Source organism: Amborella trichopoda, chromosome 13 (genome assembly GCF_054954075.1).
Source record: "Amborella trichopoda isolate Santa Cruz 75 chromosome 13, AtrichopodaSantaCruz75HAP2 v2.0, whole genome shotgun sequence".
NCBI lineage: Eukaryota > Viridiplantae > Streptophyta > Magnoliopsida > Amborellales > Amborellaceae > Amborella > Amborella trichopoda.
In genome coordinates this window covers 21,323,760-21,467,938 of record NC_142348.1, presented here as the reverse complement: position 1 = coordinate 21,467,938, position 144,179 = coordinate 21,323,760, and the positions used below count along the sequence as shown (strand labels likewise).

The 144,179-nt window shown below is 39.5% G+C and overlaps 2 protein-coding genes and 1 long non-coding RNA gene across 39 annotated transcripts; all 3 read left to right on the top strand.

Moving 5' to 3' along the window:
• The first annotated feature begins 49,025 nt into the window (after positions 1 to 49,025).
• On the top strand, positions 49,026 to 54,742 carry LOC110007251 (uncharacterized). The gene is made up of 2 exons (XR_002280929.2): positions 49,026 to 49,373; positions 54,375 to 54,742. It is a non-coding gene; the product is annotated as an uncharacterized LOC110007251 (long non-coding RNA).
• A 3,587-nt stretch (positions 54,743 to 58,329) lies between these two features.
• Positions 58,330 to 105,072, top strand: LIG6 (DNA LIGASE 6). 35 transcript variants are annotated; one of them, XR_016047421.1, is made up of 21 exons: positions 58,330 to 61,282; positions 61,517 to 61,634; positions 61,757 to 61,838; positions 68,528 to 68,630; positions 68,722 to 68,818; positions 73,514 to 73,616; positions 80,786 to 80,902; positions 85,006 to 85,142; positions 86,295 to 86,342; positions 88,058 to 88,155; positions 88,272 to 88,337; positions 88,897 to 89,056; positions 89,175 to 89,282; positions 90,941 to 90,990; positions 97,077 to 97,111; positions 97,231 to 97,292; positions 97,370 to 97,531; positions 97,693 to 97,781; positions 97,875 to 97,974; positions 103,928 to 104,045; positions 104,220 to 105,072. XR_016047421.1 is itself a non-coding variant. In XM_088855629.1 (20 exons), the coding sequence occupies exons 1-20, from the start codon at positions 58,879 to 58,881 to the stop codon at positions 104,408 to 104,410; spliced, it is 4,305 nt and encodes a 1,434-aa protein (XP_088711755.1). In that variant the 5' UTR covers positions 58,330 to 58,878; the 3' UTR covers positions 104,411 to 105,072. The 35 variants fall into 35 exon arrangements, 16 of the variants coding, with proteins under 16 accessions (XP_088711755.1, XP_088711753.1, XP_088711751.1 ...); XR_016047420.1 differs by having other exon boundaries at positions 61,730 to 61,838; XR_016047413.1 differs by lacking the exon at positions 85,006 to 85,142 and having other exon boundaries at positions 97,359 to 97,531.
• A 10,635-nt stretch (positions 105,073 to 115,707) lies between these two features.
• On the top strand, positions 115,708 to 133,658 carry SGA2 (ASF1 like histone chaperone). Of its 3 annotated transcripts, none has more exons than XM_088855622.1 (4): positions 115,708 to 116,076; positions 116,367 to 116,533; positions 130,524 to 130,639; positions 132,706 to 133,658. In XM_088855622.1, the coding sequence occupies exons 2-4, from the start codon at positions 116,425 to 116,427 to the stop codon at positions 133,048 to 133,050; spliced, it is 570 nt and encodes a 189-aa protein (XP_088711748.1). In that variant the 5' UTR covers positions 115,708 to 116,076; positions 116,367 to 116,424; the 3' UTR covers positions 133,051 to 133,658. The 3 variants fall into 3 exon arrangements, 2 of the variants coding, with proteins under 2 accessions (XP_088711748.1, XP_006843956.1); XR_016047409.1 differs by lacking the exon at positions 115,708 to 116,076 and adding an exon at positions 130,764 to 130,880 and having other exon boundaries at positions 116,365 to 116,533; XM_006843893.4 differs by lacking the exon at positions 115,708 to 116,076 and having other exon boundaries at positions 116,365 to 116,533.
• The last annotated feature ends 10,521 nt before the right edge of the window (positions 133,659 to 144,179 follow it).

Below are 144,179 nucleotides of genomic sequence, written 5' to 3'. Positions count from 1 at the left end.
AATTCATTCATCTAATGCTATTTTACTTTATCTCCTCTACTTCATCTCCACCTTGTCCATTTTATTTATTTTACTTTATTTTATTCCATATCATCTTCTTTTATTCCATTTTTTTTATGTTCCCTCACCATATCTTATTTACTTTATTCATTTTATCTTAAGTAGTATTTATTTCATCCACCCCATTTATTTTATTTTATTTTATTGTTACCTCTTTCACTTTATTTCCATTCACCTCATCTTATTTTATCTTATTTTCCTTTATTTCGTTTTACTTCAATTCATTCTATTTCAATTTATTTAATTCTAATTCCATTTTTCTAATTCTATTAGTTTTCATTCACCTCCCTTATTTTTTTTTCCTCACCTCATTCATTTATTTCATTTTCCTTTATTTCATTTCATTTTATTTATTTTATCCCACTTATTTTATCCTACTATCCCTTACTCTATTTTTATTCATTTATTTTATTTTAATTATCTCATCTTATTTTATTTTCTTCCATCCCTTTTATTTTATTTTACTTCATTTCATTTTATTTATTTCACTTCACTTCATTTCATTTTAATCTTAATTCCATTTTTTAATTTTTTTTAATTCTTATTTTTATTTTAATTCATCTCTCTCATTTTTATTTCATCTTGTAACAAGGTGGAGACCTTGCCCCACTTGTCAGTACTTCTAATGTGTGTGTGTGTTTGCAGGAAAGGAGAAACATGTCAAGGGAGGCGATTCCAAATTGGCCATAGGCCAAGGGCTTTCCAACGTGATCAAAGAGGGTGCCCACGCGAGCCAGCCCGAGCATTTCACGGACCCAAGTGATGTAAGTCCCACCTCACGATCCTAATTCCTCTCTCATCGGTTGGTACACCTGCCCACGTCTTCTTTACGTAGATCCCGAGAGAGCGATCTCAGGTCCCAAGTACATCTCGAACCTAGAACCATGCCACCAGGTCGACCTGACTCGGAGGGCAAGATCGAGGCACCTAACCACCAGCCACTTTGGGTATTTGACCTCATGAATGAAGCCTCCTTGCCTGAGTTTGTCACCTCAGCATCTATCTGCATTTCAAGATCAGGCCTGAACTTTCTTGATTTCGGCTTGACAGATGGATCAATGCCAAGTCAGTGGACTGCAACTTGAGGATCTAGACCTGGCATGTCATGGTAGTGCCAGATGTTGGAAGATATTTTTCATCAGCATGGAGCCCCTGCTCAATAAAGGCCTAGCAAACAGTGGAAGTTCCAACAGTCTCATAATAGCCCTAGAATTGGCCAAGATCTTCATAAGGTCTCTCAAAAGTCTCTTGCCAAGTTTTGTTGCATTCTAACATGTCTGAGGCAGTGCAAACAAAGAAACAGTTCCAGCAAAATCGGCCTCTAGCACCCTGAAACGGACCCTATAACTAGAGCTATATTGTCGGTGCCTTAAATTGTTGTGAGACCACCACCATTAGATTCAGCATGGTTGAAAACCCCCATGGGTCAAATTTTAGCTTGAACGAACACTCCAAGAAGAACTTATAGGTGAAAGAGTGAAATAAGAGGAGTCACACGCTATTCCCGTGTGGCCACCCTGCAACTCCATGCCATTGAAGGGACATTCACGAACAGTAACTTTCAATACTCATATCTCACCCGTCTCAAGTTGGATCGTGCTCAAATTTGGTGAGCATATTCGTCGCATCAAGATGAGCGATTCGATATGTGGCACGCCTCGTGACGATACCCGAGAGCAAAGAAAAGCCAGAGAGAAGTTGCTGACCTGTGAAGAAAATGCAAGAAATTCAGCAGCATTGTGCCTCCCTCGAGCGGTCGAATCACGCCACTTGCGAGCCCGATGGACACAAGACCAATTCAATTGCGTGTGTAAGGTCTCTGGCCATCTCTGACCCGAACCTTGTACATGATGAACGGTCGGATTCTGCCGACGAAGCGATTGTAAATTCAGTCGTCGGAATTCCAGATTCTGGTTAAAACTCCAAAGTTGCAAAACCTTCGTTCGGGTATGGAATTGAGCTGTGTTTGTTGCTCCACGGTCGCAACAACATGCTCAGTAGGATCTAGCGAAGAAATCATCGAAAAACATCAAGGAACGAGCACATTATCGATCCGAAGTTTCAAGATCTATTCAAAATTCAAGTCACATGATCGTGCACTAAAAACATGATCCATGGCTCGAAGTTGGTATCAAATCGATTGTCATGCCGAGCCCTACAAGGAAACAATTATCTTTCGATCAACCGGGTATCCGAACGACCCCGAATCATCCATGCAAGATCACGCAAGTTCTAGGGCAACACATGGACTGCTCTAGAATTCCACAATTTGTTAAGAAGAGGCAAATCTATCATTTTGCACCATTATTTCTAATTTCTTTTAGTTCATTTAATCTTAATTTCTAGCAATTAGGGTTACTTTTGATCATCCACCCATGTTTGGGACACACTTCTACATATACGTACCAGCATTGTATGCACTAGAGGACTCAACCTTTCACAAAAGAGAGAGTTTTTACTTAATACTATTTCTATTTCTTCTCATTGTTGGGTCACGTTTGAGAGAGAGAGTAAGGTGAGAGAAACTTTTGGACTGGTACCTCTAGGCTCAAGGGAGATCTTCTCTCTCTTCTTTTTCTCTTTCTTTTCTTCTCTCTCTCTCTCGTCTTTCCTCTCTTCTTCCTCTTCTCCATCTGAGTTCCTCATAGAGGTCATGCATGGCAGTGGCAGTGTCGTGCATGGCTCTCCCGTAGTCTCACAGGTCGCGCTTGGCGAAGGCAGCGCCTTGCTCGAGTCACTTTCTTCTTTTGTTCGTCTATATCTCTCTCTCAGCAAGGCTTGTAGATGACGCTGCTCATTGTCGTCCGCAGACGTAGCTTCGATGTCTCAATGAAGAACCTAGACGGTGAAACTCGTTGCTGCCTGCAGGGGTTTGCCCCTATTGCGCGCCTATCGCAGACGACGATACCTATCGCTGCCCGCTAGAGGCCCCAACAACGCCCATTGCTGTCCGCAAGCTTCCTCCCTGCGTCCGGTGCTCATCGCTATTCTTCCTACGTCCCACGTCTATTGTCGTGTGACCTACGAAAAGTTATCTCCATGCGAATCATCAGGAGTTGGTGCTGTCTGCAAGGGATGTGTTTCCTTCTCGAGGTGCCAATGGCTATGCCTATTGACGTATGAATTCCTCTTCCCTCTGCAGTCTCACTCTCTTCTCTTCATCCTTTTCTCTCCTCACGTGATTGAGGATAGACTCAGCCTAGCACCACCGTATTGACCCCAGTTTCGAGTAGTATTGTCGTCGTACTGGTCCTGAGAACCATGCCCATCTTGCTACCACTCAGGGTCGATAACTTTCTGTTCTCATGCTAGTCTCGCCCCTCCGTCAAGTTCTTTTCTCTTTTCTATATCTAATTGAACCTTGCATTTCATTACCTTCTCATATAAACGTGCATTACCCTAAGACAAGGGTAGGTCCCTTTGACTCACTTGGCTACCAAATTAACCATAGAAGTATTGTGCAGAAAACAAGAGGATTACAGGTCAAGGGAGGCGATTTCAAACCAGCTAAAATAGCTGGGGGGCTTTCTTCATGATCTAAGAGGGCGCTCACGCGAGCCAGCCCGAGTAATTCCTTAACCCACCTAAAATTCCTCTCCCATCGGTTGGTATACTTTCCCTTGCTCTTGAACAAGGTTTTGAGAGAGCGATCTCAAATCCCAGGTTCATTAGACCTGAGATAGGTGCCGTTAGGTCATCCAAATCCAGAAGGCGAGATCGAGGCACCTAACCAGCTTGGCTACTCCACTGGGGACTTACTACCCCTTAGTCGGTCCACTCTTGTTTGATCAGTATCCTCTTTTACTTTCTGCATTAATTCCTCGCACTCGTGATTGTCCTAGGGAAGCAAACTGCTCAAGCTTCCTCCCTACTCTTCTTTTGAGTCAAGACTCACGGCCCGGCTCTCAGGTTCTCACTTGGATCGATGCGAGAGGGCACTTAAAGGTCCCTACATGCGTCATGCATTTGCTTTCCACAGCTCGGGGCAGCACTAGCTCTATGCCACCTCGAGCACATGAGGGTCAATCACTTCATCCTCCCTCCCAACACACACAGTTCCACTCTGTGAAAGCTGAGTTTCCGCCTCGTCCTTCACAGACACGAGCTGGTGGTTCTCGATCTCCTCAGGTCGAACCCATTGATTAAGCCCGGGCTGACCCCCAAGTCACCCGGACGACTAACCCTAAAGGTGCACAGGCACCACTCTTGCAGGTTTCTCCCCTATCCTAACTCAGTCGAAGTCATGGACCAGCTCCTTGCCCTGTCGCTCTTTCGATGTCAGGCAAGCACCTCGAGCCTTGGTACTCAAAGGTCTTCCCTAAGAGTACCATCTTGAGTCAGCCTCAGGTCAGCCATACACCAGAGCCCCACAAATGAATTTGGGGCAACGACCTGATGTCAAACCGAGGCCTCCAGCCTCCAAGGCAGAAACCCAGGTTGCTTGTTGTCCTTGAACTCCATTCTCTACTCTAAATGATCGACATGGCCCTCGCCTGCTCAAAGAAAGAAGGGCAGTCTAGGTCTCAGGCTCGGTTCTAGAATGAATTCCACAGCCGCCTCAAGATTAAGGAGAAAAGAGGCTTACAAGTCCTGACCAGGGAAGCCTCCAAAGCAGTTGAGGTCACCACTCTTGGCAATCTCTTGTCTTGTAATCCCTTTTTCTCTCTCCAAACTCCAGAACCAAAGCAGGTCTAAGAGTATTGTTCGGTCATCACTACCCAGAAGTCACGGACCTAAGACCGTCGAGAACCAGTCCTCACAAGATCGGCATACAAAGCTCGAGCCCAGTCGGGGCAAGTTGAGCTTCTCCAAACTGACTTGCCACGCGTGACTCGCCAACCTCAGCAGTCCACTGTGCTACCTGCCTCTGACCTCTCAGAAGAAACAGTCAGTGTCATGGTGATCAACGATTTGAATGACTCTCAGGAGGAATGGATGAACAAGTTCAAGGAAATGATGTAAGCCATCTTTGAAAAGATGGAACTCCTGAAGGCCTCCAGGTCCCCTTCTTCGACCGATTCCCCGACTGGTGAGGACACAGTTCCCGCGGGGTCTCCCAAACCGACATAGATCCTATGGTAGCCCATAACCTCAAGAACAAGGTCCTAGGCATGCAAGAGATGCTGATCTATCAAAAGCTGTACCCCTCGTACATTGACCAGGTGTCATTTTCCCAAAACTACCAAAAAGGGAAACTTCTCCTGTTCAATGATACTACGTCTCCTCACCAGCATTGCCCACTTCCAAGCAGCCTGTTGGGAGATGGCGACTGACGGATGACTCCTCCTTCGCCAATTCGTCAAGACTCTTGAGAGGCCGGCCTTCCAGTGGTATGCTCGGTTGCCTCCAAACTCGGTGCACACGTGGCAAGAAATGGAGCAGTTGTTTTACCAATGCTTCTACGAAGTCCAAAGGAACGTGGAAACCATCGACCTCCTCACTTTGATGCAGGACCCTAGTGAGCCGATTGACAAGTTCATCACCCGATGGAGAGAGTTGGAAACCTTTCATGCCACTCCCTTAACTGAGAAGGAAGCGGTCCACACCTACATACGGAACATGCTTCCCGAGATTGCTTTTCATGTCCAGGCATCCAATCCACCCTCCATGTCAGAGCTCATCTCTAAGGTAGTTCATATCGAGGGATTGTTCAAGCACCATGGAAGCCCTTGTCAGGAACCTGTCGGCTCAAACTCTCGCTCCAATAGTCAAGGCAACCAAAGTCAGTAATCAGAGTGACCGTCATCGTGGCTGATACTAAGAGCGTAGGTCCTCAAACTCTAGACCTCTCTAAGGCACAGACACCTCAGGCCGGGGGCAAGCAGCAGTCCTACAATCAGGTCCCACCTCTTAAAATAGTAGGTAAAATGACTTCTAGGTTCAAGACCATAATAAAGTTTACCCCTTTGATAAGGAGTGGACTCCTGTACTACTCCGACTACTGCTAGAATAGAACATGATCCAATTGCTGGAGGCCAATACCGCAGAGTCGGCTGGGTAGGAGACAAATGAGAGGTACTGTGCATATCATAGGAGAGTAGGCCACCCACACTTATGACTGCTATAAGCTCAACGACACTATTGAAGCCCTTATCAACAAGGGTCAAATATTGCTCGAAGATTTGAAGAAAGCATTCGGAGCAACAGAGGCTTCTCACATAAAAACAATCCAGGGTGATGATGGGGCACCCGCTATCCTTCGTGCATTTTTCTCCATAATGCTAAAAAAAGGTCTCATCACTCCCAAGCTGACAAGGCAGCCTAAGTTCCTGCCACCAGGGACTGAGAAGCTCTGGTGCACATATCACCAGATATGAGGCCATGACATCAGCGAATGCATCGGCTTCCATGAACTCTTAACAAAGAAGATACAACAATGTCAGAAAGTTCAAGGCACCCAGGACGACACCCTCAAGTCTTTCTTCCGCCTATGCAAGAAGGCCTCCCGACTCAAGCCCAACAAATTACTGAGCAATACCCTCTGAAAGCCCTCTTCGAAGTAATGCTCCAGCAGGGTCTTGTCACTCCCAAGCCCGTCAGGCAGCCTAAGCATCTTGCCCAGGGCACGGAAAAGCTCTGGTGTCCATATCACCAAGTATGGGGCCACAAACTCAAAGGGCGCTCTGGGTTCGAAGCTATTGTCACGGAGAAAATCCAGCAAGGCCACATATTTTGTGCGATTCTCCAAGAACACGTCTAAGCCCTCGCACTAGTTCAAGAGGAAGCCACATTACAAGCCCCTCATGAGCATGCACAGGACGCTTCAGAGCCCTCGACTTTTCAGCCCTGGAAAGTCTACCATGGGTGAAGTAGGCTCAAATCCCTGAAACGTGAGGTAGTCCACCAAGCTAGGACTACTTACCAGTTAGACAAGGTGGTCCAAACACCCCCCCAAGGATCCCAAAGGAGACGGCGAGCACACAGGTCAGCTCGCCGAAGGAATCGCCCTCTTCAGCCATCAGCCGAGGAAGAATTTCTCAGGCCTCTCCCCCCACTGACGACCTTACAGGACTTCATCCCAGGCACAGCTCGCCTTGTCCTTTCGTCCAATCAGGCAAATGTCCTTGAGTCACCAACAGCTCGGGATTCCTCCAATATGGGTGACGACATTAAAAGAACCCCTCAACGGTCAAACCTGGGGCAAGACCTTAAATACCCCCGACAAACGTCCAATTCCGGCAATGACGTAAAAAGCTGCCCGGAACGTTCTAACCCTCCTTCTCCTCCCTCCTCCTCTATTTTCTCCACAGGTGCAGCTCAACAGCACCCAAACTTCGACAATTTAAACAAAGAGTTCGGACACACCAGGTCTCAACAGAACGCAAAAAGAGTGCCTCAGAGAGATGTTAGCCCAGACAGTCGTCGATGCCTTGTCAACCCAAGCCAAACCTGAGCCATCGTCGAGCTCCTCCTCCAAAGAAGCCTCCCACATGGTGCAGATCTTGGAAGTACCAGTCGACGCGGGGCAAATGGGTCTAAGATCGAGAAAGAAGCTACAACCCATACCTCAAAAGCTCAAGGTCCTCAAATTTCCTGATCCTTCATTTTTCCCTAAACCTCAAACCTCTACATCCTTAGTACAAGTCCCAATTACTTCTCCACAAACCCAGACCACACTGGCTGAGCAACAAAGTCAGCCAATGCCACAAACTAAACCAAACCAAAGCATGATCCTAAGCCTACCCTACTACATACACCGGTGACTGGATCAGGAAACAGAAAACTAATGAGGATAAAGTGAAATATGATGTAATTGGGCATTTTAGAAAGCTTCCATCCCTTCTAAGTATATATGATGCCCTCCTGCTGTCTAGGGACTATCGTATGGCTTTGGTCCAAGCACTTTCTAACCCAGAGGTGTACTGAAGTGAAACCTATCGAGGTTGACCCGGCCATCCTAAATGGATGCCTGACAATCTCCTTTTTCGAAGATGACCTTCAGTTGGGAGTCAAATTCCACAATCGCCCCCTCTTTGTGGATGGTGAACTTCGCGTCTGCCCTATCAATTGGATCATGCTGGATTCATCAGTTAACCTGATCCCAAGAAGGATCCTCACCCGATTGGGATTAGGGTCTGACAACTTCACTTCTACCCACATCACTGTGCAAGGATTCAACCAATCAGGAGAAAAGCCGGCTGACACAGTGCGCCTTCGACTCAAGATCGGTGATCTCAACGATTACACTCAGTTCCATATAATCGACACCAACATATCTTACAATGTCCTTCTCGGCCATCCCTGGCTTCATGATCAGGGAGTGGTTCCCTCCACACTCCACCAATGCTTCAAGTACAGCCGGGATGGAAGACAGCACACGGTCTATGCTGACAAGAGACCCTTCCCTATAGCCGAGACTCATTATGCTGATGTCAAGTACTACAGACCTACTAGCACTAGAAAATTCAAAAGGTGATGATTGGAAGCTTGTGAGAGAGACGGGACCCCCGTCTCACGACGACATTGAAGATCTGGGGCGAATGATCACAGATATATTCAAAGAATAGGAAAAACAGGGCAAGAACCGCCCTTTGACACCTATCCACCCAAGTATACCTTGCCACCTCTCCGAGGTCATGGTGTTCTCTCCCGAAGACGAGGCTTCCCGAGGGTGCATTTTACCAGGAAAAGGTCCTACATGTCCCCATTGCTCTTTTAGAAGCTGAACCACAACCACCAAGGAAGGTACTCTAGGTTCCATCCTCTTTGAACAAAGGGATCATCAACGGCCAAAAGAAGGTCCTACACTTCTCAGGGGTTATCGAAGAAGTACAGGCAGACAAGAGTCACCCCTCTAGCTCTCAGGAACAAGACCCCATGGCAGAGCTGAGAAGCGAGGTGCGTTGCCTCCAGAATCAGTTGAAGGTTTTGCGTATCGCTTCAAAGCACTTAAAGGAGTTTGTTCCTGAGACTAAGACTTATGACGAGCTCAAATCCAATGAACCTCGAATTGAAGCCAAAGCTCCCCCATACTAGAGCATTTATAGTGAACAGGCTCATCAAATCATGAGAATCATGAATTATGAGCCCCTGTCCATTCAAACACTAAGGGGTGAGGAAGCAACTGCTCCCCCATTCGAGGTCATTGAAGCCACAACAGGCTACCACAAGACGAAGCAAGGAGTGGGCTATTCCATGAGAGGGAGAAAACAATGAAATAGAAAGAAAAGATAAAAGAATTGTTTCATTTACAAATCAAGTCGGCATTACAAGCTTCTTTATTTTACAATGAGAAGAACTAAAAAAGAAGGCATCATCAAAATCGATCAATTACTTCATCGATCTTTCCCTTGTACATTGCAGCCGATGTCTTCACCCGCTCAATCTCGCTCTTCAACTTTGCCACCAGCTCTGGCTCATGCTTCATCAAGGGGGTCTCTCTCAAGGAATACTGGAGGGCCAAAGCATTATCAACAAGCACCTTGTCCTTCGCTTCCCAATCCGCAGTCTCCTTCTTTAGCTTGTCAATCTTCGACGTCAGCTTTAATATCTTCGCCCTAAGAGCCATCACCTTGTGGTGGTCGGCGATGGCCTCCACAACAAGGTCTGACCTACTGGAGTCTACAACATCTAGTTGCTATGATTGAGTGTTTACCAATTCACGGTAGCGCGAAAGAGAAGACTCCAAAGGGGGCAACTGCGAGCTTTCTAGTTGTTGCACAGTTCTTCTTCTCGCAGGGCCTTCACCCTCCACCCTTCCAGCTCGTTGGCAATGCTCTCAAAGTAAGGAAGGACTTCGGGCACATTCCCTAGGGCGATCCCCCCGTCAATTGTGGGATTGTTGTTCCAAGTTCTTCAAGGGACAACTCCTTTAGTTTCTGAAGGCCCTTCCGAAGCATCTCAAAGATAACTCCAGACACCCCATTAAAAGAAGGCCTGAGCAATACAACAGGAACAATCATAGTAGGAGGATCCCCTACCGCAGCCAAAGCCTCAGGCTCCCCAGATTCAAGACCAAACTCAGGATGCTCCGGTATCTCAGCAATGGCTTTCTCACTCTGACCCCCTATCATAATCACGTCAGGCCCTGGTACCATAGGCTCGCCATCCGCAAGCAATGCAACTGCAGCCGGGGCAAAGCTGGCCTCCTTGCTTGGAGGCCCTGCCTCAGTCTCACGTTGCACAACGATAGCCTCCTCCCCCGGGGTAGCGACCTCTCCCTCTGTTCCCTCTTCTCGAACCATCTCCACCTCAGGAGTTTCGACACCCCCTCGCTCTCCTTCTTTTCCCTTCTCCTCCACTGCGATCTCTTCAGCAACAGGCCCTCCCACGACACCTTCCTTCTCTATAGTCACAGATGCCGCCTTTGGGCCCTCCAATCCTGATCCCTAATGGCGTCCTGCTTGTACGCCCCTCACAAGTACATCGCCCGAGGAAGCCGTCTCTTGCTGCTCGGATGGCCCCCCTTCAGTTCTTGGGGCCCCAACCTCTTCTACTACCACAAGCTCTATCGGGGTCTCCCTTTCCTCGGTAGGCATGAAAACTGTCAAAGCTTCGGAGGCCATCTTTTTCTCCACCGCCCCATCAAGGCCAGCCTCATTAGCCCCATTCACTTCCATCGGGACTGAGCCCTCCCCTTTAGCCGTGGATGTCTCTTCTTGATCCGAAGCAATTTAGATCGGGACAGTAGGCTTTGAGGCACTGGCTCAAGCCTCTAAAGGGCCAGGAGAACGTTCAGGCGAAGCCTCAAGAGTAGAGGGGGACGCAGAATTAGCAGAAGATGCGCAACCCTCTGAAGAAGCTGAGGAAGAGGAGCATTCTTCAGACTCACAAACCACTAGGACCTTGCGCCCTTTGCGTCCCAAAGCCTAGGTCGCCTTCTTGGTTGGGGCACGAGGAGTCATTGGCGCAACCCACTTTCTCTTCTTTCCACTCGCCTGATCGGGTGCAACAAACCCCTTCTTCTTCTTACCTTTTGCCTGCTTGGGCATGATAGACTTCGAGTTTCTAGATTTGGACAAGCTGGCGTCCAGCCTTCTATGAGAATCGCTCCATATCAGCTCATTCAAGTCCTGGACTGGATGCCCTTCATGCCCCCGGACTTTGCGGCCTTCCTTCCATTTGAAGATGTCAGAGAGGTTGTCAAAAACGCTCTCTGTCCCCGTCTCCATATTGAGAAACCTCGGCAAAGATTCGTCCACGGCAGTCTAGCGAGGTTGCTCGATCGTGCGCCAGTCAGGAGGGAAGCCCAGGGTAAAGATTTTGCCTAGGGGAGGGTCTTAGCCATTTTTTGATGTCTAGTATCTTAGCTCCAGCAGTTACCCTCCCCTTTTCAAGGGTGTTCCATGTCCCAATACCCCTTGTTTGTGATTCTCCACCAACAATCATGGGCCTCGGTTGTCCGTACCTTCCTGCCAAAGTGGGGTAGCACATACTTATTGGCCTTGGTGGCCTCCAAGCATGTGGCCCAGGCGGTGCGAATGTGCCGCGGGAGCCAAATCTCCCTGAGGGTTCCCAACTCATCCGTCTTCTAACGGGCTACCTTGCTGTGTCACTTCTCAAAGAATATGGAGAACGGGCAGCTCTAATCCAGCCCATGCTGCCGAGCAAACCGATGAGGAAAGTAGCCCTCAAGCTGTGTGCTATGGATAGTGCGATAAGCGAGAACACCACCTCTCACACTCAACATAAACATCAATTATTTTGGGCTAGTGAAGTCACCATCTAGGTGGTAGCCGAGCTCATCAACATATGCGCGATCTGTGACGCTTCCAACTGAGAATGCCATTTGGGTCATGTGGAGGTGGTTGTTGTATAATAAGCTCCGCATGTGGCCTGGGGGATAGAAAAGTGCCTTCTGCACGACAATTTTCAGCAAAAATGGGCACTCTATGTCCTCCAACTCTTTGGTTATGAGAGATGTGTCCGAGAAATAAGCTTCAAGTCAGCCGTACACGTAATGGACTGGGAAAGGTGTCTCGAAATCTTCTGGGAAGGCCTCACCCTCTACTATGCCATTCTCTCCTTCAACCCCTTGATATTGTCTTCCCCTGGAAATGGGCCACATGCCATGATAAATACTACATAGAATGGGCTGTGCGAGTGCATATGCCTTCCCTAGCGCCATGTCATAGGCTGCGTAGAAAGTGCCGGGACGAATAACGTTTGCTTCCTCCTGTAGGGTGAATTTGCATAAAAAAAAGTATCAAATAAGCCGCCAAGAAGATATGCTCGTTCTCTTTCTGTAGCTTGAAGATTGGTGGGGTTTCTTTCTCTATTTTTCTCGACGACACATCAGCTTCATCCATATATTTGCCGTAGAAGAACGTGACCCATTTGGTGAACGTGACTCACCCTCTTTTAGGCTCATCATAGAGTCACTGGTAGATCACGAACAATTCTCGAAGACCAGCTGACGGGGCTTCTTTACCTATCTTCTCTCCTCCAAAAATGGCTGAGTTTGGGGGAAAAACTCGTCATACATAATACTGAGGAGCGGCAGCCCACCGACAAAGTGCAAATCAATCAGAGATATGCCTTCCTCCCCATGACCAAGTTGTCATGTGTTGCTAACATGGATCCAAGTTTCCAACAAAACTTTGGTCGTGTTTGAGCAACGGTCGTAATAGCCCGCCAAGCACTGAAGGGCAGCCGACAGGGAAGCCTGCCTCAAAGTATTCCTAAAACTCCTCAGCACCTTCATGGTCCATGAGAAGTACCCCTTCAGTGGTGTTCTCCTTGTACCCGCAGGCCAGAAGAAGACCATTTCATGCCCCGGGTTTCTACCATCCTGCTCACTGGAAAGCCTTTCCCCGCCTTCTACTTATTACTGAAGTTAGCGAAAACCACCAGAAGTCCCCAGAAGACTTCTTTGCAACCTTGCGGGTCTTCCCTTCTCCCCCATCTTCCCACTGTAGCAGTTTGCCACAAAACTCACTGGAATTCCACTGGGTTTCCGGTGAGCTCAATGCAGCTCCTCCTTATTCTCCTCAATAACCAGAGGACTGACAAGAGCCCTCTGAACGCTCTGCAACCTCCTCTCCAACAGTAGAACGACTAGAGGAGCACTCAAACTTCAGCAGGGCACCTCTGCAAATTTGGCTAAGACCTCGAGGAACCCTGGTCCTTGCTCAGAAAGCCTCGGCACTTTTTGAAAATGTTTGCAAGCATCTCGCTAAGCTCCACGACCTCCTGAAGCTCACCAAAAAAGCTTTTAATCACCTATCGCTGCAAATTGTGGCTGGAAAGTTCTTGTCGAAAATCCCTTGCTAGAGGTTCTGATTCACTCTCTCTCGGAAACTCTTCAACTGTTTTACCCTTCGGTAAAATAGTGAATAGGGTTTTCCCCCTTTTATTTCCAGCAGTGCTGCAAACTGCCCTCGACAGACATGAAAGGACTCTTCAGTCCCCAATTCTTGACAACAATTAAACCAGGCCAGGGTGGGTCAAGCCCAAGACCCGAAAGGGTCATCATCGTGAGCTTCTTTCAAAGGCTAGCACCGCGTGCTTCGTCAAGGGACCATCGCCGCACACCTCGTTAAGGGGTTATCGCCACTCACCTCATCAAGGGGTTATCATCGTGCACCTCATCAATGGGTCATCACTGCGCATCTCGTCAAGGGGTCATCGTCACGGGTTTCGTCAGGGGCTATTGCCGCGCGCTTCAACAATAGACTGAACGCCATGTGCTCATCATCTAGGCCTAATGCCGCATGCGCCATCCAACACTTAGTGCCACGTGCATGCCATGGTACTCCCATCTGGACCATCATCCTGCATCCTCGGTAAGTTCATTTCCTGCACCACAGTCTCACTCCTTAGGGAGTCCAGTCTCTGGCAACGGCTCTGTTCCTCCTGAAGTCGCATCCCCTCACCACGACAAACGGACTAGATGCACAACCCTAAACTGCATGGTCCAAACTATATGACTTTAAACTATAGCGATGGTCCAGATGCATGACCCTAAACTGCATGGTCCAAACTATATGACCTTAAATTGTAGCGACGGTCCGTGTTGCATGACCTTAAACTGCACAGCCATGGTCCAAACTAGATGACCTTAAACTGTAGTGACGGTCCGTGCTGCATGACCTTAAACTGTAGCGATTGTCCGTGCTACATGACCTTAAACTGCACGGCTATGGTCCAAACTATATGACCTTAAATTGTAACCATGGTTCGTGCTGCATTACCTTAAACTGCACAACCATGGTCCAAACTATATAGCCTTAAACTATAGAGATGGTCCAGATGCACAACCATAAACTGCATGGTCCAAACTACATGACCGTAAACTGTAGCGGAGGTTTAGTTGCACGACCTTAAACTGCACAGTCCTCATTGCATGACTATAAATTGCACAACCATGGTCCAGTTGTATGACCTTAAACCATAGTGCACGTCCTAACCGTATGACGTTAAAAGGCTTAGCGCCACGGTCAAAACTATATGACCTTAAACTGTAGCTGTGATCTAGTTGCACGACCTTAAACTGCATAGTCCTTTCCCATGACTCAAAATTGTAAGACCATGATCCAGCTGTGTAACCTTAAACCATAGTGCACGTCCTGACCGCATGACGTTAAAAGGCTTAGCACTATGGTCCAAACTACATGACCTTAAATTGTAACGAAGGTCTAGTTGCATGACCTCAAACTGCATGGTCTTAGCCACGTGACTTTAAACTGCATAGCCATGTTCCGAGCTACAAGACCCTAAAACTGTAACGCACCATGTGACAAGCGGTCCATACACACGACTCCAATCGAGAGATGGATCACCTCTTCGCTAAGAGGATATTTCATCAGCATCCTCAGTGGAGTAAGATGTATACAAGAGTCGTACCTACCCCATTAACCCTCAATGGGTTTGTTTCACACCAACACCCTAGTGAGAGTCACATCCTACTGCGACCCACTATCCCCAGGGAGTTAGGGCTATTCTTAGCCCTTCAACCCTCATGAGGTTCATCTGTGCTCTGGCCTGTCATTCTCAACAGAGTTACATACCGCCATTACTTATTATCCCCGTGGAGTCACACTGACCCTCCTAATCTCAGTGAAGTCTCTTTCATCTGCCACTCCTCGAGTGTCTCCATCTCTATATAAACCTCTATGTTCGTGTATAGCCTTAACTATCTTTATCCTCAGGGAGTAAAATGGCTATCCACAGACCTATCTCCCATGGAGTTTCATCTACAAGGTGATGGTTAAGTGCATCGATCTCGCCCTCCGGATCCCTGGGGGATCAAGCTACTCGTGTCTCGGGTTTCGGGGAAGACTCGGTACATTCGTGAGATCGCACTCTCAGGAACCTTGTTCAAAAACAGGGGTAGGTGTTACCAACCAGTGAGAGAGGAATTTAAAAGGTAGGTTTGAGACTTACTCGAGCTGACTCGCGTGGGCGCCCTCTTAGATCACTAAGAAAGCCCCCCAGTAATGAAACTCGTTCGGAATCACCTCCCTTGGCTCGTATTCTTCTTATTTTCTACTTTTTGCAATAACACACATATATGGCAAAGGTTATGGGACAGGTGGGTTAGGCCTCACCCTTTTCCTCTTTTATGAACGTATGCAAGCATGCGGATTCGAAAACAAGAAAGAAAAACAGGGGGAGAAAAGGATTCGATCAAGCGAGAAGATTAGGGCAGCGACTAGGCCAGTGGATAATTGACATAACGTGGTGGCAAAATGGGCTCAGTAACTGAGACTGGCTCACATGATCATTACTAGAAGTTATTACCGATATTGACTAGCTAAGCACGATGGTCAGTCTGTCATGGTAGTAAAGTGAGCCAAGCAAACCTAGCGCAACAACATTACGGCTATACGACATGACTGCCATGAGGTGCTAACCTCAATCCCTCTTAGTCGAACGAGAAAGCAACAAAGGAATGATTAAAGAGAAGGGGATAGATGGAAGGAAAGAGAAGAAGGAAGAGGAGCTGCAGTCGACGTTAGACATCGCCGACTGTTTCAGGAGATGGGAGAGAGAGGAAACAATCAACGTCAGGCTTCGCCAACTGTGTCAGATGAGCAGAGAGGAAGGGAACCAACTGGCGCTTAGTCTCGCCATTTGACAGAAAAAGAGAGGGAAAACCAGTTCGCTCTAGGTCTTGCCGACTAATGGAAGAAGAGGGAGAAGACCAACTGGTGCTAAGCTTCGCCGACTAGTAAAGAGAGAAAATACAATCGATGTCAGGCCTTGCCGATTGGTAGAAGAAGAGAGAGAAGACCAACCAACTTTAACCATGTTGACTGGTAGAAAAAGAGAGAGAAAACCAATCAGTGCTAGGTCTCATGGACTGATAGACGAAGAGAGAGGAGACCAACCAGCGATATGTCTCGCCGACTGATTGAGGAAGAGAGAGAGACCAATCGACGTTAAGTCTTGTCGACTGATAGACGAAGAGAGAGAAGACCAATAGATGCTAGGTCTCATCGACTTACAGAGGAAGAGAGAGAAAACCAACTGGTGCTAGGTCTCGCTGACTGATCGACGAAGGGACAAGACCAACCGACGCTAGATCTCACCAACTGACAGAGAAAGACAGAGAAAACCAATCGGTGCTAGGTCTCACCGACTGATAGATGAAGGGAGAAGACCAACCGCTGCTAGGTCTCGCCAACTGATAGAGGAATAGAGAGAAAACAACTGACGTTAGGTCTCTCAGACTTATTAACAAAGAAAAAGAAGAAGAGAGAGAAAGATATAAGAGAGATAATGAAGAGAGAGAAAGAGAAAGAAGAGAGAGAAAGAGAGGGGAGGAGACAAAAAGTTGCCTGCTTGAAGGGTACCGACCCTTTTCTTCTCTCTCCTCTCTCTCTCTTCAAGACGTACTCACATGCTCAAGCAAGGAATCGAAATTTCTATTCAATCTTCTCAAGAATCAACTGAAGGTCGAGGTTCTTTGTGGGGGTGGGTATGTGTGTTTTTACAATGAGGCAGTGCCTATTTATATAGAGTTGTGCCAAAAAAAAGGTGGATTGATCAAAATTAGACCTAATTGATGAAATTTAATATTTAATTGAATTAAAAAAAATTTCTAAAAATAGGTGTAAAAGTACTGTTTTGCCCTTGCCTAACAATATGTGGAATTCCAGAACGGACCCTGTGACTGCCCGAGAACTTGCGTGATCTTCTGTGGCTGACCTGGGGTTGTTCTAATACCCATTTAATCGAAAGATTATTGTTTTCTTGTAGGGCTCGACATGACGATTGTTTTGATACCAACTTCGAGCCATGAATCATGTTTTTGAGTCATGATCACGAGACTTGAAATTTGTTTGAATCTTGAAAACTTTGGATCGATAGTGTGGTCTTTCGTTAATGTTTTTCTGTTATTTCTACATCGTAGCACACTAAGCATGTCATCACGATTGCATGACAACAATCAGAACACGATTTCGAGCCCGAACGAAGATTTCACAAATTTTGAGTTTTTGTTGGAATCTGGAATCCGTCGACCAAAATTTCAGTAACATCATTGGCTTCGTGCATGAAATCTGACAGTCCATCATGTACGTAGTTCGGTCCAATGATAGCCATGAACCTTACGTACACAATGGAATTGATTTTGGTTCATCGAACGAGGTGTGTCGCTGCTAAATTTTCTGCAACTTCTTCACCGATTGACAATTTCTCTCTGGCTTTTCTCCTTGCTCAGATATCGTCACGGGGCATGCCATATATCGAATTGTTTGTCTTGATGAGACGAATACGCTCACCAAATTTGGAAGCGATCCGACTTGGAACGAGAGAGTTACAGGGCCCAAAAGTGACTGCTCGTGACTATAAAAACAGTCACCTTTAATGGTATTTTAGTGCAGTGAAGCCAAACGGGAATAGTGTGCGACCTCTCTTGTTTCAATATTTTGCTCATATCTTTGTTCATGAGTGTCTGATCAATGCGAAACTTGACCCATGGGGGTTTTCGACCGTGCCAGATCCAATGGCGGTGGTCCTACAGTGATTTGAGATACGAAAAATGTAGCTCCAGTTGGAAGGTCCGTGTCAGGGTACTAGAGGCCAATTTTTGAAAAACTGTTTCTTTGTGTTCACTGCCTTAGACGTGTTTGATCATGATGAAACTTGGCAGGTGGTCTTTTGAAGTGCTGATGACGATCTTGAGCAATTCTGGGGCCATTCTGAGACTATCGAGAATTTCCACTGTTTTGCAGGCTTTATTGACCTGCTTCCTACCAAGGATCAAGATGATAAAAAATATGTTCAAACAGCTTGCCCCGCCGAGTGTTGTGCTTCAAGATAAGTGAGAAGGACAATCATTTGAAAAGTTTCCTTCGGCTTTTACTTTTTTCCTTCCTAGCCGCAGGACCACGTAAACGCTGAGGAGATTCACGTAATGGTGTAACTAGGCTGCTCAGACGTAGGGATGCATTGTTCGCTGGTCCGTCCATGGAGACTTTAGGGGGAGAAGGGACTTTTTTGATGGCATTTGTTTTCTGCTACACCAGGTTTGCTTTTGACGATCAAAATACCACTATTGGTCTTGTTACCAAGTCCAGTTGGGGGCAGGTTCTATTAGCTGATCCTAGAGGTCTGGTCGTGTCGGCTAGGCAAGCTGAAGTCTCTGACAAGTTCCGCCCTAGCTTTGTCAGTGTTTGCCTTGGAAGGATGATGACTGAGCTACTTTGTCACCTAGCTTCATGGAGAGAGGGGTCTATAATAGAAGAAGGAGAGGGCATGCACATTTCATGCATGGGGAGAAGGTCCATAAGAGAAGAAGAAAGCATGCATACTCCATGCATGGGGAGAAGGTCTATAAGAGAAGAAGAAGGCATGCATACTCTGGGGAGAAGGTCAATAAGAGAAGAAGAAGGCAGGCATACTCCATGCATATGGAGAAGGTCCATAAGAGAAGACGAAGGCACGCATACTCCATGCATGGGGAGAAGGTCCTTGAAGAAGGGTAATGATTGGGCTATGTTGTCACCCAGACTTGAAGAAGGATGCCGACTGGCCTACCTGTTCACCAAAGACTGAAGAAGGATAATGATTGGGCTATGTTGTCACTCAGCCTTGAAGAAGGATGTCGACTGGCCTACTAGTTCACCCAGGTTTGAAGAAGGATGTCGACGGGGTTACCTGTCCACCCAGGACTGGAGAAGGATGTTGATTGGGCTACCTGTTCACCTAGGACTGGAGAAGGATGTTGACTGGGCTACTTGCTCGCCCAAGACTAAAGAATGGATGTCTACGGATGATTTTAACATCTACACCCTGTTGGACGGCTTGACGATGAAGGGAGTGATGGCTGAAGTCACCTGTGGAAGCGAATGTTACATCAACTTGTTTATTGGTCCAAGTGTCCTTTGCGGATTTTTCCTTGAACTTGGGAAGCAACGCCGTAGAGACGGTTTTCACCAACTTCTTTTTTCTTTTTTGTTGTTTTAAGGCTCTTTTACCTATGACCTTTCGGGCGTGTCCACCCTCTTGTCCATTTTTACTCACGATGCCCTTTTGGGTCTTCACCATGCTCGATTTTTTTATTTACAGAACTCTTATACTCATGGTTTCATGATAATGCCCGTTTGTTATTTTTACTCATAGCGTTCCCTTGTTCAGGTATACACCATGCTTGTTATTTCATTCACTTTTTATTTTTTTGGTGAGGGTGTGTTTAAGGTCATAGGTCATACAGCTGGACTGTAATGGTGATGGATGGCCATATATGAAGACCATGAAGTGAGTATGGTAGTGGTTTGGCTCACTTGGGGAGATGACTCGAGGCTGCCCATGAGAGATAGGTGATGTATGAAAGGTGAGTGGATGATGGTGACCCACTAACTTACAACGAGTATGGATGACGAGATGGTTCGCCGTTTTGTGAGTATGGGTGAGACTCACTAGGGGATGATGTAAGGTGATGAACGCATGGGGAGGTAATGAAGGTGATGCACGAACACTAACAGGTAGGTTAGGAAAGGTGTGCATGAAAGTACACGTAAAGGCGTATGCGCGTATGTGGGAGCGAGTTTATGGTCATGCCTCTTGGACCTGGGCAAAGCAGTTAATCGTCATGCGGAAAGGACGTGCACTATGGTTTTAAGGTTACATAGTTGGATTGTGGTTATGAAGTTTTAAAGTCATGCAACTATGACCATGCAGTGTAAGGCCGTGCAACTTGACCTCCGCTATAGTTTAAAGTCATATAGTTCGAACCATGGTATTTTACAGTTTAATGTCATGCGACCGAGATGTAGACTATGGTTTACGGTCATATAGTTTGGACCATGCAGTTTAAGGTCGTGCAACTAGACCTCCGCTGTGATTTTAAGGTCATATGGTTCGGACCGTTGTTATGCAGTTTAAGGTTGCACAACTAGAACCATAGTTATGCAGTTTAAAGTCATACAATTAGGGTACAACTAGGACCATGCAGTTTAAGGTCATGCAACTAGACCTCCGCTACAGTTTAAGGTCGTATAGTTTGGACTGCGAAGTTTAGGGTCATGCGTCTAGACCAGGGCTATGTAGTTTAGGGTCATGTAGCAGGGACCCTTGTGTGGATCGCCATGTAGGTGGAGCTCCATGGGGAATATGCATGTGCATGGTAATCTGACACCATTTGGATAACATGGCTAAGACCATTCATAAACTGAGAGCTCAGGTGGAAATGGTGACTTGATGAAAGATGACCAGCAGAAGTGGACCTTGCTGTGGTTTTTAAGGGGGTATGACACTCTGGGGGAAGGATGAGACTTTATGACCAGTAACCCGACTCCCTGGGGATAAGGTAGCTTAGTGTGAATCTGATCCATTAGGTAAAGGGGAGGTGAGAATGACTCTAACTTCATTTGAGGAGGATGGGTCGCAGCATGGGTGTGACTCCTAGTGGGGGATGAGGGACAACTCTTGACTCCATTGTGGAGGTCACAGTCTAGGTGCAACGACCCAGATGCAAGTCCACTAGGGATAGTGGTAGGGCATACACTGCTTGAAATACGGCCGGCACCATGTGTAGCACTAATGGTCTGTTGCGAATTTTCAATCAGCGTGGAGCTCCCACAACACAACCGACATTGAGTTCTAACACGACTAGCGCTGTTCAGCTGGCATTGTGAATGACATGTGATATTATCTGAAGTCAACTAGAGCTGAGTTAACCGACGCTAGGGTTGTTTTGAAGACACACCCGACACTAACTCAATCGACGCTAAGGTTGTATTTGTAAACACACCCAGCGCTGCGTCAATCGGCGCTAGGGATGGATTTGGAAACACACCCGACCCAACACTAAGTCAACTGGCGCTAGGATTGTGTGGGAAATTCACCTGGCGCTGCGTCAACCGGCGATCCGGATGGATTGATGAGAGTTACCTTGGGCCTCGTGTGAAGCTCGACCCCGCTTGTTGTCACTTGGCTTCCCTTGGACGCAATTGGACATCCAAATTTGTGAGGGGCATTCGAGGGTAGCGTAGTCTATATAAGGGGGTAAAATCTCATTTTCCCTTATTTTCACTAAAGGTAAAAAACTTAAGACAAGTTTTCTTTTAACCGTGAGGAGAGAGCACTTGTTTGAAGTTTTCGATGAGCAGTGGGACTTCAGCAATGATCTCTTTGGGGAAGGTTCTTAGGTAAGCAGCAGGCAGCAGACTTCCGGTCAAGGGTCTTGCAAAGAAGACCTTCGTTGAACAAACTTCACCAAGAATTTGGTGAGTTTTCGGAGAAAGTAGTAAGGAAAAGAGAGCTTTTCAAGAATATTTTCGGGAAGCAGATGAGGCTCCGGCTATCGTTTTCTTTCAAGAAGAGGCGGTAAACACATCAGTGAGTATTTTCACACATCTTCAGGGATTTTCGGGGATCTTTAAGGGGTTTCTGGTGGTTGTGGAAGTTTTTCGGCACCGCTCGTGGTGTTGCAGAAGTTTCCGGGCACTTTTAAGGGAAGCCGGCAGAAACCTTCTGGTGTGATTCTGGTGAAGTCCAGGCTAAAAAGATAGGCGGGAAGGTTATTTCAGTGAGTTTCCGATCGTGTAGGAGAAATTCTAGTGGACAACCACGGGAGGTGGGCCGTACGGCTGCAGGAGGTGAACCGTCGTGGGGAAGGCGTACGGTTGTTGGAGTGAACCGTCATTCTTAGAAAGTGTGCGACCATTAAAGAGGTGCAAAAACTTAACTTTAGAGAAACAAAGAGTCTTGGGAGGCGAACAGTCACGACAGGGCTAGCGTTAATCAGAAGTGTAATCGGTGCTGATGACTTGGAGTGCTAACACAACCGGTGCTGACCCTTAAGCAAGGCAACCGGTGCTAATCGGAAGTAGAGCTGACGTTGAGGCAACTGGTGCTGATAACTTGGAGTGCTGATGTTGAGGCAACCAGCGCTGATAACTTGGAGTGTTGACACCACCGGTGCTGACCCCCAAGCAAAGTAACCGGCACTAGGGGTGATGCATGTAACCGGCACTGACCTCTGGTGGACCCAGCTGGCCCTGGCTTCAATCAGCGCTGATTAGCATGTGTGGCTTATCATGGTGCAGAGAATGATGCTCGCATGTGTCGATAAGTCACGCACGGGGTTTGCAATGTTCGGCGATGAGCTTCACGCGACGATGTTCATGGGCCGTGAAAGAGTGATGATGTGGCGTGGGTTGTGGTACCTGCTGGAAACCATATCCAGCAGTACAACAGTGGGGTCCATGTTGTTATGTGGAAGGGCCTCCACTGTGAATAAGGTATGCTTCTCGTCATAAGGCAGTTCCTCGCTAGGGCAGCCCACCTTGTATGTTTGATATACATCGAATGAATCCTACGTCGTATGTTTGATTTATAGGTCAGATGAGGTATCTGGCTTGTACGTCTGACATACACGTCGGATGGGCCGAGGCTAAATTCTTAGAGTGGCTTTGCTTTGTCTTCTGGCCTGTAACCATCCTCTTACTCGTCAGATGAATTAAAGTTATCACTCCAAGTGGTTTCGCTTCTTCTTCATGAGGAGATCCTTCCTTTCATGGGTTTGCTTCTTCCTCATGGGACGGGCATTTGTTTTGGCCTGTAACCATCCTCTTACTCTTAGATGCAAGAGAAAAAGCACAAGTTTTGGTTTGTAACTGTCCTCTTATCCTCAGATGCAAGAGACTTGTAACCTCCCTGGTAATGGGTTCTTGTAACTTGTAACTCATTTTTACTGCAATACAAAAGAAAAAAGTTATCATTTTGTTTGGACTATCTTGCTTGTTTTCACGTTGAGTATTTTCTTTTGAATACACATCATGGATAGTACTTCTTTAAGTATCGCTCGTTGATAGGGGGCATTACCTCTTCTCCACCAGGATGTGTTAGTATGTAGGCTCCGTTGGGCGAGACCTTTTTTACTATAAAGGGACCTTCCCACTTAGGCTCAAACTTCCCTTTACACCGACCATGCATAACAATAGGACTCTTGACGGCTAAGACTAAATCACCAGGGGTGAATGAGCAGATCTTGGCAGACTTGTCAAAAGCCCTCTTCATTCTTCCTTGGTTGAGTTCAAGGTTCTGCTGAGCCTCTGGCCTCTTTCCATCGAGTGCATCCAATTCTTGATACCAGAGCTTAATTCTCTCATCTTCGGCTATTCCCTGGTGAATAGCTACTCGCAATGAAGGGATTTGTATTTCAAGAGGTAAAACTACTTCACCCTCATAAACCAGATAATAAGGAGTGGAATCAGTAGCATTTCATATAGTAGTGCGATAAGCCCATAGTGCTTCGGGAAGCTTCTCATGTCAGTTCTTCCTTGTTTTTGATACTGACTTTCTTATAGCATTGCATAGAGTCTTATTGAAAGCCTCAGCTAATCCATTCGCCCGAGGGTGGTATATAGTCTAGTACCTCTATTCGAAACCGAACTGGTTAACTAGCCAATCAAGGTGATGACTCCTAAATTGAGGGCCAATGTCATATATGATCCGATCGGACACTCTGAAGCGGTATATGATATGATGTCGAACAAAGTAGGCCACTATTGTCTCAGGAACTTGCTTAAGGGGGACCGCTTCAGCCCACTTAGAGAAATAATATGTTGCAGCTAAGATGAAAACATGGCCCATTGTGAAAGGGGGGTCAATTGGCCCTACGATATCCATACCCCATTGTGAGAAGGGCCATGATGCAACCGTAAGGTGTAAGGGCTCTGGATGCTGGTGAATCAGGATAGACTGTATTTGGTATACTTGGAATGTTTTAGCGTAGCTTAAGGAATCAGCGATCACAGAAGGCCAATAGTATCCCAACCTACATATTCGTTCATAGAGCTTAGGACGGGACTAGTGCAACTCACAAATGCCTGAGTGGACTTCTTCTAACACCTTATTTGCCTCTTGGACGTCAACACATCTGAGAAGATCACCTTCGAGGAGGGTATACTTAGTAGAAATTTGACGTATACTGTTACGTTCAGCACAATCTTCTAGGAGCCTGCCATGTTTTAGGAAACTAGTAATGTCTCTCCAATCTTTGACCTACTCAATTTCTACGCATATTGGGTCAAGAAATTGTGGTTCTTGATTTTGACCCTTAGCTCCTCGACTCTGTGCTATTTCTTGTTCGGTCTTGATTACTTCTTTGGCTTTGACTTCTTGCGCTTCTTTGATGAAGGTGGCTCTGCCTTGGCTTTAGTTGCCAGGGCATCAGCAACTGTTAAGAATCTTGTTACCTGTGCCAGGGTCTTTCTCAACCTCTTCTGCGGCATCCTGCTTATATTGATTCCTTCGAATTCCCAATCGAGAGCCTTGAAGTCTAGGCACATCAAGGTCGTATCTGCAGAAGAAGATGAAGAAGGGTTGGAAAGTGGGGGACTTTTAAAGTCGTTCCCCTTATCAAACTGATAAGGGCAGCTTTTTACGTCATCACAAGGATTGAACGGGTGCAGGAGATCTTTTAGGTCTTTCCCTTACTCAGGCCGTTGGGGAGTTCTTTTAACGTCGTCACCCTCATCGGATGTTTGCTGAGTGGAAGATGTCAAGGGGAAGTCTTCTGGACAGGATGAAGAAGGAAAAAGGCTTGTGTCATGTATGAAGTCCAGCAAAGTTGGCAACAGAGGAAGGGGCTTGAGAAATTCCTGCTCAACTATAAGTTGAGAGGTCTTGTTTCTTCGACGAGTAGCCCTTGGTGCCCATCTTTTTCTGGTTTTCCAAGGTAATATGTGATTCATCTCACTGGACTGGCGAACAGCCCTAGCTTGACAAACTGCTTCTCGCCTCAAAGGCTTGAGTCTGCTTCAGCCATGGTAGATCATTCAAGGCTAGGAAGTTGAGGGTTCTGTAGGGTTTGAGTCATTGATGGGAAGGTCCTGCCTTGTGAGATCTTCTTGCCCAGATGAGGAAGTAATTTGAGGATCACTTATGAGAAGATTGTAGAATTCTTGATACTCCTGCATCTTCTTTGTGAATATGTCAAGGAAAGTTGAAGTAATGACCTCTTATCTGATGGTATGGACACCAACGATCTTTAGTCCCCTTAACAAGGCGAAGGGGTTGCTTTGCCTGCTTTGGTGTGATTATGCCTTCTTGAAGCATTATAATAAAGAAGCTGTAGACAATTCCATGCACTTCATCCTCCTCCTGGATGGTTACAACATAGGAGGCCTCAGCTGCCTCGAACGCCTTCCTTAGGTCTTCAAGTTTATCTGACCCTTCTGAATCAGGGCCTCAATGAAGTCCTTCAGGGTGTAGCAGTCATCCGTAGGATGATTAATTCTCCGATGGTAAGCATAATAATTCGCCTGATAGCCAAGGCCAAATTGCTTGGGGAACTTGGTTTCTGGAAGCTGGATCATATTTTGCTCCAATAATAGCTGGAACAACGCAGGGACCCATTCCTTTTCGAAGGGATAGACCTTATTCCTATGCCCGGAGAGATAATCATTCTGATGAAAGTTGGCTGGTGGAGGTACCCTATTGTATGACGGTTGTTGCTTGCCAGCCTGGGGTGTTACTGTTGATGTGGTTACCCCTTTAGAGAGCTCCAAAGTTTGGGGAAGCCTTCTTTGAATCAGTGACCATGACGCCTGCACTGATTACCCCTTTCTGTTGGTTGCCCCGTGTGTTATTTTGAGAGCTACCATTGCCACGGTTACTTGATGAACTTGTAGACGGCTGTCGTGTCATGCCATGATGATGTGACAAACTTTCTATGTGATCTGATTTAGAGATCAACTCTGACATTGAGGTAAGATTGGAGGCCTCGACATGTAGAGTGAGTTCAGGTCGCATATTCCGCACACAAGAATGGACTGCTTCCTTCTCAAGCATAGGATTAGGATGACGGGAAGCCAAGTTTTTCCTTCTTGATATGAACTGATCTACAGGCTCATCGGGGTCTTCAGTCAGAGTGAGAAGCTCGATGGTTTCACCCTCTCTCTCAACCTCATAGAAGCATTGATAGAACAGTTTCTCCGTCTCCTCCCATGTATGCACCGAGTTTGGAAGAAGTCGGGCATACCATTGAAATGTCGGGCCATCAAGGGTCTCGACGAACTAGCAGAGAAGAAGTCTGCCATTAGCTATCGTTTCTCGACATGCCACTTGGAAGTGGGCGATATGCTGGTTTTGGGAGGTGGTTCCACTGAATAGAGGAAGCTTCCCTTTCTTATAGTTTGAGGGGAAAGGGACTTGATCAATATAGGAGAGGTATGGTCTTTGATAAGGCGTCGCCCCCTATATGCCTGGAATTTGTCTATTCTTTAGGCTATGGAGGACCATAGCGTTTAATATCAGACTGAGAGACCTGATGAGGGACAGAATTGTCATGCGAGGTAGATGGAGGAGGCTGCAATGGAGGTATACCATCAGAGTGATGGGAATTGACCTCATGGCTAGCCGACTAGCGTCAAGACGATCGATCTTTTCCATCGCGTGCACCATATCCTCAAACTTGTTCATACGATCCTCCTGTGCATCACTGGGCTCGCTTACGATCATTACACTGACCGTTTCTCTAGGTAGGTCAATGTTAGTGGCAATAGAAGGTTTGCGAGCTTGACGGGTCGGACATGGTAGATCAGTCAGTAAGGGGTTAGCATGTTCTGACTGAACTCGACTTTTGTATGCAGATCGCAATTGAACAGGTTCTCGATGGTCTTGGGACCATGGCTGTGGGCGCGGGTCACGATGGTCTTGAGACCGTGGTTGTTGAGTGACTGGGTCTTCTTTTGCAACATTAACCACAACATAAGGCTCATAGAGCTTTTCTTCAAGCTTCGTCGTCTGAAGGGGGTAGAAGGGATTCAGGTGAAGAGGGTCATCAAAATTGGCTGTTTTGACTTCTTTGGTCACCTCCCTAGTCTAAATTTGTAGACCTCTATCGGATTTAGCCTTGAGGTTTTGATGGACCTCTTGCCAAAACTATGACTTAGGTCACGGCAAGTCAACTCTTCTTGCACAGGAGAGAGCTGTCTCCATCAGGTATGGTAAAGGATGAGGGCCAGGAACTGGACTCATCTTGGGCCGGGGAGGATGACGGCCTCGATCTTCTATGAGGTCCATGCCCCGAGCTATTTTATGAGCTCCAAAGACATGACCAAAGTGTTGGGGTTGGTTCAGGATGGCACTCTTGGGGAAGACCTTCGAGTACCAAGGCTGAAGGTGCTTGCTTGATGAAGAAGGAACAAGCGGAAGCAGGGTTGACTCATGAGGAGGCATGAGTCGAGGACAAGGGAAGGTCTGGGATGGTGACGCGTATGTGCCCCTTGAAGAAGGATCTTGAGGAACCTGGGGATCCATCCAGGCTCGTGCAGGTGAGTTGGCCTTAAGAGGCCTAGAACTATGAGTAGGTGTATGTAAGAGAACAGGTGCAGGCCTGCCCCTTATAGGGTGTGCTTGTGTGTGCATAAGAGGAGGATGAGGAGGTCATCTCCTGTATACTCGAGGTGGCGCAATAATGGCATTGCCCCTAGTAGTGAGATGCACATGAGTGACGTGTGGAGGATCTGGCCTCGGAAGGTTCGATCCTGGACACGGACTCAAGGTAACAGAAGGGTTGCCCTGAAGTGTGACTCGAGTGGGTGACCCACGAGTCTTGTGGTGTGTGTAAGGGGTGAAGATCATGTGGTTTCCGCCTCTTTGTGTTGAGCCTCTAGAGATAGAGACCCCTGGTGTAGGAATGTTGGGGGTAGCCTTATGACGACCCACAGAAGCAATGGCAACTCGCTTGCCTTTAGCAGAAAGGGACTGGGAAGCCTTTCGGCATACCTCAGAAACATGACCGGTAAGTAACTTGCCGGTGGCTTAGGCATGCTATGTGGGGCAACATATGGGGTAGAGACTGTGGGGTTTCCTCCTCTCTGTGTTGAGCCTCTAGAGATAGAGACCCTTGGTGTAGGAATGTGGGGAGTAGCCTTATGGCGACCCATAGAAGCAATGGTAACTCGCTTGCCTTTTGCAGAAAGGGACTGGGCAGCCTTCCGACGTACCTCAGAAACATGACTGGTAAGTGACTTGCCGATGGCTGAGTGCATGTTGTGTGGGGCAACATAAAGGCGCCTTGGTGGAATTTCCACAAGAGCGAAGAGATGGGGAATGAGGGACCTTCAAGTCCCTCCTCATACTGGTCTAGGTTAAGACCTGGGAGTTAGACAAGGGGTCTTTTCTCAAGAGGATGGTCGGAAATGATGTCGAAGGACCTTGTTCCCTACGGACACTCTTGAATAAGGGGATAAGAAAATACTCGATCCGGATGATTGGGTTATAGAACCCAACGGCCATAAGTGAATGTGAAAAGATGGTGAAAGCAGATAAAGAAGAAACTAGCTAAACAAGAACGATCCGACTAAGGGGTAGTAAGTCCCTAGCGGAGCCACCAAGCTGGTTAAGGGCCTCGATCTCACCCTCCAGAACCCTGGGGGATCTGGCGGCTCATGTCTCGGGTTTGGAGGAAGACCCGGGACATTCATGAGATCGCTCTCTCAGGAACCTCGTTCGAAAATGAGGGCAAGTGTTAACAACAAGTGAGAGAGGAATTTAAAAGGTGGGTTTGGGACTTACTCGGGCTGACTCGCATGGGCACCCTCTTAGATCACGAAGAAAGTCCCCCTAGTAATGAAACTGGTTCGGAATCGCCTCCCTTGGCTCGCATTCTTCTTAATTTCTGCTTTCTGCAATCACACACATATATGGAAAAGGTTATCAGCCCTCATCATTTTCCTCTTTTATGAACGTATGCAAGCATGCGTATTCGAAAAGAAGAAAGAAAACAGGGGGAGAGAAGGATTCGACCAAGCGAGAAGGTCAGGGCAATGACGAGGCTGGTAGATAATTGACATAATGTGGTGGCGAAACAGGCTCGGTAACTGAGACCGGCTCCTGAGATTGCTACTAGACGTTATTGCCAATATCGACTAGCCAAGCACGATGGTCGGTTAGTCGTGGCAGTAGCAGGCCAAGCGAACATGGCGCAACAGCAATATAGCTACACGACAGGACTGCCATGAGGTGCTAACCTCAATCCCTCTTAGTCGAACGAGAGAGCAGCAGAGGAATGGTTAAAGAAAAGAAGGGGATAGACGGAAAGAGAGAGAAGAAGGAAGAGGAGATGTAGTTGGCGTTAGACATCGCCGACTATTTCAGGAGATGGGAGAGAGAGGAAACAGTTGGCGATAGGCTTCACCGACTGTGAAATACGAGAAGAGAGGAAGGGAACCAACTGGCACTTAGTCTCGCCATATAACAGAAGAAGAGAGGAAAAATCAGTTGGTGCTCAGTCTCGTCAACTAATGGAAGAAGAGAGAGAAGACCAACTGGCGCTAGGACTCACCAACTAGTAAAGAGAGAAAAGACAACCGGTGTCAGGCCTCGCTGACTAGTAGAAGAAGAGAGAGAAGACCAACCGCTGCTAGGCCTCACCTAGTGGTAGAAGAAGAGAGAGAAAACCACTCGACGTTAGGTCTCGTCGACTGATAGATGAAGAGAGATGAGACCAACCGGTGCTAGGTCTCATCGACTGACAGAGGAAGAGAGAGAAGACCAACTAGCGGAAAGTCTCATTGATTGATAGATGAAGAGAGAGAAGACCAACCAACATTAAGTCTCACCGACTAACAGAGGAAGAGAGAGAAAACCAATCAACGCTTGACCTCATCGACTGATAGACGAAGGGAGAAGATCAACCGATGCTAGGTCTCACCGATTGATAGAGGAAGAGAGAGAAAACAAACTAGTGCTAGGTCTTGTTGGTTGATAGACGAAGGGAGAAGACCAACCGGCGCTAGGTCTCGCCGACGGACAGAGGAATAGAGAGAAAACCAATCAGCGCTAGGTCTCGCCGACTGGTAGACGAAGAGGGAAAAGAAGAGAGAGTAGAAGATAAGAGAGAGAGAGGGAGAAAGAAAGAGAAAAAAGAGAGAGAAAGAGAGAGAAGAAAGAGAAAGAAGAGAGAAAGAGAGAAGAAAGAGAAAGAAGAGAGAAAGAGAGAAGAGAGAGTAAGAGAGAAGGGAGGAGAGAGAAAGTTGCCTGCCTGATGGGTATTATCTTCTCTCTCCTCTCTCTCTCTAAGACGTACTCACAGGCTCACGCAAGGAATCGAAATTTCTATTCAATCTTCTAAAAAAACAGCTAAAGGTTGAGGTTCTCGAAAACCCCATCGACCATTCAAGTCAGGCATGGAAGAATTCAGATGCACTCCTGGCAGGCCTCTAGGCTCATCCCTTATTCCCCCTCTTGAGGATATAAAAGATAAGCGTAAAAGTATTAACAGAGGAAATATGGGAAGCAAAGAGAGAAAAGAGAATCATTCCATACATATAATAAAAGAGTTACAAAAATTTGGACAGGCCTCAAAACTTAGAAACCCTTAAAAATGGTCAAGAGCCTCATGGATCTTCGCCTTCAGCTCCTGCGTGTGCTCAACGCAGTCTGCCTCCGCTCTTCAAGACAGAAAATGCTTTTGGTAACTTCCTCAGCCATATCATGGACTGCCGCTGAGACTTCTGGACTCTCACCGTCGAGGGCTGGCTTCGCCGAGTCTTCAAATCGGCTGCGCGGACTTGCAACACTGCAATCTCATCCTTTATGGCCACGATCTTGCTAGAGAAACCCGCCTCTTCTTCCACGATGCGAGCTTAATGAGAAATGACCAGGTTCTTCCTCTTCTCCCGATCCTTCATGAGAGCCTGTTGTTTAATCAAAATATCCCTCTAGGCAATCAGGAGTGTCTTATGAGATGCCTGGACTTCAATCTCACATAAAAGAGCCTTGACTCCCCAATCTGCAAGACTTCGCAGCAACCCCTTCAGTAGATTGAAGGTTCCCTCGTCATAATACACAGCCTTTAAACTAGCCATGCAAACCTCAACAGCTTCTATCTCTCCATGTAGATCAGAAAGAGCACACTTTGCAATCCCTTGGAGACCTGATTGAAGTATGTACCTCACAACAAGTGCCTTAAAACTTGGCGCTGATGGAGGTGGGGTTGAAGAACTAATTTCAGCAAGCAGAGGAACACCAAGAGCTAAATCCCTGACCATGAGAACAAAAGGTTCAGGGAGGATGATGTAAGACTCAGGTGAAAGCCCTTTAGGCTACGTTCCTCAAGCAAGGACCTCTGGAGCCATTGTTGCCACTAGCTCCAAAGAATAAAATTTATGAGAAAGATTCTGCCCTCAACTCAACTTTTGGGACTGTCAGGGTAGGCACCTCTGAAGTTTCCACTCCGGTGCTCGAGACTTCATCTGCAGTCTTGACATTCTCCCCTTCAGCAAAAGTCGCCAGGAAATCTCCTGGATTCAAGGAAGAACATGCAAGAGACCCAATGAGGCTACCGGCAGGAGGTGTTGCTTCCACCTCTACCTCAAAGAGGAGCCTTTTTTACTCACGCCTCAAGCTAAATGAGGTCAAGCTTGACCTTTCAGGCCAAGCCATAGCAATTTATGGCTCTGCTCACGGAGCCAAAATGGATGTCGTAGGAGGGGGGGGGGGGGGGGACGGGGGTCAAACTCGTAGTTCCGCCAATAACAAAGCTAACCCTCGAGCAAGGCAGCAAAGGAATCTAGTCAACGCGATGATCACTGCCATGCCCCTTCATCCTGAATCACCAGCTAATGTTACTCCTCTCCAGACATTAGACACCTCTCGAGGGTTGCCACCCAAGGGTCAAGGTGAGCCCCAACAGCAGCAACCTCAAACAAAGAATTACAATATGGTACCTCCACTACAAAGCTATTATCGGAATGAACAATTCATTCGAAAACATAACCAGCCATACCGCTTCAATAAGGCATGGGTGTCAACTCTCTTAAAAATGTTGATTGAACAAGGCATAGTGAACCTTCCTGATATTAGAAATCCAGAACATGCAGGACTAGTCAATCACACCAAGTACTGCACCTAGCACCGAATGTTAGGTCACCCCATGCAAGACTACCTCCAACTCAAAGAGCACATCAAAGCCTTGATTCAAAAAGGGTAAATCAACTTGGAGAGCCTCAAGAAGGCTTTCCAAACTCTGGAAACTTCACATATGGTCATAGTCCAAGAAGAGTCGACCGACAGTGCCCCTGTAGCCGAACTGTCTCCTCGCATGTTCCCCATTCTCTTTGACATAATGAAACAACACCAAATGATCGAGCCTTGTGTACCCAAGAAACATAAACGGGTGGCAGAAAAAGATTGACGTGTGGTCCCAATATCATCAACTGAAAGGGCAGGACCTGTGTCACTGTTTTGAATTCCGATATGTTGTGGAGAGGTATATACGAAACAGTGAAATAGTCATAAACAACACATCATCTCCATCTCTAAAGACAGCTCATGAGGTCGAAAACTCACAACATGAGAAGTTCAAGTAAGCTCAAAACCCCGCCCCTAGTGCCCTAGAAGGACCTGCTCTTCATGACCCTGCGGGAATGCCCAGACCATGGGAAGTAAATCATGGTTGTGGAAAGATGAAAAGCCTCAAGAGGGAGCCTATTCGCCAAGTGACTGCGGTACCCGCACCGTGAGCCCAAGAACCTCATTCACCTAAAATAAGAGAGAAAAACAAAAAGGTTGCACGAGCTCAACCCTACAGATTGAAACTCCCTCAACACCCAATTAAAATGGCTATCCCTCCCCCTCTATGACTTCATCCCAAGGCAAGTTCTCTTTGTAGAGGGCGGTCAATACATGACTGTGAGGACAATCCATGACACATCCCATACAGGGGAGGATACAAAGAAGGCCCCGGCAACGGTCTGATAAAGGTACAATTCCTAAACAAAGGTCCAAGCTACACGATCGCTAAATTGATAGCACATGTCTCGGTTGTATGACACTAAAACTACGCCACCCATGGTCATGGAGGTATGACCTTAAAAACTGCCTCCTTAAAATAAAAAAATAAAAAAAACAAAAGACGAAAATGGTGCACACACCAAAAGACTTCGACGAAAACCCCGTCGACCTTTCAAATCAGGCATGGAAGAATTTAGAAGCACTCCTGGCAGGCCTCTAGGCTCATCCCTTATTCCCCCCCTTGAGGATATAAAAGATAGGCGTAAAAGTATTAATAGAGGAAACATTGGGAAGCAAAGAGAGAAAAGAGAATCTTTCCATACATATGTTAAAAGAGTTACAAAAAATTTGGACAGGCCTCAAAACTTAGAAACCTTAAAAATGGTCAAGAGCCTCACGGATCTTCGCCTTCAGCTCCTGCACGTGCCCCAGCGCAACCTGCCTCCGCTCTTCAAGATGGGAAATGCTTTTGGTAACTACCTCAGCCATATCATGGACTGCCCTCATCTCAAAACTCAGTTGATACAGTTGCTGAAACTTCTGGAGTATCACCGCCGGGTGCTGGCTTCGTCGAGTCTTCAAATCGGCCGCGCGGACTTGCAACACTGCAATCTCATCCTTTATGGCTAGGATCTTGCTAGAGAAACCCGCCTCTTCTTCCACGTTGCGAGCTTAATGAGAAATGACCAGTTTCTTCCTCTTCTCATGGGCCTTCATGAGAGCCTGTTGTTTAACCAAATTATCCTTCTAAGCAACCAGGCATGTCTTTTGAGATGCCTGGACTTCAATCTCACATAGAAGAGCCTCGACCCCCCAATCTGCAAGACTTCACAGCAACCCCTTCAGCTAGGCGAAGGTTCCCTCGTCATAATACACCGCCTTTAAACTAGCCATGCAAGCCTCAACAGCTTTTATCTCTCCATGTAGATCAGAAAGAGCAAACTCCCTAATCCCTTAGAGACCTGATTGAAGCATGCACCTCACAACAAGTGCCTTAACTCTTGGCGCTAATGGAGGTGGGGTTGAATAACTAATTGCAGCAAGCATAAGAACACCAAGAGCTAAATCCCTAACCATGAGAGAAAAATGTTCAGGGAGGATGATGTAAGACTCAGATGAAGGCCCTTTAGCCTACATCCCTAAAGCACCGAAGCCAATGTTCTCGCTAGCTCCGAAGAAGGAATTTATGAGAAAGATTCTGCCCTCAACTCCACTTATGGGACTGTCAAGGTAGGCACCTCTGAAGTTTCCACTCGGGTGCTCGAGACTGCATCCGCTGTCTTGACGTTCTCCCCTTCAGCAAAAGTCGCCAAGAAATCTCCTGGATTCAAGGAAGAACATGCAGGAGACCCAATCGGACTACCGGCAGGAGGTGTTGCTACCACCTCTACCTCAAAGAGGAGCCCTTTTGACTCATGGCTCAAGCTAAATGAAGTCAAGCTTGACCTTTCAGGCCGTGCCATAGCAGTTTATGGCTCTACTCTTGGAGCCAGAATGGATGCCACAGGGGGTGGAGTCGAGATTCTACGAACCTCCACTCTCGCGCACATAACAGGAGGAGGCGGTGGTGATGTGCCCGCAACGGACAAACCTTTCTTGCTCATGCGAGTCCCTCTTTGTAAAGCAGTAGGGACAAACTTCGGACCTTGCGCCTCCTTTCTCTTTCTTCCCCCTTGCTTCTCTTCCCTTTCTCTTGGGGGCACACTTCTTGGCCCGGCGACAGCGAGAGCTCTCTGTTCACATCCGAGTCCAGTTGCTAGGCCAGAGCCCTACCCACTTCCTATTGGGGTGTCCAGGCCCCGGACCAATCTTCCTTCATGGCCCGAGTTCGCATGTCCCTTGGTCCATCCAAAGATGGAACCGAGGTCATCAAAAAAGGATCTTGTCTCGCCCTCTGAAGAAAAATACTTCAGGTCAGCGTCATCCTTGCTCAAAGAACGAGGCTTAACATACTCTCTCCAGTTGGCAGGACATTGGCTCAGTTCAAAAATCTGGGAGAAGGAAGGGGAAGCGAAGCGTTTCCCAGCCATGTTGTCACGTGTGGCACTGTCAACAACCTACCATGGGTGGTCGAAGAGCCAATACATGCGGTTGGTAGGATCCCACCACTGCCGATAACGCTCTATCGTGCAACCCATGCGACCATAATGAGGCACCACGAACTTGCTCAGCCCCATGAGGAGAAGGCAAGTCTCCCACCCCATCCTCATGTCGAGCATGGTCCATGCCTTACAACTCATGCCAGGGGCGTCAGGATCGTGCAACACCCCCTTTTTTCCCATACTTCTTCTTGAAGGAGATGGCAAAACAACACCCTTGATTCAGGCCATGCTGACACGTGAAGCGATAAGGGAAGTAGCCCTCCTACTTTTTATCTCCCACACCTCTGTATGGAAGGATGCAGTCGCTCACGCTTACGAGGAACATGGCCTCCTTTGTATCCGTGGTCACCCCGTTGAGGACCTCACCAAAAGCATCAATGCACACATTATCAGTAGGGCCAGCTATCGAAAAGGGGCTCCAACTGGTAAAGAAAGGGGCATTAATTAGAGGCTCACTGGCCTCCCTCAGCTCCCTAAACACAGCCTTCGTCACGACAATTTTCAGCAAGTAGGGACAGGTGACATCCGCGAGACTGTCATTAATCTCATATTTCCCAGGAAAATATGTCGAAAGCCACCCAAGGACATAGTAGATTCGGAAGCTCATTGTGAATTTCTCAAGAAACCCTCGCTTGCTAGGACCTCGCTCCTGATCTCCTTCGAGGGAGCCTTGCCGCAGGCAATGGAACCCAGCCCATGGTAGATACTACACAAAACATATTGTGCCAATGCAAAAGCCTCCCCATGAGCCATCATGCAAGCCACATAGAAGTAGCCCGGCTGAATAATGTAGTCCCTCGCCCCTAGTAGAGTAAACTTGCACAAGAAAATGACCAAGTAAGTGGCCAGGTACACACCGTCCTTCTCCCTTCTTCTAAGAGGGGTAATTGTTCTCTTTGAGGCCTTAATTGCCTCCGCGCTTAACACATCTTCCGTCCACAAGGCACTCAAACTAGTGTCTTCACGATCTTGGCATTCTCCATGGAAATAATCTCTCCATGCTTCAAAATGTACCCCTCCAGACTTGAGTTTGGTCTCTGAGTACAAGAGCTAGTAAATCTCAAACAACACATGGAGACTTGGAGGGGTCGGCTTGCCTTTAATGAGCTGATTCCCAAAAATAGCCCCATTGCTGGGTACAAACTCTTCATACATCTCCCCTATCATAGGCAAACTGCTCATGAAATACAAGTCCAGGAGGGTGATTCTTGCCTCACCTCTTTCCAAATGTCAGCTATTAGCCCTATAACACCATGTCTCTAACATAACTTTGATGGTGTTGTAGCAGCAGTCATAATAACCAGCCGAGCACTAGCATGCTGCAGCTAACCCACATCCTCTCAGAATACTAGCATGAGAATTGAGGACATCAAATGTCCGAGTACTGTACCCTGACATATATTGGTGTTCTCCCTTAAAACAAAGAGCACTAGGGGCCCAGTGAAAGTTTGTCTTGGCTAGCATCCTCTTCCTCGGTATAGGAAAATCCTCGCTAGAACTAGAATTCCTGTGAAGAGCATGATAAAGTGGCACACCATTCCTTTGAACGAGAGGTTTCCTGCCAACGTCTTCGTACTTACTGAGCTGGGCATTTTCTCTTACATAGGTGATGATAGGAGGCAACTTTATCTCTTGAGAAGGTGCGAGGGCCCCAAGAGAAGTCCCTCTATCGAGCGAGACACCGGTATAAGAATTGCTTCCCAACTCCCCTTCATGGGGAAGTCGGTTCACGGCTAAGATTTTCACTACAAAGAACCAAAAGTGAGAATAAGTAAAAAGAATAATCATTCCATAGAATGTACACATGCAAATTCGAGTACGCACAAGAAAAAGAGCGTAAAAGAATGTGCATGCACAGAGCGGAGCACACGCAAAAAACAAAAGAAAAAGACTGAGCCTAACTCAAAGCATACATGCCAAGGCTCAGAAACATATGAGATGCCTCGTGTAAACCTTCTCAGCTGAGAACGAAATTTGCTCACAACTAACCTCGCCAAACCAAGCCATGACTTGGCTAGAAAGCCCACAACACCCAAAAACTGGTGTAAAACACATCTGAGCCCTATCAATATAAACCAAGCAGACACAAATAGAAAGCAACAAAGAGGACTCAACAGACAGCAAGAATGGCCTCAAAGGAAGCAATGCCACAGTCGACCAAACAAAGGCTCAGTACAGGAACGAGCACAACAAATAAAAAAAAAAGAAAGGAGACCAAATCAAAGAAAAAGAGGGACCCTCCCTTGAGGAGCGACCGAACTGGTCCCAGTCATTGTTGTTAATAAAACACTCGCGGGTAAGAGATTCTACTCAAGAACAATGGTGAAAAGAGGCGCAGACAGAAAAAAAAATTAGGGTTTTACTTCGGATAAAAATATCACGTAAAACAAAGAAAATTACCTCTGTGCGCCTTTTTATAACCGAAGAAGGATAACATATCACGCAAGCCAATGAAGTGACATGTGGCACTGCCGCGAGGAAGCGAAGTGTCACGCGAGCGAAACATAACATGATTCAGATGCACAGAAGCACAAACGGCACGCAAAGCAAAATATCACGTGAGAGAAAAGTCGCACGCTTATGTCCCGTGGAAGCATAAAAGGCATGTGAAATAAACCGTCACACGTTTCCATCACATGGAAGCACAAGCGACGCAGCTAAGCACAAAACACTGCGCGGACCCATCACTCGATGCAAAAAGGATCACGTGGTTCCGTCACCCACGCACACGTCTCTGTTCTCCCAAACAATGTGCACACTTCCGGTCAAGTGCACACAAAAAAGAAGAAGTCAGAAATGGGGTCCTTGCAAAAACCATTAATGGCGCACGCCCTAAGGGCTCAAATGAAAACTTGAAAGGGCATTCGAACCATTCAAAGCCAGACAATCGACATACCCCCCTCGGGGCAAAACAAGTCTCCTAGTCCATTTCTTATCCTAGCCATCAGAGAGGGATAAGAACTGAGCATAGAGGAAAAGAAGGGAGAAGCAAGCCATAGAGAAGGAGGATTCAAACTAAAAAAAAAGAAGATTTATTTCATGAACAAAACGGGATTACAAAAGCTTTACAAAAGATGTGATTACAATAATTTGTAGCTACAAAAAGATAGAACTATCCTGAAATGAGTCTCACATCTAGATATCCAACCCCCAAAGTCATCGACGCGTCCTACAACAGTAGTGTCTTCTAAGACGAGGTGTCATTCTTTTCCAAAAAAAGGAGCCATGAAAAGAATGAAAATAACATCTTGCTCCTTTTCACCCTCGAGTGAAGGCAAAGAACTAAGAGGTATTTAAGGGAGCAGCAACAAGATAAAAATTGAGTAGAAAATCTCTTGCTCCACATATTGTCAGTTCACCCCAAGTGCTGAACATCCAAGCTCACCAGATCATTCGTTTGGTCAACCATCATGAAGAAGATGATGGGCCTGCGAAGACCATCACAATCTGTCATCATGTTTGGATGGACGAGATTGGGTTCACGCCTGATGACCCTCAAAATCTTATGCACAGCCTCAGACCTTGCTCTCGGGATCTCAAGCAAACAATAGAGATATGAAGGCACAAGCCCACCATCCAACACAAGTTCTTCAACACTTTTGCAAGGTCGAACATCTTCGCCCATGAGCGCAACACTTGGACGCACTCCAAGACCTGTGGTCCAAACGTCGGCCTCATCAATAGGCATGGCCTCCCAAAAGAACGTTTCAGAAAAAGAGAGATCTCTTCTCCCCCTCTACAAAGTAAAATAAGAGGTGAGGAAGCTTCTCGAAAAGAAGGAATTGCCCTCTCTCTCTCTCTCTGTCTAGCCCTTTTTATAAAAACCATAGGCCCATCATAAAAACACTTCACTTCCTAAGCAGTGTTGTGTCTGACCACACAGACATGTGTCACTACGACAACGACTCAATTGATTGCCAGTCAAGTCTTCCTCCGCCTCGCCTCCCAAGCGTCGTTTTCGACGAATCATCAGACAAAATCTTCCGCCGCCTTGCCTCTCAGGCATCACTTTTGATGGATCACGAGAAATCTTTTGCCTTCCTTGTGACGTTTCCTATACGCATGGACGCATCATCAAAACGACCCGCCTTCCCTGGCAATATTTTGCTTCCATGTGGATGAATTTTGCCTCACAAGTCCCATTTTGACAATCATTGGCTCATACAGAAAAGCACTCCTCACACTCATACAATGACGTGTCTATGTCACACTTCTATCCCCTGACACCTCATCCACAATGTTCACTGCTCTGGTGAGCCCTATCCAAGCAGGACCCCACCAAAGAGAGAGTCCCTGAGAGAAAAGAAGAAATCCTTGCATGGTGAAAACTCACAATGGAACCATGAGTAAAAATGATAGGCTGGCATGGCCAGGAAGCCATGAGTAAACGTGTCCTAAAAACAAGAAAAACCGGGCATGGTAAAAAACCCACAAAAGGACGCCATGAGTAAAAATGATAAGAAAAAAAGCAGACGTGACCTTAATGTCACGAAAAAATGCCTCAATAAAAAGGAGTTGACGAAAACCACACTTGTGGTACCACTCCTACTCAGTTCAAGCGAAAACCCGAAAGGGAACTTGGATTAAAATAAACAGGTTTTCAGCTAATTACAAGCAAGAAAATCGGAAAGGCGCTAAGCAAAATCCAGACCAGCCCCTTCCCCAACAACAGAATGGGATCAAAACACCCACAAAGGGCACCCATTAGTCAACCCCATAGTCAAAACAAAAATTCTGGCCCCAGTGCCTAAATAAAAATCTCCGGACCCAGAGCCGAAACAAAAATCCCAGCCTCAAAGCGAAAATAAAAATTTCGACCCCAGTGTCAAAACAAAAATCTCCGACCCCAGAGTCAAAATAAAAATCCCAGCCCTAGAGCCAAAACAAAATTTTGGCCCAGTGCTAAAACAAAAATCTCGGGCGCCAGAGCCAAAACAAAAATCCCAGTCCCAGAGCTAAAACAAAAACTTCCAGCCCCAATGCCAAAAACAAAAATTTCAGCCCCAGCGCCAAAACAAAATTCCGGTTCCAGTTCCAAAAAAAAAAAAACAAAAAACAAAAATTTCAGCCCCAAAGCAAAAGGATCCCCACCAGCTAGATTGGGGCAAACATCCACCAAGGGAACCCCCTAGCTGATCCATTAGGAGGCATCTTTGACATGGAATGGTAAGCCATCATCATGAGGCAGCCTATTAGTGCGCTCTCCCAAAAAAAGAAAAGGATTTCAATAGCATTGGGAATGAGGCCCTTAAGCAAATCCCCCAATCGCTAGGGTCCACATCGATCGTCCCTTTTTAAAAGGAAGCTTAGCATGATCTCCCCATCAAGGATTAAGCTGATCCTGGTGATCGAGAATAAAAATATTTTGTTGAGAGGAAACGGCATCTGTCAGGGCAAGTTGTTGTACGTCATTTTTGACGTACCTATATCCTTGATGCAAATAAGGAGAGAGCCAGTGACAACCTAGTCCTGTTGATACCCAAGAAAATGCTAGAACAAGGGAATAATGTAGAATAAGCCTAACATTAGGCAACCTTGGAAAAAGTACCATCATGCCACAAATAGACTTTACAACTACAACCCTATTCTAGGGGATTCAAAGCAATACCAGACCACCACCATTACATCCAAAATGTCAAAAAACCCTCAATGATCAAATTTGGGCCCAATCAGACCTCCCATGAACATTCTAGGCCCAAATTACCTCAAGCGGGTTGGTTGTAAACCATTGCGATGTGGCCTCAATAAACCAGTCTCCAATCATAGAGATTGTGATTCTTCACATCTTGGGATACCTACATATCGCTCATTTAGAGTCGGACACAAGCTAGATCTCGACGACCCTGTTATTTTGACATATGGCATGCGTCGTAATGTGACCCTGAATCGAAAATTTTCTAGAGAGAAGATGAGCCAAAACCATGGATATCAGAGCTTTTTGAAGAAAAAGGCATCTCAAACTTTGTGAAGTAATGACTCGAGATCTAAACATTGAATCATTGTAAAAACAGGTCTGATGAAACCATATCATGAAGGGCTACAAGCTAGTATAACTTTTACACTCAATCCAAGTTCAAATAATCACAAATTCCAACGTTGAAGAAAAAAAGGATGGTCGCCCGGTCGCCTGAATTCCATTTTTTGGTGATCTCCCGAATTCAAAAAGAACTTCAAACAAGAACCTAAACGAACAAAATTTGGTGCAAAACGATTGTGGTAGTATCCTCTTTAATTTGCAGTCAAAATAAAAGACTCGAAACACTATGAATTGCATTGCATTGACGTCCAAAGTTCATGATCTAGCCAGATTTCTACTTCTCAAGAAAAAGTCTGCCTCAAAACAATCAAATGACATCAAACTCATCAAAATCAAATAAGCATCAAGAGGTTACAATAATAGAACGTCTGAATCACCATAACAATGGCGAAAGGTCCATCAAAGAGGGATGGTTTCATCATTAGCACAAATGGTTTAAGGGGCATTTTGGTCATTATTCTTAAATTTGAGATTTTATTGTAATTTCTTTTAATTGCTATTAAGCTTAGTTTTGAGCATCCACCCATGTCCGGTAGGTCCTCTATATTGTAAAAGGGTCAGATCATTCATTAACGAAATAGAGGCATCAAGCTCGTTTCTACTTGTCTTTTGCTCTTAACCCTTGGATCCAGCGCCAAAGAGAGAAAACTTTTCAAAGAGAGAAACTACCCCCTAGTCCATCCTAGTCGCGTGGCTTTGTTCTCTCTCTCTCTCTTCTTTCTTTCTTTTCTCTCTTCACTCGTTGCTTGCCCCCACCCCGCGGCAAACGTGTGATCATGTTCCCCTTACATCTCTAGCGTAAAACGCAATAAACCTGTGGCACTGCATAACATTCTATTACCCGCATACGCTCGACTCAATACATTTCAGAATCAGCCTAAGAGTTCCAACCCTCAAACCATCGCTCTAACTTCCTCATCGTATAGTCGAGTTGAGCTGTGAGAGACGCATACACTCTATCCCTCAGTCACTCGGAAGGAGTCCTCCTGAGTCGATATTCAAGAGAGTTCTAACCCTTCGGTTCCCTTGATCGCCCGAGCGCATAGTGTTTGTGCAGATAGGGGGATTCTCGTCACCTTTCTCTCCTCTTTTTATTTCTTGTCAGCCAACCTCTCATTTGAGTGAACTTTTATAGAGGAATATCAATGATTCCGCATTACAGTTTCCAGCGCAAGAGAACAAAGCGACGTGTTAAAAGCTTGAGGGGAGTCCGTATCCAAACCACGCTGGCAGACAACATAAGGGCTTTGTAATTGTTCTAATAAGGCTAACTACCTGGGTGTGTCCCGAATCCCAAAACGACGAAGTAAGCACCTAAAATGCACCCCCGTCGTAAAACCTCCCTTATTGTTGGTTCTTATCTACACATAAGAGAGCACGTGTATGCATACTCACAAACATGCAGCGTGCACAAACCCTCCACGGTTGTTTGAGAGACGATTTTTCCCACCTTGCGTGCAAAGAAAAATCAAGCCTAACCTCTTGGGTGTTAACCTGGTTTGGACCTGGATTAACCTGAGTACATGCCTAGGCTTGGACTTAGAGGGTTTTGAATATCGGACCAAGTGTTGACCCAGACTGGATTAAGATTGGGTTAGGTACGAGCCTTGGCTCGGACCAAAAGGGGGCCTACGTTCGGTCCTAGGTGTGAACCTAGTTCTGACCTGGGAAAGACCAGATACAAGCTTGGACTTGGACCCAGGAGGTTTCATCTCGGACTAGAAGTGGACCCGGACTGAGATTTAAGACAAATCAATTGAGCTATGCAAACAATGCACTTGAAAACTTTGCCCTAAACTTTGGGTAAACTCGGTCTGAGTGGGTTTCTAACTATTGAAATGCAACTAGGCTGAGTAGGTCCCCCCCCCACGTAGGTCCTGGTCACCACTTAAAGGAATCAACCAATCCTACTATGTGTGGAGTTTCTTTGAGGCTAACGATTATAGAGGGGCACTCACAGTTAACGTTACGTGAATCCCAACTGCCTCGAATCTCAATGCAAGGTTCCCCTCACAACAGTTAATGCTGGATTTTGAGGGTTTTTGACAAATTTTGTTGGTTCCCCAGGCTTCCCCGATCCGTTGTGTGCAAAAGTGTGTAAAGAAGCATGTAAACCAAAAGAATTGACAAGCAAGCAAACACCAAGTAGAGGAAATAATGTGAGCGCTCGACACCAATCATTTCAAGAAATGTGTGCTTCGAGGTGGAGCTCGCTCGAGAGCTCAGTAAAGGTGGAGGGGTAAGCAACCCCTGAGTAGGTGTTCAATCAAAATAGTGAAACCAAGCACAGTCCGTGCCTAGTTGAGTGCAACCCGAATCAAGGGTGACTCGATCCGGTTGTAGTTCGAGGAGGTGCTGGCAACCCTCAAACAAATATTATTATTATTCTTTTTTTATTTTTTTGATTAAGTAGGGTTAAAATAAATATGATAAAGCATGGAAATCATGGTTGAAAGAAAAAATAAACTAAAATAAAATGAAAATCCTACAGGGTTAACACTGATACTACTTCCTAGAAAAATATTTTTTTCGTATTTTTAAAAAATTTATTTTGACCTCAAAATTGGTGAGCAGCAAGAGAACTTTTTCAGACCTCCGATTCTAAGCGACACAGGTAGCGTTGCCTAGGCGACACAGGGAGAGTCGCCCCAGATAGACAGGGTTTCACAGCCGCAGAAACCCTGGGTCCTGGTTACAGTTGAACTTGGGACTATTTTGGACAAAAAATCAATGCAAAACAATAAACAAAAGACGTATTTTGAAGCTTGGATCAAGCTCGAACTGCCCCATGGTGGGCACCAAACTGTTCACGATGCAAATCGGAGATATCTCAAGAGGAAGATCCCTCATATATGAACACCACAAACTAATTTTTTGAAAGAGTGATAGAGAGTGGAACAATCAAAATCTGATCCGAGGTCAATCTACTCATAAGTAAGCATATCTGCTCTCATATCAATGGTAGAGCTAACAGTGATCCGAAATACGAAATACTATGTAAAAAGCAATAAAACTAATTTAATTCTAATAAAATAAACAAAAATATAAAAGAAACATAAAAAAGAGTAAAAATGTACCAGACCGAACCAGTTGGCCTGGGACTCCCGAGGCTTCGAGGCCTCACCCGTATAAGGACCGACTGAGTTTATGACGTGCATCCTCTTTGTCTCTCTTCATGTTTTGACTAGGTCTTGGCTTAGTTGGATGGGTGTTTTTATCAAAGGGTTACAAGTGGCCTAAAGCTATTTTCTAAGGGCGTGTTTGATAACAGGAAGTTAGAAGAGGAAGAGAAAACTTTATCTATTACTGTTCATCTTGTGTGCTTGATAAAACGTGGAAGATAATTTGAGAACTCCCCCTTACAATTGAAGTTCCGACCTTTTAGGCTTGAGTAAAGTTCCATGGTAAACCTTAGAACTTGAAAAGGGAACTTTTATTTTGTCTACATATATCTATATATATATATATATATATATATTATTTTATTTATATAACAGATATTTATAATATTATATAATAAAAATATATACTATATATATTATAATATATTATATTATATATATAATGTATAATATATTATATATAATAAAAATATATTATAATATATTATATTATTTTATGTAATATAAGATAATTTCATATTTTATATATATATATATATAAAATAAATATAAAATACATTATATCATATATTATAGTATGTTTTAAATATTATATATTTCTATTTAAATTATTATCTATGTAAATATAAATATAAGATATTTACCATATATCCCAGGAGTTATCAAACACAGAAACTATGAACTTCTTAACTTCCCAGGGAGGTTATCAAATACAGAACCATTAACTTCTTAAGTAACTTCTAATTTACAGTTCTTCAGTAACTTCCAATTTTCAGTTCATGTTCTTTCTTCATGTTATCAAACACGCCCTAAGTCTAGGTTTTTCTCAGGTCTCATGATCTCTAAGCTTTCTCTGAGCATAAGAGCTAATCAAGTCTAAAGGGTCTCTAGAGTGTAAGAGTCTCAGGAGTCCAACCTAAAATGATCCCGAAATGATATTTTTATAAGCCAAAAATCGTCTTGAATGGATAACATAGCATAACCAGAAGATTGCACACCCAAGCAATCTCATCTCTCTCTTGTGTTTTCTAAGGGTCACACCTAGCTAAGGTTGTTCTTGACTTTTGTGGGCAGCAAAGGGGAACGTACCCTAGCTAGTAGATATCTCATTCTCTTGTTGATTTCTGTCTCTCATCTCTCTAAAGATCAAGCCCAGGGGTTTAAGCAAGTTTAAGGCATTGAGGCTTAAGGTAGTTGGTTTCAGATCGAGATCCATATGCTATTGAGAGGGTTTTTGCCACAAGTAGGAAAATCAAGAGACCGATCATAGATCTCGAGCACCATCAGAAAGAGGAGACTCGGCATGGGGTGTACCAGGCCCAGTTGCGGTAATGTCCAGAAATTTTATTTTTGTTTTGAGCTCATCTATTCCCATAAAGCAATGAGTTAAGGTTTTGATTTAAGGATTTGTATTCAATAGTAGTAGCAAGTAGGAACTGTGTTTCTCTTCTTTTATTTATTAATTTTAATTATTATTTATTTGTAATTGAACATTGTGAGTGGTCTTGCCAGTGTTAGAATAAGAAAAATGAGAAAAAATTTAATTTATATACATTGTACTTGATTACATAGTCCTACTTTCAAGATTGACATGAAGGAAAGAGAGAGCTAAACAGATTAAGATCCATGTGAAAGAAAGAAAGAGGTAGAGAAAGATTAGCATTTGGGGGTTTCTTTGCTTTAGTTTTTAGTTTTTTTGTTTATACAAAAAATGAAGGTTTATGTGTAAAAACTTGAACTTGATATTTTTCGTAAAGAGTTTGTTTATGAATGAAGAAATATAGCTTATTCTTCTCCATAATTTGATGTACAACCGTATTTTTCCCTCAATTATTGTTGAATTTTTGCTTGTTTAAGAATTAAAGAATGCTGGATTTAATTTTCTGAACTCCTTTTGTATCAATCATGGACAACTATATGTAGCGTTATCTAGAGGAATATCTATGAGAAACATAAAAGTACTAACAAAAAAAAAAATAGCAGATAAAGGGTTGCTATGCAAAGAATATTGTCTATATTTATTTCAAATTGTAAGCTTATTGACTTACTTTAGTTTTTTTTTAGTCTCTCTTGCATGTATTGTTGCATTTATAAACAATATTACGAAAAATATACTTTCATTGCTATATAAAGAGCCTTTCATTTTATAAGTCTATATATAAAAAAATATGCTCCTTTTTCCTTAATATTATCTTTATTGGTTTCTTATTTCCTTGAAAACATGTAAAACAGACTGATTGGATTTCTTTTGTTATTACAAAAAATGAAGAGGGCATCATTGCAATCACAATCATACATATCAATATTTTCACAAATTTCATAAGAACAAAGAAGCATTTCTTTGATGTGTAGATTATTCCATGCTAGCTACCAACGAACATCTAAACAATATAAGCAAAAATATTTATGAAATTATTATTCTCGGACCAAAAGTATTTTAATTTTGTTTAATTTTACCTAAACTATAGTAAGCATATCTTAATTACCTAATGTTTACAAGGCAAAGAAATTATTGCAACAATATATAATCAGAATATTGAGCTCTTCTAACCTAAACTTGAGGAAGGATTTCTATACAAGGTAAGAAATGCAATGTTGAATGTCAGTCCACAAGAGCACAAACTGGTCGGAAACAAATTCGACATAACTATCGATATAGAAATCACAATAGATAAAGTCACAAATGATAAAGAGTTTCCAATAGAGAAGAACTATAACTTTTTAGATTTCAATATTCTTTCAGTATAAAAAGAAACCTCTACGCAAAGGTACAAATTTATAACATCTTACATTTATAGTTATATTTATTGCATTATATTGCATAATTTTTTATCCACTAAATTTATTTTTTAACGCAGAAATAATGAGAGTCGTCACAAATATTGAAGAATTCTCATCCAAGCCAAACTCTGGCCCAAGAAATATTTATTTCATAAATGAAAGGTATACTATATCTTCTTTTTTTTTATTAATCATAAACCACTTTATCATTATTTGGTAATTCTATTAAAGTTAGCTAATATTTAACAAAAATGAAAGTATTCGAATAACTCTATGGGGAGAGCTATGAAAGGAAAGCATAGACTTCTCTCAAAGTCAAAGCACATCATTTTGGCATATATCAAAAGTCAAGAATATAGAGGAGGTAACAAAATTAATTAAATTTAACAAATGGATAATAACCAATGCGCCATCTAATCATACCTATTTATTAGAACATAAAGTCAACAAGTTCAACTCCCATCACAAAGGTCATCACCTCTTTGTCAGAGTCAATATTTCAATCATTATCATATTTGTAAGTTCTACCTTTTACAACAACAATTCTTTTTATTTACTAAAAATTTACTAATTAATTTGATATTTTCAAAAGATCCAAGAGAATTCTGAGCAATTACTTCCCACATTATCATACTCTTTTTCACCTTTAAAGAGAAGGCCACCCACTCAGTATCTATCTTTCATTGATGTTCAAGAAATAACATTAGATCATGTGAGAAAGGTACATTCCTACTATGCTCTATCACTCTTCAATTTTGGGTAAATTTACTAATTACTTATTCTCATAAATAATTTGTTTTGTCCTTGATATATGATCTTAAAGTTCCATTATGCATAAAATATTGTTGTTCTTTTGCACATTGCAAATAAATACAAAAATATTATCAAAATAAATTTTTATTTTATACTTTCTTAAATAATACTTCTTTAAATTATATTAACAATTTGGCCTAATATTTGGACAATACAATAGATGCAAGAATGTTCGAAAGTTGCATTTCAAACAATAGGAAAATAATTCATTTACAAACCTTGTCAAACAATTAATGAAAAACCAGTAAAAAAGTAGGATATCTACCAAAATACTTCTTAGTTATATAAAATATTTTTAAAGTCATATATAACTAAATTATTTTTAAATGCAGTTTTGTTACATATATTCTTTTTGAAGATGATGAAAATTTCTCTCTGAAAATCATAATTTTCTTTCAGAGAGAAACAGAGAAATTTTCATCAGGCACATAAAGCAACTAATAAACATTTCTACATATAAAGTTCGACAAATTATAGAGAAGTACATTATTCTATATTTTATTTTTTATCGCTTTACGCATTTAATTTTACCCTTTTTGAATTTATGATTACCTAACCATAATATATTAACATGCTATGACACTATAGGGAAAATGAGAATACACAATCAAAATCTTATTTGACATATTGAAACAACAGAGCATTGAATGCCTCATCGAAATTTATATGCCATCATGGGAAACAAGCACAATAACAACACCAAAATGTCTTATAGTTGAACTAGAGGACAACAATGCATGAACCAATATTTACTTTTGCCATATTGAACACACATACTCTCTCTCTCTTTATAATTGTCTAAAATTCCGGGTTATTTTGAAAGGAAGACAATATTACATTAACCAATATTTATCTTTGTCATATCTCTCCCTAGTTTAAGGGCCCGTTTGGGTACCTAGATTGGACTCTATAGGACAAATATATCCTTGGCCCTTATCCCTTGTTTAGGTAACACTTCACGCGTGGATAGTTGAATCCTGGAGAGTGGCCGATCCACATTTTTGGCCCAAAAATAGGGATGACCTTATTCCTCTAAAATAGGTGGAATAAGCCAATCCAACTTAAGTTGAATTGGACAATCCCCATCATCGAGCCGAATTCTTTTCGCAAAACAATATTTCATAGTGCTATTTGACATCCGGCAACAAAATCGAAAGGGGAAAAAGAAACCGCAACAAAAACAAACAGAGAAAAGGAAATTGTGTCGCTCTCTCTCCCTCTGCTAGGGTTCACTGTGCTGCTCTCTATGCCTCTGCTCGCTATCTCCCTCCCGCTCGAGCCATCAAGGACCCTGTCAAGCTCTTGACACCAAGATACCGGGTAGGCTAATCCATCACTTATCTTGGTCTTGGTCTCTTTCTCTTTTTGGCCTTGTTCTGTCTCTTTTTGTGAGTGCGTATTTGGGTATTATAGAACTTTCAGATGCTACGAATGTGATATAGGTTTGGTCTCTCTCTAGAGCTCGGAGATGAGTTTGGTGTCTCTCTCTACATTGTGGTGTGATATAGTTTTGAGTTGCTATATCAAATTTAAAAGTATTTAATGTTTATCATTTCCATATTGATTGTACAAGGCTAGATGATACTTGAAATAGCACGCCAAAATTAATCATCAAAAATGAATATTCAACTTCTAATTTATTTTGATGTTTCTTAATTTGATGTGGAGCATTGATGTGGTAAGTTTGTGATGTTGATTTTATACCAAAAATATAATTTTTGATGTTGGGGTTTTAAAAATTTTACCAAGCTAAATATGAGCAGATTTTGTATTCTCTACCTTTTCTCTTTGTTATCTTGTTAATGGCCTATTTTCTTTTGTCTTTGAGAAAATTTATTATGGTTGAATATTGTATATTGTTGTAGAATTAAGTAGAATAAGATGCATTTCAATAATACAAAATGCATGGTTAAAAAAAATGAAAAATTGCATCATAGGGAACCATACTTAAAATTGTAATGTCACCATGTAGTTTACAGCAGGCACCTGTGACGTACTCAGAGAAGTTAGTATAACTTGCATATCTCTTGCATTGGAAACACTTGTATGGATATAATGACTAGTTTTCCTAGTAGGTACTTAATTCTATCTTATGCTTGTCACAAGTGAAAGTTGGACAGGATACTACTGCACTTGGATCTACAAAATGAAAAATGTCTTTTCCTTGGCAGAGCATATAGTACGTTTGTGCCTACTGTATATATGGACTGAAACAAAAACTCTTTCAATTGGAAGTTGGTTGATTTTAGGTGGGCATGCTACAGTAATTTATGCTCTAAATATCCTCCATATAATTGATTTAATTACATATGCTGATTTCTTACTTGTGTTCATAAAAGATGATTTTTTACTCATGATTCTTGTCATTGTTCACTTCAGTCAGTACTTGTGGGATGAATTTAGTTGTGCCATTTACCGGTTGAAAATTGAGGAGAAAATTGACATTATATTAGGCCATTGTGAATTCGTTTTGTATGTACAAGTGTTTTCAAATGAAAAATGTCCCAATTCTTGGCAAGCTACTCCGATTGTGTGCTTGCTGTAAATATGGATAACAAACAATTCCTTAAATTAGGAATTGGTGGTGTTTAGGTGGATACAGAGAGAGCAATATATATCCATAAAGGCCCTCCATACATATTAAGTTGATTGTAAAGGTTCTCCATACGTATTAAGTTGATTGTAGATGGTGATATCTTGTGTTCATAATAGAATTCTTATTGTTCTTGGATTTTGGTCCCAAATGTAAAAGAATTGAGTGTTAACATCAAACAATTTTGTGTTTTTTTTTGTTGTATGATGCATGCAAGTCTTACAATTGTTCTTGTTTCAATAGTTTCTAGTTTGTTCCAAATGAAGTGTAAATGATGAATAGCTTTGTGTTTATAGAAATTAGGGAGGACGTATTATTTTTACCATAAGGCAATGGAGGAGGTTGATGAACAACAGGGGAATAAGAAAATAATAGTTGTTTCTACAATTCTAGCTACTTGTAGTCGTAGACAAAAGGGTCCCACACGTAGGTCATTGGGTACCAAATACCACATTGAGATGATAAATAGAAGGGAGGTGGATTGTCGAGACCAACTCCGATGTGTTCTTCGGTTTACGAAATCTCCTTAGGAAAAGGGAAATGATAAATGACACGATGGGACTATCACTAGATGAATAAATAATGATGTTCCTACATACTTTGAGTCATAACTTGAAGAATCGCAAGATCGATCATGACTTTGACCGTTCGAGTGAGACCGTCAACCGGCACTTCAACCGAGTGTTGGACACAATCATAGACCTTCATGGGAATTTCATTAAACCTCCAGAGACGACCATGCTAATTGATACACTTCATAAAAGAGAGAAGTTCCTCTCATATTTTAAGGTATTTTTTATATATCCTTATATTGTCATTTTTATATATCCTTATATTGTCATTCTATTATTAATCAGTGTACAATCATATGAATTTGAAATTGCTTGATTGTTCACTTTCAATTTTTTTATGACTATATCGGAGCAATTGATGGCACTCATATCTTAGCCACTGTGCCATATGCACTGCAAGGCACATTTCGAAATTGAAAGGGATTCATATCTCATAATGTCATGGGTGTATGCTCCATTAATTTAACGTTCCAATATGTCCTTGTCGGTTGGGAAGCGTCAGTATTAGATTCTCGTATTTGTATTTTTCCTTATTGAATGTTGACCCACTTAGAGTTCGTCCAGGTAAAAATATATTGGCATTACTAGTTGACCTGACACACCTATACATCCATATGACCATATAATTAACTTGTAAATATGATGTTTTTGTAGGGAAATTCTACCTGGTAGATGTAGGGTACCCAAATGCTGCTGGATTTCTATCCCCCTATCGTTTAAATCGCTACCACTTGAGTGATTTCCGTGGTAGTGAGCATAGGGCCTGAAACTATATGAAACTTTTCAAACAAGAGACATTTCTCTTTAAAGAATACCATAGAATGGGCTTTCAAAGTCTTAAAAAATCGATTTCCGATATTGAAAGTCATGACTACATACCCATTGAAGACACAAGTGAAGGTAGTCATAGCTTGTTTCATCTTGCACAACTTTATCATGGGTATTGATGGTACTCCTCCAGATGATGAAATAGAGGTCCCTCGAGGCAGTGATGAGATGTTAATGTACCGACATTCGAAGGCTTTGGGAGGAGTCAAAGTGATAGGGATGAATAGTTTGAAATCTGAGAAGAAATTGCGAAGAGCATTTGGGAAAAATATAGGTATTGTGGTGCCTAGATTATGTACTCTTCCATTGATTGTATGAAATGTTATGTTGAACTATGCCTGCAGGAACATACTTGGTTTGTGTTTGCATCTTTATTTGTTTTATTAGGTTATGGATATTGTTGAAGTGTATGTTAAAGATTGTGCTATTTTGTTGTAGTCTTGATATTCTATGGGACTTTAATATATAAACAATGAGAAAATTCATGAGGAAATTCATGTGTTACTTTGTTGTAGTCTTGCTATTCAATGGGACTGTGTATGATAGCTCTTATTATACTAGGTATGGATAATGATGAGGTGGAGGCACAATTGGCCTCTCGAAGGCCAAAAGGTTGAATTGGTCGAAGAAAATGGAGATAGCATTATTGGATATCCTATCCGAAATGACTTTGGAGACCAATAAAACAGACAAGATTTTAAACCTCTACACTGGGCTGCTGTCGAGAGGGAGTTCTTAAAAGCAACCATTATGGACATTAAAAGGGACCAATTTAAGAATAAATTGAAGACCTAGAAGGCTCAATACTTGATAGTTAAGGATATCAAGAGTCAAAGTGGTTTTGGGTGGGACAATATCAGGCACCATGTGCTTATTAATGATGTTGTATGGGCTACCTTTGTTGAGGTGAGTAATCCTGTATTAACATTTTAGTTGTTTTGTAACTTGCCCAAGAAACATGTATTAATATCTCACACTTTATCAATACGTAATGATCCAAATGCTAACGGGTGGAAAGAGTAGCCCTTCCCTTATTACAATGCGCTTAACCTTATCATCAACAACGAAGTTGTTGCAGGATCTAGTGTCAGAACCCCGTTAATGTTAGCACATGAGAGTCAAGAAAGAAGCCAAGTCCCCAGATGGAGGAGATGGTATATCGATGATGGGTTTAGGTATCTATATAGATGACGTGCCGGATAAGTAGGATGTACTTGAATCACCGATGCAGTCATCCATCTGGCAGAGAGCCCAAGACTGCAGTTGCAAGGCCAAAGAAGAAGAGGTCACTAACCGACTCCATTGAGATCATGACAGAGGCTGTCAACAATCTAGGAGTGATGATGAATAAACGACCAAGCAATCCACTCACAACTCAAGTCGGCGAGGCCATAGACAAGATCCGGGGGCTCACACTCAAAGCTAGGGTGACTACAGCTAAGGAAATTGTCAAAGATGCGGATGTGATGACATTAAGTCTTGAATATGAATGAAGAGGATAGAGCTAAATATGTTCTTGATGTGTATGGTGTGCATGGCTGATCACTATCTTTATAAATGCAGTTATTTAATTCTTTTATTATTGTGTTTTACTTGTATGCTCAAAACCTCTCTTGATGATGGGTTATTAACTTCTACTTTTGGTTGAAATGCCCAATGTTGGATGGGCGTAGCTTTGAAATTATAGTTTTTCCTTGCACTTGGGGAATAAATTAGGCAAAAAATGACCCATTTTAGGGCTTTTGAAACTTATGCAACCAATTTTATGGTTTATGAGAATTACATCTACCTTTGATCAATTGTGAATAGATGTTTATTATGAATCAATTGTGAATAGATGTTGAATATCAATAGTTTGGAGATATGTTTAGTTGCTAAACTCGAATATCAATTGAGTAGGGCTTTCTGATGTTGATTGCTGGTTGTAATAAGTTTTATGTTTTAAATTTTTTGCTTTATGCGTTATATGATGTTGATTATACAATTTTTTTTTTACATCATGTATTTCCTTGGAATCCAAGAACTTGGATCGATATCTTTACATAGCTTTTGACATATTTATTATTTTGGAGTAATGATTGAATTGAGAATGCTTCAATACGGATTGCTGATATAAAATTGTTGTAATTTAAGAATATTATTGGTTTTATTATATTTGATCAATTAAATAATCATAATAGTCTACTTATGGAGTGATCATCAATGTGTATGTGGTGTTGATGGCTTTAATGTTGCCCATGTATATACATTGCTCAATATTGTAGAAAATGCCAAGAGCATATTTTGTATATGTTTGCCACAAATTTGAGGTGTATATGACGTGGGCAGAATGCTCCAGGCAAGTGCTAGGCTGCTCAAGAGCCGTGCATTGCTCCTATCTCACTATAGAGGAGGCAGTGACACGATTTCAAGATTATCAAAAAAGCCATGGACGTGTAGTTATTCCTACAAATGGGGGACCTGTACCTGTTTCAACCACTGGGAGTGCATTGAAGACAATTGCATTCGTAGCAATACTTATATGCATATGTTTGTCATCATATTGTATTTTTCTTCTAACATGTATTATTTTGCATTAGACCATTATTACTCTAAATTAAACTAGATCTTGGTGCAAACTAACTCTCCTTATTACTTTATGGACTTTTGGCGTGTATTATATGAAATAGGTGTTAATGGAATAGTAGTTTATTTCATTGATTGTTATAGGTTTTGAAAATTTATTGCATGTACTATAATTATTGTTTTATGTTATTCGTGTACGGGGCTGCATGATTTGATAAAAACGTAGGCATACATTCGTTATGTTTCTTGGGAATTTAGTTTTGCACATCATTCATTAATGCATACATATATTGGACATGAAATACTATTAAAAAATCCAATATGTCTATTCCAATTACTCTACCAAGTGGCAATGTTTATAGGCGTATCAATTGGACTCCTAAATATGACAAAATCAAGTTCGAAACCATGGTTGAAGTGGGTGCTACGAACCTTAAAGAGGACTTAATAGAAATAGCTTATGTTATGCGTGAAGCATACGGGCTTATGTTCACCATAGAAAGACTCAGATATATGGTTAAATGGTTGAAGTTTGTGTATATAAATGTTAAACAACTCCTTGATCAACCTAGTTACCAATTCGATGAAGGTACAAGAACGATATTTGGATCGGGTTGGGAGGAGTATATTCAGGATAATGAGGCAGCTGCAAGGAAGTTCGACAATGTCCTACCACCTATGCACCTTATGGACATGGTTTTTGCAAATGTCATGTATTAGTGGATTTTTGTTGTGGTTTGAATTAGAGCATAGTAGATTGCAAGTACTTATCTTGATTAGAAGAAATTGTATGCTCTTGACTTTGCAAAGCTTATGCTAGATTTTTGTATTGTTTGGATAGAAGAAAGTAAATAGCAATTGACTTTAATTCACATCTAAAATTTGTCCACTCACTATGCATTATCTCTTTCCTTTTATGGCATTCTCTCATTGTGATTGTATTACCATTGACTTTAATATTTTAGAAATTTATTGCAAATCTAAATCCCTCATTCTTAGAGAGAGATGTCTTCCATGAATTTTCAAAGCTATAAAGACAATTTTTATTGTGCAAGGATTGGAGAGAGAGAGAAAGAGAGATAGATAGATAGATAGATAAAAATAAAGAGAGTGAGAGAGAAATAAAATCCGACGTTTCATTCAAATCCAAAGCAACAATGGGAGAAAGAAACTTGTAATTCAAAATGCAACTTACGGTTGAGTCGTCCCAAATGGCCCTTATCAACGACCTTGAACCAAGGCCCAAAAATCACCCCAAAAGACCCTTATCAAAATCCAATTAGTTTTTTTTCCAAAAAGATTATATATTAATAAATATCTATCTTTAAGAGGTTTTTTAGAGAGGGAACTTTTTTCAATAGATTTAAATGAAACTACTCTAAAATTAAATGTAAAGTAATGATACAAAAACTACAACTAAATTTCCATGGATTTACATCTTCCAGGCAATCCAAACAGTGATAAGGACTGTCCATATTTCTTATCAAGTGCTATCCGAATAGCAGACATCCATATCCCAGGAACAGACCAATTATAAGAGAAGTCAATTCTAGTATAAGCAAATTTCAGGGATAGTCCAATCCAAGTACCCAAATGGTCCCTAGATTTTTGCATGTTATGAATAAGTCTGGGTCTAAGTAATATGATTGTTTATGAAATATCTATATATCTCATTTTAAAGGTATGGCATTTGAATTTATTAATACTAATTGTTGCTTATTTTTTTATATATCAATATCTTAATAACTCATTTTTAGGAAGCGAAATTTTGATTTCTTTCATGTTTTTTGAATAGTTGTAGTTACTTCTTTATGAACAATTGCTTCATGCGGGCTAGACCGCATTTGTACAATATGAGGTCGAGAGGTATAAAACATCCATCTTAAAGATGGATGCAAATAGGTGGCCCATTTAAAGACAATTGTAACTAACAATCCAAATGTTTTTTCATATAAAATTTATGTACGGTCTGGATTATTGATCCGTTATAATGAAATGGATAAAAAATGGGCTGTTATTACCAAGAAGGATAGAATCCGTATTTTATATTTATTTTTTTATTGTTTGACCTTCGGTCTGGTGTTAAAAACATCGGACCGCCAACTGTTCAAATCTTTTTTTTCATAAATCAAGAGGTTCGATGTTAGAAACATTAGACCGCAAACTTTTTTCCAAGTCAAGTGGTCCAATGTTAGAAACATTAGACTGCATACTGTTCAATTTTTTTTCCCAAATCTAGCTGCTCAACGCAATCAAGCCAATATGTTCCCATGTCATTGCGTTTGCATTCACATCAAGCTTGCATTTCATTTTTCATAAATGATATAAAGTCCATTGCCTTCTATCCTTGGTTTCCATGGAATTCGAGTTCAATCAAACAAAGCAAATCAGAAGTCCTCGACCATAGTATTTAAACACATTGGTTCAAAATAGAGTTGTTGTGTTACAACATTGGAAAAACTTTGAACAATTTGCAGTCCGATGTTTCTAATATCAAACCATTTGATTTATGAAAAAAAAAATTGAATAGTTGGCGGTCCGATGTTTTTAACATCGGATTGAGAGGGTAAAACAATAAAAAAACACTCAAGGGGACCTCCACGGATTAAAAAGTGTTTCGATGTTGTAAACATCGGATCAGGGAAAAACTTGTCAAAAAAGAAAAAGAAAAAATGAGGATTTCGTCCTTCTTGGTAATAACGGCCCATTTTTAAGCTATTTCGTTATATATAAATTTCCACGAAATTCGAGTTCAATCAAACAAAGCAAATCAGAAGTCCTCGACCATAGTATTTAAACACATTGGTTGAAAATAGAGTTGTTGTGATACAACATTGGGAAAAAAATTGAATAGTTTGCAGTCCTATGTTTCTATCATCAGACCGCTTGATTTATGAAAAACAAATTTGAGCAGTTGGCGGTCTGATGTTTTAACATTGGATTGAGGGTAAAACGGAAAAAAAAAAAAAAACACTCAAGGGGACCTCTGTGTAGAAAAGGATGGGGGTTAAAAAGTGTTCCAATGTTGTAAACATCGGATTGGGGGTAAACTTGTCAAAATAGAAAAAAAAAAAATGGGGATTCCGTTCTTCTTGATAATAACGGTCCATTTTTGGGCCATTTCGTTATATGTAAATTTATTTTATTATTTCTTTCTAGTTTTCAAATTTTATTTATTTTTTCATATTCATAATCTTCATGTTGAAAATTTGAGAAAATTATAAAAACCCCCCTCAAGTATACTATCTATGCAATTTACCCCCCAGCTAACATTTCCTCTCACTTTTTTCCCTACAGCCATCTTTTCTCGCAAAAACCCCCAACAAAAGCAAAAAAAAGACTAAACTACCCCTTCTCTCTCCTTGTAGCTTTTACCTACGGCTCTCTCCCCATGCGCTCCGGCAGTCTATTTAAACGCTCCAACAATGAAAACACGCTCTCCGATAGTATATCTTCTGGAGCCATAGCGCTCCGACGGTTGAATAGGTCGTTCCAGTAATGAGGACATACGCTTCGACACAACAGCACACCTCCTGGTGCCACATCGCTTCAGCAGATGAATAGGTTGCTCCGGCAATGAAGACAAGCGCTTCGGCAGTACAAATACGCACTCCGGCAGTACAAATACGTACTCTGGCAGTACACCTTCTAAAGCCACATTGCTCCGATGGTTGAATTGGTCACTCCAGCAATACGTGATTTGGGACCGCCAATTGATTTTTTTTTTTTTTTTTTTTTTTTTATAGAGAAAGGCATTTCCGTTCAAAAAATAACAACTTTTTATTTTGGGGGGTTTTTGCGAAAAAAAGGTGATTGAGGGGAAAAAAGTGAGAAAAAAAGTTAGCTCGAGGTTAAGTTATAATATACTTGAACGGGTTTTTATAATTTCCTCTCAAAATTATATATTCTCTAAAAATTAAAATCAAATTATATGTATTGCCAAACCTGCATTTGCACATGAGCTTAATAGCGTCGGCGGCACAAACAAAAACCGTTGATCTCCACCAGTCCGAAAGGTCGATGTCTTGTTTGTACATATGCGAGCTAACCGCTACGTCCTGAACGACGCTCGGACTCCAAGCCGCATTCTCGATGTGAAGGACCCAAACCGTTCGCGCCCAAATGCAAGCGCCGCTTCAAATTCCTCTCTCTCAACCCACATCTCAACTCTGTAACATCTCGTTCCCACTCTGTCACTAAAATTTGAAACAATACGACCTAAAAACTTCTGAAACCTTGTCTTTTGCAACTGGATAATGAATCGCTAATGGCTTCTCTTCCCAATTCTTCTTCCACTGAAACCCTAGAACTTAATTCACAGGAAATATTCACATCATCCTATGAAGCTTTCTCTCAGATCGCTGCTCGCCCATCTCAACCCCTTGCTTTCAAGCTTCTCTCTCAACAATCTTCCTTAAAACCCTTCCCTCAAAATTTCCCTTCATCAAAACGAATTCCTGGTACTACATTTGTAATCGATGGGTTTCGATCATCTGGTCCATTCTCTGTAACCTACTTTTTATCTCATTTTCACTCTGACCACTACTGTGGTTTGAGCCCTAACTGGTCTCGAGGCCTCGTGTTTTGCTCTCACATCACTGCACGCCTCCTTATTGAATGTCTCAATCTCTCTCCTCTCTTTGTCATCCCCCTAGCCCTAGGTCGCACTGTCGAAATTGATGGCTGGGATGTGACGATTGTTGATGCAAACCACTGTCCTGGAGCTGTCCAATTCTTATTCAAGAACCTCGATTGTAATGGCGTGCTTTCCAGGTATCTTCACACTGGCGATATGAGGCTCTCTAATTCAATGAAATCTGATCCAATTCTCAGTGAATTTATAGGCTGTGATGTTGTTTTTCTTGATACTACTTACTGTAACCCTAGATTTTGTTTCCCTGCTCAAGACAAGTCTATTGATTATGTAGTGAGAACCATAGCGAAAATTAGGAAAGAAAAGGTGGGGTCAGTTCTTTTTGTGGTTTCAACTTATGTGGTGGGTAAGGAGAAGCTTTTGCTAGAAATTTCTAGGCAGTGTGGCTGCTTATTATATGTTGATAGTCGGAAAATGTCGATTCTAAATGCTTTGGATTTGGGTGAAAGTGATGCTTTCACTGTTGATCCTTCCGCAACTGACGTTCATGTGGTGGGTTGGAATTTTTTGGGGGAAATATGGCCATATTTTCGCCCTAATTTTGGGAATTTAAATAAGATTACGGTCGAAAGGGGGTACCATAGGGCAGTTGGTTTTGTTCCTACAGGGTGGATGTATGAAACAAAGAGGGATGGGTTTTCAGTTAGGTCAAAGAATTCATTTGAGATTCATCTTGTTCCATATAGTGAGCATTCGAGCTACAATGAGCTCAGGGAGTATGTGGGTTTCCTCAGGCCAAAAAGAGTTGTTCCCACTGTGGGTTTGGAAGATGGGAAACTTGATGGTAAGCAGGTGAGTGAGATGCAGAAGCACTTTGCTGGTTTGGTTGATGAATTGGCAAACAAGCAAGACTTCTTGATGGGGTTTAGTAAAAGATCATCTTTGCAAATCAATGGTGACTCGAATGGAGAAGTGGGTGAAAAGCTTGAGGCTTCACTTGAGAAAAGAATCATAGAAGGAAAGTCTTTGCGATTACAACCTAGGGTCTTGCCATTGATGGCTGTCAAGTCGGCTGAAGGCTCAGCCATATATTTGGATCTAGAGAAAGATGTATCGTTGAAGCCTGTAGTGTTAGACACTATTGCAATTACGGATTCTGATGCTATGAATGATATGAACATGCGCCAAGCTATAGAAGACCTGCGGTATTGCCTTCCGAACTGGGTCACTATGAATCAGATGGTGGAGTTATTAACTTGCTCAGGGGGTGACATAGTGGAAGCAGCTTCCAATTTCTTTGAACGTGAAATTGAGTTTCATGAACATGCTCTATTAGAAGCCAATCCTTCAGAAAATATATCTAAGGAGGTTGTTGGCAGTCCTCAAATGAGCTCGATTCTCAATTCCACTTCCACTACAGAAGGGGAATCTTTGAAAGGTTGTGATCTTGGAACTTCTAAGGGAAGCCTCTTAAAAGTTAAGTCCCTGGCCAACATAAATTTTCCCACCAAGAAGAGCTCTACTCCCAAAAGAAGAGGAATGAAAGCAGAGAACAGGTTGAAGAAGAAATTAAAATCGCCCTCAAATCCAGTATATAATGATGGGAAACAGTCCACTATAACCAGATTCTTTAGTAAAGTTGGCCCAGCTGTTTTACATAATTCAGGTTCTGGTGAACCCATAACTGAACAATCTCCAATTGACATTGGTATGGTGGTTGATAATGTCTACAGATCATATGACTATGAGAATGAGTTATCTCATTTTCTTGAGATAATAGACTGTGCTACATCTAGGGAAGACGCTGCTGTTTTGGTAGGAAAGTCCAAAGGAGATATCAATCTGGCACTTGAGATGTATTATAGTCAAGCTTCTGTTGAAGAAGGGCGGCTTTTGCCCAGTGCATCAGCTCAAATTGGCAGTAGTAATGTGAACTTTAATGGTAACGGAATGTCTGATAATGCTTGTCTTAAAACGGTCAGCATGCCTAGCTTGTCTGCTCAGGGATTTACCATGGCAAACCCTGTTGCGAAATCTGTATGGCTACCTCTTGAAAAGTATTCTCCTGTTGAGGATGGTATGCCCTTGTCTGTGTTGTACCTGCATTTTATCTTGAAGTTATGGATGGACCTGAACTGTTGTGTTCTTGGCTTATTTTAGGAACCATGCTTTTGAAGCCATCCCTTGTATGGTGGTGTGGTCTTTCTTTTTTTTTTTTTTTTTTTTTTTTTTTTTTTTTTTGAAATACATGCATAGTGGTGATTTTTTTATTACAAATTATTTGGAAGAAACATGTGAGTTTTGTCTGCAGCGTGTTGGACTTCTGGGGAACCAGCTCCATATTTACATCTTGCACGGACATTTTCTTTGCTGGAGACAGAACGGGGAAAGCTAAAAGTCACTGCTATGCTTTGCAACATGTTCAGAAGGTTTGTCTAGCTTGGCTGATTGGATATATTTCTCTATGATGATACTCATTAGTTCAGCATTTCTGCACTGCTGATGGCTATTGAAGAACTTTTAGTTGCATTCCGCTTTTTACATCTTGCAGCTTGCTTGCCTTGTCACCCGACGACGTGCTCCAAGCTGTATATCTCTGCACCAATAAGATTGCTCCTGATTATGAAAATGTGGTCTGTTCTTTTGTTCTTTCCTTTTAACTCCATTTTCAATGCTATTTAATTGCAATCACTTTTGCTGTTGTGCAATATGAGGCTCCCACAAGTTGGTTATTGTTGTTTCTTGTGTTGCTATTTACAGTATATTCATTTTTGTGACTTTTTGGGATTGCGTTGCTATTTCCAGTATATTCATTTTGTGACTTTTTGGGATTGATTGAACCAAGGTTAGAAGACTCCAACTAATGTCGGAACTCGCTTGCGAGCCTGGAGTGAGTCAGCTAGCAAGTCATGAGTCGTCTCGCCAAGTTTGTCGCGAGATGGCCGGTAAAAATTTCGAAAAAATAGGAAAAATAATAGAAATTCAGTAAAGTATATGCAATATGGAAAATGATAAAAAAATTGATGTTATTGACTGGTAATCAGTGAAATTATCTGATAATCTAATGTAATCCTGAATAATACTATAGTTCATACTTGCTTGGAGTGAGAGATAAGGATCGATACATGTTGGAGGCTCCCTAGGTCGGAAGCGCATTCCGTACAATATTTAAATTAATAAATAAAAAATTGAAAAATTAGAAATTTTATGAAAAGTTAAAAAATCCAATAAGTCTACATAATACAATAAATAATGGACACACGAAGAAGGGCAATAAAGAAACAAATTTTCTATTATTAAATTTTATTTAATTAATAATGATTTTTTCTAATCCCTTTAGGTGTAGTTGTGTAACATTAGTCCCACAAAATACGATAAAAAAAAATATTATGATGAGGCACATGGGGTTAACCAATAACATTCAAAGGAGCTAATTTTTTATTGATAAAAATTTTCATATCAACAATTTCAAGCTTAAAACATCCAAAAGCCTACCAAGTTTGCTTTATTTGCAACTTTACACTTTACAACATCCAAAGGCATATATTGTCTCAAAAAAAATCCAAAAGCATATGTGTGTGTGTGAGAGAGAGAGAGAGAGAGAGTTGCAACTAAGATCCAAATAAATAATCTTCTTGGCCTCTTGTTGCCACTTCAAGTTGCTAGGATGGATCCTAGAAAGTGGGGATCTAGATAGCATGGAGATCCCTAGCCGGGGGCACTAGAGTGGGATCCTGAAGTGGGATCATCACCTGGATTACGAGATCCTGGTAACTATGCTATAATTTATTATTTTTGTACTATTATGGTGCTGATTCAAATTAGTCCCATCAATTTTCACTTCATACTAAACATTAAATATTAAGTTAATTATATATAACAATGGTATTCATTACAAATTACAGTCTCATAGTCATAGATTCACTATAATAGACAAAAATATGGAAGAAACTCCAATACACAAATGCAACGCTCTATGCTCTGTAGCCAATAGGAGTGTCGTGGAGGTACATAATCATCCTCGGTGTCATGGAATGGACCTTTCCCAAACATCTGTGTCGTCGTGGCAGCAGTAGCCCCTAACTAAAAGTCGCCGCTGCTGGTTAAGTCCTCATGCTTACTGCCTCCTTGGCTCTATTGCCTGCCACTTTGGGTTGCTCACCACCCAAATTTGCCTTGTGTATCCACATATAAAGCAAGCTAAACGAACAAAACTATACATTTCCAATTTACAAATTACAAGAAGCTACAAATCAAAATGTTTATATGTGTGAATTTTAATATTTTAAACAAATTTTCACCTCTTTCATGCCTTCAATATGGGCATCCTTATCTCACTCTAGCATTTCAGTTAATACTTTCATCCCTTTAATTATCTTAGGATGTTCATTATGACCCGGTTGAAAGTGACTTGTTGGCTTTAAGAAGAAATCCGACCTGGTTGAAAGTGATATGTTGGGTTAAAGATCCTGAATTCATTATTTCATTTATAATATTAATGGCTGGTCAAATAGGCCACAACACACAAGGATCATAGATCACAATCTATAAATGCAAATTGAAACTTGAACTGGAAGTTACATGCTGATGGACATGGCAATGCACTCGCTAGCCCATGTCTCATCAATGATCTTCCACTCTTTGTTTGTGGAATATGCAGTTGGCTTCTATGGCATGCTTTGCATGGTCTAGTGCCTCATACATGATCCCCATGGTAGACTTAACAACTGAATCAAACAACCTTGGGACTATTACAAGTGGGTGGTGCTAGTGACAATCTGCATGCACTTATCAAAATACCCATGATTATCAATTTTTTTCTTTGACTTCTCTGCAGGTTGACATCTTAAGATAGGTGTAAAAGCCCAGTTCTCAGATTGCACTCTGATATCAAGTATGAAATCACAAATCTACTGATAACATGTCTTATGACCTCCCTATTGCAATGTTGCCTCATTAAGCTAATGATGGAGTGATTATATTTGAATTTGGTAATATTCTTCCTATTCTTAACCCAACTTCTCACTTCCTCAGATTCAACTATTGCTTTTAACAAGAGGTCTAGACAATTGAGCAATGCAGTGGCTCCAAAATAAATGCTTCCTCTTATTAATTAGCAGTCTCCTGCTTTTATGTACTTTGCATTAACTGTAACCACTTAATAGTAGATTACCGTCCCCACCTATCTGCACTACTCTATCAAGCATAGGGAACAAAAACCTTCTAGTCCTCTTTTTATGGGTGAGATCTGCAATGGAGTGGAAGATTGTCTCTCTGGATCAATACACCAAAACTTTAACAATCAACTTTTTTCTCCCATCATTCCAACCTTTAAATATTGTAAACAGTTTTACTGCATATTTCCCTGTACTCGTCAAGGAATAAATCTACCAAGGCCATCCTCATCAAAGCAAGGTCTAGAAAGCTCTTTTGCAGGTTAACCCTTGAATCTGCATATACTTCATTAATTGATAATATAAACCATTCGTTGCATTCATAGGATGGCAGTGTCAAAGAATCATTTTGTAGTCGCTTTCTGTATCTTTTGATAAATGCTTCCCCCATATGGACTTAAGTGTCTTTTGCTTTGCTTTGGGCTTGAAAAGAGAGTGGTCAAACTTTTCAACTGGTCGTGGGTGACCCATAGATCTGTCCCTCACCTTTTTGCCACATTTTATTCCCCACCGTGGTCGAGGTCCAGTTTACTCCTTTGGCGGTGTCAATGGTGGCCCCATTTTGGGTCATTTGGAATGAGAAAAACTCTTGGACCTTTTGCGGGGAGAGGGCCACGGTCGAAACCTTGAAAGATAGGGTCAGAACTTTGGTCACTTTCTGGGCCAAAAACCTTAAGTCCTTCAGGCACCTTTCTTATTTGGACTTCCACAAAGACTGGTAGGCACTGTTGAACTTAACGCCTACCAAGATCCCACAAGCTTCTCTTTGGAGACCGCTTGAACACGGCCAGTCAAAGCTCAACTTCAATGGCTACTCTCTGGTAAACCGCCTTTTAGGCATTGGAGTAATCTTTTGAGCCAATGACAACAACACTCCCTTCACCTTCTCCCATTTCATCGGCCACACCGACTCCAATACCGTCAAGGCCTTTGCTCTGCTGGAAGGACTCAAGAACTTTGATCCTTGCTGGGGCCTAGAATTGATAGTTGAGGGAGACTACAAAAACGTGATTGCCTGGGCATCCTGATCCTCTCCTTGCCCTTGGAGACCAGAGCATATTTTTGATGAGATCTCATACATTTGCAGGCCTATGCTTGTCTTGTGGACTAATATCTGCAGGAAGGCTAACTTAATGGCCCGCGCCCTCGCTAGGGAGGGAGCAACACATGACAACACTCGGATTTTTGGCAACTTTTTGAGCTCTTAGTCCCCCATTTTTTGTATCTAGCATTTCTTCATATTCTCGATGTAGAGCATTTTTTGGGCCCCTCGAGGGTCTTTTTACAAAGCACCCATCTTGTGGGTTGTCTACACTTTTGTAATACATTTACTTCTTTAATGCAATTGACAGTTTCAAAAACCAAAAGAAAAAAAAGAGAGAGAAAGTGGTCAATTTGACCATGGGTAAGCGTACTATGTTTGGGGTTGGGGATGGCTAGGTAGTATTTTTTTTGGTTGTGTTATTAAAGGAAAGAGAAGAATGTCTTCACATGGTGGAAGACTTGATAGGCTTACTAGGTTGGGTCTGGGGGTGGCTAGGATATATTTTTTTTGGTTGTGTTAACAAAGGAAAGAGTAGAATGTCTTCACATGGTGGAAGACTTGAAGAGTCTTGAAGCACGCCCCCCCTGCCTCCAGGCCCCCACCAAAATAAAAGGCAGGTAGTTAGTTACTACTGGCTTGAGAGGTACTGGATGACTACTAGAAGCTCCTACTTGTTTAACATATATCTCTTCTATAAGGAGCAGTCTAGCTTGCATCTCTTCTGGACTGGCCCTTCTTTCACGCCTAGGTTGGGCCTTAAAATTTCCTTCCTCTTCCTCTTGGGAAGGTGCATAATATTGTCTCCCTATTTCCTCTATCACCCCTTTATCTTTTCACCTTCTTTTCCGTTGTTGCCTTAATAGATTGCCTCATCTGCTACTTCACTTTGACATGCACATTATCACAAAGCATTTCATCATCCCAAATTTTGGTTAGGTGATGTTTTAGGTGATTAATCTTGTTTAACATCTCCTTCCATAATGTCCGCACTTCACCCGCTCCCACCCTTCTCCAGCAGCTTCACCCCATTCTGCCATGCTGGAGTCTCAGTTGGAGTCAAAATCTCCTAAGCTTACAAAAGAAAACATGCTAAAGATATAAACACTCAAACATGATATTTTTTATACATCAAAATGTGAAAAAAAATGTAAATTCTTGGGTTAAAAATATTTTATGCCGAAAATATTTTTGCATGCATCAAAATATGTTGTTCAAGAGGAAATGTTACTTTAGAAACAACTTAGGCCTAGCCAAGGCCTTAAAAACCTTTGAAATATATCCCATTAGCAACATTAAGAAAGAAAAACGAATTGGCAACATTAAGCTAATTCAACTATTATAATTGCTTTTTTATGCATCAAAATCTGAGAAAAAAAATTCATGTTGAAGATTTTAACAGAAACTACTAATTCCATAACTGTAGAAGCATAGTGGATGCATATGAAAACCATGAAGGAAATCTAATCGGCATCATTAATTTTTTTTTTTAAATTGAACATTACAAATACATAAAACATTATCTTTGTACACATGTAAAAAGTCTCTCAGAATATATGAATCTGAAAAAAAAAAATTACTTATTTTTTGATAGAATGCAACAAAAATACAAAAAATTGAGTGATATCCATCAAAAATAAAATCAACTAAATGAAATTTAAATGGAAAAAAATGAAAATTCTTCGAAACTTGAAAGCAGGTCTTCCAAGTTTTGTGTTCAGTGTGAATTAGTGCCTTCAATCTTTGTCAAAGCAACCTCAAACACCCCAAATCAAAACCCCTAAATCAGATTTGGGATTTTGAGTTTGGATCTAGTTGATTTGAGCTCTTAAAATTTTTGGGTGAATGGTAAGTCCAAAATAAAAACCTTGCAAGTCCGAGATTTTTTTTTTTTTTGGTGATATCAGTATGATTTGATGAAGAACCCAACAAGAGTAGACATCGGCCAATTGTAGTGAAAAAATTGCAACTTTTCGTATCTGGTCAAAACCTAAGATGAAAATTTTGATATCTCAAATTTGTAAGCTCTGAATTTTTCTCAAATTTCAACTACTGAATTTATAGATCATGCAAAAATGAGCATACCTCTGCAATTTGGTCTCAATTGGGTGCTTGGATGAGGAGAAACGGGGGAAAGGGGAGTCAGATCCGCCCCCTTCCCCCCATATAATTCTTAAATTTTATCAAACTCGGGAACTCTTAGAGTTGCTGAAGTACTAGGGTGAGTTGCTCTAACAGCTTGCCGGGGCACTGTAGCAATTCAAAACCTCCCCGAGTAGGGTGCTGAGCCCAACTGACTCTCCGGAGTCCGAGTGGACAGCCAAGTTTCCTAACACCAGAATTTTCTTTATTGGATAATCTAAAATTCAGAAATATTTTTTTATGGGGAGGAAGAATCATGAAAGTTAATCTTATGTTAGAGATAAAGTACACATGCATACTTGGGCAGTCTAAAATTCAGTACTATTTCGTTAGGGGAGGAAGAAATTATGATATTTATCCTTAAGGCACAGATAAAGTACAGGTCGTTTCATGTTGAGAGATGAGCCCCATTAATATTATAGTGTGTCTGCCTGCCTCCTAACATCTCAATGCCATGTTGAGAGTTCTCAAACATAAGCAGATTGTTGCATTAATTTGTATGTGCTTTAGGAGAAGTAGGTTATGGCTAGGCAGAATGGAGGAAAGTTCTGAAGTCAATATTAAATAATCTTGTAGTATATTAAGTGGTTCTGAATGTGTATTGTAAAGTCCAACATGGCAATGTTCTGTAAAACTTGTTTAATGATCAATTATCAATAAAATAAGGCTTTACTTGTGAGCTTGCTTATTTCAAGAATTTAGGGCTGGTTTCTTTACTTCAAAGAATTCATGGGAAAAGTAATCACCTTTGATGGACTTGTAACCAGATGCTACCTTAGGTTGCAACTATCAAATCCCACTACTACAAATAAGTGGCAAAAAAAAGAACGATAATATTATTAAGCTTGTACTAGAAGTGGGATTAGTAACATTGGAGTTGTCTGAAACCTCCTAGAGACAACCTAGCTTGTGGGATTTACTATTTCTTGATTCTGAAAGATTTTACTCCATAATTTTTCTCTAGGAACTGAACATTGGTGGCAGTATGGTCTCTTCAGCAATAAAGGAGGCATGTGGAACAAACAAGGCTAAAATACAAGAATTGTACAATACTTTGGGTGATTTGGGTACTACTGAACTGATTTTTTTTTTTATTTTTTGTCGTATGGCTTCACTCGCTGAATTTATTTACATATTGATGTGAGCGTGTCTTTATAGGAGATGTTGCACAGGCTTGTTGGCAGAGTCAATCATTTCTTGCTCTTCCAAGCCCGCTTTCAATTCGTCATGTATTTTATACACTTCGACAGATAAGGTGTGAATTTTGCATAATCTTCCCTCTTATTAAGGACTTACGTATGTTTTGAACTGCTATTTGTTTGGTTTTATAATTATTATATGCATTATTTATAGAGCTTTATGATGTTTTGAATATACTTTGGACTGATATCCATTTAAAATTCTATACATAGTTAAAAAAATATGCTGTGCGTAGGACAAGTCAGTTCTTGAGGCGAAGTTTATGATCTTATTTAGGAGTAGTGTGAGTGCTTGTGCGTGTGGGTGTAATATTATATAGACTGCAGCATGGGATTCTCAGGCTACCATGAGGAAGAGAAAAAGTGATCAACAAAAAATGAAATCTCAATTTTAAAGTTAAATAGTGAACAATAATCTGATAACATGGATGGTGGAATAGAGAGCATACTTGTTAGAAATGCCTGAGATTTCGAATCATTTTAGGAATCAAAATCGTGGGATCGCATTTGGCTAGAAGATTCTTGTTTTTGGAATCGATGTCTGTACAAGGGGAATCTTGTTATAGGAATTGAGCTTCGACCTTAATGGAGTCGAGATCCCTATATACATGGAATTGATGTTCCAACCACTTTGGAAATTGAGTTTTAGCCTATTTGGAATCGACCCATATGGAAATAAGATTCCTTTATTTATGGAATCGCAATTCTAACAGATTGGGATCGCGTTTTTTATGTAATTGGAAGTCAATATATTGAGTTATAGACTATTGAGCCGCAGACACAATATCAAAAGTGCAATTCATAGACACACATAGTCCACCAGGGAAATTGTATGCAAAAGACACAAATATTATCTCATATGTTTTTGAAATGTGATTTTGGTTTCATTAATATAGTTCAAAATATGACTTTGTCTATGCTATGGTGTTGTTTGTGTTGTAGTCCTATTTGAATATAAAAATCTTTACCAATTATATTTTGAAAAAAGGCTGCCAATCCGAGCACTGTTAGAAACATGATCCGAGCCGGTCCTAGCACCATTAGTACTCTTATTAATGCTCCAACACTCTAGTTATTCGTACCTTTTTTACTTGTGAAAGACATTAGAATCATACATGTTGAGTACTCCTTAACTTTATAGATTTGCATTTGAAAGTTGATTCGTGTTACAAATTCTTCAGCATTGCGTTCATCGGATTATTATTTGGAGCACTTATAAACCATGGAAAACAATGTTCTCCAATTGAGTTTCCAAATAACTAAAATCAAAATCCATAAATCATTGAGGTGAAATTCCACGTTCAACAAATCACAGTTTTGTGCACCTATGAACATCAGTATTTGATTTTGTGGAATTATGATTCCAAAAATTTTCAGATCGAGATTCTATGAAGGTGGAAGCAAGATTCCATGTTAATTGAGTTGTAGTTTCGTGCACCTACGAACCGAGTTACTTGATATTATGGATTCTAGATGAAAAGAAAAAGATCGAAATTCATTATATATGGACTCAGGAATCAACAAATGTGGAATCAAGATTCGATAAATATTGGAATTGAGATTTGGAAAAGGTGGAATTGAGATTCCATAAATGTTTTTTTTTGAGAAGAGATGCCATAAACGTTGGGATCGAGATTCCTAACTTCAAGGAAACTGGTTCATTGAAGGTTCCTTATCAGAATCACTGAATCAGGATTCTGAAGTGGAATCACAACTTGGACAAAGACATTCCGATAACTGAGAGAGAGAGAGAGAGAGAGAGAGAGAGAGAGAGAGAGAGAGGAGGGGCGAGGGAGGGAGGGAGAAGAGTTACTAATTGTAGACATTAGGAGAAGAGCGAGGGAAGAGGACAAAGACTAAGTTGTCAATTAATTATGGACAAGAGAGAGACAGAACAAGAGGTTATTTAGAAGATACCTACAATGTTTCTTCCTTGACTCCCTCGGTGAATTCAATTTTCCTTCCAAAAAATCAACCCTTCACATGTATTCTATTTTCTCACATAGAAAACTGTGTTTTCAATTACATCCCCTAAAGATTCCTATTATTTTTCTCTCCACATGTCATAATAATAAAGCATGGTGTGAGACACATGCATGCAAACTACACATATATAATATTATAGTTTATGTTATATTGTAATTTACTTTTTGAGACTTGTCTTGAGTTTATGAATGTACACAACAATTATGGGACTCTCTGATTGTTTTAAAGTTCAAATAGTATGCTTTGTGTTTTTTGTTTTTTTTGTTTAGTTAAGGTGGCCCTGCCAACTTTGATTCTAAGTCTCGTAGTACTTTCTACATTGTTTTGGTATACAATGTTCAATAAAATTTATGTTTCACTGTTTGTGTAGCAAAATGCACTATTTGAAAACCAGGTTTGTCCAATGCCTTCTCTGTTATTTTTCTGCTAACAATAAGAGCTATTGATCCAAATTTTTTTTGGAAATAAGAGCTATTGTTCAGAAAAACAGATTAAAAAAAATAAGGGCTATTGATCCAGAAAATATTCAAATAACTTATTCAAATAACTTTTGGAACCTTTCCCTTGAGAGGAGTCACATAGTTTCTTTATTATGGAGGAATGGCACAAAAGTATTAATCTTTGATCTTCTTAAAATTCGTGTATAATCATCAGTAATCAATTTTAATGATTGATTTTATTTCTTTTGGCTTAATGATGATAAACATACATGTTATTTGTCTTTTCAATTGGTTAATGGTGATAAGTTGCATGTTCTTAAAATTATCTTACCAATTTCATGGGATACACCACCTACAAACATTAGGTGATGGATGATATTGCATGATGCGAATTGCCAAATCACCCTTTTTTGTTGTACAATATACAGAATGATGTCAGAAGTGCAAAAGCGCTTAACATTCTATGTTGTGCCTTTTCCTATGATTTGTGGATGCTTGTATGTAGCATATAATGAGCGTTCCCCCCCAGCAGGACTTGCCTCCTCTCCCCCCCCCCCCAGCCAAAAAAAAAAACCAAAAAAAGAAGACGAAGGTGTGCTATGTACTGGTGATAATACTATACAGCACCTGTAGTGACATACTTGTAAGTATAAAATAATATATTTATAGAAAGAAACATGAATAAAATGTAATTTATTCAATGTGTCAACATATATTTGTGCACTAGATAGACAGCAGTGTGTAGATGCATGGCTGAGTTGTATCCCTACTCCCATAGCTGTTCCTATATCCATATCTGGGCATCTTAGGCATTAACTTCTTCTGAATCTAGCTGTATGATAAATAAAAAATAGTTTGTTAACGCAAGGAACAGTCTATTTCTAGTCGTCCCTGTAAATTGAGATACTTGTTTCTTTGTTCTCAAACCTTTTGCATTGATATGGAACTTCGCTTTTTTTTCCCTTCATCTTGACATGATCCATTATCATGTTGGTGTATTTCATTTTCCAATCATAAAAGAAAGAAAAATTGGTATATTTTTGGCTTTGATTGGATGAATTTTCCAGCTAGAAACACATTATAAATCACAGAATTTCCACTGTCTTAGATTTTGGAATGGATACCATGAGCATGTTTACATGTGCTATAAATTCTGTTTGAATGAGGTTTGCCTGGTCGAGCATAGAAATGTGAGAGGGCAATGACTGGGTGGGTTGGGGGATTTGGCTGTTGGCTTTGCGTTGTTGGAGATACATTGAATTGGGACCATGGGATGGGACAGGCACCATTTTGTAAGTCAAACATGAATCGTGGAAGGAATGTAGGGGAAGTTGAGCAGGAAAAGAGTGTTTATGCCAGGAATGGGGCTTATACTTAGTTTCAAATGAAAACCAAAGAGCTGGTGTTAGAGCAGAAAGATATGAAATGAAAGAAAGTGGGAAGGGGAAAGGTGTGGAGAGAGAAAAAATGGAAATAACTATAGAGTAAATATGAAAGGCAACGGAAATTTGTGAATGAACTTTCTCTCGTCATAGTGGGCATTTGAGAAGGACAAAGATTGTCAAAGGGATCTCTGCCGTGATTATTCCTGCTTGCTCAAGGTTGGTAAATCTGGATCTGGCACCAAAAGAGTACCATTCATGCATACTGTCATTGTATTCCTCTACATGCATCACCTGGCATAACAATTGGTTCTATCCTCTCTAACTAGTTTTAAAAACTTCTTGTGCAATATGTATTTGTAATTCTTTCTTTGTCTAGGATCTTTGTTGATTCTTTTATTCATTTTTTACATTGTGGATTTTTAATTATATTGGCTAGAGTTAACCTGTCTCAAACTGCTGCATTTCATCATATTGAATTATCGTGTAATTTATTACTTGGGTATTTTGTTATATATAATATTTGGATTTCTTGTCAAATGCTTGGTGCATGATTACTATTTTTTACTTCTTTACTTTATGTCCATGTAAGCGTTTCATGGAATCTGTCCTGTTGGTGGTTGGTTTAGAATTGGGTACTGCATATGTATACAAGTATTCGAAATGATGCTGATTTTCATGCTTTCAAAGTCTGGCTGTTTAGGCTCATCTAATCACTTTTTTTAGAATTTAATACCAACTAGCTGCTCCTTTAGGGGTATTACTCTATTTTCTGTAGGACTTACACCTTACAACATCTCTCTCTCTCTCTTTGATAATTGTCAGGCATTTTATTTCAATTCCTGAAATAAATAATTATCATTTTTAACTGGAGTATTCAGGATTTGGTGGCACTAGATGATGTGAAATGTTTTCAGTTTCCCTGACTCATCGCTATTGTTAGCAAGGAAGCAGGTATTGGAAGTGCTGATCGAAGGAAGAAGCTCATTGTAAATCTTCTTCATTCTTGTAGGGAGAAGGAAATAAAGTTTCTTGTTCGAACTTTGGTATGCTGCTTTTACTTTGTGCTTTGAATTCATTTCTTTTACTTGTTGCTTGAATTCATTTCTTTTACTTTTGTTTTGAATTTATTTCTTTTACTTGTTGCTTTGAATTCATTTCTTTTGGTTAGTATTCATTATATTCACTTCAATGCAACTTACGAAAATCCTATTTTTCCATTTCTGTAAAGCCCTTTTCCTTTATTGACTAAGTAATTTTTGAATTAGTGGGTCTAAGATGTTTTGGTTACCCATGGTTTCTATTTTCTTAAAAACCTAACCTGGTACAATTAGTATCCAGCTTAGAAACTTTGGTAGGATCTAGGCATGTGAAGAGGCGGGTTTCTTGTATATTTATTGTATCATGTCTCCACATGCATATTAGACAATATCATTACAATATATGAGTAAGTGCCATATGTATAGCTTCTCTATGTAGGACTCCATTCACATTGTATGACTCCTCTTACACACCTCTCACTTCCCTTCTCTCTTTCTTCTCTCCCTCTCTCTCTCTCTCTAACTATGGGACACATCTTTTATTTTTTTTTGGGTAGATCAGTGGGGAATACAAGTGCCTACCCGTTTCTTGAAATAGTTAGTGGTTCTCGAATGTGTCAGTGGGAGAAGAAACCTAGACCAGTAGTTGAGGCTCAAGTGGCGCTACCACCACGACCTCAATCGAATTGCCATATGGCGCACATCTTTGCTTTTTTTTTTTTTGTACTATTTGATATACTTGTTCCATTAGATATAATGATATATGATACTCTATTTGTAGAAGGATATTTTGGAAGGTGATGAATCCTTGATCTTATTCCTTTTATATGAAGTTTGTATTACAAGGTTTTAATACAACATTTTCTTTTAATGGTAAAAATGTAGAAATCAATGGGATTAAGTTATTTGTTTATTTATCATTATTAACTCATCATCATCATAGCCTTTTCCCAATTAATTGGGGCCTACTACACGAATCATGGTTCGCTATTCTGCTCTATTAAAGGCCATACCATCGGTGAGGCTATAAGTCCCAATATCTTTTTGGACAACTTCCAACTGCATCATTTTGGGCTTACCCCTTGCCCTCTCAGTCATTCCACTTGAACTAACTCGCACGGTCCTAACAGTTGCTGTACTTGGTCGACGTCACACATGGCCAGCCACCTAAGTCTACTCTCTCTAATCTTATCGCCTGTTGGTGCCACACCGAAATCTTCCGTAATGGATTCATTTCGAATTCTATCCTTTCTTATCTTGCCACTCATCCATCTCAACATCCTCATCTCCACTACATTCATTCTATGGGTATATTGTTTTGGGAAAATTACAAAAAACCCCTAAGACTACACTTTCTATGCAACTTACCCCCAACCTAACTTTTTCTCTGACTTTTCCCCCAAATACACTTTCTATGCAAATACCCCCCAACCAAAAAAAAAAAAAAGCCTAAACTACCCTCCCTTACTTTTACCTTACCCACGCCTCTCTCTCCTCTATCTCACCAAAATAGGGGCTCCAACCCTTTGTAAGTGCGGTTCGGTAGTAGGGCTCCGGCACTGTGTAAAGTATGATCCCGCAGTAAGGCTTCGACACTGTGTAAAGTGCGTCCAGAAGTTGGAAAGGGCGGTCCGGCAGTAGATGTTACTGGATTCCAAGGCTCCGATGCTATGTAAAGGGCGGTATGGCAGTACTTACTTTCGGTCCAGTAGTTGTCTTAGGGCGGTTCGGCACTTGTGCGCTCTAGCAATGTGGTGGTGCACTCCGGCAATGTGCTACTGGGGTCTAAAAGTCAACGTCAAATCTGGCCAAAATGATTTTTGTGTACGGGAAGGGCATTTCTGTCTAAAAAAATGAACTTTTTCCCTTGGGGGGGTATTTGCATAGAAAGTTTGTTTTGGGGTAACAAGTGAGAGAAAAAGTTAGGTTGGGGGTAAGTTGCATAGAAAGTGTGGTCTTGGGGGTTTTTTTGTAATTTTCCCTATTGTTTGTTGTCCGCTGAACAATGATGATGATGATGATTTATTGTTAACAATTGATGATGATGATGATGATTTATTGTTAACAATGTTTGATTGATGTATGTGCGGGTTTACATAGATACAAAATTGTGGGGCTACAGGAGGTCTAGAACTCCTTTTCTCACAAGAGAGGATCTAAGAGCCCCTCTTCTCTAGCCAAAGAATCTTAATATGGATTGGATTCAAATATCCTTGTTGCTTTATAAATGTAACCTTTTGATTAGTCAATTTTTATTTGTTTTTAGATGTATAGTTCTTTGGTCTTGATTTGGGGCATGAATTATCTTAAGGTGAACGGAGAGGGTAGTGTTAATGTGGGTCATTATGGTAGAGCTATTCTGCCTTTATAAGCAAGCATAAGTGGATCAAAACAAGGCAGCCAAGGCAAGGGCTGAGTGTCAATGATGTATAAAAAGGGGATAGTCATGGTAAACGTTTTAGTTGTTGAATAAGAATGACACTTCTTTGCCATTTTCTTTTTAATTCTTCTTATGTTTGTTTCACTGAGTTCTTGTTGGGTGGCTGCGTTGATAATGTGGCAAATAAATTGTTCAATGTCATGTTGTCTATTTCGTGTTGTTCCATATCCATGAGATTTTGCAATGTGTGGCACTTGCATATTCAGCAGTTGAATGAATATTATTGGAGATTGTTTCTTTTGTTGCCAAATGGTGTTGGTTAGAGTGCCTAGCATAATGGGATCAAAGGCTGGTGGTGAAGAAGATTTTAATTGTAGTGGATGCTGAGGAAGAGGAAGAGTGCTTTCAATCATCAAACAAGTGACAAGCTTTGATGTTTCAAGTTTGTATCGCCATTGGAACTATACTTTCAATTGAGGGTGAGGATCTTGAGGTTGGTTGTGCTCTTATGTGAGTGTAAAACATCACCATGCCAATATTATTCACTGGAGGCTATATCTTTGTAATTATCTGAAAAAAAAAGATTTTACGTGTGTATACTTCATCAAAGGTTGATGGATGCTAGCCACCACAGTTTTGTAACGTTGCAGGTTGTGGGAGTATTGGGCCTGTCAAGTTCCTGGGTCTGTCTATGATTAGATTACTTGCATTGGGATTTATGGAAAATTTGCTTGGTCACAAGGAAGTTTCACAGTGAATGGATGTGTGAGAATGGGGCAATGTGGTAGTGTAGGCCTAAGTCTGTTAAGAGACTTCTCCATCATTGCATGACTGCCCTTATGCAATCTCCCAAAGGTCTCGAATATGTCCCTTTAAGCGATGCTTTACATTTCTCAGATTGCCTTTTGCATCTCTCATGTATTCATCTTCTTTCTCTCTCTCTATAATTAAAAGTTCAATAGTTAATGCACTTCACCACAGATGTGGGAAGATTGTAATAATTTGAACCAGATGAAAAATGTTTGAAATATGTTTGTAAAGGGAGATTCCGTATTCAACTTTGCGATGTAAAGGTACTTGATATTTATCCATATCTTGTGGTTGGGTAGTGATCCAACGGTTGTGGAGATTTCTGTTACCAATCCCCAGAATGCTCAAATGACTTGGACTCAGATCTAGACCTGCCCTGGGGTGTACCTGATAGACTTGGACCTGACCCTAGATTTATAATATATTTAACATATTGCAATATTATAAGATCATAGAATTATTGATAAATATTTATCCATATCTTGTGGTTGGGTAGTGAACCAACAGTTGTGGAGATTTCTGTTACCAACACCCTGAATGCTCAAAGGAGGACTTGGACGGAATTCCGGACCTGGCCTGGGGTGCACTTGATAGACTTGAACCTGATCCGTGTAGATTTATAATATATTTAACATATTGCAATATTTATTATATATATAACTCATATATAATTATTATAAAATCATATAATTATATATATATATATATATATAGATATATATATATATATATAGAGGGAGAGAGAGACATACATCATGCATATAACATTGCAATATTATAAGATCATACAATTATTAATAAATATTTATTATATATTTAACTCATATAATTATCATAAAATCATATATAGAAATATGCAATATTGATGTGAGTGTGTGTATATATATATATATATATATATATATGTATGTAGAGAGAGAGAGAGAGAGAGAGAGAGAGAGAGAGAGAGATACATAGATCATACATCTAACATTGCAATATTATTATAACAAACTTTGTTGAACACCAAGATGCTCCTCCTCTCTCGCTCTCAAGATCTTCTATCCTTGGTGGCAATCGCACTCCAAAATCTCGCTTTGGGGCTCTGGAAAAGGTATTTTCAAGGGATGTTGATTTTAAAATTTTTAGATCTCGAACCCGACAGTTAGGGATCCCAACCCCCACCTTAAAGACTAAGATAAAGACCAAACTAATGACTTTCTTTTATATAACCAGCTAGCAATGCAACTATACGTTTAATATAATTACATTACTTGCTCGCTATACATAAAGCAATCCTTACTTTAAAGAGTATATATAGTCTTAAACTAGACCATAAATGCTCTTTAAGTTTGGGAGCGAGGTCCCCAATAGGTTGGGATCAAGATCCCATTAGGTAGGGATTGAGATCTCCAAAAGGTTGGGATTTTGATTCCTAATATTCGGGGTCTCAATCTCTAACATATATATTCTAGGGATGATGATCCCGATGAAGTACTTCATTGTCTCTAAGTAAGCCCCCCTCTTCTTATTTTTCAAAAAAAAAGAAGAAGAAAAAAACGTCCCTCTTCTTTCTCTTTCTACCCCGGTAGTCTAGTTTTAATTTCTTAGAGAGAGAGAGAGAGTAGGGCTTATTTTAGTATATCAAGAGAGAGAGGTAAGGTAGTCTAGTCTTTATTTCCCTAAGTAAGCCCTCCCTTATCTTGATAAGTATGATGAGTGTGAGAGAGACTTGAGCTGGTCCATATCACAAAAGAGAGAGAAACTTGAGCTTGGTCCATGTCATGAGTGCGAAAGACACTCGAGCCCTTCCATGTTGAGAGAGAGAGAGAGAGACTTGATCTTGGTCCATGTCACAAGAGAGAGAGAGACTCGAGATTGGTCCATGTCACAAGAGAGAGAGAGTCGAGATTCGTCCATGCTATGGTGCATACTTCCAATGTGAGCTATCATGAAGCATTAGAGAGTGCATTCTTTATTTTAAGTATCAGAGAGAAAGAGACTCGAACTTGGTTTATGTGGAGAGATCGATAGAGGCTGGAGCTTGATCCATGTCAAGAAAGAGAAATGCAAACTTGGTCCCTAGAGAGAGAGAGAAAGCGAGAGAAGCTGGCCCATGTAACAAGAGAGAGAAACTTGTGCTTGGCCTCATATATATATATATATATATATATATAGAGAGAGAGAGAGAGAGAGAGAGAGAGAAGTAAGTATTAACTTGAATTTTAGTCCCACATTGGTTGAGTGGTAGAATGGGGTGGGTAGGCGGGCTACAAAGGAGATAAGTTAAGAAGAGAGTCTCAATATAACATATATGTTTATAGTATATAATATAATATAATATATACATAATTATATATATCTGGGTCCGATTGGATCGACTTAAACCCCAGCCGATGCGACCCAGGCTCGGATCTGGGTCTCAAAATGATGTCCTATTGTTTTAGAGTCTTAAATCTGATTACAGTTGTGAGATGAGAATATATGCTTTTATTTCAAGCTTTAAAAAGCTTCTTTTACATCAGTCAGAGAGAGAGAGAGAGAGAGAGAGAGAGAGAGAGAGAGAGAGAGAGAGAGAGAGAGTAGTTCATCTTGTCCTCTTGCCCCTTCGGAGAGCCAGCCTTTGAGAAACAATGGAAGCAGAGGAGATTACATTCGATGAAGATGACTGTTGAGTGGTAGGATTCTCGATTATCGGGGACTCAAAGGGAATGGTGCGTGCCAAATTTGTGTCATGGCTTGAAGATGTAGTGGTCATAAGAAAGGCTGACTTATAGAGCTACATAATTAATCTATTGTTATTCACGCAAAAATAAATAATCCATTGTTAAGGGCGGGGGGCCACTTGATAAGGGATCCCTTGTAAATGGCACTTGCAGACCTCAGGGCTAATCAACTAAGGACCTTGATTCTTATACTTTAAGAATCTCGATATTAGAACAGGAGGAAGCCTATTGTATGACATACTTAAACCTCGATTTCTTAACCAAGGGAACTTGTACTAGCTCTACTTACAACCTTATTTTTTTGTATAGTGAAGCTTAGATTCCTGCTAGTCAAAACATCGAACTCATTGAAATTAGATCTCGCTCCCATAAACCTAAGGATCTCGTTCCTTGTCTTGTTCATTGTACGGACGACGATCCTAACCCTGGGGAGCTTCCACTATAGACCTGTTCGGCGGATCCAGAACCGATGCTGCTCCCGCCTTCAACAACTATGATTCATTTATTTGAGTCTTGATTGTAATTCTTGGACATATGTAAGTGTTCTAGCAGGTATCGCAAAAGAAAATTTTTAACTACATAGACCATGCTAGTCCTCCAACTACAAGGATTCATTTATTTGAGTCTTAATTGTAATTCTTGGACATATGTAGGTGTTCTAGCCGGTATCGAGAAAGATAATTTTTAACTACATAGACCATGCTAGTTCACTTCATCCACTTTCAGTTGACAGGTTGGCCCGATCCGTTTGCCTTATGAAGATATCCACCAAATGGGCTGAAGAACTGAAGCACTTCCCTTTCCCAGCCTAGACAAAGAGCTCTCTGAAGTGAATATGATGAAATTTGGTTTCTAGGTTCTCTGTTGACTCTTTTTGTAATAGAAGTTGTATCGACACAATTGGTGATGCCATCATATTTTTCCTGCAGTTTGCTCACTGTGGCACTTTCTTGAAATAGTTTGCAAGCTGTTTGCTTATCACAAAATGTGCTGCACTTAATGTTTCAGCTTCTGAACTTTGTGATATCTATAGTATCAAAATGGCTGTTAGATGCGCTGTGCTTGATGATGAGCAGTGAGGAATGAATTTTTTGAGAGTTGGAATATCAATGGTAACCTCAAATCCTCATCTCCATTGATGTAATATTCAGGACTACTGGCATTTCTGTCTCACTACTTTTGGCTAAGGTCCAGTGGAACATGTCACTGAATTATATTTTGTTCAATTTATTTTTTCTTTTTTTATTCATGCTTGCTTCTGTTTGCCAATGGTTTTATAGGTGCGGAACATGCGTATCGGGGCCTCAATGCGAACTGTTTTGCCTGCACTTGCGCAAGCTGTGGTGCTGAATTCCTCACCTCAAGGAGCTTTGGATGGCCTTAAATTACAGCTTCAGGTCAGTTCTTTGGTGGGTTGTTCTTTGGATTATACTTTTGTACGATTGTTCCACTTGATGGAGATTTGACTCTCTAGGTTAACTTGCTATGCTGTTCTCAATTTGTGATGTTGGTATATTTATTTGTCTTAACTGAATGGTTAAGTAAGTTATATAAGTTTAAACAGTGTGAGAAGCTACAAGAACAGGATATCTTTGCCCTTGGATTTCAATGTGGCTTTTACTTAAATATTTATCCAATTTTTTTTTTAAAACTTAAAAATAAACCCTAAAACTAAAACTTAAAATATACATTCTTTGAAATTGAATAAAAATTAAAAATAAGAATAATATTGGCCTGCATCAAACAAGCAACATATCAACCATATAATTAATCACTATAGAGGTTTACCATCTTTCAAGAACTTGAATCTCCTACAGTTTCAAAAAAAGAAGATCTTGAATCTCCTTTCCAAAATTCATTTCTTCACTAGTGCTATTTCTTTCCCATTGCTAGCAATTGGAATGTCCAAACCTTCCCCACACCCTTCCGTATCATTTAAGAAATTCACAAAACATGTCTAGGTGGTGCACTATATGCACCCCCCAAGGAAGGAATCTGACAAGGATCCATAGCGTCAATGTCCAAAATGTTTTGACTAATATTTTCACTAGTTTTGAGTGACTCAGACCACAGACAATATAAGCCTCCAAATAAAATAAGGAAATATGTACAACAAGACTATTTACTTTCGGCATAAAGAAGTCACAATCATTATCAACCACTAGATGTGAAATCCAGTGACTACGGGTATGTATTGATCAGGTACAAGTCCAAAACATAAAACAATGGTACCATAGTCAAGGTAAGAAAAGATGAAATAAAGCAAGAAATCAATCACAATATCAAGCACGACTAAGCCAAAAAAAAATAAATACGATTCTCTCGTTTTGACAGTACCTTCTTTTTTGATAATATAATGAATACCCATTATCACATTAAAGTACAAGCCACATTTAAATATTAAATTCTAAAATATAAGAGGTGGAAGGGCGGGGGTCATTCCACATGATTTTTAGAATTGAAAAAGAAAGATCTTAGGTTTTTGGAACCTAGTTTGGGGTGAGGAGGAAACCCTAGGGTTCTCCAAATTTTACTTGTGTTTGGCTGGATTTCTTGCTGTTTTTATTGTTCTTCAAATTTGCTAAAACATAATTATTGTGTTTTAAGTTTTATAAAGCTTTTCCTTTTAAAATTTTTACAAATAAAAGCAAGGTATCATATCTATAACTTATGAATAATAGGTCATGTCCTGTGTCTTTTCCTTAAAAAATATCTAATATTTCTAAACCTTTACCAAGTCAAACACTTGTGTCCTGTATATGTAGTGTGAGAAAATATGGTGCTTTATAGATTGACTTGAATATCAGTTCAATGTTTGAGCTGCAGTTGTCCATACACAATGAAATTTGCATTTGTATTAACACCAGTTTGTATGTTTCCTAGGTCCCTATTTAGATGGTGCCCTATTATATAAAGAAAATGGCGTTGTCTAGGAAAAAAGTGTAAAAACGTACTTTTTAAAATGGGCTGAGGAGAGATTTGCAATGTTGTCCTAATGAGCTGATGTATAGGAATTGAAAGAGTATAGCAAAAAACAGTAATTCAAGCCAACACGCAGTAACTAAGAGAAACCCTAGAACTTCTTCCTCACACCCAAGCTAGGGTTCAAAAACCTAGGGTTTTCACTTTTTTTTCCCTGAAAATAAAGTCACGTGAATGCCCCATGGACCACTTTTATATCCTTTATTTTTTCTTGGGTAAGTTAGTTGGGAAAAGGCCCCCTACCCGATTTTTCATTAATAGTAAAAAAGAAAAATACAGCTCATATAGTTGCAACCCTAGAGTAGGGCATTTGTGGCACATCATGATGTAATATTCAAAGAACATTATTGTTAATCCCTATTTCCTAAGTTAAGTACAAAAGTCCATAATGCCCTTGATCTAACTTAAAATGACCAAAACAATCCTAATTTAAAAAAAAAAAAAAGTCCATAATGACATTTTTACCCTGATAAAATAAAATGTTTGATAAACAGTAACTACTTTTATAAACAATTCCCAAAATATTAAAAATATAAAATCCTGTAATCCCAAAAAAACTAAAAGAACCCTAAAATTAAAGTTAACTAAAAGTATACATACTTGGAATTTAAACAAAAATTAAAAAGTAACTTGGTCTTGCATCAGTCGGTCATTTAAAAATGGCAAGTGGACAACCAATTGGAATACTCCTTAAATAGAATTATATTATTGCGGGCAATGATGTAGTTCAATTTTGAAATTTCAAACATCAATTTGTTACCTCAATATTTCAAAATTATATTTGTCCACAATTCAATGAGCTTCAAAATTTCAAACATCATACAAACATCATGCTTAGACCTAGTTTGGATGGATTACTTATCAAGGAATGATCTCGTTCTTGCTCTCGCCCATTGAGGAGTGAAGGCATGTGGTTTTTCTGCCCTGCTATTCACGGGTAAGTGCCAACCTCTTTCCAGCTTATGATGTAGAGAAATTGAAAGAGAACACCAAACATTAGTAATTCAAGCCATACACAACAATAACTAGGAGAGACCCTAGGGTTTCTTCCTCACAGCCTGGTTGGGTTTCAAAGCTTAAGAGCTTTCAATTTTTTTCTTTTCTTTCTGAAAAGTAAGTCATGTGTATGACCTCCACGGGCGACTTATATATCCTTTATTAAATATTCAAAGGACATCCAAAGAAGAAATTGACCTTAAGCTCAAAAGTCTATAATGCCTTTATCTAACTTAAAATGACCAAAATAGTTCTAACTTAAAATAAAATTTGTAATGGCAATTTTACCCCTGATAAAACAAAACATTGTTGGGTTTTTCTGGCTATTTAAAGGCTTTATGAGAGTATGTAACCAATTTTATTATAGTGGAGCAATGAACTCCAGTGGGATTATGGTCTAGAGGGATCGAAGTTGGCAATATTGTTGCCGAGACTTTAACTATGCTTGACGAGCTAGGCCATTTGAGTACTAAAACTAGAGCACAATTGAGAAGGCTTAGTAGGCCCTTTGATGAGGTCAGAGATGTCCAACATAGTGAGCCAAGGGACTGTGTGACCCTTGTGTGTGATTTGTGCACCTAAAGGGATAAGGGCCAAAGCCTCATCATAAACCATCACACGACATGTACACATGATAGCCGTATCAGGTTGCAAAGCACCTTTGAGGGTGATGCACTGATATGTGTATATATGAGAGAGATAGCCCCCTTGCACCAAACTGCGATGTGTGTACATAGGTCTGTGTGACCTAGGCTTGTCCCTAAGGGGAACCTGTAATCCATAATCTAGGATTGTGTCCCCTCACCTATAGATTGATTTTGGTAGCCCAATTATGAACCCCTGTGATGGACTGTGGGTCATCAGAACTACTAGGTCAGTTTGAAAAAGTAAGTATGGTTCATGGTCTCTAGTAGAAGTGCTTCAGTAATTTTGCATTTTCCCTAACATTGTTGGATCTAAATCCCGTCAAATTAATTTAGAAGTAATTAATTTGACTATAAATGATTTTTGAATATTTAAAAGTCTCTGGATATTTTATTTTCTCAAAACAGATTCATAAATAGGCTTAAATTGAATTTTCTGTATTTAATTATTTAGAGAGAAAAATAAAATAGTAATTCTAAAAATCAATTTCATAATTTTGAAATTAATAAAACACATGGGGGCCCATTATACTCGATGGGCCCCACCAAATTAGAGCATGTGCAGAAGTGCATGGGACCTACTAGAGGCTCCATGGGTGGCATGCCCCACATATTACACGCCTTCCTATTTTGTTAAGGCATATGATATGCCATTCAATCAAATTGATTAAAAGGGAAGTTTGGAAATGGAAAAGATATTTTGACTTTTCAAAGAGGTATGTGTAAGAGAGTCGAGAAAATAAAAGGACAGAATATTGAATTTTCTCTACACTATATTTGATGGGATTAAGGAAGCTGAAGGATAATGTTCTAGCACCTCCCATTAGATCATGATAGGTGATCTATGGATTGTAAAGCTAATATCTCTCACCCCACAGGTCTTATATGATTCATGGTCAAGATCGGATCTCCATAAGGATGGTTAAACCTTGAAACCCTAACCCTAACCCTAACCCTGTGTCTCATTTGGGGCCCCATCTCTACACCTCGAGACACGTCTCTCTCTGCTCACAAGGTGGGACATTACCCTCTTTCTCTCTCTTATATCTCTCATCTCTTTAGGGATTGTAGGCTTTTATTTATTTATTTTGGCAATCTAGTAGTTATTTAGAAAAGCAGTTAGAGTGCTTATAGAATATTTGAAAGTTGGACATGGTGAACTAGCACGCTATTTGTTTAGAAAAGCGGTTAGCCTACAATTTCCATACAGTGGTTATTTTGCTGGACATTGGTATCTTCCAATGCCATTATTTTAAGGATGTTGAGCTTTTGTGAGATTCTTGTGTTTTCTGAAACCTATATTTTAACAAATAAATCACTCCGTGAGATATTGATATGTTCAAATTCCAATATCTTACTACATTCCGTATGAGGCATCGATATTTCAAAAATACCACCATCTCACAGAGGAGGTTTTCCAAAAAACAACTTTGTTTTGATCAATGATTAACAAATTGCTTATACAGATAGGTAATAGCTGGTCCAGATTGGAATTGCCCAAGAACATGCTGGTTCATGAGCTGAAGTGGCGGTTCATTTAATTTGTAGTGCATAATGCATATAAGTCATACAAAAAATTGTAAATAACTTTGGTGGTTAGAGCTCTCTGACCTTGTCCATAAGGCCGGAGGTTCAAGCATTCCTGGGAGCTTTTTTCTTTTGATAAATACTAACTATATGGCATGCATAGCATTTTATATTGTTTTTCTTTTAATCGTTAAAAAGAAAGGATGATTCAAATGTCTGACTTTGTGGTGAACAACTTAAGGTCCAACCAATAAAACACTTAATCATGTGCTAAAATATATCTTATTTAGTGCATACATGCATTTTCTTGCCTTTGGTTTTTTGTGATCACTGATCCAGCCTATCCCGGTTCGCCGATCCAAGCAATCTGGTTTGTGATTGGTTGGGTGCAATCCACTCCACCTACCCGTTTTTTAAAACACTGCTTTTGATAGAGGGGCCAAATTGGAAATTGCCCCGTCAATTTTTGAGCCCCCTTTTGATGTCTACTTCGTGTGTACCTTGCCATTTCAAAAATACGACAAAGGGATAGGTGAAATGTTAGGTAGTGAATATCCTGAGTGTGGTTTGATAAATTTCCCTTATATACCTGGTTACTTGCTGTAGAAGTTATCTGACTTACTCTTTTCCAAAATGTCAGGGCCTATCTGCAGCAGTTCTTGAGGTGTATAATATACTGCCCAATTTGGTATGCATTACGATATTTCACTTGAGTGCTTCGTATTTTTTATGGATTGACATGTACCAATTTCTGTTCAATTGTACTGCATGCTGGTATGAATGGAAAGAGAACTTTTCTTGATGATTATTATTTACTGACCTGTGCTTTATGGAACTTACCCTTTGTCTCTCCACCTCTCTCTCCTCTCTCACACACACACACACACTCTCTCTCTCTATGGGTAAACTAATGGGGAAAAGGTCCCCTACTATGTTTTCATTGGTGACAAAATGATTGATACAAGTTGACTACAATGACTGACCCTTAGAAATGGGGTATTAAGATATTAAGCGGAAAAACAAAAAAAGATACATCTGTAAAATCTGGGAGCCTCACCAGCCAAATCTTCTCTTTTGATGCCTTTGCTCCTTGCTTTGCAAGGGTATCTTCTGCCTGTTCAGCATGTGAAAGGCTGAGTGTTGTGGTTCAATATTAGAGTATGGAAATTAATGTGCAATTTTTACATGTGTGCTTTTTATATGTTTTCGACAAAAGGTTGCCTGAAATGATTCTTTTAATGACTGTAGCATTCTTCAGAAAGATAAAGGTATTGAGACAAACTATTCCAACTTGTTATATGAGCGCAATATGCCATTAAAAAAAATCTGAGCATTACCCTGTTCATTCTGAGACTGTCAGTTGTTAAAATTCAGTATCGATAGCAATTCCCAAACATTTTAGCTAGTTACAAAGTTCTGCACATTTGACATTTGAAGCAGACAGTCCTATTAGTCATCTGGTTGTGGGAGTTTAATTTCTCTTTTCAAATCAAAGTCTGATGTTTGGAAATTTGAGGCTAAAATTTGTTATTTGACATGCAGTAATATTTAATACTTGAGAATTAGTATTATTGTATACGAAACCAAATTAAAAAATTTTTGGTTCCTTTCGGATGTATTATGAGGGTGAAGACATGTTTCTAGCTCTCCTTTTCATCAGTCTTTGCTGCTCAAGGAACTTGTTGTATTTACTTGTAGTGACACGATCAGTAGATCTGCTTGTTGATTTTTAATGGTCATCAGTCTATAGAATATTTGAGATAAACTTCGAGTCGTAGGTGTTTTTAATAATTTACATTTGATACCATCATTGTCTCATGGACATCTTGGTTAAAGTGGTACTTGTAATGGTTTATGAGCCTATATTATGCATACAATTATATTCAAAAGATACAACTTCTGCCCATGAGGCAAGGATGCACATTATGCCTATATGCTGTACATGATATCAGAAGTACCCTTGACCATGGAAGTGATTATTTTACCACTGTAGTGTACTTGTTACTAAATGTACAAATAACATCTTTCATGACAAGTTTCTACGCTGGTTTACTGTTGGTTATGGTTTTATGGTACTTGCTTGGTTGGCCTTTTCTGCCCCATGCATGGAAGTTTTGGTGTAACAAGATCTTGAGGAGTTAATTGGCATATACTGCATCTTAACTTCAGATGATGAACTAGGAAATTTCGGTTAGAAATGTTGCTTAATTACTTACTGATTGGGGAAGAAAAAATGTGGCTTGTCTAGGTAGGCATAAAAAATGTGGCTTGATTGGTTATTTGACATTACGTTGCATTCTATCCATTGAAATATTTTTTAGACTTCTTTGTGACAGCTGGAACAAACTAAATAATAAAACTTTTATTTTAATATCTTTTGTTTCTGTGCTTGTTTACAAACAGGATCTACTGGTTCCTGCACTCATGAGAGAAAGGACTGAGTTTTCTGCAGCGAATTTGTCTATGCTCCCCGGCATACCCATTAGGCCCATGCTTTCTAGGTACTCAGTTAGTATAAGTATATTCTGTTATGATGGGTAAATTTTGTTCGAGAATGCATTAGGTCTTTTGGTTATTGTTTCATATTGTCATATATTTTGGTTGTTCGCAACAACAGAATTACCAATGGAGTTTCTCATGCCTTGAAAAAGTTTGAAGGAAGAGCTTTTACATGTGAATATAAGTAAGATTCTTGTCTGTTAGTTGGCATCATCTATCTTTTCTATCTGCCCTTTTTGTTTTGGCTTTGTCACATGGCATCTCACTCTCTGTAAGGTGACTACAACATATGAGTTCTAGTTTTAGGCTTACATCTATTTTGTATCGCTTACATTTGTCTGTTTTTCCTTAAAAATGTTGTTAATTGAAAGTAGCCATATCTGAGGTTTTTAAATTCCATAGTAGTGTCCAAGGTTCTAAGATAGACAATGAATTATGTTATTCTGTGTTGGACTTCTGGCATTCTAGTTGCCTATATTTTTGGTGTTTCTCTTTTCCTTTTCTTATGTACATTTTGATCCTTGTAGGTTCCCCTATCAGTGTGATGAGAACATCAAACCACACCACCTTGTTCTTCCTGTCAGTCTTTAAAGAGTCCATTTGGCCATCAATTTCTTGATGCTTCTTAAATTGCATCACGTATCTTCTTTAGAAAATTATTATTTGAATATGCAACGGCAGTTTGTTGATAATTTACTTCATAGATGATGAGCAAATGGCATTTTCTTGAAAATTTGTCTCAGATATGACGGGCAGCGTGCTCAAATTCACAAATTGATGGATGGTTCTATACGTTTATTTTCACGGAATGGGGAAGAAACAACGTGCAGATTTCCAGATCTGGTGAAGATAGTCCAAGGATCATGTAAACCTACTGCAATGACTTTTATATTGGATACTGAGGTAGGTAGTTAGTTTAAGATCAAATTGATAGTCTTGTTATTGGACATGCTGGTCATATTTCTGGGTTGACAGGTATACCTCCTAGTGATTTTCTACAAATTTTTTCCTTCATCCCTAGGTTGTTGCAGTTGATCATAAGAATGGGAATAAGATCCTGCCCTTCCAGCATTTATCTTCACGTGAAAGGGGGGGTAATGATTCTGTTGTCACACTTGACAGTATAAAGGTGAAGTTATTAATTTGCTTTACCATTTCTTGCTATTCCATTGTCATTTCTTTGTTGTTTTCTCGTGCAAATAATGTAGGCATGTTTTAGAGAACGACAAACACTTTCATTAAATTTCTCGGATCTGTATTATGTATTCTTTTTATATTTGTGATTGACCTACTCTAGATGTATGACTATCCATTAAGTGTGATGGTTCTATTCCAAGGATTTTTTGTTTCGTATGATCCTTGTTATCATTTTCCCCTTTTCTCACTTTTTTTAGAGTTATATAAAACAGTGGCTGACACTAGGATGTTCTGCATGAGTGGTTGTTTGTTTCTTGTACACTGCTGCAAGCAAACTTTTTTTTTAATTAAAAGTGATTAATCAAATTGACAATCCAAATAAGTGTCAGGAGCAAATAAACAGGAGGGTGATTTTGAGGCAGCATCTCAATTAAATAAAAGTACTTTTAAAAAACTTGCTGAGTCAACTAATAGGTCACCTGATTTGACTCGGCTAGGTAACCTGGCCAGCCTCAGTGAGTTATACGAGACTCAGGTGACTCCTGCCAATGCTCAGCTGAGTCTTTATGATGTTCAGTTCAGCCAATTTGATCCCATAGCAGTTGGCTCAGAACCTGGCCGAGTGCCAACCCGAGTCTTGAGTTTAAAAGCATAGGATAAAGGAATGCAGTATCCACCTTAGAGATTTAGGTATTCGACAGTGTACCAGCCAAAAATCAGCAGACTCATTGGCTTCAAGAGTATATGAGAGGACTCTGTCACAGGCTTGCAAAGCTCAAACACATCTACAAATATTTCTGCAAGATGCCATAGACAAATTGTAGAAAATATTAGTTTGTCGGATAATTCTCTATTCCGATGATACATGTACACTCTGTGTAACTGGAAATTTTATAAAATTCTCTCATTTGTTGCTGTCAGTTTTAACTTTCCACACCTAAGATATTATCATTTGCTGCCAACAATATCAAAGTTGGTAAAGATATCAAAGCCGTACTATGGACATATGGTAAATATGTTTTCAGCATACTAGCATTGTGGGGATGCTGTTTAATTCAAAATTGCCTGGTTGAATTTGTGAACTTCAGCTGTAAGGTTCCATGCCTGCGAGAGTTTCATATCGGGCATTAAAATGCTGCAATTTGTTCAGATAAATAGGCTATAAACTAGTCTAAGGTAGCAGATATTTTAATCATGTGCGAATATGTTTTACCGTACTTAGTATTAGAGCTTTCAACCTTTCAATGGGCACTCTTTGTTGAGACGCCATATATCATGGTATCTCAATGTCACTTGTTATCCTTGTATCAGAGAGCGGTGGAAGTCGAGTAAAATTCCGAGAAGTCATATCACATTCCAATATTGAACTGTTTCAATGCAAATCGTCTCAAATGTTCTACATGTTCAGCTTCAACACTTGGCTTGAGAGTTCCACCTAAGAGATTAAGACTTATCCTTGTCTCATCGTTTGGTGTAGACGATTAGTTTAGGTTATCATAATGGTATAGACGATTAGTTTAGGATATCATTTTACATCACAATCTTTAATTGATGACCATGAGTTGCTGACAATGTTTTGCTCTATATGTTATTTCTTATCATAGTGATAATTTCCCAACCAATATTTTACCCTTTTCCTTCAATGCGCAGGTTGACATTTGTGTCTTTATCTTTGATATAATGTTTGCAGATGGAAAACAGTAAGGCTCTGCAAACTTTCCTCTTTCCTTTAAGTTGGTCCTGGTTGAAACTGCTATGTTTGAAGTTTTGAGTTTCATGAGAATTTGTAAGGAAATGAAATTTGTATATGAGCTCATTGCCGAAACTGTTCTGCAGTTTCAGAATGATGTATTATTATACCATCTTGTGTATGCTATGACATGACTGTTGTTTTGTTTCATGTTAGTATGATTCAGAATCACTGCCAAATAAGTATCCTTCTTTTCATTATCCAAAAAAAAAAAAAGTATACTTCTTTTTCAGGAGACAGCGTATATTGGCATCTTGAATCTATAAATTGCACTATCTCTTTGTTTTCCATCACAAAAATCAAAATGTGATTGTTCTGTTTGTTTTGGATAACTTTGAGCCAAGCCAACATAACAAGTATCATGATGTAAAAAGAAAGCACTTCTTGTTTGAAATTTATGTGGGCTGATTGGAGTAACTTTTCTTTTGTGGATGTGGCCCCTAGTTATGGGAATTCCTCTACCAAGGTCTTGGCCTTATCGGGGATCTCACTCCCACGATTCTTGAGAGGGTTTTCTTAGGCGCTGTAAGTGCCTAGCACAAGAGATTCCATTTCTGCCCCCCCGGGCCAAAAAAAAAAGCAAATCTCGTGTCCAAATTTTCAGGACTGCTATCCCACGATTATAGAAACCGTGTCATATTTCAAGTGGGACGGGTACCCAATTATAACCAAGATTACAATCCGCAGACCATTCGGGGTCGCTTCCCATAGTATGAAGACATTATCCTTTTTCTTTTTTTGGGGGTAGTTCAATGGTAGTGATGAGGAGCAACATTATTTTTGTTTTTTATTTTTATTCAATTTCAAATGATGTATATTATAGTTTTAGTTTTAGTGTTTTTTTTTTTTGAGAATTTAGTTTTAGGGTTTATTTCTAGGGGACTTTTAGTTTTTTCGGAATTCTAGGCTTTTGTTTTATTTATTCGTTTCATGAATACTATTCACAAATATTGTTTACGAATACTGCTCACAGCGGTAAAATTGTCATTAGGAATTTTAAGCTTAAGTTAAGATATATGGGTCGATGTATTATCTGTTTGGACTCTTTTTGTACTTGAACATGGAACATTAAATAACTGTAAATAAGAGTATGGAGCCTTAAAGGGGTCATTCCACTTGATTTTTAGAAATTGGATGAGAGAAAAACTTAGGCTTTTAGAACTCTAGCTTGAATTGTGCATGTGTTTGGCTTTTTTTCTTGCTAATTTTACTGTTTTCTCAAATTTTTCGACATCAAATGGGTATTAGAGTTCAACGATCCATACAGATAGTACTATAACACGTTATTGCAATATGGTACTGTAGCATGTTATTGTAGTATGATACTGTAGCATCATTTTTTGTGCCCTAGATCAACAACAAAGGCTAGATCTTGCTGATTTTGGCAGGTTTTTATTGATCATCTGCCTAGGATTTGTGATTTTCGACGATCCCATGGCGGCAAGGATCTATATTATAATTCTTTCATCCTTGATCTCAGAGATGAAAGAATTAAGGAACTTGAATGGCAAGTTTAACAGTTGATGCAGCAGTTTGCGAGCCTTAATAATGGGCAAGACGGTGATCATCCAGCCCAAGAGGATCTAGATTACAAGCCTTTTCACTTTTGCGCTCTGTGTGGGGAGTCGAGTGATGAGGATAGTGACAGAAGACCTAGTTTTGGGGAACATCACTCTAGGATTTTCAATTTGAAGGATGAGATTCTTGATTTTGTCACAGATTGTATAAAAGATCAGCAAGTTATAGATCTAATCTTTGATACATACTCTGATGAACAACAAGATCCTTTTAGGGATCTGATCTATAATAATAAAGATCAAGATGATGATGAAGAGATTTTGGAAGAGGGTAAAGTATATGGAGAGAAGGCAACATGAGGAGTAATCCAAATCATGTCCTTTGGAGATACCACTAATCGAAGAGGTAGAGCATTTAAGAAATTTAGGGTATTGCAATTAGAGTAGTGCTATGAAACGTGTTCAACTCATAAATCACAAATTGTGGCCCTGGATTCTGAGAGTAATGACATAAATGTTGAGAAAGTCACTAAAGACCAGAAAATTGAGTTTGGAGTATCCTACATGATTTTCAATGAGAGTTTGACAAAGACATAAGATAAATAGATTAACGATCAACACCTTCAGTATGGCTCATAAGTTTGAGCCCTTGATAGTTTGTAAAATTTTGTATGTCTCATTTGTTCTTGTAAATAGGTACCACAATATTTTTTTTCCATTCGTATTGCATTTTATTGTTCTCAACATCTTGTTGAACAACTTGGTCAGCCAACATATGCCAATCTTCCCCATGCCCTTCCAAACCTCTATCGGGATACCACATGTTCTAAAGCCTTTCCTATCTTCATCCTCAACATTTTTTTCACTTTTGACATTCTAATATTGCGAATGTATCTATCACCTCCGCCGTTATTTATGCCAAAGGTTCCTCCAAGCGCTGTATTCCTATTATATTCGTCTTTTAACAATTTTTGAAAACAAACTCTCTTCCTTTCGTTGATCTTGTTATCCTTCACCAAGACACTTTGATCCTCACTCTTAATGCATTTAATATGGTCTAGATCCCTACACTTTCCTCTCATTTTGGTTAGTTTGAAAGGCATCTTTTTCACCTTTATTTATCTTAATTATTGTATAGATTATCATATGCCTTAAGTTTAACCTTACTATTTCCTTATTACATTGTTAAGTTTTGTAACATAATCGTTTTTTGCTAATGACCTTTTGAACCTCCTCACTCTACCACTACGTTTTCTTATCAAAATTTCTTTTCCTTCTAGTTTATTCTAGAACTTCTTTTGTTACTTTCTTAATACAATCAGCCATCACATTTCACATTAACTTCGTGCTTAGAGTTCCACTTTCCTTCTTTTACTAATTTATCCCTAAAGTAAGTGTGGGACATAGTCACAAGTTGTGATGGAGTGCCTTAGTATTTCCACATTTTCCTTAACGGAGTTGGATCCAATTTCCATCAAATAAATTTAAAATGTTTAATTTTATATTAAATAATTTTTATAATAGTAATGTGAATTTTTAAATAGCTTTGGGTATTTTATTTTATGAAAATAGATTTTTAAAAGGGCTAAAATTGATATTTCAGGAATTAATATATTCAGAGAGAAAAATAAAATACTTATTTTTTTTTTAAATTGTGGGGGCCCAATATTCATTGCAGCTGCCACATTAGGCCCATTGAGATGGGGGCGTGGGTCCCACAATGGCCTCCCTAAGTGGGACACCCCACTCTTTCCTTGTTTCCTTATTTTCTCATAATGTGGCTTGTTGAAGAAGCCACATAGGTTGATTTGAAATTTAAAAGGAAAGATTTATGAAATGAGGATGATTTTTTTCAAAATAGGAAAGTATAGAGATTGATTGAAAGTACATACAATATTTGATGGGATTAGGTTAAGGAAGTTGAGGGATAAGGTTCTAGCACCTTCCTTTAGATCATGACGGCTAATCTAAGGATTGTATGGCTATGATCTCTCACCCCACAGGTTACCTACGATCTATGGTCAAGATAGAATCTTTATAATGATGGCCAACCCTAATTCCAAAAACCAAAAACTCAAAATTATATATACATTATATTGGGGGGTCCTTTCTCTACACCCCAAGCTTGCCCATCCCTCTCTCTTCCTCCTAGGGTGGCACGCCACCCTCTCTCCATTCTCATCTCTCTCTCACTATCTTAACACTTAGAAGAAAAAGAGGGGCACGCCCTTGTATACTTGTGAAGGGGGGCACGCCCCACATAGATGTGATCAAGAGAGGCCCATGTTCTAGTCACATGCCCTCATATGCTAAGAAAAAAGGTTTAGCCAAACTTCTCATTTGCTGAGATTCAAGAAAGACCAAAGATCTTGTTCGCCATCAGTGGAGGAGACTCGTTGTGGGGTGTATGAAGTCCTTGTGAGTAACTTGAGGCAAGGTATTCGGCAATTCTAGTGGCTCCATGTTTCTTGATTCTTCATGCATTGTATTTTTTTTTGTTGTATAGAATTGCAATGTATGTAAGAGAAGATCCTAGATTGTATTAGGGTTTATTTTTAAATTTAGATTGTAATGTTGGACATCTGTGAATGATTTAGCTTGTAGAATAAGAGAAAGAAAAGAAAAATTTTAACCTATAAATATTGTGCTAGATCATATAGTCCTTTCACTCTTGACATTTAATGCATTATGTTTAAGCCCAAATAAGGCCACTGGATGCACAGGAGGGAGTACCTCCACACCCAAAAAAAAAAAAAAACACCATGCTTCCCTTTTTTATGTCAGGGGTATATGTTCAACCCATTTTTTTGACACACATCCTCGACTCTAGTGAACACTCCCGCGAGAAGAGTTGAGCATAGGAAAACCGAACAAATGGTTTTCTAAAGAGAGTCAACCATCTATAAAATTGAGTGCACTGATAGATTATATATATATATATATATATATATATATATGGAAAAATATCTCCATATCCCCTAGTTTTAAGTTTCATTTCACAATAGACCCAAGGTTTTAAAAGATATCTTGGGGCATAAAATTGTAGATTTTATTTCTTCGAACTCCCCGAGCTAATTTAAACTTGTGTTTTTAGGCCAAACAAATCTAAAAAGACGTACCTTTTTTAAAAGTCATCCTTCCAAACTTCTAGAGAGAGAGAGAGAAGGGATTCATGGAGGTGAGAGGTTACCAGGAGGAGAGAGAGAGGTGTTTAGAAAAATACGGGAGGAGAGAGAGAGTGAGAGACACAGGAAGAGAAGTTTGAGATATATAAGTGAAGAGAGAGAAGTTTGAGATATATAAGTGAAGAGAGAGAAAGGATTGGCTTTAAAAAAAGTATGTCTTTCTCACATTTGTTTGGGTTAAAAAATAGGTTTAAAGTGGCCAAGAGAATAGAAGATATTTTTTGAAATATGGGGTTTATGAAGAAATGAAACCTAAAAATAGGGGATATGGAGATATTTTCTCTATATATATATATATATATATATATATATATATATATATATGGAAGAGTCTTAAAAACACCTATAGGTGAATTGCGACAGTGTCTCGCCTCACCACGGACATGCTATGTCTGTGGCAATTTATTGAACGACGTGTGGTCCGTGGAGGTTCCATATGTTTTTTTACCACCATGGACTTGCTATTTCTGTGACGGTTTGCTCACCATGGACGTGCTAGGTCTGTGGTGGTATTTAATCCTCACCGTCCGAAAAAATCGGATGGTGTAGAGCCTATGGGCGAAAACACTGTTCATTTTCGCTCATAGGCGTTGTGTAGTGGCTTACTATATATATATATATATATTTTTTAAGTTGTTCACATATTTTCTAAGACTATTTTCAAAATTTGGGGTCAAACAAATTCGATTTAGAGGGTGGTGACGAGGGTAGTGTACTTGGGGCATGGGCCAACCTAAGCATCCATGCTCGCATGTATTTTAGTAGATAGATAGATAGATAGAGTTTTCCAATGTAATTGTAGTACAATTATTCATTTGTAACATAAGTTCTAGGGACTGCTCCTTGAGAACGTTCTCAGGCACTCCTGAGGTAGGGAACCTCATCCATGGTTTGATCCTCTGGCCCCGCTACAGTTCTCTCTCCCAATAATTATGATCTTGTCTGTAGTTTTTCTTCTTTTTTTTGGGGGGTAGATCGGTGGGGAATTCAGGCCCCTACTGGTTTTAGAAACAGTGGTTTTCAGTCATACTGCAATTCAGACCAAGAAAGATAATTTTTAGAAAAAGAAGGGACATGAAAAACTTGAGAAAAATAGGTAGTAGGATTAGTTAAACCTGATTATTACCTCATTTCTGCTTGTGAACTGAATGATTCTCATTAATTTTCTGAACTATGAATGATATCTGAAAATAAGAGCAAATCAAACTTGATTATCTAGAGGTCAATGACGTGTGTATGAATGCTGAGAATTACATATATCAAAAGAGTTATTTTCTTGCATAATAGATAATGACATTAACATGAGTAATCTTATCTAAGTCATGCTTTCACAGGTTGTTGAATTATCCACTACGTCAAAGGAGACAGTGTATGTGCCTTTATTTTGTAAAGTTTGTTGTATCACTAACTTAAAGCTTAGTGTGTTCTCTACCCTTGAGATTTCTTCATATTAGGTAACTTGCTTTTGTCTATATATTTGAAATGTAGATGTGAAGGACTTGTTTCACAATGAAAATCGTGGTTACTTGGAGTTTGCAAAGGAGTTGACGGTAATCCTTTTGTATTAGTTCAGTTTATGATTACCCTCAATTGTGATTATTCATTCCTTACAACAGGTTGTTTGTAGGTGGAGGGAAATGAAGCATGCTTGAGCTCTCTGGCTACAGTGGTTAAGATGAACTCATTTCTCGAAGATGCATTTAACTCCTCTTGTGAAGGAATAATAGTGAAGTCTCTCGATGTTGATGCTGAGTATGCTGCCTCGAAGCGTACTGACACATGGTTAAAGGTTCTTTGATAATTCCGGTTTATTCTTTGGTTTTATTGATTAGATCTTTAGAAAAGGATTTTACTATGTTATCATTTTCCTATTTTTATCATGTACAAATCTTTTGGAATGATTGGCCTGAAATTTTACGAAAATCTGATGAGAGTAAGTTAACATTGTAGGTCAAACGAGACTATGTTGAGGGTTTAAACGACACTCTAGACTTAGTACCTATTGGGGCCTGGCATGGGAATGGAAGAAAAGCAGGATGGTAATAAGAGATGTGTATAACAACTGCTTCCTATAATTTTTTTCTATGAGAAAATTTTATCTTGAAGAAAATTACCTTGGTTTTGTATTTCAGGTTCAGCCCTTTCCTCATGGCATGCTATAACCCGGACACAGAAGAATTCCAAAGTGTGTGTCGTGTCATGTCTGGATTTTCAGATACTTTCTATATAGAGGTGAATATCCTGAAAATTTCATTAATATATAAAGTTTAACAGCTACCATTTCACAGAAGCTATTTGATGTACATGATTTCTGGCAGCGTGCCTTTGACAGTGCGTAACTTTTTGCTCATAGTTCATAATAGGGCGTATTCATATTCTATAGAAAGCACTTTCAAGCCCTATGATGTCTCAACCTGTTCTGTCAATTGCGGAAATTGATTTTGTCAGAATAGACCTCTAGAGACCCAAAATTGGCCAAGCGTAAACAGAAAAATTAAGGGTAGCTATTGTTTTGGTTGTTTTGGACTTGATTGTCTTTTCCTGCTTTCTTGCTTTTTGTTTATGCTTGTGATTTGAACTTTTTAATGGATGATCCACATTGTGCTTTGGCTAGGATTAAATTTATAAATAGGTTATGATGTAAGGGTGTGATTAGTTTTTGAGTTCTAATTCTATCCTTAAGGTTTCCTGGTCTATCCAGATGTGTGGCTATGGAGGTTAGCTTGTAAGCTCCCTTTACCATTTTGATCAGGTTTCTCTTGTTTTACTTTGCCTGATCGTTCCTCAGTCAACTGTTATCTGAGTGGGTCGACTCCCAAAGCACCTTGGATGCTTTGTAATTGTGCGCGATGACCACTAGAGGAGCTCGTGGAGGCCACGGCCATGGTGGTGGTTTTGGGCCTATGAAGGATGTCTTGTTGAAGTGATTTGAGGAAGTGGTGCAAGAGGTGTGCCAAACTCATTCCAAGCAGGGTTTGCTTGTCCGTGAGAGTGATGAATCGGAGTCTGGAAAAGATAACCCTTTCATAACCAGGGGAGGGTTGAAGCTCCACTTCTTAACTAGGGGAGGGACCCTGACCTGTCCCTCGAGGAGCATCTAGTACGATCCTTGGAAGTAGCAGATAAAGACATGTGGGTTGATGTACGTGAGTTTTCTGGTTGGCCACAAACAGAGGACTTCTTAAATTGGCTTGCTAACATAGAGATTTGAGTGGAAGGAGCTATCTGAGCAAAAGGAGGTGAAGTTTGTAGCCACCTAGATGGAGGGGTATGCCCTCATTGGTGGCAGCAATTGCAGGCAAGTAACTTGGAGAGAGGGAATGAGTAAATTTCGACCTGGAGGAAGATGAAATCATGTTTAAAAGCAAAGTTCGTCTTGGTCGATTACGCCCAAGGTCTATACCAGAGGTTCCATCATTTGAGCCAAGAGGAGAAGAGTGTGTAAGAATATATATATATATATATATATATACACACACACACACGAGTTTACCTGCTGACGAGCTGAGGCAAAATTTGCACAAATGATGATCAGGTTATAGCACTCTACTTCAGTGCCTTGAAACTCAAAAATTCAATATGAGCTAATTGTACATCGGGCGATCAATGTTGATGAAGCGTATCAATTACCTTAAAGGCTGTGGCGAACTTGAAGAGAACCACTACTGTTCTCTTCTCTGACCGAGGGTCCTTTGCCACGAAAGGGCGTAGTGCTAATCTAAGGGAGCTAGAGCTAGTTGACCCTCGTTTTTGGCCCGGGGATAGGGAAAACAAGAACCTGACCATGACCAAGCCTTCATAAGCTCGAGATCAGAGCATTAGGTTTTTTCAATGTGGTCTTTCGAGTGCCCCAAGAGGCAACCCACCACACGCCTTATTTTGGCGGACGAGGATTATGGGGGTATATTGAAATGGATCCCCTCTATGATGAGGGACCTAGTAATGAACGAGAAGGAGGTGCAACAGAGCTGTATATGAATGAGGGGAGTTGCACATAATTAGGCTACTATGGTCGGCCCCGAAGATAGTCGAAGAGCCTTAGTTACGAACAAATATCTTTTGCATCAGATGCACCTCTCATGGTAAAGTCTGCACCATCATCATCGATTGTGGGAGTTGCGGCAATGGTGTCGTAGGAGATGGTGGACAGGCTCATGTTGAAGTGTGGACAACACTCTCTGCCCTGCAAGATCTCTTGGTTTAAATGAGGCAACGAAACCCTTGTTAACCACTTTATTTGGTTAATTTTACTCTTGGGAAATCTTACGAGTTAGTTTGGTGTACCGTGCTTCTTGTGGATGCATGCCACATTTTGTTGGGTTGCCCATGCCATTATGACCGCTTTTCCATACACAATGGGAGACGCAACACATATACCTTTTGGAAAAATGATGTTAAAATTACCCTGTAACGCTTGAAAGAGGATGCCCAACCTGAACCTAAGAAGGGGGAAAGTGAGGTCCTACTCCATGAATCAACGTTTGGGTGAGGACTGGAGCAGGGAATCGTGTATGCCTTATGAGGACCCTGTAATCCTTGAAAGAGGATATCCAATCTGACCCTAAGAAGGGGGAAAGTGAGGTCGTACTCTATGAATCAATTTTTGGGTGAGTACTGAGAGCAGGGGATCATGTATAAGCAAAAGAACCTTTTTCCTCCAACTACTATCCTCACTGTGTAGGGCCATTGGTCTGTGAGTTTAAGGATGTTATGCCAGAGGAGTCGCCTAGTGCTTTGCCTCCTATGAGGGAGGTGCCAGTTGTCCAAACCAGCCCCACAATTGCAAGAGCCTATAAGGGCATGAGGAATTGCTTGGCAAGTCTTCGAGTTACTGGATATGGGGCTGATTAGGTAGAGCACAAGCCCTTACACTGTTTCTGCCTTGCTAATACCCAAGAAGGATGGATCGTGGCGGATGTTTCTGGACGACAAGGCAACCAACAAGATAAGTATGAAATACCGCTTCCCAATCCAACAACTTGATGACATACTTGATATAGTAGCAGGCTTAAGGGTCGTCAAGATCGACTTGAGGAGCAGGTATCACCAAATTCAAATTGGCCTGGTGATGAATGGAAGACCACATCCAAGACTTGGGAAGGGTTGTATGAGTGGCTCATCATGCCATTTGGATTGTCCAATGCCCCAAGCACCTTCATGTGGGTGATGTAACAAGTATTTTGGCCATTTATTAGGAATTTGTTGTTGTGTATTTTGATGATGTTCTTGTTTACTGCTCCATTGTAAAGAGCACTTCAGCCATTTGAGGCAAGTTTTTGAGGTTTTGCGCCCGGAGAAACTGTTTGTAAATATGAAGAAGTGCTCCTTTATAGCTTGATATACTAGGGATTTGTGGTGTCAGCAAAAGGGGTATGGTTGGACCAAGCCAAGTTGCAAGCTATTGAAGAATGCTAGATGCCAAAAGCCACAGGGAAGTAAGAAGCTTCCATGGCCTCACTACCTTTTACAGGAGATTATCAAGAATATTATAACTGTTATCGCTCGTAGGAGCAACTGTACAAAGAAAGACGCCTTTCACTGGCCTGAGGCTGCCGAGAGAAGATGACTAATTCTCCTGTGCTAGCATTACCACCTTTTGAGAGGTCTTTCATGCAACTGTGATGCCTCCCTTGTGGAAAATGGGGTTGTCCTTTACCAAGAAGGCAAACCAATAGCTTTCTACAGTGAGAAATTAAATGAGACCAAGGCTTAATGTTTTCCAACTAAGATGTTGGGTTCTATGCCATTGTTTGCAAGCTCAGCGTCACCGGTGGCACTGTCTCATACAATGAGACTTCATTCTGTTCTCAGATCATGAGGCATTTCTTACTTACAAGGATTCACCTTTGTTATTCGACACAAGGTTTGCAGCTAAAACATTGTGGCCTATCCTTTGAGCCGAATAACCTAATTTGGAGCTTGGAGCCCTTGCAGCTTCAGTGGTTTGATTCGGTATCCTGCCACAGCTATATAACACTGACCCCTATTTCTGTAAAATTGTTAATCAATGTGTGCAAGAGGGAAGCAAGGTTCCTACCTCTGACGTCATATTGAGGTGCAGAGGTAAGTCTTATTGACCTAGACTCAAACAAGATTTTCAACAGTTAGTGGAGAGGTATAAAACTTGCCAGTTTGGTCAAAGGCCTGTCTCAAAACACAAGCTTATAAGAAAACTCTGCCCGTCTCTTCCAACCCTTGGACAAACATTAGCATAGATTTTGTGGTGGGACTCCCTTGCGCTGCTAGAAGTTGGGATTCTATCTTTGCCATGGTGCATCGGTTTTTGATGATGGGACGCTTCATCCCATGCAAGAAAACCCTCGACTCAATCTGTACAGTTGATCTATTCCTCAAGGATGTGTTTTGCCTCCATGAAGTCCCCAAAACTATCATCTCAGACGGGGATCAGTGGTTCATGATTCACTTTGGGTGCACTCTTTGGAGGAAGCTGGGAATCCAACTTCAGTACAACAGTGCCTACCACCTGCAAACAAATGGTCAAACTGAATTGGTGAACTGAAACCTGGGCACTCTCATTTGGAGTCGAATCGGGACAAGTCCGGCTAGTGGGATCAGGCCCTATCCCAGGCAGATTTCTCCTACAACAGTACTGTCAATAGGTCGATTGAAAGATCCCTTTTTGAGGTCATATATAGTCAGCAGCCAAGCATAGTGCTCGATGTGGTTCCCCTTCCGGAGAAAGAACGAGCTAATTATGATGCAGAGGCTCTAGCCGAGCACCTTCAAGACATCCATAAGGTGTGAGAGAAGCTACAGGCGAACTATGCTAACTATAAGGATGACGCTAACCAAGAGAATGAGCATAATGAAGGATAGCCAGTGATGGTGTACCTGCATTAAGAGTGCTTTCCAGTTTGCCCTATCATAAGCTGAAATACGAGAAGATCATGTCAAGTCCTACAAAGAATAGGCAGCAATGCCTACAAAATTGAGCTTCCCGATGTAGCATATCCCTCATCAATGCTGTTGACCTCTACGAGTATAATGGAGCTCAAGTGAGCATAGGTGAATCCAAGTGGGAAGCCCAGCTGCCTAACTTATTCATGGGGTTTTGGATATTCGGACCATCACTGGTGTGGTTCCTATGATCAATACCTTGTCCATTGGAGGTGTAAACCAGAGTCAGAGTTTTCATGGATCTCAGATGAGGACCTAAAACGGACTGATGAGGAAGCATGGAGGTTCATGGCTAAGCAGGACTCGAGGGTGAGTCCTCCCTAACTAGGGGCGATTTATGTCTGCGGTTTTTGTGCAACATTCCTTTTGACATTGTATAACTTTTCACCCATAGCTCAAAATATGGCGAATTGGTACTCCATGGAAAGCCCTTTTAGAGCCCTATACCTGATTTGCCTATTGCACAAACCGATTTTGTCAAAAAACCTATTGCAGAAACCAATTTTGTCAAAACAGTCCTCTAGAGGTTTGAAAATTGCCTTCAAAGTGCGAACCACGAATGAGGGGTGGATTCATCTTTTGAGCATTTTGGACTACATTGTCTTTTCCCTCTTTCCTGTTGTTTATTTGCATCTGTGCTTTATAGTTTGTAATGGATGGTCCAGATTGTGTTTTGGCAAGGGTTAAGGATATAAATAGGTTACGATACGGTTGAGATTGGTTTTTGAGTTCTCTTTAAGGTTTCGCAGTTTATCCAGAGGTGCGGCTATGGAGTTTGACTTGTAAGCTACATTTACTAGTTCGATCCATTTGCAGGTTTTTCTTGTTTTTCTTTGTTTGATCCTTTAGGCATATTTCAGGTTTTTTTAGTTAGTGCGAATTACAAACTGGGAGTTACTTTGTAAATTATGTTTGTCTCAGCTCCCATCACGTATCTATTGTACGATGAAAAATGACATGCCAACAATACCGCCTCAGATAGAAATATTCCAGAGATGGATTTTGGAGGTTAAGAAAGTTAATTTTTTTTACTTGTGAGAACATTGTGAGTTTTTGTGAGGAGCAAGGGGTTGCCCTGTTTCTCCTTTACAAACCTTGTAGTGTCAAGTGAGTCCATGAGCAAACCTGTGCCACCTAAAGTTTGATTTTTCCCCTGATTTTATGGTTTTTATGTTTTAAACAAGCTTTTCAATCGAGGAATTAGTCATCCATGTTCTTAGGAAGTCATTTAAGTAGGTTGTATAGTTAATTTTTATATTTTTTGTAGATGGAGGAGTTCTTCTCCGGGGATAAGATTCTAGGCAGGAAACCAGCATACTACCAGACGGCTGACAAGCCTGACTTTTGGTTTTCTACAGAACTTGTGTGGGAAATAAGAGGTGCAGGTAAAATATATTATTTAATATGAAACCCTTCAGCACCTATCCAAAAAGAAAGGAAAGAAAAAAAAAATCAAGAATTGGATGTTGTTTTTCCAGTTCTTGACCTTTGAATCAGGTTTTTCTTGTGTATTGTTTTTGCAGACTTACTGACTTTAAATGAAATAACATGCATGGCAGACCTTACGATATCTCCAGTTCACCAGGCAGCATTTGGTTTGGTGCATCCCTCACGGGGCATTTCGATACGATTTCCAAGATTCATACGTACAGTGACCGATAGGAAACCAGAGGATTGCACCACTGCTATGGATATTGCTGATATGTTCAACAGGCAGACAAGAAAGCTGGATGTCGACATTGACGAGTGAGACAGCAAGTTTTATGTTGAAAATTTCGATACGAGAAGGATTGAGTGGTATTTTGTTCCCTTTCTGTGTTTATCTTGAATGGGTTGTTGAACACCCAGGTGGACTAGACTGAGCTTTTGGGTTCAGCTCCATTACAGTTGAAGAAGGCCTTGGTGCATGATCTCAGTCGTAAGTAACAACTCATTAGAATTAGCCATCAAAGCTTCCTTTCGAAGCTTGTTCTCGGAAGAGAGCATTTTTTAGGGGCTCTGCTTGGCTCAATTTTTGACATTACCATAAGCAGCCTTTTTAGGTAGTCTTTGGGTCGCTAAGCTGGGATTTGTACCTAGGTCGAGTGCTGGAACCCTATACACGAACCTCAAGCTAAGAGGTTGAACCTTGGGTTCAGCTCTTGTGAGGACAAGCCTCATGGTTTGGAAGAAGCAACGGTTTGTGGAGGGAGTTTGTTTCGAGAGCATACACTGGTGTTTGAATCAGCTCGTGCTTCATAGCGGGCAGTAAGCTTTTGGGAATGACAAGACTATTTTGTGGATATGTATATATTTGATATTGGCAGATGGGTTTTTTGTTGTGGTTCTTTCGTAGCCTTTATTTGTGTGCCCCATGCATGTACTAATTTCCAATGCATGGCATTAAACAATAAAGTGATGGAATCCATAAAATATAGAATGGACTGGACTAGTGGTCTAACCAATAAGACTGTTGAGCAGACACCAAATCTAAAAAAACTGGTTTTAAAAAAGCATGCAACTCTGCAGAAACCTCATCATCGTGGCTCATTAGGATCTACAAATTCAACAAATTGTAGCATGCATTCACACGTCTTTTTGATGGAAGTTTATAAAATTGGCATGTTGATGTTTATGTTGGCTCTTATCATTATTATCATCCTCATTCTCGGATCCTTGTCCCAACTAATGAATGCAAATAATAACAGGGATTGTCTACAAAGAGACTGTTTATCTTTTGTATTTGGAGGTCACAATCATTCATGTACCTTATATTTCAAAATGGGTTACTGTAAAACCGTCATTGAATATACACAAGCTTTTAAAAAGAAAAATTTCGGATTTCGTGACTCGTCGCAAGCCATTCAATTTGACATCTAATGAGACCTCTATGAACAAAAGATAAATGGTATTTTTGTAGACAATCCTATAATAACAAAAGGGGACATGCTGAGGAAGTTGTGATGTGATAATTCTGCATTAGAGTCTTGCCTTACATCCATTGAAGAGTCCAATATTTAATTTGAAAAGCAGGGCCAACAAACATTAATCCCTTTTGGATATACCTAGAAAGAAATAGCTTGATCTGCTTTACAAGCTGCAAACATATAAAAACCAAAACCTTTCTTCCACTTAGTTTCAATTAACGACCTTCCTTAATAGAAACTGTTTTGACTGTCTCATCTGAACGTCGCTTGGTATGCAAGAAGGTGATAATGCCGAGTAGTTTTAATGCAGCGTATCCCTTTTCCTTTGGATACATTGATATATTGCTCTAAATTGTGCACATATATATGATTGTTGGATAATCATATATTGTAATCGTATATTGGGACTTTAAATTTAAGGTTTTTTGGGTCCTTGAAAGTTAATTTCCAGGATATTCTTTTGTGGAAAGGAGGCATCTCTAATTATTTTCAATGATTGACGACCACATCGGGAGGAAAATCTTCCAATCATCCCCATTTTTACGTCATTTTTTAGAGTACATCTTTCAACTCATTATAGGTTAAAAATTTATTTTCCGAAGATGAATCTTCTTCTTACCCCATCATGCCTTCCTACAAACATATGCCTTCTTTTTCTCTGGTGAACCGTCGATCATCTTTCTCTCCATGGAATTTTCAAGTAAATTATTTTCGAGGGAGCTATATGGGCCCTCAATATAAAATAGTTGTTCTATCTTTCAAAATTACCCTTCTTAGACACTCTATTGTGATCTGGAGGTAATATAGCTTCAAGAGGACTGATGAGGCAACTTGCTACTAACAACTTGCAGCAATTACCCTCATATGGATGTTGCCCTTTTTGCGATATAAATGAACCCCGCCTATGCTTTAATGAGATTATAAATATTCATGATCAAGTTGGATCGTTTTCTGAATTCAACTACTTGGGAATCTCAATTTCCTTTGGCAAACGTGAATGCTAAAGGAAAATTCCCCTCAGACGACTGCAATTTTATTGCAAACTGATTTTGTCTTAGGCCTTTTAGAATGGAGGTGGCATGGTTGGAAGTGAGAAAGGCTGTAGATCTTATCAAAGATGTTTGGTGTACAACTGTAGTGTTGGGGTGGGCTGGGTATAGAGTTTTTTAAGTGATGATCTTAAAACAAAACCTTTTACAATGGAGAAAGGACCACAAATTTAATATTACGCATCGAATAGAAGATACTACTGGTAGAGTTGGAGGTATTGATGATTCTATTGATGCTAAGGGTCATGTGTAGGCTGAGGTATTAGGTGAGCGAATTTGTTGCAAATGGAAGAGGTTTATTGGAAGCAGCGATCACATATGAAATGGTTGAAGGAAGGCGATATGAACATTAAGTTTTTTCATGCAATAGTGAATGTCAGAAGGAGACAAAATGATTTGTCGAGTATTAGATTTCAGGGAGTCAATGAGGAGGATTCGGAAGCTTGGGAAATCGAGTTTGTTAATCATTTTCAAAGGCCTTTTCCTCTGAAATTCCATTTCATATTAACTTGAATGGATCACCTTTTAAAATTTTACCTCGTGAAGTGGATTTGGATTTGGAAACAAAAGGGATTATAGAAGACTTTAAGAGTACAATGTTTATGTTGCCAGGTGACAAGGCTCTTGGACGACCTGATGGGTTCCAATTAGTTATCTTTCATCGGTTTTAGTCTTTATTGAAAGAGGATTTGCTTTTGATGGTCAATGAGTTCCTAGAGAGGGGTGTTCTGAATAGAGGGATAAATTTGACATTTATTGCTTTAGTCCTTAAGAAGCCTTCGATTTCGAGGATTAATGATATTCGTCCAATTAGTTTGCTGAATAGCCTCTACAAAATCATCTCAAATGTGTCGACTGAAAGACTAAAAAGGGTTCTACATTTGTTGGTCTCCAGAACTCAATCAACGTTCATAAGTGGGAGGGTGATTATGAATGGAGTCTTAATTGTTCAAAAATGTATCCACACTAAGATACAAAGTATTGAGCCAGATTCTCTTATCAAGCTAGGTATGGAGAAGACATATGATCAAGTAGAGTAGAAAGTGTTGGATGAGATTCTTAGGCATATGGGATTTGGGTTTTTGTAGAGAAAGTGGATTGTTGCGTGTTTGAAGCTTCAAGCATATTGGACAAGGAGATCCTCTTTCTCTTTTTCTTTTCACTTTGGTGGGGGGAGCTTTTTGGCTCATGGTAAAAAATGTGGAAAATAGGAATTGGTTTTGTGGTTTCCAGGTCAATTCGGAAGCCCAACATATATCTCAGTTATAGTATGTTGATGACGCCGTCATTTTTTGTGGGGTTCAGTTGAATCAAATTATATACATCATGAGGTTTTTGAGGTGTTGTGAAGTAGCTTTCGATCTGATAGTAAAACTTGGGAAGACTTCAACTATCGGGGTGGGTTGTGATGCCACCTTGGTTACTCGATTGGCCGGGGTTATGAATTACAAATTTGAGTCTTTCCCATTTACGTATCTGGGTATGCTTATTTTCAGATTCTAGATTGCCAAGGGAGATGTGGGACCCTGTTATTAAGCAAGCACATGTGAAGCTTGATTTGTGGAAGGCTATGAATCTATCTTTGGGGTCTAGAATTTTACCTGTTTATTAGATGTTTTTATTGGTAATGCCTTCTGTCATTACTAAGAAGATTGAGCAGTTAATGCAGAATTTTTTATAAGGGTCAGCTGGCAACATTAGAAAGTTTCACTTTGTAAGTTGGCATAGGGTGTGTACACCTAAAAGGGAGGGTGGCTTGGGCATTTGTAAGCTTAAGATTGTTAACCAAGCACTTATAGCTAAATGGTGGTGGCATGCATTAGAACCGAAGGATCATTTATGGAAGAAATTTTAGGCTGCAAAATATGGAATTGTTCCACTTAATAATTTTATTTACAATGGCAGAGGTGGGTCGCGATAGTCACATGTGTGGAAGTCGATTAGCTTTATGTTGTCTTTTGCGATAAGGCACATGAGGTGGTCTATGGAGAAAGGTGTGGAAGTCGATTAGCTTTATATTGTCTTTTGCGATAAGGCACATGAGGTGGTCTATGGGGAAAGGCGAGGAAATATTGTTTTGGCATCAAAAGTGGGCTTCAGCTATAGCATTCAAATTTGTATATCCAAACCTATTTCAAAGATGTTCAAAACCCTTTGGCTAAGGTTAGTGATATTGGTGAGTCTAATGGAGGAGAAGTTGTGGGTATCCAAACATCAATTGTGGGTATAATAGGATTCTGCATGTGGTTTATGACCAACTAACTGATTTACTTAAGATGCTTGTTGATGTGCATCTTTCTAATGTGCCAACTGATGAGGCTATTTGGGAGTTTGAAGCCGATCGTGTTTATTCGGTAAGATCTGTGTACTCTCTACTTTTTAATTAACAGATTAGGTGGAAGCACACAGAATTACAAGAGATCTGGAAATAGAAGATATCTTTTAAAGTCCAAGGATTTATTTAGGTTATGATTCAAGGTAAGGCACTCACCATTGATAATCTTAGAAAAAGAAAGAAGGTGTTAGTAAATGTCGGTTTTTTTGCAAGAATGATGATTTTTTTTTTTTTTTCTTTTCATGCTCAGTTGCCTTTCTCATTTGGCAATGGGCGATAAATAAAATTGGAGTGAATATGGTTATGCTAGGTTCATTGATCAATGTGTTGTATCATCTTAAATTAGTTGGTTTCTCAAAATTGAGAGGGATTATATAGGATATTTTCATAGGAGCAATTATTTGGGAGCTATGGCTTGACATGAATAGAAGAATTTTTGATGGAGTTTCTTTGGAGATTCAAGGGCTTCAAAATAAAATTATGCATACTCTTTGGAGTTGGTTCAGTATTACTAAAGAAGAGTATGAAGCTTTGAAGGTGGATATTTTCCTCAATTTGGTAAATATTGTATCTTATAAGACTTTAAAGGTGAGATCAAAATCCAGGTGGCAGCCTCCTCTTGGGGGGTGTAAAACTTAATTTTGATGGATCCTCTTATGGTAACAGGGAATGCAAGAGTGAAAGGGGGGGAGGGGGGGTGTTGGGGCCAGGGTGTGGGGTATATAGGGAGGGATTCTAATTATTCGATTGTTTTTTGCTATGCTGAGCCATAATTTTACAAAGAAAGGGGTTCTTTTGGACTCCCTGATTGTTGCTTTTATTCTTTTATGAGTTGTGCATTGTTGTGTTTTACCATTGAATAAAAAGTAAGCACTCGTTGTCAAAAAAAAAAGAAAGAAATGGACCCCAGCTACATTCGTACCTAAGTGGGTGGCATGCAAGTTGTGATGCCCACTGTTTATGGCACTAATAAACCATGGGCAAAGATATTTTTTTTGGCCAATTTGTATTGATACCTCATATTGCAAATTATGGTATGCCAAAAGTATTCAATATTACTTCATTTTGAATGTGGTATTTTTTTTTTTTTTTGATAGTGTGAGGAAATAGCTCATATTCTTTAATGGCGAAAGATCTACTCCCGCGGGAGCATACACTATCTATTTTTATCTCATGTGAAACCCAATTTAGGAGTTATTTTAGGGTACCAATGGTCGGCCCTGGTTTCAATGTCTTGGGCTATAGAACCCTTTCTTAAAACCATAGTGCTTTTTCTTTTAGAGAGAGAGAGAGCAGAAAAGGGTGTGTTGCACCCCCTAGAGTTCGTGTGCGTGTACATGTGCATGTGCGCATGAGGGTGACCTTGATGCCCACTAAGATAAGGGTTGGGCGGTGCGGTGTGTGTAGTTAGAATCAACAAAACAAAATTTTAAGGTCCATAAGAGAAAATGAGTACTAGTGCACCGCAAAAGTGAACATTGTTTTCGCCTATGGGCTCATGGCAATCCAATTTTTTGGCAGAGAAAAATCTACCACCACAGACATACTATGTTTGTTATGGTCGATTTTTCATATGAAACCACAACTGCACTACGAGAGCCATTGTAGGGCGACATCACAATATATATATATTCATATGAAACCACAACTGCACTATGAGAGCCATTGTAGGGCGAAATCACAATATATATATATATAGAAAACCTAAAAAACGTGTATAGGCAAAATGCTACAATGTTTCTCCAGCCACATTCTTGTTATGACCGTGGTGGTTTATTGAACGGATCCGCAACGGACGACGCATTGTCTATTGTGGTTCCGCGTGAATTTTTTACCGCTACAGACCTAGTATGTCCGTAACGGTACTGCTATAGACATGCTAGATTCGTGGCGATCAAAAGACGCTTGCTGCTCAAGTTTTTTGGACGGTGATGAGACTATTGACAAAAACACTATTCATTTTCGCCCATAGGTGTTGCATAGATGTTATATATATATATATATCACTAGCAAGACAGGTGGCCGACCAGAAACATCTACTAGAGCCACTTACCAACTTTTACGTGAAAACACTGTGGAGGACCTATGGACTTAATAAAATTTAAAGTCCACCGACACCTTTTGCATACTTGATAAGATTTAAAGTCCATCGACACCTTTGATGGACTTAAAACTTTTTGAAATCCGAAATCTATAAAGGGGACGGGGCGCTTCTCATCTGGATAGCTCGAAGTTTACCCTTTTATGTTTTCCTTGTTTCTCTGAGTTCTCTATCTCTTTCTATTTGTAAAATACTTTCGTGGTCTCTCACCAGCTGTCGCCTACAGTCATTCTTTTACAATCCACTCTTCTCTACAACTGTTACGCAATTATAATATATAGAACGTTTGTATAATAGCGCATTTGTTTAACTTATTATTAATGCTTCTGGGGTTTTATATAGGCTTGTGCTTATCTTGAGGCCGTGCGTACATAGTCATGTGCTTCAAATGTTTATTATATGATATTTGGATATTCCATTTTAAGAAGCATCTGATGAGGAACCCATAATAGGTAGTATTAAAGATGAAAACTTTGATAGTTTCTAGTATAGATGAAGAATCCTCTGAAATAGAGGAAGAAAATGAGGATAGAATGAATTGTGATTGTAACGACTATAAAGCAGTAAGATATATATATATATATATATACATATATATATATATATATATATATATATATATATATATATATATATATATATATATATATATATATATATGTATGTGGGAAAAGATCCTGTTAGCCCAATGGCGTACTACTACAGTAAACGCCAACGGTCCAGATTGAATCTGGGCCGATCTGACGATCCTAAATGTCTGGTAGTATTTTAATTTTAATTTTTTAAAAAAATCGGAATGATCGAAAATTTGGAGCGTGTGTACATAAAAAATATGTGGATCTTCAAAAAATATAAAAAAATATTTTACATTAAAAAAATTGACCAAAATACCCCTATAAATTTCGGCGGTATTTTGGTCAATTATTTTTGTAGATTTATTTTTTTATATTTTTATTAGGTGTGCCTTGATGAGAAGAACATACACTTAAAATTTCAAGTGATTTGGATTTATAGAAAAAAATTAAAATTAAAACACAAAAAAGATGTTGTGATCGTCAGATCGGCCCAAATTCATTCTAAGCCATTAACGTTTACTGTAACGGTCAGTTAGATGGCATACTGAATCCCTCCCTATATATATATATATATATATATATATATATATATATATATATATATATATATAGAAAAAAAGATGGGATTAGCCCACTCGCTCATCCCATGCAAGTGTGCCTAACGTCATGGATTAAATGGGATAAGATTGGATGGCCAAATAAATATGCCTGACATGTAGCATTTAATGGGAAGCCTGACGCCATCTTTTTCTCTCTCTCATCGATTTAATTTGCTAATTCCCATCTTTTTTTCTCTCTTCTCAATTTCATTTTTCTACCCTTTCTCTCAACGTTTTGGTTTCCCATCTTTTCTCTCTCCTCGATTGTTTGTCCACTCTCTCTCAACGTTTTGGTTCCCCATCTTTTTCTCTCTCCTCGATTGTTTTTCCACCCTCTCTCTCAACGTTTTGGTTCGATTTTTTTTTCTCTCTTAATTCAATCCTAAATTTAGGTGTACGTTCCATTTAATACGAATTTTCCTCTCTCTCTTAATTCAATCCTAAATTTAGGTGTACCTTCCATTTAATACGAATTCATTCAAAGTGAGTCAATCCCACCACAGATTATTCTCAAATAGAAGCTATGCAGATGCATACAAGTTCGAGATACCAAATTCATATAAGTTCAAGATACTAGACTCAAAAAAAGAGCCAAAAGAATAAGTTTATAGATTCCAAGAACCAAAAAACATAAAAATAAATAAAAAGATACACCCATTATATTAACAAAGTAGTACATTGTAGCATTGTTTCATAAGTAATAACAACATTCATACTAAGGCAAGAACTGAAAAAATATCAAAATAAAGTAACACTTAAAATCCTTATCATGGGAATGTCAGAAGCTGAATAACTACAGGGACTAACAAGTAAAACAACTCTTGAGACATCAGATAGGTCACCAAGAACAATAGAAACTTAAATATTGGAGATACTTCAATAATGAAAAACACTACGCAACGCCTATAGGTGAAAATGAACAGTGATTTTGTTTACCCCCTATCATCGTCCAAATTTCATCGTACGGTCACAATTGTCAGGTAGTATTTTATTTTTTATTTTTTTTCTACATATCAAAATGACGTAAAATTTAGATCGTGTATTCATAAAAAATAGAAGAATCTTTGAAAAATATAAAAACAATATTTTAGAGGAAAAATATTGACCAAAATACTCCCAAAGAGTTTTAGGGGTATTTTGGTCAATTTTGTTTTATGGATAATTTTTTTTATATTTTTATTAGATGCGCCTCAGTAAGATGTACATACACTCCAAATTTTAGGCCATGCTAATTTGTAAAAAAAAATTAAAAATAAAATACTACCAGACAATCGTGACCACACGATAAAATTTGGACGGTGATGAGGGTAGGCGAAAGTACTATTCATTTTCACCTATTGACAATAGGAAAACTTTTCTTATATATATATATATATAAGCTTTTTTAGAATTAACAATCCCTCAAAATACAAAAGTTCAAGTTAGAAGGGGTTGTGAGGGGTATATTTATTAAAAAATCATTATTTTTTTATTAAAAAATTATTTAAATGGGTAACTTTACCATTAAGCAATGACAACTTTAAAATTTTCACAAAAGTACAATGACATTTAAGAAGTTAGTGTCTTGAAATTTTATTTGTAGAGAGCCCCTGTCCTTTAGTTAAAATTTCCATTTTACCCTTTTATGAAGATGATAAAAATACCTTTTGTCTTGAGTAATTTTTACAAATTTGTCCCACAAAAGTAACTTTTTTTAAAAAATAGAAAATAAATTTAATAAATCCACCCTTCCCAACTCTCTATATCTTGAACTTTTGTAATTTGAAGGGATGTGAAGTTTAGAATATATATATATATATATATAAAAGATTCTGTCAGCCCAGTGGCATACTGCTACAGGTGGCGTGAAGTTTAGAAAACATCTGATGAGGAACCCAAAATAGTTAGCATTAAAGATGAAACTTTGATAGTTTCTAACATAGATGAAGAATCCTATGAAATAGAGGAAGAAAATGAGGATAGAATGAATTGTGATTGTAATGACTATAAAGCCACAAGATACATATATATATATATATATATATATATATATATATATATGGGAAAAGATCATGTTAGCCCAATGGCGTACTGCTACAGTAAACGCCAAAGGCCCAGATTGAATCTGGGTCGATCTGACGAACCTGGATAGTTGGTAGTGTTTGAATTTTAATTTTTTTTTCTACAAATTGGAATGATATGAAATTTGGAGTGTGTGTACATAAAAATTAGGTGAATCTTCAAAAAATATATAAAAAAATATTTTATATGAAAAATTAACCAAAATACCCCTGTAAAGTTTCGGGGGTATTTTGATCATTTTGTTTTGCAGATTATTTTTTTTATATTTTTATTAGGTGCTCCATGATGAAACGAACATATAACTAAAAGTTCAAGTATTTGAATTTATAAAAAAAAAAAATTTAAATTCAAACACGAAAAGATATCGTGACCGTCAGATCGGCCCAGATTCAATCTGGGCCATTGTCGTTTATTGTAGTGGTCAGCTAGTGGGGCATATTGAATCTACTCCCCTCTATATATATATATATATATATATATATATATATAAATGACACTATGAGACCCTCCCATACCCATGTGAGTAGGACCCCAAAGGATTTATTAAATTTTGACATAGACATCTCGAAGAGTGTGAGATTTGGGTGAATGGGTTTTCTAGAGATCCGTGTCAAAATTTAATGGTGATCCTTTGAGGTCCTACTCATATGGGTGGAGGAAGGTTCTATAGGATCATTACTCATATATATATATATATATATATATATATATATATATATATATATATATATATATATATATGTCAAAATTTAATGGTGATTCTTTAGGGTCCTACTCACATAGGTAGGGGTTGGTCCTATAGGATCATTATTCATCGAGTGGTTCAAAATACATATCACTATTTTAAATTATATATATATATATAGGCACACATGCACTTTTTTTAATAAGTCATGTCCTAAATCTCCTATTAAGATAATTTGTACAAAAAAACAAAAAAAAATATTATTAAGCATGAAATTATAACTAAAACTATCCCAATCATCTGCCTAGATCTATATCACACATAAATATGTCTCTGTGTACAAGTTTAAGGTGATTACTACTTATCTAGAATCAACCCCTTTCCCTTGAGCCAGAGGCCCAGGTACTCAGTTCCCTCACTTTTTGAATGGGGCTACCACTCAGCCTGGTCTCGAGCCTAGAAAAGCTTAAAAATTATCATCACCCGTCCTGCCCCGTAATAATCTATCAAGCTTGGTCTAGGCCCGTCCAAATAAATACCAGGCCCCGCCCAATTAGAGGCTATGTTTTTCTAAAAAAGAATATCTCTCTCTTCAAACTTTTATTATCTGTAGTAAGCCAAAAAAAATGCTAAAATAATTTATAAAAAATTTAAAACCTTATAACTCATTGAGAAATAAAAAATATTGGGAAGAGGGTGATTACATGTGGCCATTCACCCCACATTCCCCATCCCTGCCGCCCCCTCTCTCTCTCTCGAAATCCTCTCGCTCTCTAAAAATTAGTAGCTTTCTATCTTTGGCCTAAAACGGGGACCTCTGAATTTAGTGAGTTCTATTTTTTACCTGGAAAGGGTCACCTTGGCAGATGAAAGAGAGAGAAGCTGGAGAGGGCTTTCGGGCTGGGGGAGAGGCGGGCAAGAAGGTTTTGGGCTTTTCAGGCCATTTCATTAAAATCCCGCCCGACTCCGATAAAAGCCTGTATTCCCTTACCCCGATCTAAAGCCCGTACCAGCACCGATTTAGGTCCGAAAATGGCCACATTTCGCAGCCCAGCCCAAACCATTGGCAGCCCTACTCTGGAACAATCCCAGCCTTCCACTCACTGTATTGCTAATAAACCCCGCTTAGTTTTCACTTACTTTTAAACCGTCAATGTCATTTTCCAATCCACGAAACATAAAACTTCAAATTTCCCGCCAATATTGGCAGCGACATTAGCCCGGGCTCTTTACTGTAACCGGCCACTGCCGGTCAACATGACCTCTCTTACGGGCAGGCCTCACTATAAAATGGTTTTTATTTAGAATTCATAAATCAACACAAAATAAATAAAAAGAAAGAAAAAGCTTGTATGTATTTGGTTAATAAAGATACTAACTAGGGTTTTGGTCTAGGGTTTCGTTTGTCTGCAACTTTCATGGCGTTGTCCTGATTTCATTGGTTTTCTCGACGATGAGTGCCGTCAATATAACAAACGTCACGGTCTTGGATAACCCTGCTGCTTTCCTCAACCCCTTTCAGTTTGAGATTTCATATGAGTGCTTGCTTCCCCTTAAAGATGGTAAAGGCTTTGCCCTAATTATGCAATGGTAGCTCTAATGTTTTTATTTTTATTGGTGCATTATAGGATTTTTTTGTCTGTATAATTATTAAAGTGGAATGGTTTGTGAAATCTAAGTTTTTGATATTGATTGTTTTGTGGCAAACGCTAAAAAGCCAGTTTTGCTTTGTTATTTCTTGTTAGGAGAGCATGTAACTCTTGTTTGGTCTTCTTGTGAACTATTGAGTTTACGATGTCGCATCTAATGCGGGTGTGTATGGTTCTGTGTTTTTTGGAAGTGATTTTTTCTTTTGTTATTTCTTTATTTATTTGTTTCCTGCCTTTATTGGCTTTTCCTTGGGTTAATCCTTTTGAAATGTATTTGTATTAATCACTTACCAAAACAACTGTTGTTTTCATTAAAATTTTCTGTCACACTAGTTATTAATCAAGAAGTTATCTAGTCAAATATGGTCTTTGACCAGGGATTACTCATTCTGGCTTCTTATCTAGCTGCCTTGCTTTTGGATTTGTTCATTTTAACATAGACCTTCTTATAGTATGCAATTTGTCTCTCCTGTCACGCCTAACCTGTATCTATGTTTGGGAAAGAAACGTCTATTATTTTTTCACCCCAATGGTGGTAAAATTGATTTTGACGATACTATAATTTTTTTTTTTTTTTAGTTCCAACCATGCAGTGGGATGATGATCCACTGTTCCATCAATTACATATGTCAACATAAATAAAACCAAAATGAAAATATTTGTACGACACAACATTTCCAAAATCAACTGGTGACCAAACTGGTGATTTGGTTTAATCAAAACTAGTTCAACTGCTGGTTGAACTAATTCGACTAGATTTTCATAAAAAATAGGAATAATAGTGTTAAAGCATAAATATATTTTAAAAATTGCACAACGCTATTTAACCGGTTTGATAATTCAAACATTGGCTTTGATCGGATTTTACGGAACCTTTTTTACTTTGGATTGGACCTCTTCTCACACTGATTAAACTTCTCCTTTAATATTATATGATAAATACTAAATCATTGAGCTTCCTTTGCTTAAGTCTATTCCTTTTTTCTTTTGTATATGCACCTATAAGAAAGAATGCACGTGTACTACATGAGCCATCCACTTAGAAATTTAAATTTACGCTTAGGGAGAACTGAAAATAAAAGTATAATTAATGCTATGCCTTCTCTAATAGAATAGTAATGTCAAGTAAACAACTAAATATACCATCTTAAACGAACTAACTTCATCCACAACCAGAAGAGATTGTAACTAAACTTAAGATTTGAATAGCCATCTTTTGGAGGTTTGGAGCACCACTTCCATTATGGCTCCACCATTGGGCTGCAAATTGGGTACAATCTCTATAATTAATTTAATTTTATCAAGGTCATATGGACCCAGACCCAACTTGTCGGATCCAAAATCCAGGTCTAGATTCGGACCCGGACAAGTCGACCCATCCGGTCCATGGTTCAACCCGACCCAATTCCCATGCCCAATTGTGTGTTGGATTTTGGTTTCTCAAAAGCTACATTTTAGGTCTCCCTTAACTGCCTAGGGCATCCTTAACAGCAGTCAAACTGCAATTTCTCATTAACCATGGTCAAAATGACAATTTCTTCTCATATGTAAACATGAGACTCCTCAAGAAAACACAATCAATGCCACAAGGAGAAAGGTGTGGCAAAGCTCAGTGGTTAAACCTTAGATTCCAAGGTCTTTTAGCAAAAATAAGCTATATGTTAAAGAACTATTTCCAAATTCATTTAAACGAGAGGCTTGGGGAGGGGCTACACTAATGATGGAAAGGATCAAGTAGAAGAGCAATCACAAAATTTATTAGAACATTCTGGGCAAATATAAGCCATCTCAAACGTCATGGTTGTTCAATAAATTTTCAACTATATCAATCTCTTATTGTAGCAGGATGCAATTGAAACTTTAATTTTCTTCAATACAACTGGAAATGATTCCAAAATCATAAAAAATCTATATCAATGTGTAAAATTATGTTAGAATCATGACAGAATGTAAAGATTCTACTCAAGTTTCTTTGAATCAACAAAAGGAATCCTAGGTCAAGAGCGCAGTCCATGGAATATTATAAATAACTAATGAAGTTTTAAAAAATTCAAAATTTTATTAAAAATGTAAGAAATCCAAGGATTCTATAATAATTTAATCCTTTCACTCCTAATTTAAGTGCAATTTATATTTTAATTAAGTAATAAAACTTTTAAAGAAATTAAAATTTGAAACACTATTAAAAATCAGTGTGGAAGTTGAAAACTTGTAAAGTTTCCGTTAACTTGCAACTTGGAAGAAAGTTTCAAATGAAATATTACCTGGATTGTAGTTGGTCCTTGCGTCACTACCATTTCCTTCCCAAATGACTTTAATGCATATTTGTACAAGATGAATTCCTTAGTAGATATCTTATCTTAGATATTTGGCTTAGGAACAAGTTCACTTTCCATCCATAATCTCTCAAATTGTGCCATACTTTCCCTCGCCATTGCCCAAACCCTTTGCTATCTCCTTCTTAGCTCCATCTAAAGAATAGTGCATAAAGCCAGCCCACCGAGGGCTGGTTGCTATCAACCAAGTGCAAGACCGTGCTAAGGTAGAGATAACTCTTAGTGAGCCGCCAAGAATTTATGGGTGACAGATCGGGCATAGGAGTACTTTGGGATATACACAATGGCAACAAATGTCGAGCATACGATGATGCTGCCCCTTTGAATTTTGTGGAAGTGCACGGCAGAGGAAAGGGCTATTCTAGGAGGGGAAGTCAGCTTGACTGGAATACTAATGCTGTGGGGCAGAGTTGAGATTAACAACAACCTAATGAGAGCCACTCTAGCAAGTGGTAGTAGGATTGACAAACTGTTATGTTGTGTGCTCGACAACACACACTTAAGGAGAAACAAGCAAGTACTTACTTCACAACAAAAAACCATAGATAGAATATTATCAGGGGCCCTCTTTGCTTTGGGATCTTTAGACCGCTTGCATATGTTCCAATCCTTTGAAGTGAACATAGATCTTGATGGCATCCTCTCCCATATATTATGTAAACTCAAGTAAGCGGTAGCAAATCTGGTGACCACGAGCCTTACTAAATCTATCTTTTTTGTAAACTTGCGCATCATGCGAAGAGTAATGGTGTGTCTGTATATGAAATTTGGGACCTCCTTAGCCTTGGAAAGTGTCCCTTTGACACTTGGAATTCTGAGCCTTACTAAATCTCTCTTTTTTGTAAACTTGCACATCATGCTAAGAGTAATGGTGTGTCTGTATATGAAATTTGGGACCTCCTCAGCCTTGGAAAGTGTCCCTTTGACACTTGGAATCTCACCATTGGTCTCAAGCATGAGGTATGTGCAATGTGCAAGGGTGTCCAAATATATGAGGCTTTGTTTATAGAAGTAAATGAGCGGTACAAAAATTAGATGCAACATCATTTGTGACCTCTCGTATTATATGCTTGTGCTTCACCTCCAACTTGCCCTTATCAATAAAAACGCATATATAATATGCATTGCGAACATCTGTAGCAGCATCAATAGATCTAAAAAACGTTGTTCCTAAATGATAGTTTACCAAAAGTTCATGATGCTCGTTCTCCTCCTGTCACACCATGGATCTATCATAATGGACACCTCAAAATGAGCACACTCATCCTTATTGTACTCCTTGGTGTATTCTATCTCTTTCTTCAATAATGTCTTTGAAAGCTCATATGGATATGGGCCTTTCAAACCTTGGCCCAAATTGCCCAATTACTTCCAGCATTGTATGGACACAAGGTTTCAAAATATGCTAGGCGGCTCGTGTGGCCTTGGGTGCCCAGTGGCTAGGCGGGTGCCCAAAACCTCAAGTGCCCTGTGGTGACAAAATTTTCATAAATAATGCATATATGTGCTGTCCAAACGCTCATATATTCAGATATTTTTGTCGATTTTGTATATTTTCCTTTTTAACATTTTTATATACCCTAACTAATTTTTTTGTGCTTATGTAACTTCAAATTATTGAAGATTTAGTGAAAGACATAAAAAATCCATAGTGTATTAGTCTCGAACTCTCCATACTCTATAGTGCCATACAATCTTCGTAGAAAATTACACAGACTCGAAGTCTCCAATAAGACCAATACAAAATGATGTAATATCAAATATAAGATAAATGTAAAAGAATGAAATGGGATATTTTCAATTCCAACAAGATTGGGTAAGCTTTTGGATGATTCTTAAAACTTTACAATTTTTTCTCGATTCCAAAAGATTTGCAAAAGCAATGATTTTTGGTGTTTTTAGAGTTTAGAATTGAATTTTTTCACCTTGGGAGTATAGAATACCCCAAATGAACCTTTTCCCCCTATTTTATGGGTCAAAAAGACCCAAAATTGCCCTTGACAGGTTATTTTTTTACCAAAACAGGGCCCAATTCTTGGGCGCTCACCCAGGATTGGGCGCTGGGCATCCGCTTAGCCTGCCTGGGCAGGCCTAGGAACTGGTGCTAGTATATGCCTAAGCTAGGTGAGGTCAAGCTCAAAACCACCGCAAAAGTCTTCTAATAACCTTACTTGTTCCCTAGGAATGATTTCAAGAGGATATGGTAAGGTTTCTGAGGTTTCTACAAGATTTTCAAAAAGTTCTTCATTCAAAAAACATTGCACGAATCGATCGATTTTTTGAAACCTTGTATTTGACAGTTTAGGTTCTTTTGCCACATTATTATGAAAGTCAACTGGTTCTATCTGATGCTTCTTGTCTTCTTATTTGTCTGCAGTTTATTTTCTTATGTATTCCTTGAATTATTGTGCTACATCTTCTTTAACCATTCCGGCAATGTGGTGATTCACTCCAAAAAGAAAAATCTCATCATATGAAATTGTACCTTGCTATGTTGTATCTTTTCTCCTTGTTGCAAGGGCATTGATTTCCATTGATTTTGGCTGCAGTATTTTTCTATTGTTGAAAACGATAACAAAGTTACAATTTTCTTAGTTTAAGAAGTAGAAACGTGGCTTACTTGGAAGTGCACCAAGTGTATTTGTGAATGTCTCATATGATAATAGGTCTTTGGCAGTGGTTTTTAGTTTTAAATATATAACTAGTGATATTCTCATAAGAAGAAAAAGTGAAATAAATTTATCCTTTAAAGGCTTAAGGAAAAAAAAAGAAACCTTGAAGACTCTGCAATTTGGGGGAGTACAATTTTCTCAAGGTGGTGTGACATGCTGTAGTTGTGGGATTTTACAAAAAATTGAGGTGTATGCATTGCATTTATTCACCAACCTATGCTTTTAGGGGTCTGCCTCCCCATTCCCCACACTTTAGCAAACGTGGCGCACCTTTTTAAGGCTTCAAAGGTGTGTTTCAGATTGCTTTTGGTCACGTTTATTGCTAAGATAATGTTTCTGGGTGCCAGTCTTTCTCCTAAAGTTACAACTATACTTCCTCTATTCTACTGTTGTTTCCTCATTCTCTACTATCGACCGTGTGATCCGTACTGCAGTCCATCCCCTTTCAACAATTCCTTCAATTTTTTATGATAACAATCCTTTTTATTTTGAAATTTGGTGTACTTTGTGATTAGGGTTTGGTCCCCACGATAGCATTCATTTGTGTGGGGTTATGACTGATTTATTAAAACACACCCACAAACACATATATGTATTTGTATTTATGTCTATGTGTTTTCCAATCAAACTCATCACTAATATCATGTAGGACTTATTTGAAACATTTTTTTGGGGAAATTTATAACCAAAACCCTCTCTTAGCGCAAGGTTTCAAAAGACACCTCCCATTTAAATTCACTACGTGCTGCCCTACGGACCCAATTAAAGCCTCCAAAAACCATACCGTTCCCAACCAATTGCACTTTTCCCCCCTAAACTAACTCTTAATTCTCTTTTTCCCCTGAAGTCCTGAACCCTCAAAACTCTCTAAAACTAGTTCCTCTCTCACCAACTCTCTTTGTTGATCAGCACCTCTCATCAGCTTTCGCTCTCTCAATTACAATCTCTCTCAAGATCGTTAGAACCATTTTGTACTCTCTGGCTCAATTTGTGAATAGCCATTTCTACAGTTGTTTCTCTCTAGTAGTAGTCATGGAAGAAGAAACCTCTGATATGTCTTCAAGGTTTGTGTGGTTCTCATTACTTGTCCGTTTTTCAATTCCAAAGCCAAGAAGTCAATAACAACTCAACGACAGCAATAACCTCTCTTTTGTATTCAAAACCACGTGTTCTCTCTCCTCCTACTGAACTCCTGTTTCTCTCCACCTCTTGATGAGATCCTCTTCTCTAATAGCACTCTACATCCAGCCCATCCAATTGATCCTGAATCCCTGAAATCCAATGGCCATGTGATCTCCACAACAAGGCAGGCATCTAAGTAGAATCGAGGGATAAGGATCGTCTACATAAGAGAAATCTTAGCCTTTGATAATTTAACCCCTCTAAACATCTCTCTATTCATGATTCATTTTTTGTGAATTGCTATAGATCGATCAATTGGACAATTCTCTACACATTTATTATTATTATTTATATTGTTGATGTTTAGTCCCAAGTTGAGCAGTTGGGGGTATATATGTCCCTTGAGGCTCTATTTTTTTTTTTTTTGGGGGAACCCTAAACCCATCTCAGTTCCTCTTATTTTTTATCTTTTTTGGTAGCTGAATTGTATTAAATCATCTCTGTTCTTGGACTGAAGTGTTCCACTCTAAAAGTTCTTTGGGAGCTGTGCATCTCAGAGAAATTTCTTGGGATGTTGGGCACACCATAGAACAGCAAGCAAGAAGATTAAGAATGTCCTTATGGCTTGGGCTTTGTTGGCACTGAGTTTAGAGGAGCTGCAACCCAAGACTTCATACTTGATTGGTGTATGATGGGAGAGTACCTGGATAGATGACCTAAACCTAGCCTGCATTTCTGTCCCCCCTCTATTTAGCTTTTTGAAGTTTGAAAATCTAATTTTGATGGTAGCTCTTTAGGGAGCCTTGAACCCTTAGGGGTGAGTGTAATGTTTAGAGAATGTAACGGAATGATTGCGAATTTCTTCAAGGGCCAAACTGGCATGTCTCTCTCTAAATAAAACTAAGATGTCTGATGGGTTTGATATTGTTGATGAGTAAATTCTCAGGTACATGTCGGAGGGAGACTCAATTTGATTTGATGAGCAAATTCTCAGGTACACGTCGGGTTTGACATCATGGAGGAGTTGATGTGGTTGCAAAGTCCATTGGTTGCTCCTTTCAACACGTACGCAGGGAGCTGAATGGACTCACCAATAGACTCACTAAGGAAAAGGCGACCCTCACCTCTCACTTGTCAATGAATACTTGCCCCATTATACTTATCTCTTCTCGATCTAACTTTTCTTTGTCCTTTCTTGTTTGTCTTCTTTCTTTGATGTATATTTTACTGTTCTGGGCTCACTTTGACCTCAACTAGGTGTAAACTTCTCTTCAGCAAGGATGTGGTCATTATTAAAAAGAAGTATTACACTCTAAAGCCCAAGAAAGGGATTACATGATTATGAAATTCTCGATACGCTCCCTGGATCACAGATAATTTTTGTATAATATGTAATGTGAAAGCTCTTTTTATTTCTCTTATTCCAAAGGGTATAGATGATTATCTCCATGTATTTTCTTTTGAAAACAACTTAAAATTGTTGTAGTAGTTGGATTACATTTGGCTTAGGTAATGTTGCAAGGTAAGTGAGTAAGATTTTGGAGGTAGGGGCAACATAGAATTGTGGTAGACAAATTTAGGACCTGCTTAGATTGCATGTAAGTTTCTTTTTTATTTTATTTTTTTTGAATTGTTGCCGAAGTATTTCAATTACTGGAGCAAATGCTTAGATCGCATATAAGTTGGCAATGGCACTGCTTATAGGGCTTTTAATGGCATTGGGTTGACCCGGCCTTGGTCTGGGCGATGTCCCCATTAGGACCCACCTATAAGAGGGTTTGGTTGGGTTGGGTGAATTCTGGATAGTTTGGGTTTGGCTCTGGGTCTTGGTAGGGTGTAGGTCTAGACGTGGATTGACTCGACTTGGGTTTTGTAAGTGATAAAGGCCCATTGAGTTTACTTGGTTATGGGTCTTGACTTATCCTATGGTCTTGTGTGGTCAGATCTGTGTCAGGGTTGAGTTCAGTTTGGGCTCACCTTTTAGCAAATAGTTGAGGTCATGGTTGTTGTTGACCTAACTTGGAACATGTTTGCGACATTAATGGATTCATATGCATGGTCCCTTCTCCTCAGCAATTTGCATAGTGCTGATTTGTACAGAAATACTTGCTTTTACGTAAAAACTCACTTATCGGATGGGCATAAAACTCTAAAAACCTGTTCTTCACCCAAGGCAGTTTGGCATGGTGACTAAACACTCCAAGCAAATTGGCTCTTTGTTTAGTACAAAGGTCTTTGCTTTATCAACTATTGATTAGCCATAGTTTATTCTTTATTTTTGTGAAAAGGCAAAATGAAATTATTCCAAGCCACTAAAACTAGTATTTTTGACCTATTTTTATCGAATGGCATAGAAGGTTCATAAGACCATTTAGTTTAAAGGATTTCTTGATTTGATAAAATGAATTCCTAAATTCAAAATAAGGTTGGAATAAAATAAAAAATTAATTGTTGCACTTAATGATGAATCAACAATAGATCAATGTGTCAAATGAGTGGCAAAATGTTTAGATAAATATGGCAGGCTCTCGTTTAGTGTACGTTATTAGAGGTTATAAATTAAAGAGAGTCTCTCTAACTAATTTTTCAAGGGATTTATTTTGAAATATAACATATTAGAGTTCTACGGTACATAAACCGCATCTTCTATCATAAATATAGTAAATTTAATTTTTTTTGTGGTAGTATTTTCTTGTTAGATATCATTCTAATAATTTATATCTCCATTGGGTTTCTACAATTTTGTATAAATTGTTGGAAATTAGCTAGTACAAACTGTCGGCAATGGAACAACGTTTGTTCTTGCTAGTTTTGATAAAAGGTTGTGGAGGTTATTAAATATTAGACCTTAAATTATGAGAGATTATTTTATATACCCTAGATCACTGAGAAAAATAAAAAAGATTATTGGGGAAGTGGAATGGTTCCCGAAGCTTGGAGCAAGTTGGCTGTTAGACAGCTTTGAGGCCTCAAAGTTAATGGCGGGGAAGACCTAAGCATTAGGAAGATGCAGGAAATGGGAAGACATAAGGATACTCTTTGGAAGATCAGGGGCATACTTTTTTCAGTGGGGGTATCATGAGCATGAAAATCCCTTGTCTTAGATAACTAGAAATTAACTCATGTAAGTGGTGACCTCTTTTAACTCCGCCTTGGCGGGCCCCATATTGGTCATACCAGTCCCAAGCCCGGATAAAAGAGGAGAGTTGTGTTAGGTAGGTAGCCATTGTAAAACTTTGTCAACATTTTTCATGAATCCTGAAGACCTGAACCTATGTTATATATGCTCATGTTAGGGCGTTCCCTATATACGAAGTGACTTATGGTTTTATTAAGGGTATGGCCCTTGATAGAACAAAATGGCGGAACAAGATTCATGTGGTGGACCTCAAATAGTTGAGATAAGCTTCGGATGATGATGAAGTGGTGACCTCTTTTCTTTCTTTTCCTGTTTTTCTTTTGAGAAATGTGGTGACTTCTAAATGAATAAACTAAGTTACTAGGTGTTTTGGTAAAGTATCTGGCAGCTATTAATAATTATCTTATTGCTTGTTTCATACCATGTTAGGCAGATTTTCCCTCTATTTTTTCAGAAATTTTCCAATTGAGAAGTTTGGTTTCCTAAAAATGGAATGGAAAACGAGAGGTGTTAATATTGGGGTGGCCGTACGAATGTGCTGCTATTTTGGGAAACTTTCCTCTTAAATATTATATTGATTATGTTTTGCTTTTTGAATTTGAGTATCTTTCCTTGTTAACCTAATGTGCTTAATCGATTCTATGATTAAACCTTACAAAAGCTTAAAACATCATAAATAAGTATTCCTATTAGTGAAATCACTCATTTCTGCTTGTTACATTGCATATATGTCAATGTAGTGTCTCTTTAAGGAGAATGTATCAGTGGATTTCTTTAAAAAAAAGAAAACAAAAAAGGAATGGTATCAATGGATTAACTATGCATATGGTTTGGGGGTGCGGTGAGGAGTTAGTGGACGAATCATGCGAGCAATGAATTTTTGTTATCTAGTTTGCGTTATGCCTTTTTTTTTTGACAAGGTTACATAGGATTGGAACTTGAGATGTTGGGCTATGAAAACCTAGCCTCTACCGTCTGGACCCAAGCTCGTTTCCTTAGAGCCATGACTTTTTGATTCGCATTCTTTATGTAGAGCTGTTAAATTGAAATATAATATTTATGAGCCCCTCTTAGCATTTTCCAGAAAATTGTGCTACCTGTATTGCCGTGTACATTCTGGTAGTGCAGTCGGTGCTATGCTGTATATAGTATCAGACTATCAGTACTCTATTACTTTTGCACTGCTGTCCACTGCATTTCAGCAGCTAGTGTATCTTCTGCATTCTTCTTTTGTTCTAAATCACATTTTCTCTATATTATACTTTAAATCATATATAATTTTGGGAAAGTTTGGGGCTTCTTTTGGAATGGTAGCATCCGTTCCTGTTGAGTTGTGTAATGTTGAGTTGCTTCAATTTGGACCCTCTTGGAATTCGGGATTTGATTGGGCATGCATGGGTCGTCCAAAATTTGGAGACCACCAATGAATTGTATGGGCCTTTTGCAAAATTCGATTGGTCCACTGAGAAGTGTGGATCTGCTGTAAATCCTTTCAAGTTTGAATTGACCCCTTGGATCACGAAATTTAGAACTGGGCTTGAGCATCAAATAGCTGTTGGCTTGGAATATCCTCAGTTTCCGCAGAAATTTCAGTCAATGGAAAACTCCCACCTGTTTCTTCTTCCATGTGAGTTTTTCACAGGACAATATTTCTCATCTCTCTTCACTGAATCTTTCTTCCTCTGTTTCTCCATCTGGGTTCCTTGATTCTTTACCTCTGTTTGTTTCTGAAGACTCGCCATTCTTATCCGCAACAAGGCTGATTGATTCATTTGAGGAATCTTTCCCATTTCTTAGCTTAGTATCTCCACAGCCAATGCTTCTTGATCTCCTTCATGTTCCCCATCCTTGTAATCCTTTTCGTTGGTCCTCCACACCTTAGCTTTCTATGTCTGTTAGTAGTTCATATTCTGAGTGCAAGTTGCTGATTTTAATCGTATCAGTTCCTTTCTTTTCATTCTCCCTTTTAAGGACTGATCACTGCTCTTGTTGCTGTTGCTGAACAGTTCAGCCTGAAGTTTTTTTTTAAGCTGCCGATCTAGTTTCACTATTGTGTTGATTAAATTATCTACTGCCTCATTGTTGAATGTCCAAAAATAGCCATTGAGGACCGCTTTGACGCAGTTCATATTCACGAGATTCCTTTCAAACCCTGCATCTATTAGAGTTTTTTGCGGAGTGGTGCTTGAATTTTACCTCCATACAAACTCGAGCGCATTCCATTTACTTTTTTTTCTTTAGTTGCACTATGCATTGCAATTGGTTTTCCAAATGCAGAAGCTATATGTGCCCAGTGAGACATTCATCCAACAATACTTGGGCAAATTTTTTAGGCAGATCTAAGTCAATTGAGTTTTGGTTTTGGGTTCTGTGGAAGTCCCTGCCCATCCATTTTTGGAGTTTGAGATTGGTGCCAGCCTCCAAGAATCTTCCATGGCCTCTTCCTTTCTGATTTAGAACAAGATGTGATCCTAGCCCTTGCAGATATTGTTTATCTTCCCTTGTATCACCTACATGGGTTTGGTTTTTTCTAACAAGAAGCTCCATGATGGTTTGGTTCCTATAAGATGGTTGGAAATCAGGTTTAGCCTTGATGAATTCTTCTCTATTGAGTATCACCAGTGATTTTCAGTCCTTAGATCTAGTTTGGGAATAGCTAGATTTGAGGAAACTCAAGGGTGGTGAAGTAGCACCTACCACGTCATATAACAGTTTTCATAGCTTCCCAAGCCATGGCTTGGCTTTTTCTTCGATGATGGGAGAACGAGTATGTTGTTGGAAGGAGTTTAGGGGAGGAAGTTTGAGGTTGTGGATGTTTGGGAGATGGTGGGTGATGGATGGTGGTGGTGGCCTTTGGTGTAAAGGAAGCGACTGTGCATGTGCATTCATGTTGCCTGCTTCCATGTGTCTTTCCTCTTGCCTGAGCGTTGAATTGCTTCTCTTCATTGGAAGCTTGTAGAATGGGTAGGAATGAGGCTTGGGCTTCATTAGGTAGCTGTCGATGATTATGACACTTACATGCATGTCAATTGTGCATTGGTTTGGATGGATTGATGTGAATATTATGTTGTTACTTGTCCAAAAACAGTTGTGGCATTTATTTGAAAAGAAAATGAAAAACTGAACCCAATAAGGCAATGAACAATATGTAAACTTGAGTAAGTTTCATCTATCAAAGCCAAATAAATAAAAATTACGAGGTCCCTAGAATATTTCCTGATCCAAATTAAGTGTTCCACTTCCTTGCACAAACTCCTCTTCTGTGACTTTCTTAATTTCTTATTGTATTTTTTTTGCCTCCTGGGTGCTGATTGGTTCTGAACTATATGTATTGAAGCTTAAAATTGAGTATGTTGATGTTGCTGTAGTGTTGGAATTTTTTTGAATATAATTTTTTTTTTTTAAAAAAAGCCTGGTTTACTTTTCACTGCATTGCTTTAATTAATTCTGATACTTTCTTGGGAAATATCATGATGTTTAGTGGGATTCCCATTCCATTTTTAAGGCGTTTACTCATCTTGTGCTTGGGAATATTGTTAATATATATGCTTGGCCCCAGCAAACATTGAATCCACTGAATGAGTTGTCAGTTCTGGATGTTTAGTTAAAGCTGACTCCAATCTTCATAGGGTGCAGTTTGTATAGAGCCGAGGCTCTAAACAATAAAAGTAAAGTGGACCGTCATATAGTGTCGAGAAATGTGGTTTCAATATTGGAAATCTTTGTGATAGCCTTAAAATGTATTTTCATATTTAATTATAAAATTTAATGCTTAAAAAATAGTGTAGATCGAGCAGATCTATGAAAACTTGAAAATCTTGAAAATTGACTGTCAAAAAATGCGTTACAAGATGCACTATTTCCAAAACTTGAAATCTAATTTTTCTCATGTCCATGCATCTTGATGTGAAATTTATCAAGATATATTTGCAGAATTATTTAAAATTTTACTTTAGCTGTAGACTAGTAAATTTTAAAGCCCATTTCGATGTGTCATTTGATGGGCTATTTGAAATTTGATTGAGGATATTTTGGTATTAAAACAACCTCTTCTAGTGAAATTTTTGAGGTGGGCTCCTATTTGATTGTTTAGAGCCTCGGCTCTATATAATTTTTTTCATCTTCATATGTATAAGGATAGCCACATTTACATGATTGGAATTGTTGGCTTTATGGACGGTCCTTAAATTGTATTTTGGTTTAGGTGGCGCGGGCATTGTTATTGCTAAGAAATTTGATGCGTTGTAGCCCTGCTGTATTCTAGAAAATTCTTTACGCGTATCTTCAAAAGTTAAAAAATGGAGGTTCACATTGTAACTCTGCCAAAGTAATGATAAATTCTACCAAGCCTTAATTTACTCTCTTGTTAATAAAATTGTGATGATGATGTACAGGAATTACTGGCAATTTACAAGAAACTAGTGTAACTGGCATTGTGTTTCCTTTTTTTTCATGCACTCTTGTATTTCTCATCTTTCATTCGAAATCTATTGCTCTATTGAGAATAATTCTGAAATCTTATGCAGTGAGTACTCTATACAATTGCTGTCATCCATTAATTCATTTCAAGTATGTGCTTCTTTAACTTTCTTCAGGTTACAATGGATTTCATCTTTTATTTTGATTTTGCACAGATCTGGAATGGAAGCTCATATATGTTGGTTCGGCCGAAGATGAGACATATGATCAGCTGCTGGAGAGTGTGCTTGTGGGGCCGATCAATGTTGGAAATTACCGATTTGTATTCCAGGTTATTCTACCATTCATTTATTAAAGCATTTATCCCTTTATTGGTATTAATATTCAATCATTTTGTTATAAAAAGGTAGTCTCTGTTTTTATTGAAGCTTTTTGCTTGTTCCTTTATTGGAAAGTGCACCTTAATCTAATAGTGGCATATGGAGCTCCAAGAGGTACATCCATCATCTGTTTTTGATGACGTGGTGGAGATTTAACTCTAGTTGAGCTGGACTTTGGCATGGGTTTGAGTGGTAAGGGTGGCTAACTCCCTCACCTTACCTTTCTAAATATTTGGATGTAGGACTAAAAGTTCGTTTAACCCACAAAGCAATCACAATTTTCTCTCTCTCTTTTGCCCCTCTCACCGACCACCTAATAATCTGCACCAATAAGGTTATTAAAGTGACATGCCTTGGCAAAAAAGGTGGGCTGCCCATGTGGTTTTCAAAAACAAAATCCCAAACATTAAGTTTAAAAAAGACAAATAAGGTTATTAAAGTGACATGCATGAGTTTGCCTTGGCAAAACAAGTGGGCTGCCCGCGTCATTTTTTCAAAAACAACATCCCTAACATTAAGTTTAAAAGAGAGGTAGGCTGTTGTCTTATTGTCTATTAAGATTAATCCCACATCAATGGGGATAGAAAGAAATAAGTTGTGTTCTATAAAAGCAGAGGCATTGGGGTACTTCAAGCAATGACCCAGCCTATTGTCAAACCTTTTTATTGGCAAGTATCCGGGTCCGGGTCCAAATCCGGGTCTGGGTTTGGGTCCGGGTCCGGGTTCGGGGTCTCGGGTCCAAGAGTGCCCGTCGGGTATGGGTACTGGTATATAAAAATTAGGCCTGTTGGGTACGGGTTTGAGTCTGGGTATATATAGTCTATCCCGAGTCTGGGTTCAGCTGGACCCGACCCATTGACACCCCTATTGAGTGGTTAGCAAATGATGTTATCATGCTACATCTGAAGGAAAAAAACAAGTGAAAATATCCTATTAACCCCTATTTTTAACTTTTATATCTCATTAGACCCAAGAATTAAAAATATTGCTTGTAAGCAAACTGACTTCATCTTTTCTATCTTTTAACCCCCTAAACCCTTTTGACCATGTATTATTGACCTCAACAACTTATGAAATGACTCTATATATATCTCTATCTAAAATTCCATCTCTCTCACATCACCGTCTCTCTCTCTCTCAAGATTCCATCTACATTTGAAGTTTAATTCCTACTGCTGATCTACCCAAAAGGAAAAAAACAAGTGAATATATCCTATTATCCTCTATTTTTATATCTTGTCAGACCTAAGAATTGAAAATATTACTTGTAAGCAAAATGATTCTATCTTTTCTATTTTCTAACCCCCTATACCCTTTTGATCATGTATTATTGACCTCAACGATTTATGAAATGACTCTATATATATCTCTCTCTAAAACTCCAGCTCTCTCACATCATCGTCTCTCTCTCTCTCAAAACTCTATCTCTTTTTAAAATCCAAACTTCATCTCTCTCTCTCTCACATCATCGTCTCTCTCTCTCTCAAAACTCCATCTCTCTTTCTAAAACTCAAACTCCATCTCTCTCTTTAAAACTTCATATCTCTCTCTCTAAAACCCAAACTCCATCTCTCTCTCACACATAAGAAGGTGTGCTCGTGTTCGAGCTCACGCTAAACCCCTTGGCTGGTAAACTCATCAAGAAGCGAAGAGAGAGAGATGGAGTTTTATAGAAAGAGAGATGGAGTTTGAAAAGGGTGTCATTTTAGTATTTGTTTGGGTAAAAAATTTATGGTTAAAGGGGTCCAGGGGGTTGTAAGATAGAAAAAATGGAGGCCTTTTGCTTACAAGTAATATTTTCAATTCTTGAGTTTCATGAGATATGAAAGGTAAAGAGAGGATAGGGAGATATTTTCTCAAAAAAACAAAGTGCTTAAATGACCCCACTATGGTTGATCTCCATCGTCCATCATTAGAAATGGGTGCCGGATGCCATACTCCTTGGGATCATGCTTGACTTTGTTTATTTTCATAGTATATGAAAATTTAGTTCAAAAAATTATTTTTGTTGTCTCAGGCTGACCCACCAGATCCCACAAAGATCCCTGATGAGGACATCATTGGTGTGACTGTGCTGCTTTTGACCTGCTCTTACATGGGTCAGGAGTTCATCAGAGTAGGTTACTATGTGAACAATGACTATGATGATGAGCAGTTGAGAGAGGAACCTCCCCCCAGGGTTTTGATTGATAGGGTGCAGAGGAACATATTGGCCGACAAGCCCAGGGTTACGAAATTCCCCATCAATTTTCATCCGGAGAGCGCTGACTCCACAGATGCTCCTCCCCCTTCATCTCCTCCATCTTCTGAGAATCCCATAGAAGAACCACAAACAGAGCCTTCTGCTAGATTGGATACCTGAAAAGGGAAAAAACAGCTTTACTTGACCTAATTTACACTGGGTGTGTTAAACGGAGTTAACCACTGAAGCCTTATGGGAAAGCAAAGAGAGCCCTAGTACAAGAAAATGCAACGATGTGAGGGTTTGCCTAATGAGCAAGTTGGGTCCAATCTTTGATTTTCTGATTAAGCATTGCCCATGCCTTGCTTTGCAGATGTATGATGATGGGTTTCTTGCCTTCTAGCTTCTTTTGCGTCTCCCACCAACTTTTCTCTGGTTATTGTGAAGCTTCTTGCGACATTTGAACAACTATGGTGATATATAAATCTTGTGACGTCACAATTTGGACACCTAACCGTATCCATGGGTGGTGTAACCAAAGTTTGTTTGATCAGAGCAGTGTGATTTTGTTAAGTGTGAATTAGCATAGTATTCTGAGACCAAGACTGCTTGAATTTTCCTCTTTTATTTGGATTTTTCATTATTTTGTCATCCACAGGAAGTACAGGTTTTTGAATTTCTGAGCCATGAATTGATGCCTTTAGATCATGGGTGATACACTCTCTCTCTCTCTCTTTCAAATTTGGGTTGTAATGAGCAGTATGTGGATGCAATATTTTCGTTTCAAAGCTGATGTGGATTCCTGTTACTACACCTTTTAAATATGGATTTGGTATAGGCCTGTAGGAGCTAATATTGTTTTTACGCATCCTTTTTGGTTTCCCATGTGATTTTTGCCATATTGGAAGGAGTTTTTGCAAATTCATTGACTTTCTCTTCTTAAAAAATAATCAGAAAAGCACTAAATGTTGTTTGCATAGGGCATTTTTTGGGGTTTCTTTTTACCGGGTTTTAAATCTATTAACTTTTTAGTATTTTTTGGATCATTGATTGGGACCGATTTAGACCCAATCCGGATAGTTGAGTAGTGATGGATTTGTGGGTGGATGATCTGGGTTTTGAAACACTGTTTTTTTAAGTATAGGATTGTATACGCTTGAATATGGTTAAATTTGTTGGGTTTATGTGGTTTTTAAAAGTTTTATGAGTATGTAATGAAAAATATTTATTATAGTGGAACATAAGATCAATCGGAGTATGGTCTCTTAGGGATCATATTAAGCAAATGATGTTTGTTGATGTCGGGATGTGCTTGATGATCTAGGCCAGTCGGTTGAAAAACCCATGATACTTGAGCATAGAGAATAAACTGAGAAGGGTTATGAGTTATCTCTTGATGAGGTCGGAGCTTATGCTTGGATGAGTGAGTAGAGAGATTGTGTGACTTTTGTGTGAGCTTATGCCTGGATGAGTGAGTCGATGGAGTGTGACTTTTGTGTGTGATGGTAGGTCTATAGAGATGGGAGTACAAAACCTCATCTATGATCCATTATACGGTATGCATATCGATAGATCATTTGGGAAAACCAGATATCAACTTTTGGGTGAAGCGTATGCTTGTGCGAGAGATACCCTTATGCACTATAAAGCTGTAGTCGCATCAGGTCGTGGTGACCTTGACTCGTCTATAGGGAAGGACTTGTAATCCACAAACTGGGATTGCGACCCCTTGGTTCATCGGCGACTCTGGTGACTTGCTAATGAGTCCCTACTTAGACTGTGGGTCATGGGAAACACTGGGTCGGTTTGATAAAGCAAATGTGGTCTGTAGTTTACTGTTGAAGGTGGAGTACCCCGTGATCGTTGATCGAATTCTTGAACTATATGGACCTATTTCCCATCATATTAATTTAATTGTGTTTATTTTATTATAAAAATTATTTTAGATTCATTATTTAAATTTTTATAAGTTATTTGATATTTTATTTATTATTTTTGGACTTATAAAATGAAGTTATTAATTAACAAAGTTATAATGTTTTAAAATTCATTTTGTTTAATTTTAAAAATACTTATGAAAATTACATGGGGGGCCCATAATACACATGGCCAACCATGTAGGTATTGGGTGGGGCCGCACGTGCCTCATATGGGTGGCACGCCCCACCCTTGGATGCCTCCTCTTGATTACTTTGTGTACAAGTTAATTAAATATAGTAACTCTATCTTGTAGCATATGGTCAAATATTGATTTGGAAATATTGATCATATTTTATCTTGATTATTGAAGGAATATCTTGACTTGTTATATTATTATGGAAAATAAGAGATAGAACATGCTATTTATGGAATGAACAATATGTTATTAGATTTAATTTATTTATAAAATATTGATGGGAAAATGGTTTAAAAAAAATGGGATAATAGTTCATGAACCTTCCATAATGCTGATGACCCATCTATGAAATGGATGACTCAGATCTCTTACCCCACAAGTCACCCTGATCAACGGTCCATATTCAGTCTCAGGAAAGAAGCAAACTGCGAGAAACCCTAAGAAACCATAAACTTAACTTTGCACTATAAATAGGGATGTACCGTCTCTTATTATCTACACCTTCTCTCTCGCACAACTCTCTCTCTAACCCTCTCTCTCTCCTAAAGACCCATAGGGGGACATGCCCCAACCCTAAGCCTCTTACTCTCTCTCTCTCTCGACCTAGGTATTAAGGTTTGAGAAATTAGGGTTGAGCCTAAATTATTTTGGGGTTAGGGTTTTATAGAGATTTAAGGGTACTTATTCAGTTTAACCGAAATTGACTTTCCCAGTTCGAGATTGAAGCTAGACTGCTGATCCCGCGTTATCAGATGTTGGTGACTCGGTGTGGGGTGTAATAAACCCGGTTGAAGTAATCTCCAACATCTTCTTTTATTTCATACAATTTATTTTTATTCTTAAGCGTAGTATTTAGTTGTATAAATGACATCAAGTGGTTGAGTTTTATTTTATTGTTAAGTTACCTTTATTTTGAAACATTTATTTATTGTAATATGACCATCTGTAAGTGATCTTTTTGCCAAGGAAAAAAGAGTAATTAAAAAAAAAATTTATATTCACCGGCAAAAAGTCGCATAGGTCTTACTTTTAAAGTTGTCATAAGAGTGTCTACAGTCAAGTTGTCATAAGAGTGTCTACACTCATGGCACAATAGAAAAAGTGGGTGGTAGTGTAACAATGCTTTGTCTGCACATTTGTGAATAGGGAAAATGTTCTCATTGGAACTAAAGAAATTAATTTAAGAGGAACATGATCTATCAAGAAAATATTTTCCCTATTCGCAAACTAGGTTTGAGTTATGTGACAAACTAGTTTCTTTTGTTTGATAATATTTGGGAAACTATTTCTTGTGGTATCTGGGAAGTTGCTTTTTCCTATTGTTCGTTAAATTAGTCCATTTATTAGAGATCGTTACTCGTCTAACGAGGGAAGTGTTATTGAAAAATGATAGTACTCCATTCATAGTCGGATTAACAAAATGGTTAGCTCATATTATAACTTCTTCATTTATTAGTAATATCAATGGTTATCTATATCTATACTACACTATTAAGCCAAAGTAGTAGACACATGTCGCAAGAATAAAAAAAGATTTTAGAGAGATTGTAGGATATGTATTTTTTGATTGTAGAGAGAGAGGGCGATAAAAATTAGAGAGAGAGTTACACCGAAGGCTCAGTGGAAAGTTTAGACCTACTTTTTTGCAGGTTTTGGACAAGTTCTTTAACTATTTCATTTGTACATAACAATAGGGAAGCCAATGGGTTGGTTGATTCACTTGCTACGGGAGGAGCATCCTTACCCTCACTGATTGTTTCTGACAATGTAACCTTTTTCCAGTAGTTTATTAATAAAAGAAGCCAACACTTCTCCAAAAAAAAAACGGAAAAAAAAAGAAAGAGAGTTAAGCCAAAGTTAAAGGGAATATGTGTTGCAAGAATAAAAAATGATACTACTTCTAGAGACATTGTAGGATACTACTTTCTGGAGGAGTGATTTATGATTGTTCCCATGGCAAAAATGTTTTTGAGATGAAAGACCACCGACAAGTTTTTGGGACTTGAGACCTTCAGCCTTGCAACCTCTAGTGAGCTTTCGACAAGCCACTGGTGACCCACTTTTAGCAACTTGTGACCTCTGGTGACTTGGCTTTTTGGCGCTTTTACCTTTTGGTTCTTTTTCTCACCCCCACCTTTTTTTTGGATTTAGATATGAGTCTTTAGACTTAAATCTGAGCCATGTTTTCTTAGATGTGTCTAAGATCTAATTCTATCTCTCTCTTTCTTTTCCTTCTTTTTTTCACTTTTTTTTCTTTACCTAGCTCTTATTATATTTTTTTAGTTTTTTTGTTTTGTATCTCTTTTTTCTCTCTTCCCCTCCTTCCCTCGTTCAATCATTTTTTGCTTTCCTCAACCCTCTTCGTTATTTGCCATCTCTCTCACTCTCTCTCCTCCCCCCTCCTTTGTCTCTGTTTTCTCCATCTCTTGTTGTCTCTTGCCTTCCACCTCGCTCTCCCCTTCTCCATCTCTCTCTTTTATATCTTTTGTTTTTGTTTGTACTTTTTTTTGCATTCTTAGCTTAACCCCTCTTTCTTTTTCCTCTCCCCCACCCTGTTTCTCCCTTCTCTATCTTTTTTTCATCTCTCCATTTCATCCCTTCCTCTTTCCTATTGTCTTTTGTCGCTTTCCACCTTTTATCGATGTCATGTTCTTGATTTTCGGCTGCCTTTCCTCCCTTTGACTATCTTCTCCCCTAAGTAGGTTAACTCCTAAGATGAGATTTCCTCTTGTGTTGGGATCGGTATCCTATCATAGTCATCTCTCATGCCTTGGTGAACACTTGAGATGGGGTGTAGCCTATAGGGGCCCTCGTGAGCCCTATCAAGGTATTTTATGTTCCCTTATGGTGGCTTGACATTCCTCTGAGTAGTTAGATACAATTTTTTTGAGGAGTTGTTTAGAGCTTGCCTTCTCTCCCCCTCGTCATTTGTTCTATCTTCATTTCATTTTAACTGTTTTGCTTGATTGTATTCTACTCTCTCTCTCTCTCTCTCTGTCATTTCTCATTTGACCTATCTTTTTTTTGGTAATTTTGGTCGCTGGTTGTGTGTCACAGCCACCTCCTGTATGCTGCAATGCTCTTCTTGTTGTTCTCTTGGGCGCCATTTCAGTGTAGGTTATGCTCAATTTTATACTTATTTTCTTATGTGCCAACCCAACCCCAACATGTGGGGTCATGATTGATGGGAATACCGTTACAATTGAGAATTTTGGGTTTTTTATTTTATTTTGACAAGATCACAAAACTTTATTAATCACAAATGGAAAACATCAATATTACAATGATAAAGAAGAAACAAGCAACTGGTCAACCACCACCCCATCTTTAGCCAAAGAATCTGCCCTATCATTTGCCTCCCTATGAATATAGTTAAAGACCATCACTTGATGATAACAGATATCTAAAGCTTTTATCCAAAACTTTCCATGGAGGCCTACCATTTCCAGTGCACCAATTGATCAAATTTAATGAATCACCTTCCACCACCCAACCAAAACTAGCACACCAAACTTTCAATAGTTTTAGTCCATGCAACAATGCTAATAACTTCGCATTATTGGCTGTCACTACCCCACACAACTCATAATATGAGAACATCTCCACACCCATGTAATCCTTAAGCACTCCTCCAAAACGAGCAAGTCCTAGATTGCAAAAAGAACTTCCATCAAAGTTGAGTTTAACACGTCCATCCACTGGTGGTATCTATTTACTTTTAGGTCAGAGCCTTGCGAAAGATTATTTAACCAAATCATGCAGATTAAGAATGATGTCCATCTTAGACACCCCGTAACATTCTTTGCATTGGAGAACCAAAACCATACATTGTGAATGATCTTATCCTTTATTCGAACTAAATATGAATCCCTTCATAAGGCTTCTGTTTATTTCCAACCAAAACTCCTATAGAAGCGCTGCCCAAAAAATCTGCCACAAAATTAGCCCTTTTTTTGTTGATGATGGAATAGCGAGCTGGTCAATAATTCTTGTGTCTAAGAGGCAAAAACAAAGAACATCCAATACATGCAGAGTCCACATCCATAATCCATGAGTAAATGAATAATGAAGGATATGATCCCCAGTCTCCTCATCTTCCTTACACAAAATGCGAACATTGATAATCATTTTCCTCTTCTTTGCAAATTGTCAACGTATAGCACTTTGATTTGAGAAGAAGTCCAAAGAAGAACTTGCACCTTATGAAGGGTACACCATCTCCAAATATTTCGCAAATTAGGCTGCTCTTGTCTTAGCCTATCACAAAAAAGTAACTAATACACATATTTTACTAAGAAGGCCCCATCATTTATAAGCTCCCATACCACCTCATCCTCAATATTTTGAGAAACATAAATCCCATTCAAATCATTCATGAGATTGGCAAACTGTGTCATCAACGTATCAAGCAATCTTTTATATGAAAACTGCAAATTCCAATTTACTTGATAGGTATCATGACCATATGCCTCACATACTTTTAGGTTCTGATTAATGGCTTTATAAAAAATATCATTATATTGCACTTTAAGAAGTCTATCTCCAACATACTTACGACTCCAAAAGTCTATACAATCTCCCCCACCAACGATCCATCTAATATTCCTTGCCACTAAGCCTTTTGACGTAAAAATCCCTTTTCAAACTTGGAACTGAGCTCGACCTCCTCTACCCTTACTAATAAAACCAAAATTATCAATGCGACATTTTGAAATTAGAGCATCTTTCCATTGCTGATCCCCACCTAACAAAGACCTCCATCACCATTTAGACAAAAGAGCTTGATTTACCATCTTAAGCTTTCAAATCCCCAATCCATCTTCTAATTTTGGTGTACACACCTTGTCCCAACCTATTAAATGATATTTCATTTTTTTATCAAGAGTGCCCCATAAAGTGTTTTGCATGAGTCTCTCAATATCTTTAATTACAGAAGCAGGCATGTGTAAAAGTGAAAGCATATAAACATACAATATTATATAACGTAGACTTGGTCAAAGTTACGGGCCCCCTGAAGATAAAATTTTTGTCTCCCATAAGTCGAGCTTCACATGAAATCTTTTCAAAACTAGATCTCACATTGACTTCTTCAACATTAAACTAAAACCCTTTGCAATCAAGGTAAAAAGGAAAGGAGACAAAGGTCCCCCCTTGTCTTAACCTCTTGAAGCTTTGAAAAACTTTTAAGGGTATCCATTAAAAAAATAATGGAGTCTCGAGAAGAATCAATGCTATAAAAGTGAAATTAGTACTTTTGTCAATGGTTTTTGCACCATGTTGAATACCTTCTCCTTGACAACGTCCCAAAATTGTTGAAAACATTGTAACGAAAAACCATATGGGTCTGGTGCCTTATCTCGAGGTACTGAAAAATGAAAAACCATATGGTCCTGGTACCTTATCTCTAGGTAAAGAGAAGACAACCCTTTAACTTCTCCTTATAAATTAGGGCTTCCAATTCATGTGCTCTTTGGAAAGATAAACTTTTAAAAGGAACACTAGGAAATCTTAACCCTAAATTATTACTCACTTGCAAAAGCCCTCTCAAAATGTTTAACAAATTTATTTTTCTCAACGATCTCTATCTTCCTCCACAATCCCTCCAAATGAAATCACTGAAATGTCGTTCTGACACATTTTTGTACTCAACATTTCATTGAAAAAAGCAATATTCAAATCACCCTCCTTCAGCCGTTTTACCCTTGACATCTGCGTCCAATATATCTCTTTTTGCCTCAATAAATCATGCAATTAATTATTCAACCTTGATTTCTTGGCTAAAATGTCCTGAGACACCTTACCACTCTCTTGAGTGTCATCTTCAATTTGGCTGATGCTCATCAAAATAAAATCTAATTTAACTATGAAATAAAATCTTGTAGAGTTCTTCCTTTCAATTAGCTTATATTTGATATTCAAGAACTTCTTGTGCATCGAAATCCACAACGACCATGAGTCACAATGTCTAACTAAGTTTTTTTTTTTTTTATTGATTTCCTTAACATCAACCTGTAATAACCACACAATCTCCTCTATGTTCTGGGACTCAAAAGCTCCTTACAAGTTTGCCAGCACAATGGAACTTGATTTGAGACAGTTTAGGGAGAGAAACCATATGAGCTAAGGGAAACTCTCTCTCCCAATCTACAAAGACAAAAAAGCTATCTAACTTGCTCATCACCAAATTTATAAGACTATATTATTGGACCATGTAAATTCAGCCCATTAACAGGCAGCTCTATCAACCCATTTGACATAATACAATCATTGAACATTCACATCCAAGAATTAAAATAAGCATCGGCAATAGTTTCATCAAGTCTATGAATAAAATTGAAATCCTTAGGCAGAGCCACATCCAACATACAATTACATAACTTAGGAAGAAACACATGTTTAAGAGCAGCTATATTTGGTCTATAAACAATTAATATCATCCAACAAAAGTTAGAAAAAGAACCCTAAAAAATAATACCCAAAAACTGATCCTTTTTAAAACCATCCATACAAAACAAAATAAAACGATTCCAAAAAGCCCACAACCAAAACCACCACAAAACATGACAGGGCCCATTCACTAAATTTCCTTAATTTGCTAACAGACAAACTGGGTAACTTAGTTTCTTGAAGGAAAATAATATCAAGCCTAAATTTTGGAACAAAAAATTTCACTTCCTATTTCTTTTAGCATTACCTAATCCCTAACATTCCATGAGATCATCTTCATGGGAGAGAGGAAGAAGAACATCCAGCCTTGGCGACATCCACATTGTTGGTAGATAATTGGACAGGAAATGCATTGAGCTCATTATCACTATCATCGATTTGGATGAGAACCTCACCTTTGTTGTCCTTGCAAGTAGTTCTGGCCCCCCCTCGAGCAGCCACCCTTACAGAAGAGCGAGCGGGAAATTGATAGATCTTATGTTGCCTTGGCGCTATGCGCTCCATCCCCTTTTTGTCGACCTTTACCAGCAACATTCTTCTCCATCTTTTCAACTTTGGCTTTCTTAATATTATCTTTGATAGCATTAAAGATAACAACTAGAGGAACTTCAAAATCAAGCCCCATATCAGAGAGGATGTTGTCCACTTTTTTTGGAATAATTTCTTCTCCTCCTTCTTCAGCTACTTCAGACGAGTCATTCCTTCTTCAGCCACTTCAGACGAGTCATTCTCTAACTACTGACCCGAAACCTCTAACATACCCATACCCAAAAGAGGAGGGGTAGATTGAACCCTGCCATCTCCTAATGCTCAATCACAGGTAAGTGCACCTCATTGTTCGTTGGTGGAAGAAACATTGATTGGCGGCACTGCCAATTCATCCTCCACAAATTCCCTAGAAAATGTTTTGCTCACCACCGCAATTATTTCCTAAATCTCCCATTTCCTTACTCATCTTGCTCTAGATTGATCAATACACCCACAACAAAGTCCAACTCTCCAACACGAACCCTTACCATGTTCTTCTTCGCTATTAGTTTTAACAACAACAACCTTGCAGAAGCATCGTCAAAATGAGAACCAGAAAAATTGAAAATAACCCCAAGTCGTCATGAAGGAAAGAAACAGCAAGATCTGAGATGAAATAGAATAGAAATAGAATCCACATTCCTTTTCGTTAATCTCTTCTCCCCAAGAGGAATAACCTTCTCGTACCTTCCCAAAAAAGAAGTCGATTCATTCATGGGGCTTGCACTTTCCCCGTACGCCTTGAAACCCTCAGGCCCCTCAATAAGATTTGTTACATCTCTACCCGTCCCAAACAAAGGTCAAAGTCCAAGCCATTCCAACCTAAATTACCATGCATATCCTCAAGTTGCGTTATCTGATCTTCCTTTTTGGTGTGGGTTTTCAAAAAAGAAATCTCCTCTAAACAATCCAAAAAGTTAGTCGCATTTGCCTTTAAAATAGCTGTCACAGCTTGTAACAATTGATCTCCATTGCCTTTTTAAGATTGATTTCCAAATATTTTTCTGTTTTCTAAAGGAAACATTCAATTTGAAAGAATATTTTGAATTCAAATTTAATAATTTGGAACCCACATTGCTGTTACTTGGTCCACGTGTGCCAACAAGATTGGGAACTTGATTGTGCGAAGAACCATCCATGTCCATCCTTGAATTCTGAACCTTGCAATGAAACTCCTCCTGAACCACATTAGTCGAGGATGATCCTACATAGTTCCTTCGATGTCATCCACTGACCACATTCCAACCCTCATTATTCTGACTGCCAAGGACCCTATTACTGATAAGAGCTCTCACTCAAATGCATTGAGTTTACCTCGCATATATCCGCTCTCCACAAACCCTCCATTGTCACATCAATCAAGAAATCATCTGTACCAACTCTCAATCTAACCTGTTTTGGTGTTGGATGAAATTTATTCGGGGAATCTTAAATCGAACAAATTTCATTTCGATACTATTCAAGAGATCTCAATCAATAGAGAAAAAAGCTTCACATAAAATTGCCAACTACTGAAACATACCCAAATTCCAAGCATGCAAAGGTATGCCCCAAAAATGGATCCACACTGACTCAGACTGAACAAAAGATGAGTTGAGGTTTTGTGGCGGATGTCTTTGGAAGTGCTTTCTGTAGGTTACTTGGGGTCTTAAGCGATAGATGATGTAGGAGCCTCCTTTAAAATTTGAATAGAAATTTACCTTTAAAATTTTCAAACTTTTGATATTTAACTTGAGATGGATGTCTACGATGTAAACATTTTGAAATAATTATCTAGAGAGTGAGAGGGAAAGAAATAAATATTTAACTTTAAAATTTCCACATAATGTAGCTAAAAGAGAGTTTTTATTCTCAATTATTTGAGAGGTACATCCTATTATTTAAAAATTTCATTTTTTTGTTATATTTCTCTTATTTTCTATTTTAAGATGGGAAGCATTATCTCTTACCATTTTTTTTTGAAACAATCCATTGAAGAGTCATGTAACTTTAAGATGACATAATACGAGTACAACTATTATAATATCTATCATGTAACATATAGAATATTAAAGGGAGCAGTTGAAGTTAGCCCACTAGCTTATAGCTATTATAAACACCTAATGCAATAGATTGAATCTAGGTTAATCTAATGGTCACTATTTTGAATTTTAATTTTTCTCTATGAATTTAAATCATTTAAAATTTGGAGCGTCTAGTGAACTTAAGAAAATATTAA

Bases quoted from the DNA above. Each gene is read 5' to 3' on its own strand.
- LIG6 (XM_088855623.1), top strand. From the start codon at position 58,879: ATGGCTTCTCTTCCCAATTCTTCTTCCACTGAAACCCTAGAACTTAAT. The intron at 90,991-97,076 runs GTAAGGCTCTGC...ATGCTTTCACAG, and splicing joins ATGTTTGCAGATGGAAAACA to GTTGTTGAATTATCCACTAC. The intron at 104,046-104,183 runs GTAAAATATATT...TTGTTTTTGCAG, and splicing joins GTGGGAAATAAGAGGTGCAG to ACTTACTGACTTTAAATGAA.
- SGA2 (XM_088855622.1), top strand. From the start codon at position 116,425: ATGAGTGCCGTCAATATAACAAACGTCACGGTCTTGGATAACCCTGCT. The intron at 116,534-130,523 runs GTAAAGGCTTTG...GATTTTGCACAG, and splicing joins CTTGCTTCCCCTTAAAGATG to ATCTGGAATGGAAGCTCATA. The intron at 130,640-132,705 runs GTTATTCTACCA...TTGTTGTCTCAG, and splicing joins ATTACCGATTTGTATTCCAG to GCTGACCCACCAGATCCCAC.